Here is a 118,395-nt window from a genome sequence, read left to right as displayed (position 1 = left end):
ACTCAGTACTTTTGGTGCCTTATACGTATTATACTAACACTTAGACACCCCACCAGGGATCTGGACCCTTTTGTGCTGGGTGCTGTATACTCTTGCACTAAGAGACAGCCCTTGCCCCAAAGAGCATACAGGTTGAGCAGACAAGCCAGACAGCGGCGGGGGGGGGGGGGGGGGGATTGGTTTTACTCTTTTACAGCAGAGTTTCTGAAGCACAGAGATTATGATTTGCCTCAGGTTACATAGGAAGTCTGAAGGCAAGGAACTGAACCTAGCACTCCTGAATCTTGGCCTGTGTTTCAACTCCGAGACTCGCACTTTACAGCAGCAGTAAAATATTTATAGTACAGACTTAATCAGTATGTTCTCCAATACATTCATTTTAGATGTGTTAAACTCTTAAAAGCTCCACTCCTTTCATGGAAATAGATGGCAGAGAAATAAAAGTGGAATCTGAACTAGAGGAAGGAATGATCCACTGTTTGTTGAAAGTACCTACCAGTAGCTGTCTCCAGTGTTTCTCAGGATGGCAATGTTCTTAAACTTATTTTGCTTTGGAGACTGTCATGGAGTTGTGGCTGAGTCCCTCTAGGGCAACAGGATGGGTATTGCCACTGGCTCTTCCAATTCTTTCGTTGCAAGAAGAGTGACATGTCTTATGCAGGTACTGTAACATTCTCCTTTGCTAAACCACTACATTATTTTGGCATCAAACCAGGACAGATTTCATTTAAAATAAAATCCTATATTGCAGTACATTAGAGGTGTACCATAACATGTGGCAAAGAGATCTTTGCTCTACCTAGAACCTACATGGCCTAAGAATGGGTTGTCATGTTTACAGTAAGGTTGGGAAAATGTCAAAAGATTTGGCCAAGCATCCAAATATTGAGATGGGTTAGTGCTTACCAGCTGGACCTTGCTCTGCACTGTAATGCTCATGAGCCAAATTTTGCTCTGTCACTCCAAGGTAATTTTGAAATAACCCCATTGAAATGTTCATGTTAATGACCGCAAAATTTGAGCCTATAGTAAAGTCTTAGGACAGTCATCAGTCTTTGTCCAACTGCATTTTCACTGGCTCCTGTGTTTCAAACTGGAGTGCCAACATTTTGGCTAACAAAAGGTTGTGTATTTCAGTATCTGTCCATTCTGGAATTAACTTTGGCATAAGTTACACATGACAGATTGAATCAGGAACATAAATGAATCACACCGAGCTCTTTTAAAAAGGGGGAATATGTCCTATCATTCACATAAATAAATGTTTGGATTAAAAAGTGTATTTGTATTTGTACACCCTTGAATCATTTTTTAAATAGTTCTTCTGGAAGATCAGCAATCCTCTGTGGTGCTGCCATTTTGTAATAGAGGGCATTATGTTGATTTATGAGGCAGTGAGGCTTTTGGCAAAGTCACAATAGCATGCAGTAGCAAAAGCATGAGACTATCATGTATTCAGAGACTTTGAGGAAGTCTAGAGACGGAACCAGTTCTCATATAAAGTTAATGTGGGAATATTTCCATTTACTTTAATGGGAATCCTATCAGGTCCATAATGTCTGTATACACCGTTTTATCTGAAAGTTCGTTGTAAATTCAGGACTAATACAGCATACCGTGAAGGGGTGAAAAAATGTGAACACATTCAATGTTACCAAAGCGTAGTTACCATCTGTTAGGTGTCTTGGGGGCCAAAGTGCAATGAGTTGGTGATCACAGTCCAGTTCCTTGTGAACAGGAGAACCAGAGACCATCAAGGTAAATGGAACTCGTTCACAATCACAGCTAGAGCTGGGCAGGGAACAGTTTTCCCATCCCATGAGAATTTAAGATCCCCCAAATTTTCCCCCTCCCAAATCTGGATTAACAGTTGAACTCTCAAAAATGTTCACTAACTGAAAATCAGAACAAGTGCTGCCCATGCTGTAAACCCTACAGGCATCAGAATGGTGGAGGCTCTTAATATTTAGAATTTTAAACACAATCCACAAAGTGCCTCTCTGAAAAATGGGATGTTTGCCTTTGGTGTTTGCAGTACTTCCCAGGGGAAATCTACAACTGAGATTAAGCTATTTGCTGTACCATAGACCACAGAGAGTCAAAGTAACTAGACTACAAGGTAGGCTCAGAGTCTTACATTCCAACTACATATGATAGGAGAATAGCATGATGCATACTCTCCAATAATTAGCTTTCCCTCTGCTTTTCAATTGTGTTTGGACTATTTCAGTGTCCTAGAGATTGGAACCACTTAGCTCTTGCACAATTCATAAATCAAATGTGGCTAAGTGGATTCACTGGGCTGGAGAGGTCAAAAATTTTTATATTGATGAAAATTTGTGCAAGGTTGAAAGAGCAAGCCTTTTGTTTTACAATAGCCCTGGGTTCTGAAATGGAATGCTATGAACTAAAAGACCCTGCATAGATTTCAAAAGATATCACATGTCTGTGTGCTAAACCCATTGTTGTTTTAAGCTCTGCTGCTCTATCTGATTATCCTAATTCTGTCAGCTGCACTTTATTTTTATTTTTAAATAAAAGGAAGTATTACCAAGCTAGCCATTTGTGTTTCAAAGACAAACTACAGTAGCTCATGATCAGTATGATGCAAAGGAACAATTTAAATCCCATTAAACCTCAAATAACCTTTCACAGTATAAGAATGCCTAAAATTTATTATTGAAATATTTTAGCTGACATTTTAAAATGGTTCATTGTTGACTGAAGCTTCAATGGCACTGATCAATCTCCAAAAAGGCAAATTTTTAAAGATTAGTCATAGTTAAGCATTTGACAATCCATTTAGCTTCCCACTAATTAGATTTTGGGGCAGCTTCTGTAACGGGTGTAGTTTCACACAAGTCAGGGGAGCTACACTGCATATTGCACCAGCTGAGGAGCTCGTCAGTTCTATTCAAGACCTGTCCTCAATTTTAGTTTAATATTTCACACAATTATGCAAAAACATTTTTGTAGTTGTCATTTTGCACAATCACAGGATGCTAGAGAATTAAGCTGTTAGCCTTGGAGATAATTTACTTACTGATAGGTTTGGATCTGAATTGCAGCCATTTACTGAGTACTAATTATATGACTGTATCCTAATAGCAGATTTCTGAGATTATTCAAGGCTTTTCATAATCTGCTTTTTATGAACACTGAAAATTGTATCGTTATGAAATTAATGAGAAAAATTAAGGATACATATACACACTTACACACACAGAGCGAGGAGAGAAAATTCATAATATAAAGGGAAGAGTGATTATATAAGTTGTTTTTATAGGCATGAGTTGTCGGATAGCTGTACTATTTGAGCAGTGAAGCTGTACCTGGTACTCCAGGTTTGAATTTTACCCCATTCCACCTGCTGCGTTTTGTCATAGCTTACTTGTACAATACATCTTGGACCAGATATCCTCAGCTGGTATTTTGATATAATCTTCCATGCACACTGTTTCCCAAAAAACCTTTAATTAAAGTAAATGGTACAGTTATGGTTTTGTAACAAATAACAGGAGAGAAATTACCAGGCTTTGCCAGGAGAGAAAAGAGAAGTGGTTGGGAAGTGGTGTTGCAGACAATTTCCTGGTGCAAGTGCTGGAGCAACCAACTAGGGGCCGTGCTTTTCTTGACCTGCTGCTCACAAACAGGGAAGATTTGGTAGGGGAAGTAGAAGTGGGTGGCAACCTGGGCAGCAGTGACCATGAGATGGTCGAGTTCAGGATCCTGACAAAAGGAAGAAAGGAGAGCAGCAGGATACGGACCATGGACTTCAGAAAAGCGGACTTTGACTCCCTCAGGGAACTGATGGGCAGGATTCCCTGGGAGGCTAATATGAGGGGGAAAGGAACCCAAGAGAGCTGGCTGTATTTTAAAGAGACCTTATTGAGGGCACAAGAGCAAACCATCCCGATGTGCAGAAAGAATAGCAAATATGGTAGGCGTCCAGCTTGGCTTAACAAAGATGTCCTTGGCGAACTTGAACGCAAAAAGGAAGCTTACAAGAAGTGGAAGCTTGGTCAGATGACCAGGGAGGATTATATAAACACTGCTCGAACGTGCAGGAATGAAATCAGGAAGGCCAAAGCACAATTGGAGTTGCAGCTAGCAAGGGACGTGAAGGGGAACAAGAAGGGTTTCTACAGGCATGTTGCCAACAAGAGGAAGATTAGAGAAAGTGTGGGCCCCTTAGAGAATGAGGGAGGCGACCTAGTGACGGAGGATGTGGAGAAAGCTGAGGTACTCAATGTCTTTTTTGCCTCTGTCTTCACAGACAAGATCAGCTCTCAGACTGCTGCACTGGGTGGCACAGAATGGGAAGGAGGCGAACATCCCACAGTGCTGAAGGAACGGGTCCAAGACTATTTAGAAGGATTGGACATTCACAAGTCCATGGGGCCGGATGCAATGCACCCGAGGGTGCTGAGGGAGTTGGCTGAGGTGATTTCAGAGCCGTTGACTATTATCTTTGAAAGCTCGTGGGAACAGGGGGAGGTCCCTGAGGACTGGAAAAAAGCAAATATAGTGCCCATCTTCAAAAAAGGGAGGAAAGAGGATCCAGGGAACTACAGACAGGTCAGCCTCACCTCAATCCCTGGAAAAATCATGGAGCAGGTCCTTAAGGAATCCATTTTAAGGCACTTGGAGGAGAGGAAGGTGATCAGGAACAGTCAACACGGATTCACTAAGGGAAAGTCATGCCTGACCAACCTGATTGCTTTCTATGATGAGGTGACTGGCTCTGTGGATGTAGGGAAGGCCGTGGATGTGATATACCTTGACTTTAGCAAAGCTTTTGATACTGTCTCACACAGTATTCTTATCAGCAAGTTAAAGAAGTATGGGTTGGATGAATGGACTATAAAATGGATAGAGAACTGGCTAGAGCATAGGGCTCAATGAGTAGTGATCAATGGCTCCATGTCTAGCTGGCAACCAGTCACAAGCGGAGTGCCCCAGGGGTCGGTCCTGGGGCCGGTTTTGTTCAACATCTTTATTAATGATCTGGAGGATGGGGTAGATTGCACCCTCAGCAAGTTTGTGGACGACACTAAGCTGGGGGGAGTGGTAGATACCCTGGAGGGTAGGGATAGGATACAGAGTGACCTAAACAAACTGGAGGATTGGGCCAAAAGAAATCTAATGAGGTTCAACAAGGACAAGTGCAGAGTCCTCCACTTAGGAAGGAAGAATCCCATGCACAGCTATAGACTGGGGATCGACAAGCTGGGCAGCAGCTCTGCAGAAAAGGACCTGGGGGTAACGGTGGATAAAAAGCTGGATATGAGTCAGCAGTGTGCCCTGGTTGTCAAGAAGGCTAATGGCATATTGGGCTGCATTAGGAGGGGCATTGCCAGCAGGTCACGGGGAAGTGATTATTCCCCTCTATTCGGCATTGGTGAGGCCGCATTTAGAATATTGTGTCCAGTTTTGGGCCCCCCACTACAAAAAGGATGTGGACAAGTTGGAGAGAGTGCAGCGGAGGGCAACCAAAATGATTAGGGGGCTGGAGCACAGGACTTATGAGGAGAGGCTGAGGGAACTGGGCTTGTTTAGTCTGCAAAAGAGAAGAGTGAGGGGGATTTGATAGCGGCCTTTAACTACCTGAAAGGGGGTTCCAGGGAGGATGGGGCTAGGCTGTTCTCGGTGGTGGCAGATGACCGAACAAGGAGCAACGGTCTCAAGTTGCAGGGCGGGAGGTCTAAGTTGGACATTAGGAAAAAGTTTTTTACTAGGAGGGTGGTGAAGCACTGGAATGGGTTACCTAGGGAGGTGGTGGAATCTCCATCCTTAGAGGTTTTTAAGGTGAGGCTTGACAAAGCCCTGGTTGGGATGATATAGCTGAGGTTAGTCCTGCTTTGAGCAGGGGGTTGGACTAGATGACCTCCTGAGGTCCCTTCCAACTCTAATATTCTATGATTCTATGATTCTATGATTTGATGAAAGTGATCATTGATGAAGCAGAGATGCTCACTAAGGCCGTTCAGAACGTAGAAGAAGCAGGAGAAAATATTCTTTGACCAACAATGGTAAGATTGCCTGGGAGGTAGAGAGAAGAGATTGATACAATAGAACTCAGAGTTACGAATACCTCGGGAATGGAGGTTGTCGTAACTCGGATCAAAATGTTATGGTTGTTCTTTCAAAAGTTTACAACTGAACATTGACTTAATACAGCTTTGAAACATTACTATGCAGAAGAAAAATGCTGCTTTTCTTTTTTTGAATGTTTTTTGTTTATCACAGTACTGTACTATATTTGCTTTCCTTTTTTTTTTTTTTTTTTTTGGTCTCTGCTGCTGCCTGATTGCATACTTCCACTTCCAAATGAGGTGTGTGGTTGACGGGTCGGTTCATAACGCTGGTGTTCATAACTCTGAGGTTCTACTCTACCTGAATGGGTGGAGGAGTTAGGTGAAAAAAGGTCTGTCAGATGTTGTAACAAGTTCATGGAGAGTTTTAAAAAACCATGAGGGCATTCCAGGAAATGAATGAGAAGACAGTGAAGTAATCTGAGATGTCAAGAAACATTCTGCATGTGCTGCCACTTGGAGAGGACCAGGACTTGGAGAAACCTTAGATGATGAAATTACAATAGATAAGAGATGAAAGTCTGAATTCTGACTTCAGCAGAACTGGAATTAAGGCAGTGAGTGTCATACATGGATGACTCCAAATACAGGGAAAGTGAAGGCAACTGAAAGGTTTGACCTGAGGACAGAAAATGTGCTATGCCTGAGAATGTTCCTCTTTCCCTGTGGAAACGTCTCTGAAATGTTTATTGGAGATAGTTGAGATGAAGCCACAAAATTACTTGGTCAAGGCAAGCAGAGGACAGACAGGGAAGAATAATGAAAACCATCAAAGATTGTTGGGTATTAGTGCAAAAGTGATGATTTAGTTTAAAGGTAGACTTAAGATGACTGTATATAGAGAAAGCAGAGGGTGAAAACTGAATCTTGTGGGATGTTACAGAGGAGGACTCCTGGTGCAGAGATGTAGCCAGCTTGAGAAAGAGAAATGACAATTACACAGGAGCAGAACTATGATGTCTGCATAGTCCCAATGAGGGTCTGCAGGGACACGAGGATATACTCACACTCATACTTGTAGTCAAATGGACAGCGTAGTCCAAGGGGTTTAATAAAGTTCAACTTGTTCAATTCAATCTGAATTCAGCTTCATTCTTTGTGAATGAAACATGATAGCAGTGTCTGAGTGGTGAGTTCTCTGCAGTGCAGCACCTGGCAACGTGAATCACGGAATTCAGTCTGAAATGCCTCTGGGGCCTGGATTTTGCTAGGAAGAGGAGTTAGATCTATGAACACACCTGGCCACGCAGGAGGACAATAAAGATAAGTAAATAAAACTCCTCTTTTGATTTATTGGGGAACAAGGCATGGAGGTCTGCACCACTCTGAAGCTCATCACTGCCTCAAACCACATAGCAGTCCTAGTAGCCTTGGAGCTATTGCTCAAAAAAGCAGAACGAAACTGTGGAGAGACACAGGTTTTCACTTGATACCAATCCAAAAGGGATGGGATAGAATCCTTGACTGCTGCCTTATGCACACTGAGTGCTAGTGCAATTCTGAGGACTTAACAGTCTCCCTCATTTGGGACAAAATAGTCTGCCACACTTGGGATCACCACCTGTGGGAGTGGCTGCTCTGGTCAGACAAGCTTATGTTAGACAATGCTTAGGCATGAGGCATGCAGCAGAAGCCTCAAGGGAAAGGATGAAAGCCCTTGGGGGCACCTCAGCCCCAAAAGTAAATGTAGTGAGACAACAGCAAAGGAGGGCAAGTGGCCAGGGTTCCATACATATAGTGAGATGCATTTACTGTGAGACAGAGTAAGAATGGGGAAAAGAGACGTGTCCCCCCATTAGGACAACATTGCAAAGAATAAGGGAAGGTGAACCATTTTAATAGTGTGTGTAAGAGCAAAGGAAGGTCTTGGGAAGATTCATTCAGACTTGTACAAGAGAGGGAGGGCACATCAAATATCTTGACTCTCTTCTTGAGTCCAAGAGCATATCAGGTTCAGACTTTAGGAAAGTAAAGCAACAAGGGCCAATATTAACTCCATGCATGCAACTATGTTAATAAGAAAATACCTTGTGCTATGTAAGTTGGACCCTGGGGCCTTCTGCAGTGTGATTCCTTGGGATGAATTGGACTCGAACACACCCATTACAAAGAGCATCCACAGTCCAATAATGTACAATGAAAGCATAATGCAGCCTGCAGGAAAACATAGCTAACCTGAAAAATAACAGATGGTTCCTTCTTGGGGAATAGAGCCTTAGAAGCCAAGGATCTGATCAGTGTACATCATCGGAATGTTATAGCTGCAGTGCAAGAAGCAAAAGACATAGACAATGGAGAAAATTTTAGAAGCATATGGGAATGTTTTCACAGGTGATAAGTGCCTCAAAGGAAAGTTGTGACTGGAAGCAGAACCCACAGTGGAACCTGTGTGCTTATCATGAAGGAAAATTTCAGTGGCATTACGTAATCCAGAACTTAAGGAGTTCAAAAGTCTGGAGAGCAGGGCTTTCATAGCACCCACAGAGGCCAGCACAGCCTGGATAAGCAGCATGGTGGTGGTAAAGAAGCCATCAGGCAAATTATGTATCTGCTTCTCCTTAAATCCACTGAACTGGGCATTGAAAAGATGCCACTATCCAGAGTCTCTGATGTGAGGAATTGGTTTTGGCATATAAGCCTGGATAGAGTCCAACATCCTGACAACCTTTGCAACATTATTTGGTTGCTACAGATGGCTGTGCATGCCATTGTGCACAAACCCAGCACCAGAGCTATTCCAGACAAGATTCACCCAAGGACTGGAAGGAATGCCTGGGGTGCAAATACTTACACATCATATCCTTACTGTAGGTGAACGAAGCAGTGATAAAATAGTTGATCATGACAGAAAATGAGACGCTTTTCTACAGTGATATAGGGACACGAACATAAAACTCAACCCAGAAAAAATGCAGCTGAAACAGCATGGAGTGACATATCTTGGATGTTGGCTCACAAGAGAGGGACTGAGAGCAGAACCCAACAAGATCAAAGCAGTCAAAGAGCTGGCAGCTCCAGTAGGTGTGCAAGGGTAACAGCAATTCGAAGAATGATAAATTTTCTATTCAAGTTCTGTCCACACCTGGCTGCAGTAGTGGAACACACATGTCATCTTACAAGGCAAGCTGTTGAGTGGGGCTGGGCAAGTCCCCAAAGCTAACATTTGACATGCTCGAACAGATGATAACAGAAACCCCTATTCTTGAAGTACTATCCTTACCCCATATCCTGGAAGTTCTTGAAGTACTTCCAGCTGGGACAGTAACTGATGTTCCAGTATGTTTATCTGACTCGCACGCTACCAGGTAAAAATCAGATATTGTGCAGGATGATTACTGGTGTTAGCTGACACTCTGAGCAGGGCATGTACAACCAACATCTGTGAGTTGGAGGAAGGCAATCAGGACATTTAATCTATTAACATGAGGCACTTTCTTTCAGTTTCAAGAGCAAAAGTGTTGGAAATCAAAAAAGCTTTAAAAAAAAAAAGGCTATTCAACTACAGGCAGTCAAGGAAGTGAGGGTTGCCAGAAGACAAAAGCCAAGTACCAGTAGGAGCAGATCTGTATTTCAAATTAAAGATGAGCTGAGTGTGCAGAATGTAATCATATTTCGAGAACAGAAACCTGTCATTACATAAGGATGTCATGCAAAAAAAACCAATGCATGCCTCACACCCCCTCCCCAGCATACTCACAGAGTATTGGTAAGATGGAGTCAGCTTTGAAAAAAGCTAGGAGCGTAATACACAAGGATGTTTCTTCTGATTTAGATCCCTTATTATCATTTTTGGTGAACAGGGTGCCAAAACAGTCCAGTACAGGCCTTGATAGGATGAAGGACCAAAACCTTATTACCAAGGAAGGGAGACCTGTTGCAATCTGAAGGATGGAGAAATCACCAAGAGGAGGTGGATGTGGGGCTGAGAAGTGACAAAGGGGGTGCAAAGTCACTTTTGTCTATCTTCACTTTCTGTGGTCCTGCAGCAAGTGCAGTTGGGCCAAACAGTCTGTGTGCTTTCCACAGATGTATGGTCACAAGGCACACAGTTTGGTTTGTATAGAACCCCACAGTTCCAGTCTGAGGGGTTGGGAGTGTGTCTATCCTGTCTTCATGGGGAGGCCCAGATTCTAGGAACCAAGGGAAATTTCTCTTTGGAGACTAGGAATCGCTCCTCTTAATTCAAGCAGAGCCACACTGAGATTGTTTTTTAAATAAATGAGCCATATTCTGTTCACTAGTTGATTTTAAAAGCAGTCACTCCAGACCTACGCTGAGGTAAATGAGATCTGAATCTCTCCCCCTGGGTTTTAAACTGTTCCATGAGTATGCTGCTTTGTGAGGAGGGGAAATGCTGCAGACACCTTCCACTGTGTGGAAAGATGCCAGCTGTGTGTGTGTGTGTAACAGAAAAACTTGCATGCAATTTATCTTACATTTCTCTCTACTCTCTTTCTGCATTTCTGAAGGCAGAGGAGGGAGAAGGGTTGGGCTGCCAGTACGTGCCCACTGCTGACATGATATTAATTTGCATTGTGGAGCACCTAGAGGGCCCAATGGAGATTGGGGCCCATTAAACTAGGTACTATACAAATGCATAATGAGAGAGAGTCCCTGCCCTGAGGACCTGACACTGAATTCCTGAAGTGTTGCTGTAGGTCTGGCCTCTCAGTGAGGGCTGCTAAGAGTTACCTTGCATTTGGCGTGACACATATTTGCAGCCCTTCTCAAACATTTTCCTGCATTCAGCTGGTCTGTGGGCAAGGAGCTGCAGTTGTTCCGCCCGGCCAATGCAGTGCCTGGCTTCAGGAAGCTGGGACCTCTGCTATTCCCCTCTCCACTTACCACACCCCTGCTGGCTCTAAGTCAGTGTCGGTGTATGGGGCTCATGAAGTGGCTGCTGCTAAGGAGGCAAAGGAACCAATAGGGAGGACAGGCTGGAGGGTAGTGGGAAAGAGAGGACAAAATGAGGGTTGGAATTGGGGGAGCCTGCCCCAGATTCCTCCATCCCCAAGTTCCTTCCCCCATGCCCCAGACCATGTCTACCCCCAACAGTTCCTTCTTCAGTCTGCCGCAAGATCCCTCCCTGCCTCCCCCGCACCACCACTGTTTCTTCCACATTGACACCTCATTCAGCATTCCAACTCCCTTCAAAACTGGGGTCCTGGCTGATTTCCTCAGTGCCTTAGTTACCTTCCAAGCCCTTGAGGTGCAATGGGAATAGGTTTCTGTCCTCCCCCCATTGGCAGCCACTAACTGGGGGGGACCCAGAGGGGAAATCAGTGTCTTTTTTTCTCACACATGGGGAGCTGCACAAAATTTGGCAGTTATTCACCATCCGTGCACTTGTGTGCAGATACACAGATAGATGCCGTGCACAGTGGACCTCTCCTTTCCCAGTCAACAGCATTTGTCCAGAGGAGCTCGCTATGCTCATAGGGATTCCTGATTTTCTTCCTTATTATCATGTAGTATTTGTATTACCGAAGCCCAGTGGTTCTCAACCTGTGGCCTGGGGGCCAAAAGTGGCCTGTGGGAGCTTTCAAAGTGGCCTGCTGCTCCCCTCCCGTTGGCTGCAGAAGGGAGCTGCTGCCTAAGGACCCAGGCGGAGCACGTTGCCGTGGGGCTAGGAGACCAGTGCAGGCTCCTTGCTGCAGCCAAGGGGCTGAGAGATCTTGTGCTTTGCCTGGGTCCCTAGGCACTGGGATCCCTGCTGGAGCTAGAAGGAGAGGAGCACTGATCTCCCGTCCCCCTGGCTGCAGAAGGGAGCCACTGTCTAGGGACCCAGGTAGAGTGCACGAGGCCACAGGATGTGTGTGGTTTCCCTGCCACAGCCAGGGGGATGGGAGAGCCTCCTCACTGAACTTCTTCCGTCTGGCTGGGGTGGGTGGGGGATGAGAACTGCTGGCGGAGGCTGGTGGCCCTTCAGGGTAGTAAAAGTTATATCTGTGGCCCTTGAGCCAAAAAGGTTGGGAAGCATTGCTGTAGGAGCCTTAGTTATGGACCAGGACTCCATGTCGCCAGGCTCTGTACAAACATCACACTAAGACAGTCCTTGCCCCAAAGAGCTTACAAGCTCAGTATAAGAGATGAGACAACATATGGCTATAGCCCAAAGACGAAGAAACAACGAGACTATCCTGGGCAGCATGATAGACCATAGTCTCAGCACACTAACAGCTTAACAATTGTTAAGTTTGTTGCAGACAATCTGGGAAGAAGGATTTTGATGGAGGATATGGCGTTTATTATGTAGATGTTTATGGGGAGCTCCACCCAAGTGTGAGAGAGAGCCCAGGAGAGAGCACAATGGTGCTTATTTTGAAAATGTAGCAAATGGGTGCTGGAGGCTGGCATCGCATTACTGATTGAGCGATGATAGATAGGGAGGGGACAGGCTATGAAGGGCCTGGAAAGTGAAGACAAGCAGCCCATATTTAATGAAATAGAGATGAGCCAGTGTAGGACTGCAAAGAGAGGAGGGACATGGTCCAAGAGATGGGATGGGAGAATGATTTCAGTAGCAGCATTCTGAGTGGGTATGAGCAGAGCAAGACTGCATTTTGTCAAGGATAGAAAAGGGCTGTTGCACTAATTGAGATGTGAGCCTGGACGAGAGTTTTGGCTGTGTGGATGGTTAGGAAAGGCCATATCTTTGACATGTTCTGTTGAAGGAATAGGCAAGATTTCGACATAGCCTGGAAGTGGGAACCTAGAGAGAGGTCTGAGTTGAAGATGATGCCCAGGTTATGGACCTGAGTGACAGGCAGTTGTCCACAGTGATTGAGAAAGGAAGTTGGAGTGAGGGCTTGAAGAGGGGAAACCTTGTCATCAGAAACACTCTAATTTCACCGGCCTAATCAGGTGACAATAATGCTGCTCTTTCCTCTCAAACTCCCTCCCATATATTCCAGATCTCCCTTGCTTCAGTACTACAAAATCTATTTGCTTGCTTTTCCTTCCTTCCCCAGATCAAACTCCTACCAATGCCCTCCAACTCTTGACGAGATATTTCTGTCTCCTCCTCCTCAGATGCACACAGCTTTTACCCATGCCAGGTAGCACTTTCCTGAATTGCTCTGTGCTTATATCTGGAGGGAAGAACAGGCTGTGATGGGTATTACAAGCTCCTGCAATGTCTGTGGGGACCATATTTAATTTGGTGTTTAAAGCACAAAAACCTCAAAAAGCCATTCAATTGAGATGGGCAGATGGTATGAGCTGTAGAATATTCATAGCCCTTTGGACCAATGCAGGTGATATATATGTGTGTATTCCTGGAATCACTAGGAGGTAATTAAGTCAAAATCCCAGAGCTGACTTTGAAGCTTGTCTTACTGGGGAATAAAAGGAGGGAATAGTTTATCTGTTTTCAAAAGACTAGGAGTCAAAGCAAGAGTTTTGGTATAAAAGGCTGAGTCTAAAGAGACTCAGGTTCATCAAACAGACAGGACCTTTGGTCCTAGGAGGCCCCAATTCTTGTTTAAGGCATGGAAAGATTTTGGCCTACCTGGGCCCCATAGGACTGATAGGTGATTTCTGGTATCTTTAGTAAGTGTGTAGGACCTTTTATTGTTTTCATATGTTTCTCTGTATGCTTTTGTCTTTGGAAGATCTGTCTTTGTCTTTGGAAGATCTGTGTGGTAACTTGTAACTACTGCAGGCAGTGGTCATAGCTCTTGTAGAGAAAGCAAAGCACAGGCACTTGCCAATAGGCACACTGCATGGCAGAGGACTGTGCAGCCTCAAAACCCTGGTCAGAAGGGAATTGGACATGGGTCCCTGCTCAGAGACAAGCGACAGCTGGAGACCTGAGATTTGGCTGGGCACTTCTGGAATGGACCCTGGAGGAAGAATACAGATGCAGGTGCAGCTACCTTGTAACTGTGACACACATGAAGCACTGCACTCTGCTGGAGAGGTTTGCATAGGGATCCTTGCTCAGAGAAGCATCTTGCCCTAAACACATATTCATGCATAAAACATTGGTATTGCTACTTCCTCATTATATTTAAATGGGGGTGTTTTTTGAACACTCTCCCCTCACTCTCATTGTTAGATTCTGGTCATGTTTCATTCTTTCAACCAGAAAAGGCTCTGCAGATCGCTGGTGACCATTAGCTAAATAAATAAAGGCTAGATTATGATCCTGGTACCCTGAGAAGTAATGTACACCTCATGTAGCCCCATTGACTTCAGTGGGAATACTGATGGTATAAGGTACTATCTCATGTAAAGAAGGGGATTACAATCAAGCCTTAAATAAATACCACTGTGTTCTACTACAATTGCTGCAGAGATTTGGTCCATTACTCTGAAATACTGAGTTACTTTTTTAAAATAAAGGAGTCTATGTACCATAGCTGGTGCACCTAGAATAATACTTTTTAAACTTTGCTTTATTTTTTTTCTCAAGTGGATCCTCATTCCATACATCCCCCATTCTGCCTAAATGCCAGAGAACAATGCACAAAACTCTTAATTTTCTCTTGTTTACGTACAGCCAAACCACACATTGATCATTCACAGCATGAGAAACATTATCCCTTGTATTAGCTGTGACATGTCTTTGAAAATGAATTAAAGTTGGCATTTCTAAGCCTGCTGTTGGCAATGACCATCTTGCTAGCAAAAACTAAAACAATGGGCCAGACCACCAGCTGGTATAAATCAGCAAGGGGTTAGGCCGATCAATATCAGCTGAGGCAACAGCCTGATGTTATTTTAGGGAGCTTTATGTTCAGTGCAATTCACAGTTGATAGCTGCTGTAGAGTACTGCTTGCCTTGTGAACTTTCAGAGCGATGTCCTATGCAAAATGGGTGAGATTTTCTTTCAAAAAATACATCTGTGTATCTGACAGAATCGGTGCAGCAAGTTGCAATGATGAACTCTATAAAAATGACCTGGAAAATCTCTGCGTGATGTACAGTGCTGAGTAATCATAGCACAGAACAGCAATTTCTTTGTGGTGGGCTGTGCATGGACACATTAATACTGAGCTAACACACAGCTGGGGGGAAAAAACCCACACAAGTGTAAATTCCAAATCTAAAAAACCCCAAGGGAAACTCTTTTTTAAAAATCTCTGATTTGTTTGTGGGGAGCAGTGAGGTAAGAACCTAAGCTCTAGTTAGACTGAGGCTATGTCTACACTACAGAAATTTGTAGCAGAGCAGTGAAATTAACAAGTGTGACAGCCCCTCCACTGCTCTAAGGGGACACAGTGTCTACACTGATACTGTGTGGCCTCACCTCTGCTGACAAAAGCCCTATGCCTTTTGTCAAGGTGGTTTTATTTTGTCAGCAAAACAGGGCAGTTTTGTTGACAAAAGGGTGGTTGCAGTGTGTATACCAGGATTGTTTTGTTGACAAAACTCTCTAGTATAGACCAGGTATTACTCAGCAACCTGCATCTCTCCCTACATTATGTGGGGGGAAGAGAGGGCTAGAAACTTTTCAGAAGTGATTCATCTGTATGCGCAACAATTAGATGTGTCTGAAACTCAGCATCTGGGGCTTTTGAGGATTCTTGTAAACTCTTTTCACTTTAAAGCTTTGAGGGTTTGCACCCCTGCCATTTGCTTTGATGTCTGGCCTCTAATAAACACAAAACGTCAAAGCAATAGCTGCTAAAAATGCCATATGTTTCCTTGGTTTTGGGTCCAAACCATTTGAAACCACCATATTTTGCATACTTCCCGTCTGAAATTTTAAACAGCCTGAGGCCCATGTGGCTCAAGTTCATTGAAAGGCTGGAAAACTTGCCCCAAGGGCCACCCTACATACAAAGCTTATCCTGATTTAACTAAAATAATTTAAAATTTAATTAAAATAAGCCCTCCAATTTCATAACCAATTTTAGTGTCTTTGGTACAAGTTGTGTGTGTAGGCAAGACCTAAGTTTCTGTTTTGCAAAAATGGAACTGTCCAGGGCTCTTCTATGTGGTTATACAAAACACTGCACATTGATGCTCAGGTGCTACACGTACCTACTAAGTTAACCCACTTGGTATTTGAACAAGTGGGTGTCTTATCCTATCTCCCTATAGATATTTTCTTTATAAATGTGGACAAGTGTGGGGGCGGGGGGTGGGCGGGGATAGGCGGGAGAGCAAGGAGGGTTAACAGTGTTCCTTAAGACATTATATCAAACCTGAGCACGTAAACAGAACAGATACAGCTGCTTTTGTCTTTGATGCTATGAATAAGGATGCTATGAACAATGACAAAGGACTGGAACTGAGGAAATTACCATTTACTGGCTTTTCACTTGAAAGTTGCAATGTTTTTCCTAGGGCTGTCAAACAATTAAAAAATTAATTGCGATTAATTGTGAGATTTAAAAAAATAATGATTAATCACAGTTTTAATTACACTATTAAACAATAATAGAATACTATTTATTTAAATATTATTGGACGTTTTCCACATTTTCAAATATATTGACTTCAATTACAACATAGAAAACAAAGCGTAGAGTGCTCACTTTACAGTATTATTTCTTATTACAAATATTTTCACTGTAAAAAAGATAAACAAAAGAAATAGTAGTTGTCAATTCACCTCATACAGGTACTGTAGTGCAAGTATTGTGAAAGTGCAACTTAGCATGGAAGCATGTCCTCTGGAATGGTGGCCGAAGCATGCAGGAGCATGCAAATGCTCATCATATATGGCACGTAAATACCTTCCAAAGCAGGCTGCAACAGTGCCATGCAAACTCCTGTTCTCACTTTTAGGTGACATTGTAAATAAGAAGCGGGCAGCATTATCACCCATAAATGTAAACAAACTTATTTGTGTTAGTGATTGACTAAACAAGAAGTAGGACTGAGTGGACTTGTAGGCTCTAAATTTTTATATTGTTTTGTTTCTGAGTGGTTATAACAAAACCAAAAAAATCTACATTTGTAAGTTGCACATTCATGATAAAGAGATTGCACTACTGTACTTGTTGGAGGTTAATTGAAAAATACTAATTTATTTTGTTTCTTTTTTTACAGTGCAAATATTTGTAATAAAAATAATATAAAGTGAGCACTGTACTTTTTGTATTTTGTTCTGTAACTGAAATCAATATATTTGAAAATGTAGAAAAACATCCAAAATATTTATAATAAATTTAAATTGGTATTCTACTATTAACAGTGTGATTAAAACTGTGATTATTTGTGATTCATTTTTTAAATCAAGTTAATTTGTTTTGAGTTAATCGCTTAAGTTAACTGCAATTAATGGACAGCCCTACTTTTTACGTTTTTAGTAGGATGAAGAGTAAAATGACTCTGTAGTCCCTCAAGTGCTCATAATTTGCTGAAAAGAAAATCCCAAAACTCCCCCACAAGTGCACTATTTATCAGTAAGAACTATTCCAAACTCCCTTTGATGCTCATTATCCTTCATTTGTGCAGATACAATGTTGTCTTAAAGGAGTGAAGTTGTTTAATATGTGTACGCGGTAACTGGCATTTAGATCCTTGCGTCTGTAGATGGAATGCAGAGGACCTTTAATTCCTAGATTTCATGATGTAAATGGGGATACATATGTTTCCATTGTATATATCTGTCAGGATGGGCCCAGTCTTTATGCACACTGTGCCATGGTGGCAAGTGGGATCCAGTATAACAAGCACAGCCAGCCCTGCTGTAGCTGATAACCTACACAATGACAGATACCATCATTCTATTTAGTTTAATGAGGCATTTAGCCCCCATTAGGAACAAAGGCAGAAATGGACTTTGTATTTCCCAGGTCTGATTCAATTACATCTCAAGCCACTGTACAAGCAGATAATGATAGATTCTTGGAGGGAAGAGGAACATCTTTATCTTCAGTACTCTTCTGATTATTCAACACTAAGCAGTATCTTTATTAAGATTGTTTCTTTCAAAAGGGTACTGTACTTAATGGTCATATTATTAATTATTAGGTCTCACGGGCTTGAGTGTGGCTGTTGATTTCAATGAGAGGAAGACCTGCCCCTTAATGAGTAAGAAGATGACCACCAATATTCAGCAAAGTTCTATTGCTATAAGAAGAAAGCCTGAAGTTAGTGTATAGCAAGTATCTCCATATGATCTTCAAATGTAGAGCCAAATAATTTTTATGTCATGCTGTAATTGACAATTTTGTCTATTTTGTGTGTAGATGAACTGGAAGCAACATGATTTTGAAGAGGCCCACATCAGACAAAATGTCTCTAATCATTTCCATTAGTAAAGTGTTCTTTATTAACCATAACCACTGTTCTAAGGCTGGGCAGTGTGCTGCCACACAATATTTTTTTAAAAATTATTTGCTAGTACTAATAGAAATACATTTCTTTACAGGTGATGTGAGCACTTTACCTAGACCAATACCTCAAAGATAAAGCTCGGAGTTCAGTGGGAGCCAGATTAGTAATATTATTCAGTACTTTTTACAAAAGTTGTGAATCTTGGACCCTGACATATGAAGGATAAGAGGAGAGAGTGGTCTAATTACACTTGACAGATATTGGGATACATTTTATGTATGTTTTTATAAACACTAATAAGTTGCCTCAGATCACTGCTCACTGTAAAGTAATGAAAGTGTGCATAACCCCTCCTCCATGTTAGATCAGTGAAGTAGTCAGGTCAGAGGGCTAGGGAAGGTCAGAATGCTAAGAGCTGGATAGCAGAACAAAATCGTGTTGTTCCTCCCCTTGTCTTGCCCCAGTTAATAGTAGTTTATCCAGTGTTTGTGCAGCATTTCATGAGATATCAGCCATTTTGCACCAAAGGATGTTCTCTTTAGCTGAATATTAAAATGGGGGAAGCAGTAGCTCTTCAGGAACACATCCTACTCCATCTCATCCACAATCCTCCCTCCTTCCCCATCCCACAGTGTACTATTTTGAGTGTACCTGATCTTTAGAGTCCAAGAAGATTCAGGGTTTAAAACTTAGCAGTCTGGCTAAAACAATCAGTTTGAGAGGAAAAAAAATTGAGATGATTTTTTCTGGTCTGGCATGGAAAGCATCATCCTGGGAGAGAAACTTGGATGATGAGATGTTGCACTTGAATAGCTTTAAGATTTATATTTTCTTGTATCTTTAGTAGTATTGACTCCCTTACAGTAAATTCCTATATATGGGGATAATTTATCTGTGTATGTGTTACTGTTTCAAAGTATTTTTATTGTACTTATCTTGTTCCTGCACATATCTGTAAAATACAAGCCAATATTTGGAAAAGAGATTAAATGATTGGGTTGAATTCAGGAATGACGTAAATGGTGGTGAGAGTTACATTGGTGTAAGTGAATGTATTGCTGTATTAATTTGCCTGAGGGGTTGGGAAGACAGGGATGCTACAGAAAAAGCAATGAACAGGAGGGTGTAATAAGGTATAAAATAAACTGGGGAGAAAGAGGAGGAGGATGCTTTTGTATACATCCCCCTATTTTTCTCTCTCTTTACATATAGGCTCTCACTGTTCTTGACATGTCTCCCTCTATAATATTTCTAAAATCCACTGTTTTGTGACCCCCTACTTCACTTTGGTTCCGTAAAGTACCCTCCTCATCCTCTCTGGCCTTCCTGACTGACAATTCTTTTCCACTTCAATTCAATCCACCAAATATACCACAACTAAAATATGTCCTTTCCAACACTGACCATGTGTCCCCACTGGTTTGTTTTATGTTTCTGCGGCAAAGATAGAATGACTTCTGACTCTTGTACCTCAGATATTCAAAGAATGTAGGGAGGAGAGAAACTTTTTGCAGTATAAAGTGGATCTGAACAAGGGAGATATAGGAACAAATGAGGCCAATGAACAACAAATGAATATTGCATCTTTTTGGTATCAGCTAGGTGCCTGGTTACTAGTCATTGAGGGGACAGTTTGGGAAGTGGTTGTAATGGGGACATAGATGCGTTAGGCCCAAAGTCAACAAAAGAGGCACAACATGGTTTAGAAACATGGCTCACATTTACTAAGTTCTCAGAAAAGAAATGAAAATATTTTGACGCACAAGGTTGTAATGGTAAACTGATGGAGAGGGTTGTGTCTATTGATTTCTTGATGTGTTGCCTTTTCCATGAAACCTTGAATTCAGGGACTTGACTGCTTTCTCTGCATGAAAAAGGAGTAGTTGGGTTTTGTGAGGACAATTATAAGATTCCAGTTAAGTCATTTTGCTTCACTCATTCTAGAAAGAGCTTCTGTACTTATTATATGATCCATTATCCCCTGAACTCCGTCAATATTTGTCCTGTTCTGTGCTATGTGGCACTTATTTGTACAATAAATAAAGACTAAGTGGCCTAATCCTACAACCATTAAGATCTATGGGAGTTTTGCCATTGCTCTCAACAGCAGCAGCATCATGTCCTTATAAATTAGGGTCTGATTCTTCTCCATGGTAGTCAATGGAAGTGTTGCTACTGATTTCACTGAGTAGTGGAACAAGCCCTAAGTCTCATAGAACAAGGAATTTTATAAGCACCATTTGTGATTTTCTAGTCAAGTATAGTTGAGCTACAGTTTTGAACAAAGTGGAGGGCACTAAGTGGTGATGGAGGAGGACACAGCGCTTAAAAGAGTTGATTGCCTAATTTCTTTGCCCGTTACTTTATGGAATATCTGATGCTCATTTCATGCTCACAGTGAGAGGCAAGACAAATACTATGCCCATCTGGACAATGATATGTAGAAATCTGAATTAATGTGCAGAATAACCACAGTTGGCATTTGATTATTTGTTAATTTTTTTTTTTGTTTAAATTTTTTTAAAAGGTCTGCCTGCCCTATGCCCAGCTGCCAAAACATCAAGTTTTCTCCTGACAGTTTCTTCAGTGTGGTAATGCATTATCTATACAAGAAAAAAAAAGAGTTGGCTTATTGAAAATGTGGGGACAGTGCAAAATAAATTGAATCTAGTATCATAACATGTAATTTCATATTTACTTAAATGAATCCTCAATTGCTGTAAATCAATATAGCGCCGCTGACTTCAGAGGTATGCCAGTTTACACTGGCTGAGGATCTGGCCCTTAATTTTATAATGTAAATGCAACTGCCACAGAATTACCATTAGGCCCCAGAAACAAGGGCCCTTGCTGCAGAATTTAGCTTGGCTTGCCACATTAAACACAGAGCCCTGGCCATACCCCTTGTTTATCTACCTTGTAAGAGGTATTTGAAGATTAATAAAGTGTTTTGATGATGTACTGTAAAAATGCTATGTATTATTTTATTATTAAACATCCAAATGGCCCTACCACAAATCTCTGAAGTTGTGGATTTATCAATCCCTAGTTATGAGTTTCTATTGAACATGAATATCTAATTCACCATATCTTGTTTGAACAAAGGATATTATTGCTGCCTTTAAAAGGCTTGATTCTTTTGTGAGAAACTGAGAAACATGGCAAGGGAGGGACTGTATTTATACAATGGGCTTATATTGTAAATGAGGGTGTTGAAAACTAGATTTCCATGTTTGCTGATGATAATAACAAGGGGCAGCAGATATGAAGAAGTTGTGCAATTAATACCAACCTCTTAGCAGAGTTTGTTGCAAAAACAGAATTTCCATTCCACAGGAAATTGACGTGTTGAAATTTGTTTTTGCTCTGAATAGGAACAAAAAGTTGAGATTTAAAAACTTTCAGAGGAAAGGAAATTCTGAAAAATTCTGATTTGGAAACATCAGTGTTTCATTTTGATACCATCAAGACATTATATATAAAAAGAAATATTAGAATGAATATTTTGATATAATGTAAAAGTAGGTGAAAAATGAAGTAAAATGATAAAGTGGAACCAAAATGTTTTGACATTATTGAAAAAAATGAGCCCAAATGGTTAGTTTTTATTTTTCCCCATAAAAAGTCTTCCAAAATCAATACATCCCCATGAAACATTTAGATTTTGATTAAACTCTTTTCTGAAAACAGTTCCATTGAAAGTTTTTCAACAAGCTACATCCTTTGATAGTTTTATATTCCTTTGCTAATAGATGGCAAAGCTGATAAACTGAGAACATGTTTTAGGGAAGGCCTAAAAACTAAAGGCCTGACCAACAGAAATGCTGAGTACCCACAGATTCAATTGACTTCACTGTTGCATGTGCTCAGAACAGTGCTTTTCTGAATGCAGATTTGCTGAATCAGAATCTTAATGAGGGTCTGTCTAATGGTTAACTGCTACAGGACAATGGTAAGAAAAATTCTTGGCCTGATAGTGGAAATATCCTTAGTTGCTCAATTGCACAATGAGCTGAAAGGTTAAGTGAAGATACTGGGACATACTGTTTAGAGGAACTATAAAAAAGCAAAACATGTAATATTATTTTTGACATATAGATCATATTTAAATTCACTTGAAGTTCTCTATCCTCTGCATAGTAGCGGCTGACATTTTAGAAAAAGAATTGGTTTTTTGTGATGTGGTAGGAAGTGAGGAGTGAATGTAAAAAAGTGACCACATAAATACGATTTTCAGTATTTTAAATCTGAAGTCAAATTTATGATGCATCAGGAATTAAAAAGTCAGATCCTCAGGCGATGTGAATTAGCATATGTCCATTTACACCAGCTGAAAATCTGACCCACAGTATCTCTGACCAGGAAGAGAACAGAGTTGTGGCTACTTCACAGAAATATTAATAACTGAGAAATGGAGCAAGAAGAAATTATAGATGCCCCCCCCCACACAAGCAAAATAAACAAATATGAATACATGAACTGGGGCAAAATTGTAGAAGTCGAAATGGAATGAGTGCTTAAGCAAAATACTGATCATATTGATGTCAGCAGAAAGGTGTTCCCTAGCTAAAATAAATTAAAATGTTCAAGGGGAAAAATATTTCATTGTTTAAAAAAGGGATATGTTTGAAAAAGAAAGGAAAGATAGAAACAAGGAGTAGAGATGGGAACAAACCAAAATCCCAGATCAGGGTCAGAGTTCACAGTTCAAACCAATCTGGAATAGGCTGAATGTGAATGTGCTGCACTTTGGGAAGATTTGTATTTGTATTTTGTACGCTCCATATTGGGAGTGTTCAGATCTGTTGTTCAGATTTGACAATGCTCTGTCAATAAAAGGGGACTTAAAATGGGTGCAAATTACATTTATCTCCACTTTAGGTCACTTTTAGACTGACAGAACTGTGTAAAGGTCCCATGTCCTGTGACAGAACTGGGTAAAGGGAATGTCTACATGGGGATAAAAACCCACGGCTGGCTTGGGTCAGTTGATTTGGGCTCTCTGGGCCTGGGTTCTGGGCTGATAAATTGCTGTGTAGATGTTCAGACTCAGGCTGGAGCCCAAGATCTGGGACCCTGTGAGGGTGGAGGATCCCAAAGCTCAGGCTTTAGCTTAAGCCCGAATCTCTTCACTGTAATTTTAGCTCCATAGCCTAATTCCCACAAGCCCAAGTCAGCTGACCTGGGCCAGCTGCATCCATGCCACAGGTCTTTAATCCCTGTGCAGAGGTATCTTTAGTATTTAAATGTGAGTCAGGCCATGGAAGTTTGTATCTACAGACAGAATTCATATCTGGAAATAATAAAAAGGGACTGATACGGATGAGTTTTTCCCCTTACTCCTAGGTGTTTTCTTTATTTTCTACCTTCTGCTGCCATTTGTCAAGAGGATCTTGTAAACTCCAATAAGACTTTCCTTATGGCTCATGTTTAACAATTGGTACTTGTCAATAGACTGACCATGTGCAATATATCCCTCTCCTGATAAGTGAATTACATTCTTGATCATTCAAGCTGCTTTGAAAGACTCCTGCTCTCTGTTAGCACAATGTCTGATTACTGCAAGTGCCCCATTACTGCTAATACCTGTTGGGCAAAAAAAGCCAATTCCTGATAGCAGAGGAATTTTTATTCTCATAAGTCATTTAAGTGGTATTGACTCATTGTTCTGGTGCAAGCATGTTTGGTGTGTTACAAAATTAGTCACTTTACAGAGTAAGCATTAACACAAATATACAACAGCTTCTCCTAACACCACGTTCCAAAGCTGTGCAAGCAGTCACCACTTTAGTGCCCTGTTTATTTAGCAACAAAAGCATTTATGCAACGTTATCATAGAACCCAGAATGAGCCGTTGGCAAGCCCCTAGGAGATTGCCATTTTCTAGAATGGCAGTTCAGCCATGTAAAACCTAAGAAACAATAAACCTGAAATAAAAAATCCAGCCTTGGCAGGCTCTCGTTTTGAGGTCAGATGACTCAGTTAAAGGGCAATCCAATTCAGTCATGAGACATTTTTTGTAGCCACATCAGCTTTCCAGCATTTGCTGCAGCTCCAAAGTGTGGCTTGTGTTCATTGTGTTATTCATCAGATTTATGAATGCATTGTTCAGAATTTTTAATTACAGCCCTTGGAGAGCATCATGTTCATACAGGGTAGGCAACACTTAGCAGAACAAACAAGTAAAATGGATGCTCTCTTTCTTTACCATCAGAAATTATTCACTTAATACCTCTATTTTAAAAGAATATCTTAATGTTCCAGTTGTGGGTCTTTATGTACAAGTATCTAACTCATATTTTATATTTACCAGTGCTCAAGCCAATTTCCTAGCTCTGAATACTTTCCTGTCAGGGGAAAAGTTTGTATCTGGGACCAAATTGCGGGCCAAACCTTATAACACAAGGATTCTGAACTAGAAACCTGATTTTGTCTCAAGGTTCAGGAGCAATATATAAAATGGCTCGGGAAGAGTTTGGTTCCCATTTTGGACTCATTGCTATGTTTTCATTAGCATTATTAAGCCTAGGGTATTAATAGCTTCCAGTGGTAAAGATCATTTAGCAAGCCATGGCTATACTTTCCTTCTATCATGCACAGAAATGCAACTATTATTAATGGATGATCTGGCACAGATTGTGGGCAGTGATATGTGGACCTTTCGATGGAGAAAAATTGGCTGCAGATATGCATTATCGGAAAAAGTGCTTAGGGATTACTACTGTTAGGAAGGCCTCTTTATTGTCCTTTACACTTCGGAGAGATTCTTCCTGGCAGTCTCAGCTGAGAAACTAAGGAGTGAATGGACACAGAAACTGAACAATCCTATCATATACACGTAGACCCTCCAGAATATGCATGAGGCACACTGATGGAATAGTGAGAGGTTTTTGCTGCTTCTGCTTAGGCTACACGTATGCTGTGGATAGTAAGGCGATTTCAGTCCATAGGATTGTCAGTTCAGCACACTTTGTGAGCCCTGCATTTGTTAATGCTCTCTATAGTGAATTTAAAATAAAGTCCAAATGGCTGTGAAGGGCAGAAGAGGAGATGGCCACAGTAGCTGGATTGATATGCCATTAATTTAGGACAAAGGGCCAGATTTTTAAAGATATTTAGGTGCTTAATGAGATTTTCAAAAGCATCCATTGAGATAAATTTATTTTAAGCATCTAGATGCTTTAAAAATCTTGCCCAAAATTATTACATAGTACCCTTTCAACCCCAGAAATGTCAACCATGAACTTCACCAAATCTCCTATGTGCACTTTTGGAAATAAAGATAGCAAACATTTGCCCTAATCTTCCAATAAATACAGTAGCACAGGCTTGAAAAAATAAGGAGAAAACATAATCGATCATTTTAATTCTCAAGAAGGCCTTTCATTTATTTTTGCCAGTTTGATTGACTGTATGAACTGTAAGACACAAGCATTTTTTCCTTTTTCAAAGGCAGCCTTTTTACAAGTGAATTTGAATACGGAACCTAAGCTTTCAGAGGTACCAGCCTCAAATATAATTAGGTACTTACAAAGTAGCTCAGCCCTACACCACACGTATTTGAAAGGTCGGGATGGGGCAAGAAGGCATTGGTCAAAACTGGATTATTAGGTCTTTGCTATTCTGGACACAACATAACTAGATTCAAAGTTAGACAACTTGGTTTTTGGATCTGAACCAGAACCAAAGTTGTGTAGTTCCAGAGGGGTAGCCATGTTAGTCTGTATACAGCAAAAACGAGAGTCCTGTTGCACCTTAAAGACTAACAAATTTCTGTGGGCATAAGCTTTCATGGGCTGCAACCCATTTCGTCAGATGCATGAAGTGGAAACCACAGACTGGGTGAGAAACATAACAATGGGGAGGGTAAGTGTTAAAGTTGTGTAGGCTGGTTTGAATCCTGGGTTTCAGATGTGAACCCCCATAAAATTGGGTGGGCTTCTGAGTTGAGATGTTGTTTGAGCTCCTCTGTTACTAGGAGCAGGGAGTCCCAGGGTGTTGGTTGGTGTAAAGCTAAATGGGCATTCATTTCCAAGAGAAATGGAAAGGGACATACTAAATGCAGGTGAGGCACAGAACTGATTTATCCTTTTCTTGGAACTAATAGGCTTACTCTGGGGGAGTGAGGTTGGCACCTCAGAACTGGGGATGACTGCAGTGTTTACACATTGATGGGAGATTCTATTTTGAGTAGAGTGAAGGGGGTTGGTTTTTCAGAGCCTGAAGACAAGGGACTTGGTGTTATAAAGCCTGCACTAGTTTTAAAATAATCTAGCCTGGGAGTTTAGTGTAGACAGAGGCCGGCTGTAATTTGGGAGGATTTAGCCAGTTAGGGAATGAAGGTGGCCTTTAAAATCTAGTTTAGGTAGTGCACTGGCCAACTTGAAAGATTTCTTTCAGCCATGAAAGACTTTGTTTAACCTGGAAGTCTGTTTTAGGGAGGGGCTTGTTCCAGTTATTTGATGCATTTTTGCCTGGATGTCTGATTTCAGAGAGATGCCTGCTACTCCAGATTTTAAAGAACAGAGATTATTTGGGAATCTGGCATAGGCAGAGTCCTACACCAGTTATGAAACATAGTCTACCCAGGAATTTAAGTGCAGAATCGATTTTGCGGGTTTGATTGAGCGGCAGTGAAGACTCGCTCAATTGAACCTGAAAGTCGACTCAGACTATGTCTACACTTGCCGCCAAATTCAGTGGCAGTCGATGGGAGATATGCAATCTACATAGACTAGCTTGCATATCTCCTGTCGACTTCCTAATACCATGCCTACTTACCATGGCATCTTCAGTTTGTTGTGCCGACGGGAAATGCGCTCCCATTGACGCAGCGTTACTCCACCTGGCGGAGGTGGATTAATAGTGTTGATTTCCGGGTTGATTGAGTGGGTCTCCACTTCCGCTCAATCAATCTGGATAAATCGATCTGACAATGGCAAATTTGCTGCCCTCAGTCTAGACATAGCCTCTGTAAATCCATCCTCGCAAGAAGAGTAGCACTCCGTTGATGGGAACACGTTTCCCGCCGATGCAGCACAACGTAGACGCCGCGGTAAGTAGACATTAGGAAGTCGATGGAAGATATGCAAGTTGCTGTATGTAGCATGTGTATCTCCCATTGACTGCCACTGAAATCTGCGGCCAGTGTGCTCCAGGCCTCAGTCTAACCTGGGCATTTAATCAAAGCAGAGGCTTGCTCTAGGCCTGGTCCGCACTGGCTGCAGATTTCAGCGGCAGTCGATGGGAGATACGCAAGCTACATACAGCAACTTGAGTATGTCCTGTCAAATCCCTAGCATCTATTTACTGTGGCGTCTCCACTGTGCTGCGCCAATAGGAAATGCCATCCCATTGATGCAGCACTACACTTCTTGCCATGATGGATTTACAGAGTCGACTTCCAGGTTCGGTTGAGTGAGTCTTCACTGCCGCTCAATCGAACCTGCAAAATTGATCCTGCACTGCTGGCGGTGCCGCTGGCAGTGTAGACATAGCCCTAGTCTACTAGGAGAAGTTTGGTTTAAGGCAGATGCTTGCAATGGCCTGAAAACATTTTGCTTAGCCTGTTCAAAGGCTTGCTCTGGTTCTGTGTGGTGTTTTACTTCAATTTTTTTGCTTTACCTGAGAGCTATATTGTCATTGACATGTATGGGCATTTTTATAACTTGAACTCTTTCAGTTCCCACGGGTATTAAAATTAAGAATATTTTTCCTGTGAGTTGGTTGGTCTGTCTTTCTATCTATCTTTTTTAATGTTCCTGAGTCTTTTTTGTCTTTTTTCCCCTTCCTGGGACCTGCATCTGACCCACATTTCAGATGTGTCAGAATGCTGTATGTGTTTCCCTATCTAACAGAAACATGGGAATTCAATTGCCAAAGTTTTTCTTTTAAAATAAATTAAGAAAATAGTTGGTTAAGAGAATAATACCATAGTAAGGGAGTGGAAAATCTTCATATTAAAATCTACATGGACTGGCTTTATATTGCATGAAAGAGAAGGAGAAAGGTGATTAGAATAAGGATTCTAGGCTCCAGATTAAAGAGAGTTGAAACAGGATTAAAAAAAATTTGTTCTATTTTCAAAACAAAAAAAAATATTAAAAACTTGAAGTTTCCAAAAGTGGAAATTCTTATGAAAAATGTTGAATAAATCTAAAATCATTCCTCTCTGAATCTGCAAAATGAAATTTATTTGGAAACTTTTTCATGAAAACTCATCAGTATTTTCTTCTCAGAACCCAGGCGTCATTGACTCCTAATGACTCTGTCAAATAGTCAGAACATATGGAGCAAACTGTACTCTCACTAGGTTCTACACACTCCTTTTTGTTGACAGAGCTATGGTTCTGCTATCAACTCCCCCCAAAAAACTGATTTAATTAGTCTAGGTTGTACTACTTTAAATCTCAACTGGCTGCTGATGGAGGCAGGCCAAAAAGCCATCAGTATTTAATTATGGGATAATGTTTTGAGTTATATAACACTTTCCATCTGAAGCACTCAATACAATTTATAAATGTTTAGCTTCACATCACACTGCACCTGGGAACATAAATGTAGGAAACTGGGGTTTTCTTAACTCATGAAAAATTCTGACAAATTCTGTCAAAAAAATGAAAGTTTTGGGCCAAAATAAAAAATTCATTTTCAGTTTTCCAATGAAAAAAAATCAAAAGCATACTAGGAAAGCAGACACTGCCAGGGAAAAACAGTTTAGTCAAAACCAGTTTTCTCTTGAAAGGATTTTGATGAAAAAATTTCAACCAGCCCTAACCAAAAGGTTGGAATATTATTATTCCCTTTTTAAAGATGGGAGAACTGAGATTTAGAGATCTGAGGAAACTTGCCTGAATTCCCACAGGAAGTCTGTGGCAGACTAAGAATAGTATCCATATCCCCATACTGACATATTTTCCTGTTCCTTAACCACAAGACCCATCCTGCCTATTTAAAAAAAAAAAAAAAAAAAAAAAAAAAAGCCCTCAGCATGTGGTATCAAGTGGTACTTTTTTAAAACCTGACATCAGCCCGGTAGACTTGGCAACAATTGAATTCTCCTATTAAGTTTTAGGAGAGGCACTTTCTCACTTCCACCTGAGATGACAGTGGCCAGCAAGAAGCAGTGAGTGGGAGAGGGTAGAGGCCATAAAAGAATTGCACTTCAAAAGAAAGAAAAAAAAAAATCGCCAAGCTCTGCAGTAACACTGAAACTTTTATGAAAAATGAGGAAAAATCCTGTCAGGGTTATTCTTTCAGTGCACTCTGAAATGGATAAATATAGGACTGTCAAACTAGATTAAAGAGACTTGATTGTATTTACCGTACAAGGAAAAGCCTGACTTTCATAGGACCTATAGGACCATTGATTTCATGGCGTTCTGCAAATAACACCATGCAAATACCTGAGCTATTTTCCAGAAATTTGTTTGCAATATAGAAATATTTTGAATTAGCCTGAAATTTGATGAGTTGTAGCTAAGGGTTTAGTCAAATGTTTTTGAAAAATTGTTTAACTTGATGTCCTTGGCCCATATTCTGCTCTTGATTGCACTGATGTGAATCCAGAGTACAATCCAGTGAAATCAATGGAGTTACTCTGAATTTATACCAGTGCAACTAAGAGCAGAATTTGGTCCATTAACTACACTTTTTGAATCTGCATATAAATTCAGTGGAGCTCTGCCAGTTTACACAAGCAGAGAATTTAGCTGATATAGCAGCAATTGAACTAAGTAAAAACTAGGGTGACCAGACAGCAAATGTGAAAAATTGGGACAGGGGGTGGCAGTAATAGGCACCCATATAAGAAAAAGCCCTGAATATTGGGACTGTCCCTATAAAATTGGGACATTTGGTCACCCTACTAAATACTCCCAATACATCTGAAAAACCCTCAGTGCAACAAATATATTAAAGTCAGCAGTATTCATAATGCTTATGAACAAATATGAAATAAACAGATGGGGCTGCTATTATTTTACCTACACTGTAATTTCTGGAACAGAGAGAGGAACTACTACAGAAGACTCTTCTATATGGGTGGAATTTCTAATATGTCCATTTAAATGTGGGAAAACATAGAAGCCTGTCAACTGCACATATCCATAATCATCCTGCCAAAGGTAAAACATTTAGGAGCAACAAGAAAATTATTGAGGGCCTGATTCTGCTCTAACTTACAGCTGTGTAAATTGGTAATAGCTCCATTGAAATGAATGGCTTCACACAAGTGCAAAGCAGGTGTCAGTAAGAGCAGAATCAGGCTTAGACTCTTCACTTGCTTCTACACCCCGCAATGAAATGATGTCAGCTCTGTGGAAAATACCTTATCCAACTGAAACCATCTTCAGCCTACTGCTGCTGCCAGATAATGGAGTTACTTCTTTAACTCAAGATGTACAGACCAGTACTTTTTGGAGATCCCAGATTCTATTCTTGGTGATGGCAAATCACAAAGAATGGAATGAATATCAGAAGCCTTAACTGAGCAGATATGGTTACTGGTGGGAGGAGTAAAGTGGGGCTGATTAGACATTTGATATAGTGGTTCCTGGTGGGAGTTAGTTTTATTATGTTTTTCCAAGTGCAACATTATCCATGGTCAGATTGACCTGTATTATCTATCTATCTATATATATATATATATATCAAGAGAACAACAACAACGAAGTAAAGTAAGATCTCCACCTCAGAGTGCCTGGTGTGTATCTTCTCAGGAGCTATATACATGGAGCTCTATCTCCCCAAATGGCCGCCTGCAGCTGCAGGCAGCAGAGTCCTAGAGCCAGAAGGACCAGCCCAGTGGGGGTGGTGGGTGGCTTTATGCCACCTGTGCACCACCAAGAGTCTGGGCTGCCACAGAGTCCAAAATGTTCTCCAGCATAAGCTGGAGGAGCCCCAAAGGATGCCCTAACTTATGGCAGCCTGTCCCATAGTTTCTGCAGTCCAGACTGTCCATAGAACTGAGTGCTGTGGCTACTCCCTCTCTCACCCAGTTTACCAGTGGTTGTGAAGAAGTCAGCATAGGGCCACTTACTTCAGCCCTACACTGCTCCTGTGTCAGGGGAAATCTCCGGGCCTCTTGTAGCTCATTTACAGCCCCATTTTCCATCCGAGCAGTGAATAGGGGCCAGGGTCATTCGTCTCACAGACTCTAAGGTCAGAAGGGACCAATATGATCATCTAGTCTGTCCTCCTGCACAATGCAGGCCACAGAACTTCACCCACCCACTCCTGTAATAAACCTCTAACCTATGACTGAGTTATTAAACTGCTCAAATCATGGTTTAAAGACTTCAAGGTACAGAGAATCCACCAGCAACTGAGCCATGCCCCATGCAACAGAGGAAGGTGAAAAACCCACAGAGCCTTTGCCAATCTGCCCTGGGGGAAAATTCCTTCCCAATCTCAAATATGGTGGTCAGTTAAACCCTGAGCATGTGGGCAAGACTCAGCAGCCAGGACACCCAAGAAAGAATTCTCTGTAATAGCTCAGAACCCACCCCATCTAACATCCCTTCACGGGCCATTGGTACATCTACCACCAGTAGTCAAAGATCAGTCAATTGCCAAACTAGGCTGTCCCATCATACCATCCCCTGCATAAATTAATCAAGCTCAGTTTTGAAGCCAGCTAGGTTTTTTGCCCCCACTGCTCCCCTTGGAAGGCTATTCCAGAGCTTCACTCCTCTGATGCTTAGAAACCTGCATCTAATTTCAAGTCTAAACGTCCTAATGGTCAATTTATATCCATTAGTTCTTGTGTCCACATTGGTGCTGAACTTAAATAATTCCTTTCCCTCCTTGGTATTTATCCTTCTGATGTATCCTCTGCCAGAGACTGAAAGGTGCAGTACACAGAAAACAAGTAATCATAACAGACACAAGCTACATACACCACCATTAGGCAGGAAAAATGGATCCTTTTGTTTAGGACTGATGCAATGACATTCACATGGCTGAGGCATTTTTATATTTCTGTTCTTCAAGGCCTGTTACTGTGTCTAATGAAGTCAATGGCAAAAGCTCCTGTTGACTTCAGAGATGCAGAATCAAGCCTCATGATTATTTTTTTCAAAATCATATGGAGCAGAGCTTTTCATTCCTGAACCTTAAAAGGTAATGACAAGCTGAGAAGGAACTTGGGCTTCCAGCAGTATAGTTATGTTTGATTTTGAATGACATAAAATGGAAAATTGTAATAACATTAGTAAACTGATAACATTGTTTTGGCAAATATTTCTCAAAGATTTACAGCTGATGCATTTCAGACAGTCCCCTCCAAGCAGTGGAATAGCAAAACAACACATTCCAAACACTAAGATAAAGCTAAGGAGCTTCAGCATTATCGCTTATGCACTGCATTTAAATAATACTGCTGTGGATTCTGAAAATACTGTCCCCTTCCAGTTGTGGTTTTACACTTTGAAACAACTGGTGATAAATTAAACAATAATGAGGCTGGTAGAATGGGAAGATACATTTCAGGATCTCTCAGTGGAGGATGCTGGGAACATTGTAGGTCAAATTCAGCGCCCCCCACAACACATTTCCTATGTATTTATGATATAAACTACATTAAAAGAATATTAAGGTTGCAAAGTCAAGCACTCCACAGCTCTGATATGCCAGAATGAAGGATGCCTGTGCAGGCAAGATTCAGCCTCTCTGTGCACATGCATTATGATGCACTCTTTAATTATATGATCACATACTGTTTTTCTAGGGTGACCAGATAGCAAGTGTGAAAAATTGGGATGGGGTGGAGGGTAATAAACATCTATATAAAGCAAAGCCCCGAATATTGGGACTGTACCTATAAAATCGGGATATCTGGTCACCCTATGTTTTTCCCACAGACCTCCTGCCTCATTCTGTGCATGTTTTTACATGAGCAGCCATTCAATATTTTGTTTTATCCTTGTTGTTCAATGTGTGGCCCTAGGCCTTATTTACTGCACTTTATTCAAACCCTGCTCTGAAGACAGAATTATTAATTTCCTTATAGGCTTTTCTATGGTGCTTTTCACTAGAGTATCTGAGTGAGTCAAATATTAATGGCCTTATCTTCACAACAACCCTGTATGATGAGGGGATATTATCCCCATTGTACAGCTGGGGAACTGAGTCCCTGAGACAGATTAATGTTAAAAGTGTTCACCAATTTTTCATGCCTAGGAACATAATTTTTCAGAGAACTTACCATTTTGTAGCACTTTATTTCTTCAGAGCACAGCTCCATTTGACTTCAATTGCAGTAGGGAGTGCTCAGCACTTCTGCCAGTCAACCCCCCCAGAGTGTCAAGTCAGGCACCTAGACAATCAGGAACATGCAATTAATGATTACCTTGGCCAGCTTCATATAGAAATATTCTGGCCTCTGTCCCAGTCCCCCTCCTCCCTTTCTCCTCTTCCTGCATATCCACATCACAGTCACATCTCTCCATCTCAACTTCACAACCCTACCACTGTTCCCCACCCTCTCTCTCAGAGCTACATCTCAGTCCCTCCCACATCCATCCTCTGGTTCCAGGCCCCCTCTAACTGCCTGATGGGTCCTCATCTCTCAGTCTCCTTCCTTGCCACTCTCCCACTCCTAGCTCCTCACCCCTTCAACAAGGCTACTGCTTCCTCCTCCTCCATGCTGCCTGGATGACAGCAGGGAGGTCCCTAAGAGCACAGGAAAGACAGGCTCCTTCCTCTCAGTTCCCATGCCTGGCACCGCAGTAGCCCTGGCAGGTGCAATTGCAGGGAAAGTCATGCTCAGCCCCTGTAGACCAGGGCTGGAGCATGCTCAAGGCAGCTGCAATCTTCTGAGAATTTAGCAGTCAAACTGTAAGAAGTCTCTACTGAGCATGTGTGAACTGAACTAGTCAGAGGCTTATAAATTGGTCAAATTTGGGTGGATTTTCATGGGGATGGCAAAACCCCTGACACCAGGGTGACCCACCTGTCAGATAATTAAGTCACTGCTCCAAAGCATGAAGGTGTTACAGTGCTCAGTGAAATGGCTCTGGGAATTTTTTAACAGAAGCAAAATAATGTATTTTTACTAACCTGGTTCTGAGAAACAATTTTTTTTCCTGAAAATTTCAATAATAATATTTAATCATATTCAGTCTGAGGCAGACACAGAGCATGGAAAATTTCAGCCCAAATGGTTAATGTCTGGCAACGTTAAAAAGAACTGAAAACAGGGCCTTATAATGGAAAGTGTCTGGCAACTTCAGCTATAGGCAGAGCTACCTGTGCCTCCTATACTGTATGTAGTTATGAAGTCAGGTCTTGCAGCATGGAATACTTGCTTGAGATAAAGTGTTCTGAATTAAAAAGGTCTGAGAAAATAAAATTCTCCCACATTGCTGGCTATTACTATGGGCAGTTGGTTTTTGGGTGTTCTTTTTTTTTTTTTTTTTGGTCTCAGCTAATGAAATAACTGTAACTGTCAGAGCAGATTAAAGTCAAATATGAGCTACTAGAGAGTCCTAGTATCATTCTTTCCTTATATCTCAGCATTCCAACATGGGGCAACCACCACCTGAGCTGGAGTTTGGGGTAGGACCTCCTCTTTGAAGTGAGCTGAGGTTTCAGGTTTAATTGTATATTAGAGCTTTGGGCATATTTTGTTTATTTAAATGTTCCTGTCAATACATGTGCAGGTTGACAGGATAATAACACAGATAAAATCAAAGTTTCTTATCAGTCAGAGAAATGCTTCCACCCCTGTTTTGGAAAAAGAGAGAAGAAAAATACCTCAAATCATTACATTTTTGTCAGCTTTCTTCCCTGATTGTTGCAGTCCCTGGTTGTTGCAGTTCACTGGTTGTTGAGTTTAATATTTACAGCACGTTAACAAATAAAAGAGGGTAAATTTCATGGACTGTGCAGTTTACTGCACTCTTCATTATAATGCTGTCTTCTAACTTTGCTGTGATTAAGAGTTTGCCAGGATATCCAAAACAGCATTCCTTTTTACAGGGCATTATCTATGACCTGAGATAATTGTTTCTGGGCTGAAATTCGATTTAATAGATTTTAAAGCCTAAAGGGACCATTCTGATTGTCTAGTCTGACCTCTTCCATAACACAGGCCATGGAATTTCACTCAGTGATATATGCAAGATTTAAGTATGGGAAGTGCATAGTTCTTTACACCAAATGTGGTTTAATTTGGTTCTCTTAACTTAAAAAAACACCTATATATTAATAAAAGCTTAAATATAAAAGTGCCAAATGTGGCTGGTGTTCAGTAACTTCTTGGTTCTCCCTTAGAGAATCCCAGAAAAGGACTGTTTTTTCAGCCATATTTCAATTCTGTTTATTGATCCTTCAGTAATCTCCATGAGGCCATTTAGAGGACACCCACACCTCATCCCAGCCTGTCTGGTCTCCATTCCCTCTTCCCTTGTAGATACCCAGACTCTAACATCAGAAGAAGACCACCGGCTGTTGAGCATTACTTCTGCACAAAAGGGACTCTTACAGGAATCATGGCATGTGATTAGACCCAATGTTATACACCATGATAACCAATGATGTCTTGGTATTATTACCTGAATAAAAAATGCCACCCTCTGGCAGGACCATCATAATGAGGAATGACAGAGCATTCCAGATACCAAAATATGTGACTTTTGGGTTGGATGGAAGAGGAGCAGGTGGTAGAGTAAGGCAGAGAATAATTTTTCTGTCTATTGAATGTAGAGGGTAAATACTTTGTGAGCTACTCAGATGTTATAATAGAAAAAAATAAGAGAAAAAAAAAGGTGTATTTTTTCATCATTTATATACCCACAATTTGCATGAAAGTTAGCATGCATAGATGTTTTCATTATAAAAGTATTCTATTCAGAGCAAGGATTCAGATTTTTAGGATGAAACTGCACTTATGATACTGTTGTTTGGGAGCTATTTTTCTTTTCTTTTTACCCCATCTAATTAAAAATAATGGGTGAAAACCTGGCCACAATGAAGTCAATTGGATTTGTCCCCCTATTTTTTTTTATTTTTTTATTATTTAATTTAAAAATTATCCTACAATGTGGGTAAAAAGAGAGATGTCAAAGAAAAGTAATTGGGTAAGAATAATAGATTTAAAAATACTTTCACTCATTTTAATAGCTCCTCAGATTAATAAATGTAAACTTCTAATTAAACTTTTCATTATTTATTTTGTTTGTTTAACTTTTGCGATTGTTGAACACTGAGAACAGACTAGTTAGTTTTATTTCTATCCCTGGCTTTGGGGGAAAGAAAGATTAAAAGTCTGACCTATTAGCACTTTGTGCTGCAAAGTTTGGATTGCACACACTGAAGGAGATGGTTGGTTTGTTCTTACATTTATTTTTTCCTCCAGTGGTATCCTGTTTTTATATAAAGGATGAAAAGATTTCTATTGCAAATTTGAGGCCAGGTTTGCTCTGTCAATGTCCCTTTAACTATCTAAGGGTTCCTTTTATGTGTTTCCCTAAGTCAAAATGGCTTTGATTTTAAATAAGAAGTTTTAAAATTCCTCTCTCTCTCTCTCTCCTTCTCATCCCCCTCCATGGACCCTGCTAATTCAGTCTCTGTTGTGGAAAAACACTTCGACAATAATTCCAGCCAGATACAATACAGCTATCTTGTCCTCACTTCTAGGAAAACAGAAATTGTATTGATGGGGAGTAATAGTTGTTATGAAAATGTTCTCATCCATCATGGTCCACAGTTATCAATATTGAGAAGAATTTCTCAGAATTAGCAAGTAAGTTTCAACCATATTCTTTGGACCATGTACCCTCCACAGAGTGTGTTGCACATTGTCTGAAAGTTTTATTGTCAACTGTATACTTTACGAGCCTCTACATTTTTTAAATTTTAATAAAGGTGCTTTAAAATATTTTTATTGTATTTTAATTCCATTTTATTATGTTATACAGCACCTCAGTTGTGGAGGGAGGGGGTACTCTGGTTTGGTGCATTAACAAAATGACAATTTTTTCCTGTCATTATTAGAACTGTGATATTCCCTTTGAAATCAAAAGGAGTTTTGCATAAAAACTAAAGGTAAGATAAGACTCTGGGGCACTACCTGGTCCTTGGTGAATAAGGGGTTAACTTCAGCTCAACTTCATTAGCACAGGTGCCCAGCGTATGGCTATCAGAGTGGCTGTGGAAAAGGGATATGGCTTGGGGTGATCCTAGCTGATCTTAGCAATGAGTTGAACCCACCTAGAAGCATCTCTGTTTTCTTTCTATGTTAACTTCCTTGAGGAAAAGCCCTTGCTGATTATGATTGTTTTACCCACCAGTATCCAGGCCTGTAATTTTGAAGCATGGCTGCTGCACATGCACAGTAAGTATCTTCCATATAAATGTTTACTTTAAGCAATTGATGATATGCACAATTGCATAACACAGCTGGTTGGTGGAGGTGTTTAGGACCCCATTGGGGATTGTGGGTGAAAATCCAGCCTAATATATAACAACCTTAAAAGAATTAATAAAGAAAAAACCAAAAAACTACAAAAAACTCCAAGGAAAGTAAAGATCTGTGGTTGTTGCAGAGTTGGCTTTAGGCAAAGACTGGACAGGCATTTGCTTCAGGGGAGTGCATGGGAATTTGGGAGGACATCAAAATACATTGAAAGCTTGAAAGCTGGGAACATGGGCTATGCATAGGAGGAAGCTGATCATTCAAAAGAAATATTCCTTGATCAAGCAGCGGTAGAGAAATGGAGGAGACAGGAGAAAGTGTCAGCTAGGGGGTGGGGATGAGTGGTGTGGCGGGGAGGTGATTTAGAAAATAAGGAAATAACGAGGTGATGGTTTTGTAGCAAATGAAATGAACAATACATATGTGAAGTTCTTTAAACATCTTAGGTCTCAGGTTGAAATCCTGTCCCTTTGCCAGTCCTTGCTTATCCAAGGGATGGAGCATACTTTAAGGTACGTAGCTACTTAAACCTCCTGTATTTTCTGAACTTCAGAGAGTGGCTGTCAGAATCCTATTAGGAGAGTTTGTTTAATGTCTGGTTCAGTTTTAAGAGGATCTTTTCTCAAGGGACAATCTGACTCTTTTATCAGTAAACCAACTGAGGTCAAGCAATTTAGTAGCTGAAGGAAGCAATAAATTTTTAAGATCCATGGATTCCATTCAGGCTTTTGTAATGGGAAAATTGTAAATATTAGAAACTTGAAGAGGTCCTGATCCTCAACCTTAAAAAAACTGTGTCTGTGACATGGAGATTAACAATCATGCATAAGCACAAACATATTTCATTTTAAAACAAGATTTCAGTTTGAAATCTCATAAAATATTAGGATTTGTTTGTTTTGGCACCAAGACTATTTTACCCATATGTTTTATTTGGGCTTCCCTCAATAAGCAAACAAACAAACAACACCCCCGCAAATATTTAATTCTGCTCAACAAGGGGAAAAATTTGAAATGGGGGATATTTTCCAGTAAGTACATGGAGAAAATCCTAGAAGAGACATCAAAGAAGCTTATGTCCTCCCATCCAGTCCCCTCTGGGTTTACTTAAGGCACAGATCCTGCAAAGGTTTATTCATGTGCTTAACTTAATGCATTGTGAGTAGTCCCAGTTGTATTAGTGGCATTAGCATCATGCACATGCTTAAACAATACAGGGCTTTGTTAACCATGTCTGTAGGTTTTTGCAGTATTGCGGTGTTAGCTTCTTTGAGAGCACTGAACCTAACAACTCTTTAGCCCTGCAGACAAGAATTGGATATTGTATTCTTTACTTACTGAGGGGTATTTTTTTAAACAGTTTCAGAGTTTAAGTTTAAGGATTGAAGCTGAAGAGACAACCATCTCTCAACCTTCAAACCAACTTCTAACTGGTCTCCACCCAAAGCCCCAACAAAAATTGATTTTGATATTTGCAATTTGCATGCCATCTTTTCAAAAGGTTTAATTCTAATTCTTATATAGTCTTAAAGTGATTATGTCTAGGAAAAAAGGATGTTCATATTTCTTTATTAGCAACTACCATCCACCATCCTCATAGAAATTAACCATTTGATATTGCTTTTCAGGCATAGTCTTCGGGGTACCATCCTTGCTACTAAAAAGGTTACCAATAGTTACTACTGAGTGATATTTGTGTGATATTGCAATATTACCCCTGTACTTAGAACAGCAAATATCTGAATTGCTGCAGCTATCATTTTATGAGGCTGATGATGTAAGGGTAACCACTAGAGATAGAAATAGATTTATTCTCCGTATGTGTTGTTTCATTTCCTTTTCCCTTTGCTCTGAAGTTACATATTTCTTAGACAGATTAAGGAGATTCAGGAACAGGCTACCCAAACTCATTTGCTAGAGAATCGAGGGCTTAGAAAAAGAAGTAAGGTAGACCGTAGGTAGGGGCAAAGGAAGAATGGATATTCACATTCCTGGAGCAAAAATCCTCAGAGGTCCTTTTGCTAGTTTTTATTAAACTAGAGCCTCACAGTTTTCTTACCAGTCCAAAAGGCAGTTTTTGCCCACATAACTGTTTGTCTCATCCTACTGAGAGAAGTTCATCTTTTTACACAGATTTGAAGACCAATTGAAATTGCTATTCCAAGTATCAGGGAATCTAAAAGAGGTTAGAGAACAAAGGAACCAATGAGAAAACTTGCAAAATCCCGTCAATTTGAATTAGGTGTGTAGGTCCAAATTGCCTGAATGGTGGAGAGCTGGTGTGTAATTAACCAGCCAGCACAGAGAGGCAGGGCAATTTTTCTGAACTTGCTTAGCCCATCTCTAATTGGATAATTTTTAAAATATATATTGAAAGTAAAGGCTTGAGCCTTTTAGAATTGATTTTCACAGAAGTTCTTTGTGTTCTTGACCCCTTAAACAATCCAGAGGAATCAATTTTTCTCTTTCTCTGTGGCATGATGGTGACTATATTAGCATCATTTATGTATGTATGTATATATGTATTTGTATTATCATAATGCCTAGAAGCCCCAGTCAAGAACCAGGACCTCAGTGCGCTGGAAGCTGTAAAAGCACAGAACAAAAAAAAGACATTCCCTACCCCAAATTGTTGCTTCAATCTCTTCCATTTTAAATTTTCCCTTACACTGTCCTAAAGCTTGAGGGCTGGGTTCATTCCTGATATCAGGTCAAAGTGAATCTGGGGCTGAATTTGGCCCCATGAGTTCACACTGACACATTAGAGATGGAAACAGTGGGTTCTAAATGGCTGCACTTTTTGCAAAGTTTTGAAGTACTACAGTATTTTCCAGTCAGTTGAGCAAAAGCTGAAATGAGCAGAAATAAAGGGCACATCAGCATTTCCTGTGATTAGATTATTGGTTACTATATAAAAGGCTCTCTATTTATTGACTGAGTGAAGGTACTAAATTTACTCCCATTGGGGCTAATATGGGAATTAATTCTAGCAAAGAAAAACTTCATTACGGCTTTAAATGCTTAACTCCCATTTACTGGCCTAATGGATGGAAGGAAGCATTGTATGTGATTTTTATCTTGATTTTTCTAAAGCATTTGGCACAGTCCCACATGACATTCTCATAAGCAAACTAGGGAAATGTAGTCCTGATGAAATTACAATAGTGGGTGTACAACTGGTTGAAAACCCGTACTCAAAGAGTAGTTATCTACGGTTTGCTGTCAAACTGGGAGGATGTAACTAGAGGAGTCCTACATGGGTCTGTCCTAAGTCCAATACTGATCAATATTTTCATTAATGACTTGGATAGTGGGTTGGAGAGTATACTTATGAAGTTAGCAGATGACACCAAGCTGGGAGGATTTGCAAGTATTTTGGAGGATGGAATTAGAATTCAAGGTAATCTTGATAAATTTGAGAATTGTTCCTAAATCAACAATATGAAATTCAATAAAGACAAATGCAATGTACTACTCTGAGGCTACGTCTACACTTGGAGCTGCGGATATGATTCCAAGATTGCATAGGCATACTTGCGTTAACTCTCATTGAGTTAGCACACTAAAAATAATAGTGTAGCCATGGTAGCATGAGCAGCAATGAGTGGTAGCATGGGCTAGCCAAACCGAGAATGTACGCATGGGGTATCCCAGGCCACCATTCACCTCTGCCCATGCTAGCACAGGTACACGTCTAGTGTAAGTCTAACGAGCTGGGAATCACACCCCCAGTTCAAAGTGTAAACATAGCCTTAAGAAGGCAAAATTGAATGCACAAATAGAAAATGGACAGTAACTGGCTAGTGGTTATTGTAGATCAGAAATTGATGTGAGCCAACAATGTGATGCAGTTATGAAAAAGACTAATATCATTCTGGACTGTATGTAAGACTCAGGAGGGAATTGTTCTGCTCTATTTGGCACTGGTGAGGCATCAGTTGGAGTATTTTGCCCAGTTTTGGGGCCTCACTTTAAGAAAGATGTGAACATATTGGAGAGAGGCCAGGGGAAAGCAACAAAAATGATATCTTTAGAAAACTTGACCTATGAGGAAAGGTGGAAAAAACCCTGGGCATGTTTAGTCTTGAGAAAAGAAGACTGGATGTGCGGGGCCTAATAAATCTTCAAATATCTTAAGGGCTTTCATATAGTGGGTGGTGATTGTTCTCTATGTCCCCTGAAGATTGGACAAAAAATAATATGCTTATTCTGCATGATGGGAGATTTAGGTTGTATATTAAAAAAACCTTTTTAACTTTAAGATTGTGGAATTACCATCCTTTGAAGTTTTTAAGAATGGGTTAGACAAACACTTGTCTGTGTTGGTCTAGGTATTCTCAGTCTACCTCGGTGCAGTGAGATGGACTAGATGACCTCTCAAGATCCCTTTCAGCCCTGCTTTTCTATGATTTTATTATTTTTGCCTCCTGTAACGACTGTTCTCATTTATATTGGTGTAAAACCTGAATGACTCCATTGACTTCTGTAGCTGCTCCAATTTACACCAGGATAACTGAAATCAAAATTTGCCATGCATGCATAAATGGCATATTACAAACATTTATTTTTATCCTGTCAAGCGGAGACAACTGAAGAACTGACTGCAGGAAGTTTTGGACTGAAATAACTAGTCCCTGGTTTTCAGAGGGGTAGCCGTGTTAGTCTGTATACAGCAAAAACAACGAGAGTTCTGTGACACTTTAAAGACTAACAAATTTAATTTAAGCAGGCATAAGCTTTCTTGGGCTTCAGCCCACTTCCTCAGATGCAGTTGGTGGAAATAATACAGCAAATATTGGCAACATATATAGGAGGCAACATATACATATCCAAAGGCATAGACAACAATGGGAGAAGTGAAGAAACAAATTGACAGAGCCAGACGGGTACCCAGAAGTCACCTACTACAGGACAGACCCAACAAAGAAAACAACAGAACACCACTGGCCATCACCTACAGTCCCCAGTTAAAATCTCTCCAACACATCACTAAAGATCTACAACCTATCCTAACAGATGATCCGTCTCTCGCTCAGGCAGTGGGCGACAGACCCGACCCATACAGACAGCCCCCCAACCTGATGCAAATACCCACCAGCAACCATACATCCTACAAGAAGTCCAATCCAGGAACCTATCCCTGCAACAAACCCTGTTGCCAGCTCTGCCCACACATCGACTCTAGTGACAGCATCACTGGTCCTAACCACATCAATCACACCATAAGGGGCTCATTCACCTGCACATCCACTAATGTTATATATGCCATCATGTGCCAGCAATGCCCCTCTGCCATGTGCATTGGCCAAACTGGACTATCACTTCACAAAAGGATAAATGGACACAAATCAGACAAAAAATAACATCCATAAACCAGTCAGAGAACACTTCAATCTCCCAAGACACTCTCTGACCTGAAAGTTGCTATACTTCTACCAAAAAATTTCAAAAACAGACTTGAAAAAGAAACTGCTGAGTTAGAAATTATCTGCAAACTTGACACATTCAAACTCGGATTAAACAGGGATTTGGAATGGCTATTGCATTAAAAGAAGTAATTTGCTCTGATCATCCATTCTCACCTTTAGGCCTCAAGTACCTGGCTTTCATCCACCTACCCCATTGTTGTCTATGCCTTTGGATATGTATATGTTGCCTCCTATATATGTTGCCAATATTTGCTGTATCATTGCTACCAACTGCATCTGAGGAAGTGGGCTGAAGCCCACGAAAGCTTATGTCTGCTGAAATTAAATTTGTTAGTCTTTAAAGTGCTACAGAACTCTCATTGTTTTTTGTTTTTTGTTTGTAGTCCCTGGTTGAAAGAAAATGTTCCTGCTCACTGGACTAGGGATCAAAGTTAGCCTCAGGGTAGGTTTACACTTAAATAGCTGCACTGATGCAGCTGTGCTGCTGTAGCACTTTGATGAAGACACTCTAAGTCGATAACAGAGAGCTTCTCCCATTGGCTTAATTAATCCACCTCCATGAGAGGCGGTAGCTATGTCGGTGGGAGAAGCTCTCCCACCAACATAGTGCTGTCTACACAAGCACTTAGGTTGGTATAACTACGTCACTCAGGGTGTGGACTTTTTACACCTCTGAGCAACATAGTTATACCAAAGTAATTCTGTAGTGTAGACCAGGAGTCAGGGTAGGTAGGACCAACTCTTCTGAACCCTATAGCTTTGTGCTTGCTCACACCAGCAGCCTTCCACTTGAAGTCAATGGGAACTTCACCATTGACTTCAATGGGCACAGGATCACACCTTAGGACTGAATTTGGACTACATTTTTAGGGGCAACTGAGCTCTTTGGCTTCACTCCCAGTTAGAACAGAAAAGGTCTTGCAAGCTTAACTGTGGAAGTGCCACTGGTGATTAAGTAGTACTGAGGTCCTAGAGGAAGGTCAAAATGCCATTTCTCATTGCAAAACTAAAGATTATTGCAGAATTTCAAAATCATGAGATCAAAGTTCACACTAGTGGTGAAAAATTCTGTCAAGCTTTTACATAGTGATAAGGAAATTATTGATTGAAAAGTTTCTTCAGTGTACACTTCAAACAACCACAGGAAAAGATAGATTGGTTGGATGAGGTTATTGAGAAAGTGATACAAAAAGTAAATTAGTTAGAAACACCTAAATGTGTGTTACTTCTTCAACCAGTGAAGCAGGGATTCTACAGCCAATAACCTCTTTACTACACAACTACAGTTCATCCCCAGAGTTGCTCTGTCCTGTGTACTGACTGAGGAAAAATAGTTTGTGATCACGTAATTAAAGATTATATCACAAAGCATACGCACAATAGGGCTCAAGTAAGGTTGCACAGGCAACTTTAATTCCAATATTTTCTAACTTTGCATCCTTAAGAATGATTTTTAACAAGGATTTTTCTGTGCAATTCCCTAGGTTTTTAAAAAAGCAAACTGATGGAATTTCTACTTTTTTTTTTCTTTCAATGTGGCATCATATTGACACCTACATGTGTCATGACCAGGCTTGGAAATTTTAGGTCCATGGTACAGATCTCCGCCCCTTGAGCTAACAAAGTAACTGACAGCAATAGTAGCAATTGTCGTCTTCTATGTGGCCCAGCATTAACAGTGAGTTTCACAGACATTTGCTGACAGCAGAGAAATGGTGAGATTTAAGATTATAAGGAGGAATGGTGAGACATCTTCATGAATGTCATACTGTTTCCAGTCTCTGACAACCAAGGAAACAAGGTGTTTGGTTCTAGATATTTTGTTAACAACAAAGCCCAACCCTAGGAAAGGGGTAAGCTTGGACCAGATCCAGTATGTAAGGAGCAGGGTGGGAACATCACTTGCATGTTTTATGTCTGATTTCTGGCTTTGAATTTGAAGCCTCAAATCTAATTCTTATATTCAAAGAGATGCACACTTAAAACAACTCCTTTTTAAATCTATTGAAAGATTCCATTATTGAAACTAGAGTAATCTCCTACACTAACAGCCTGGTTTCATAGTGCGTTTCCATATTCTGTTGTAATGCCTGCTTTAGAAATGCCTGCGGTAATAATACATTAACTTTATTTTATTTACTGTCTCTGAGATAAGGTTAGTCAAATGGAGTAAGGTTTGATAATATAAAAATTATATTAATTACAGTTTCTTTGCGAGTCAAAACCTTGGCCATTTAAAAATCTCTTTAGTGCAATATATTCTTTTTAATACAAATGGTCAAAACCTGCTATCTTTTTTGTTTTGTTTTTGTTGTTTGTTCTAAAGAAAACTTGTGGATATTCAGTGACAAGTATGAACTCTGTTCCAAAGTTTGAAACCTAGCTGTCTAAAGTTGGACTTCTAAAGAAATCACCTGATTTTTTTGGCCCCAGTCAACACCCATTGAAATTACTTAACAAAGGCAAGGCAAATAAGCCCTCAGAAGGAAGAGGTTTACAGTATCTGACTGAATGCATTTTTCCCATGAAAAGAAGTATGTGAAAGATTGCCAAAACTAGTTTGTGTGTTTGGCCCCTTGTTTATTTTAATTTATGAAACCTGATGTGTGTATGGTAGAATGATGATAAGCAACCTTGTCAAATGAGCAAATAACTGAATTAGCTTCCTTATGTTCCATAACTCTTCTCCTCTCAATTCTTTTATCAAGCAGAATCAACTTCTTCTAATCCTGTTTTTCCACATTTAGGTCACAGGTCAAGAAAACATGTGAGCATGTGCCAAGATCTCATTTAAGTCAGTGCTTTGCTGAATTTTGACCTTAATAGAGCTTTACATATTTTTCCCAGCTCTGTTAAGATATGAGTGGGATAAAAAAGTGCCACTGACTGCAAAGTATCACCATATTGCAGGGTACTATGATAATAACTGCCAGAGTCATGAGAGGTCATATTCCTGATGTCATTCTATTGACTTCCCTAGAGTTACACCTGAGTTAAATTTGGCCCATAATTTCACCTTTATTTTTGCCTTTTAGTGGGCACTTATTTTTCTGTTGCCAAATTACAATCATTATAGATTACCCAGAAGTAACAATGGAATGTGACCTGCAGCCATGTAAACAATACATGTGCATTTACATGGCCCTCTTTGGTTTTCATTTACTTTCTTGTTCATTGAAACATCCAGGACTTGGATACATTTTTAGGTTTTGTATATTTAAAGTCTTTCAGGCTTCACAGTACAGTTTCTGAGAAATTGCACCCATGGGGGCCTCATTTCATGATAGAAATGGCAAATCTATAGTTAAGAAAAATAATGTGACTAGGATAGTTACAACAGAGTTACAACCGAAAACGAATTCTTTACATATTTTTCTCCAGCTCTGTTAAGATATGAGTGGGGTAAAAGAGCACTACTGACTGCAAAGTATCACCATATTGCAGAGTATTATAAACACTTTTAGATATTTGGTATTGTGCTCTGTATCCTGTGAGCTCACAGGCAAGCATTTGAGGCAATCTAAGCATTAGGCTATAGCCCTTGGCAGGTTCCCAATGGTCATTCTCACACTGTTAGTAAGTATAGGATAATTCTTTACCAGGACTGTGCTACAGAGTGCTATCTGTAGCATCCTGGTCACTGAGGTTGCTGCAGCACTGAGAAGATTGTAGCTTAATTGAAGTCAATTAACCAGTTTCTGTTTGGGATTACTGACACTTGGGTGGCAATTGCTGGGCTTATGAGGCAATTGGCTCAATAATTGGGAGGATATATTGGGAGAAACTGGGAAGAAAATGGAGGTGCTCCGGGAGTGAGCTGGAAAGAGGAGAGAAAGCTGTGTGGAAAAATACTGCAGTGGTTCCTCTTGTTGTGCTTTGAAACTGAAGATTAAAAGCATGTATGGTGAAAGGAAACAGCTTGCATATGTTTGTGGCTAGGACACCACAAGAGCAGGCTAGGCAAAGAAACTCGTAGGGAGGGTGAAGGGATGCCTGTGAGAGGCTGTCAGCAAAGAAGGGGTGCACATATTTTGGGTATACGTTTTAGTAGTCAATAGAAGAACACAGTACTTCCTAACTTTCTAGGAGGCAGCCTGATGGGGACTACTAAAAGGGTAACCACGCATTGAGGCTCGTGAGACCTAGTAACCGGGATGACGCTTCCAGTCTATCTCTGTATTAAACAATGACTTAGTCTTGGCCCATAAGTCCTGCCAGCTTAAGTCCTGTCTCACCATCTATGGGTTCATTGAATTATGCCCTTACTGTCCTGTGAACTTGCCTCACACATCCTAAATACAGGTTGCTCCTCCTTTGCTGGTAGGCCCCTGATGAACACAACCAGCTTGACTCTCAGCTTCTCACCCAGCCTTCTCATTCTTGCTCTGAGGGTGCCTATACCTGGCCTTCCCTCCGCAGACAGCTACCAGGCTGTTGCTGCAGCTCACACATAGTCCTCTGGTTCGCTCCTGAGCTTGATATCAATGTTCTCTTCTTTTCCTATTCACTAGGCACAGAATGACCAGACTTTCCAAAATGTAAAAAGGGACAGAATTTGTGATGGGTACAAGGGATAGTACATGAAGTCCATGTACAGACCACACAGTTAGAAAAAGGGGTGGGAGAGAAAATGATCCCTTCTCCCCTTTTCAGCCAAGTCACACTTCTTCCATTCTTTCTCACCTTTAGACCTGACCATAAAAAGTATATTTCACAAAAATATTCAAAAGAAATGAAAATTATTTTTACTTTGTTGGAAATTTTTCATTTTTATGAAAATTTGCTTAGTTTCAGCGGACCCCCCCTTTTGCTTCCCCCCCCCCCCCCTGTGAAAGAAAGGAGGAAGAAAAAAAAGGGAGGGGGATTTTCTCCCCACCAAAATGAAATTTTGTAACATTACGTTTATAAATTTGTTGAAAAAAAAAAAGTATTCTCATGAAACTGTCAGCCCCCGTGCATGCTGTGGCTGTCAGCCTCATGCATGGCTGACAACCAGAGCCCTTCAGATATGGGTGGCCGGAGAGCAGCAACTGCTGGCCAGGTGCTCTGAAGGCAGTGCCGCCCCCAGCAGCGGTGCAGAAGTAAGGGTACTATGGCAGAGGGGTGTGGGTGGCAAGGCATGGGGGTGGGTCATCACAGCCTGAAATATTTTCAAAGGGGGTCCTAGAAAAAAAGTTTGAGAACCCCTGCTTTAGTGTCTACAGGACATAATGAAAATTTTGTCAAAACACCTTGCTTTTTTGGTGCAGCTGACTAGCACAATGGGACAGTTGCTGATGAGGGGGCCAGTCTTTGCTTTCAAGATCCATGGGGCCAGATTTTCAAAACTGCTCAGCACCCACAATTGGGGCCAGGTTTTCACAACAGCTCAGTACATTGTGTAAATCTGGCCAGAAGTCTCCCTGTGTAAGTGCTGTAGAGCTCTCTAGTAGGCAACATCCTGCCAACCTTGTGCATATAACTTTATCTGTCCAATGAGATTTACTCAGTGAGTACAGTTCAATGAGACTACTTGTGCAAGTAAAGTCACTGATGTGCAGTAGTGTTGGCAAGATTAGGCCTGTCTAAATACTGATTTGGGACCTTGTCCCTCCCACAATGACATGTGGCCCATTCATTTCTGGAGTGGCATTGAAGTCTCCCAGTATGAGCCAGCAGGCTCATTGCAATAGATTATATGCAGGCATGTGTCATGGTGAGCCATCTATGTGACAATTTACTATACTGTGTAAGTCAAATATGCATTGTCCAAAAGGTATTGTAACAACAAAAAGGAGTCTTGCTTACTTACAGAAGTTCACAGAAGCACAGGAGGCTGTTTATTATTTTACAAAGTGGCCATACGCTGCACAGCAAAAGAAAGAGACCAAGGACATTAAAACAAACATATGCAAAAATCCACACAAAATAAATAGGCCAGATAAGCGAAAATAAATCCCTTCATTGGGATTGTAGCCAACTAGTTTTCATGTATTGTCTCTCGTCTCCTCCCCACTTGGAATCTTACCAGAGATTCATGACCTGAAGGAGAGTTGGGTTTTGAGGATCTGGTTCAAGGCCACACTAAGAGAATAAAAACCTGTTCCCACGCTTGTTAGACATGAATACTAACTAATCTATATCTTCTTGTATAACCCCCATCACTGTAGCGTCAGAGCACCTAACAACACAGCAATGGAATCAGGCAAGTTCAGCACAAAAGCACATCCTCCTGGGGGTGGGAGGAGGGGAGGTGGTGGTGAGTAGTGAGTTATAAACACACAGAGCAGGCAGTATGAAATACCCTTGTAGGCTCTGAATCTGGTTGTGAAATTTGTCTGTACAGAAGTCAAAGGCTCTTCATGTGGTTGCGAGGGACCTGCCATGCAGATCAGCTAGTAGGCTTGGGGCTATAGGTCTGATCCAAAGGCCACTGAAATCAATAGAACTCTTTTCATTGGCTTTTGGATCAGGCCCTAAAGTCTAACAGGATGGTTTCTTCAAAGTACAGGATTAGGGCTGGGTAGAGGAATGAATTTCCCCTTGCACCCTGGCTTGATTCTCTGTCTACCCCAAACACAGCTAAATCCTCTCTTACCCATATTTTTTTTTTTTTTTTTTTTTTAACAATGTAGTAACACAGGATTAACTCTTTGGCTTTTTCTCCATAAGGTAATTAGAGATTCCCTGTTGGCATGGGTCTAGATGAGTAATAATATCCTTTCCTGACATTTCAATAAGTTCAGGTACCAGTCTAAAATGGAGCAGATCACGCTATAACAGAACACTTTCCTAAAGTTATTTTGCTCATGGGACAAACTGCTGACGCTGTGTACCAGTAAATAGACAAAGGACACAGAAGTCATGTAAAACTTGTGGGGGAGAGGTAGTCCATGAGGCGATACAATGTGTTAATCAGTGTTTGGTGTACAAACAAAAGTGGCAACACTCTGGGAATGTTGTTATACTCACTTCCTTTCAGAGAGTGAGAATGTCACAGAAGGAGGGTGAGACATTTTTAGGAGGAAACCTGTCCTGACCAAGGAACTTTTCTGTAGATCTTTTCAGGCATGACAGAATGGTTAGGGATAGGGAGGGTCTGAGCGGTGGAACAGGAGATTCCCTTTTGGGGCTGGCTTTGGGGGTGAGATGTTATTTGTGGGTGGGGTGGGTTTCAGCACTGGGTGGTGTATTCTTTTCATTAGAGTGATGAAAGATTGTATTGAACCACTGAATTATTATTATGATTTATTATAGAATCATGATCTGACTCTAACAGAATGGAGAAAACAGCCTGTGGTTCATGGCGGCCAGGGCCCTTGCAAGACGGAGGATGATCCTTTGACGTCTTCACATTTGTGAACTGCTGTGAATTTGTTAATTTGTTCTCTAGCAGGCCTGTTTGGGCCTACATGTTGTTTATGAATCTTCTCATAGCAAGTGCTGCAAATATGCAAATACTAGTTGTTTGGGATTTGTTGTCTGAGCTGTGTGATCGGTCATCCATGTCACATATTATGGTGTCTACTTACAGATTGGAAGGTCATTTGTACAAATTAGAGTGCTGGAAGAAATCTGCTGGAAAAAACTTTAGGGAGGAAATAGCAGGCCTAGGAAATGTTAGGGCATTGAAATTTCTTCCTGTCTTCTGTTACATAAAGATTATGGTTGAGGTTATTCTGGGGTGACACACTGTGTCTGTCTCTCTTTGCTTCTCGTCCCCCTTTTATTTGATGATGCTGGAAGGACTAATGTCTCCCGCATCAAGTTGTGTGGATACCCATGTGGTCATTGGACCATAAACATGAGTCCAAATTATTTGCTGGGGGAAATTGGCTTCACTCTGAAGTCAGTGGAGTTAGTAGAGCATTTGACCCATTTGGAGAGAGAAAAGCTCTTGCAAAACAACCCCTGTTGTGATACGCATAATGTGCATATCCTATTGAAAAGTCCTATAGAATTTAACACACTGTTTTATCCATGCTATGGAATTTTATAGGTAGGTTTATAAATCCTATAGAAAGGATGCCATTCTACATTACATTATTTTAGATAAATTTCTAATGACTCTTATCCTAAATTCCATAGGAGTTTACACAAAAATAGCCATGAATATTTAATATGCATAATGCCTGATTCTCCACGACCTAGCATTGTATGTAGTCATTTACACCTGTGCAAAATACTATGGACCTGATTCTTCTCTTACCAAGTTTCATACCAGTGAATCTCCATTGACTTCAGTGGAGATACTTCTGATTTATGCTAGTGTGAGATGAGAATTAGACCCCATTACTGTGAAAGATGCTTCACACAGATGCAAATGACTACATAAGGTATTCTAGAAAAACCATGCAATGACAGAAATACTATTTTTGCTCCAAGCCACTTGCCAAAAGGTTTAGCATTTTGACTTGCTATTGCTGTAGAACCTCATTTTAAAGATCATAAATATTTTGAAAGGAATTGTTGGCTTACAATTGCGACACCAGCTGATACTTAAAACATCAAAGGGCCATGTTGGTGGAGATCAGTAAGAATTTATAAAGCCATATGACTTGGAGCATGTCAGCCAGAGATAAAAAGAGGTTGAAGACCCATGACTGCTCATTATTTTCCCATAATAAGCTGAGTTTTCCCATGGATATTTAATCACTATTAAAACCAAAGAAATACCCCAAGTGCTACCTTACAGTTCTGTATAATACTGCATAATGATCAGGGTGAAACAGGTAAATGTTAATGCTTTTCTCAGTTAAGCATGTAGGTCTTAGGGCATTAATCCTTTTTCAACCATCAACTATTTTATATTTCAAGGGTGCTATAATTATTGGGCATTTGGTGAACAAACTCAGATAAAATGAATCAACTTGAGTCTTTGCTGTAAATTTGAACCAAATCCAAATGAACACTTTTCATTTTGGGTTAAAAAGTTTGATAAATGCAAATGAAAAATGTCTGTGAGTCTCTGCACATCCTGCCTCCAGATAACATCAGAAATGGAAGTACTGCCAGAGGTTTGTGGTGTATGCGATATCTATAGAAAGGTTACTTTGGAAAAGGCTGAAATCTTCTAATATCCAGCTCATTATTGGGCATGATCAGACAATGAGAATTTGTTCTGATGAACAATGCTTTTAACTTGGTGGTCTGCTGACTGAGTGTGTTGTCACTTGGTATTCTATTAGAGGATTTAGGGAGTCTCCTGTGGGAAAACTCAGAGGAGATTATTCTTTCCATTACCCTGGATCTTGCAAAGTCATGTAGACCAATGTAAAGTGGTAATAAAATGTTACCAAATCAGAATGGTAGCACTCTGCACTGGTATAAATAACTGCATCAGGTGCAAGGCAGTGGAGAATCAGGCTCTCTCTCCTCATCATGTGTAGTTCAATCAAGTTGTAGTTACACTTGATGGTTTGTTCTAATAACTCACATTTGGTCTTCTTGGGCCTGCTACTGTTCCCACAAAGGTCAAAAGCAATGCCCCTACTGACTTTTATGGGATGTGATCAGAACCTTTATGACTCTTGCTTCACACAGAGGGCCAGATCCAAAGCCATTGAACTCATTGGAAAGACTCCTGTTGACTTCAATGGGCTTTGGATTTAGTCCATAATGATGTAATTCTAGTGTTTATCATTTCAACTTTTTCAGAACATGGATGTACTAAAAATCTTGTTAGACAACTGGTCGTGAGATTCAGTTTGACTTCTTGACTAAAGAGGTCCATATAAGCAACCAACAATGAACCTTTTGATATGCCCAATGTCACTTTTCCTGTGCAATTTTTTATTATACTGTGCATAGCAGAAAACACCCAGATTCTTTCATTGAAACCCAGAGGGAGATATTGGGACAAAGTATAAAAGAGTTTGAGTTTAATAATGCTTTGTTGATTGAAAATGAATACAAGCTGGGTGTCTTTTTTTAAAATCAGTTAGTTTTTCTTTGTTCCATGTATAGTAATTTCAGAAAATAAACTCAATTATTCACTTTGTGATCTCCATCTTGTATACCACAAAACTTGATTTCATTGTTTGTCAGGTTCCTGGTTCTCATAAAACTTTTATCCCAAAAATTGTAAAGCACTGATAAAATTGTATATCCTTGTGGCTTCCTGTTAAAGTCAGTGAGAATCTTTTCAGTGAAACTCAATGTGGTGCTTTGAAAAGATCTGACTACAACTTCATAGATTTTAAGAACTGCTAAAGTTAGACCAGCAGTTGAGATGCTCTGATGTGTATATCAGTCCAACAACCTGCTTTGCTCATTTCTAAAAAGTAGAGTGGAAACAGATAATTGCCATCTTGTGTATCTTTTCTTATCACCTTTCTTATGGAACCAAGGAACAGGTGATGAAATGAAAAGGCAATAAAACTAGGAGAATTAAAAAAGCTGCACAGAGGATGAAATCTTGGCCCCACTGAAGTCAATAGAAAAATTTCCATTGTCATCCCATAGAGTACATTGACAGAAATCATCAGGATCATTATTCTACTTGGATTTTAAAAGGGGCTGAATAACTCTTGATACCATCTATAATAATTATGCTAGCTATGGTAATGTGTAATCAGTCTAATTTCCAGATGAAGATACTCCGTTGTTGGTAGGTAATGGAGCGAAGGAATCTGGGAGGGAAACCAAATAGCAGATTGAATGGCCCAATGGTTCGATTTAGTATGGGAAATCCTCTGTTCCTATCTTTCTAATTTGTTTTATTCCCATCACTTCTACCTCAACTTGTCTTCTCTATTTTCAGCTTTTTCTATGCCCATATCAACACCTACCGCTTGACCATGTGTTCTGTTGACATACTGAGGCGGAGCACCCCACAAGTCAGCTAGATGGAAAGATCACTCTGTATGAAATTTCTGTGCAACTTACGTGACAACTCAACTCATACGAGATAAATTGTTATCTAGAAATGTAGTATGGAGCAAGATACCAGAGCTATAATGACAAGATAACCGCATTAATCGTGTGATCATTATATTACCCTTTGAGGTCTCACAATAGGTATAATCATGGAAACAAATACTGACTTGCCTAAATGGAATTTTCTTGTTTCCTGATCATTTGATTGTGACCTTGTTCTCCATGTACCTCTCTCTTTGAAGTGTCTGGCAAGTTGTACATGCCAAAGGACTGCAGGATGAGGGAGTAGCCAAATAAGCATTACAGTAACACTGTATATAGAGAGATGCATTTTTTAATCTGCTTCCTTTTCCTGTAAAATATGTATTTTCCACCTATCTGTCCCCTTTCTCCATCTATGAACACTAAGTCACTGAATTTTCAGCAATATGTAGAATGAATTCCTAGTCAAAGTACAGTGCATCTGCAAAATTTGACCATCCACCCATTTCAATGGTGGGGGCAATGGCTTCCCTGACTGCAGGTGTATTACTGATTTTGTTTTCAGGGGGAAAAAAATCTTGTTTTCAATGTAGTTCCAGTTCTTACAATGTGGTATTTTGGGAGGAGTGGGGAAGGGAGAGAATGACAAACAGGCCTGGATTCAGTATGTGCCTAACTGGAAGCCCATGACCATGAAGGTTTCAATGGGCATCCTGTATTGACTTCAGAAGGATACTCATGAGCTTTAAAGTTAGGCATGTGCTTAAGTACCTTTGCCTAGCTGCAGCCTAAATACCTGACTGCTCTGACGGAAAGGGCTAAAGGTTCTACCATCAAAATCCATGTTTCCTGAAGTGGCATTCTTGTTTTAAATTGGCAAGTGGACATGGCATAAGTTGCCCCATTCCCACTGCTGCCATGAATGCAGGGCTAAATGCCATCTATATTGCATGACTGAAGAGCATCACTTTTAAAGTGACAGCACTGTCATAGAAAATTCAATGCCATCTCTGAAAATCTTTACTAGTGCATCCTTCTTAAATACTGGGGATGGGTCTGAGCTACAAAGTTTGGTTCTGGATCTGAATTTCCTCTCATTTGGGAGAAGGGAGTGTAATTTGGATCTGGAGCTTTAGTTTGGCTCTTCATAGTAATGGCTTTTCATACTTTCTAATCCAGGCTTATCTAACGCTCAGTGATAGTCATACCCATCTGTTACATACATACATACATCTTTTACTACCTATTGCCCCATTTGTGAAGTCATCTCTTCATTTCTCTGATTTTTTTACTTGTTACCCTTTAAATTTCCTTCTGCCCTCCTCTCCCCATTCTTGATATATATAATATCACCTTTCTCTATCTTCCTTTTAGTTAGTTTTTGAAATTTTGTATTCATCCCCATTCGCCTTTATTAATACTCTGGGTTATATTTTGTTAGATGGTAAGCAAACCCTTTGGGAATACAATTCCTCAGAGCACTTGATTGTGCAATTCAGGGATTGATATTTGAACATTATATTTACACCCTTTTTCCTCCTTACCATTCGGTCTTGACACACACAGGCATCTGTAACTCTATTTTGTGTATTACTCAAAACTATTCCTTATGAGTTGTTTCCTGTCACTTGTTCTTCTTCTGTGTGTTGTGCAAGGAAGCCTTCCTGTGGCCTGTATTCTAAACGTTTCTCTCAACTTATTCCTTCCAAGTGGGTGTCCCAATTTCTGGTTAGTTAGTTGAAATCTCCTGTTAGTACTGGCTTATTGTAGAATCTCTCCCAGAACCCTTATTATTTTCTTATATCATGGTCCTTCTGATTAGGTGCTTGATTAAAAAGGTCCTTCAACCTATGTTGCTCTGGGATAGATTCTGCATCCTCTACCTTGAATAGCATCTTCCTCGGCAAGTAGCCCCAGTGATTTCAGTGAGACTATTCATGGAGTTGCTACTCACCATGGGCAAGGATGATAGAATCTGGCCCTCTGTTATTTGTAGTTTGAAAACATAGAATACTCTTATATTTGGAATTATCTTCTTCCCCCTCTGTTCTTTCCAATGTGTTTTTAAACAATCTTGCCTTTAGTGTTTGCCACACATTTCAGTTCCTCTCTGTGTTCATACCATACACTTGTACTTTTTTTATTTTATAGGGGTTTTCTTTGTGTGTGTTTGGCACCATGGAAATGTCAAATGACTGACTTTATTTCTTGGGGTGAAGGATAGGGAAGATGGGAGAAGAAATCAGTTGTTAATAGAATTTGTTTTACTTCAAGAAATACATTTCCTCCCACTCCCCCATTCTAGGCCTTATGTTATCTGTTTCATTCTTCTGTTATTTCCTTTGTGTAATCTCATCAATCTTCTAATTTCATCTGTAACTTTTCCCTCCTTTTGGTTTTGTTTCTCCATATATTTTCCTTTATCACTTCAGTGTCTCTATCTTTAACTTCCCCATGTATTTCAAAATAACTTAAATATTTTGTTTCTAAATTGTGGACCTAGTCCTGATTCATATGAAGTCTGCTTTGTGTCATTCAAGGGCTGCCAAGCAGACTCACATCTAGCCTAAGAAGCCCGTTGAGGTGTCCGTTAGGGTAAGAGGAATTCTCAAATGTGCAGAACCAATGTAGCCAGGTCTATGCCACCTCCCCCCCCCCCCCCCCCAGCATAATCCACTCAGCATAGTCCCCAGCATATGCTACCTCCTTTCTCAGCATAATCCCCCACAATTACTATAGCTAGTGTTTTACCTCATTTGACAGATTTCATATACTATATTTTAGCTTTTTCATGTTATAATCTGCTTTATTTTCCTGTTTGCAATGTAAGCTAAAGTCTAAAATAGTTACTATGTGGCATACACAAATCCAAATGACAACAACAGGAACAACCCTATGCACTCCCACTTAAATTTTCAGTGTTCTGGGGATGCTCATTAAGTTGGAGGCATGGTTGGGCATGCTTTCAAAGAGAAGTGTGGGGTTTTAGACATGGGGATCCCATGGATATCAATGACAACTGACTGGCTAAACCTCAGTGCAGTTCTTTGAAAATATAGGATTTAGGGTGGAAGTAATGACATTCATTAGAATATGTCCATTATCTAGACTGTGCAATGATTTCCATTTTTACACTCTCAACAAAGGTTCTTATTCATTGAACTGATATTCAGCTAGCTTTTAACAATTGCCTTACCCCTGAGTGGTTATTTTAAAATATCTTTAATAAAAGTTGTCAAGTTTTTTTCTTTGTTTCTTTGTGTAGGAGGGATTCATAAACGATAACTGTTGACTGTTCTCATAGGCCTGAGCCACATGTCTATTGAGTCTTCCCAAGACTAATAGTTTGTTTAACAATTAGAACTTGGTAAAGTTACCATGCAAAGTATTAGGTCAGATACACAATACATATGACTGCATCAGGTGTGTGTGGGAAATCCAAACAACCCTTTTGTAAAAATTACAAGACTTTTTTGCTTCCACCCCAAGGTAGTTCAAATATACAGGTGTATATTGTATAATTGCAAAAATGGACTGCGTACACAATGTCTAATAAAATGATCACCTGGTGAGCCAGTTGGTTAAGGAATTCGATAGTTGGCATGGTTAACTTGAACCATGCCCAGAAGTGACTCTGCAAGGCATGTTTATAAATTAGGCTCTAAATACTAATGCAGTATTCAAGGAGCTAGCTTCTGATTTATAACATAATACTGCAAAACTAGACTATAAATACAGTCATGGAATGTAGATAAAAAATTCTAATACAACTAAAGCAAATAAAAGGGAAAATTGGAATGGTCACTTACGATGCCACCCTAGATTACTTTGGTTTCTATTGATTTTTCTGAGCACAACACAACAGACCTCAAAAAACTGAAACCTTGAGCTCACAATACTGAATGGTGTCGTTTTGAAAGGAACACGGTAGTGCCATAAGCATGTCTGCCACTAGATCCATCTTGTGAGTACAGAATGGGAAATTTCAGGGCAGTTCATCCAATAGCCCTGAAAACCAGTTCTTTCTTTATCCACAAAACAGATATAGTGCAGGTAATGGCATGTGAAGGCTTGTGCTATGCCATCAGTGTAATTCACTTGTCTTTTGGATGACCATTTGGAGTGGAGGGGTCAGAAAGGTCCTATGCCCATTCAGTCCTGAATGCTGTTGAAATTGCCAACAGCTGAGATTTCAGTGATTTGGATACCTATTAGGGTTGACACTTTCCCTTAGAAAGTTTTGATTTTTGTGGAAACTACATTTTCTGTTGGGCAAAAAAACCCTGTTGGATGCAAAATTTCTTACCAGCATTAGTATTTATGAGCTGTCTTTAATGCAGGTTAGCAGCTAGGCATTAGGAAGAAGAGCCAGCAATGTGTGATCATCCATCTCTGTTGATCACCAGCAAATGTTCTGCGCACCCTTGGTTCCCAAACTGTAGTCAGTATACCACCACTGCCTTGGTTGAAGGCACTTAGAGGAGAATCTTATGAGGAAAGACCGAGAGAAAAGGCAACACTTTGATTTTTCTGTTTTATTATCAGTTTACTCATCACAACTTGCACATACTGCTGGCTGAAATTTATTTTTTTTTTGATGAAGGGCTTTTTCATCATAAATTCCTTTTTATAAAAATGTATTTTGTGGAAAAAATTGTTAATTTTTCATTTTGTGTGTGTGTGTGTGTAAGAGAGAGAGAAAATACTTTTTGGAAATGGTTATCTGAATTTTTGTTTATAGCAAACCTGATTTTTTTAGTCAACACAACCTACACTTTCTCAAGCAAAAAATTAAATCCACAGAAAATGATAAACTGTTCCATAGTGAACACAGTGAAATGAAAATAAATGCAAAAACTTTTGTGAAAATAGATTTTCATTTTTTTAACCACCACTTCCTTGTCCTGCCATTACCCAGGTTTCTGAATCACTAGAAAACAGCTCTACTCATGTAAGAATATAACTGTGCAGCTAATGGCTATTTGAACATTATTTTTCTCTAGGCCCAGTGCTTGTAGATGGAGGTGGCTGAAAGGTGTTGAGAGTACATAGGGAACAATCAGTACATTGATCCATTATTATAGTTGGGAATCCCAGAGGCCTTGAGTATACATGAACTTGCAGATCTTTAACGGTGTGTTTATAAACTGATTTGGTTAAACAAGAGCAAGTTAAACAAACAAGTTTGTGTAGACACTCTTATTTCAGTTCGCTTAATCTGTTTGTGTGTACAAACATGACCTTAATAAGAAGTTCAGCTTTGGGGTTAGCACTGCCATATGGTTGAACAATGAGAAGTGTAAATACCCAGTAGAATGAAGATACCCATCTTGTATGTTCTGAATGCCTTTTTTTAAAAAATATAATCACAAGGTCAGTCTGAAGTAGCAATTCTATTTTGGAGTTTTAAGAGAGATTCACTCTGTGGCACAGCAAAGTTAAATTAGGGGTCTAATTTCTTTCTTTTCTCATTCCAAAAGCTTTCATGTGACCATGCTTTTGTTTAGTACTGCACTGTATGGACAAACACAATGTTCTAATTTAATCTAAGGTCTAAAATTATGAAGAACTGTGAGAAACTTTGTTTTTGTACACTTTTCCTTGAACCTCTTTCACCAATCCCTCCTAATGGGTCTCTCAATCCCCAAGTAAATCTGAACTTGAAGGCAATTAAATTCAGAGCCTTTTTAGATCCTTTAGAAGCTTGGAAGTTGGGAAGCATATAATTTTTCTCTTTTACGAATCAGTTACTATGGTACTTATACTGCATGTGAGGATATCAGCTCTCATTGTAAATTCATAGTTTCATAGATTCCAAGGCCAGAATGGACAACTGTGATCACTTGGTCTGACCTCCTGTATCACACAGGCCATAGAATTTCCCCAAAATAATTCCTAGAGCATGTCTTTTAGAAAAATAACCTCCCTGACAATGTTTAAATCAAGGTTGGAAGAATCCACCATGACGTCTCATAAATTATTCTAATGGTCAGTTACTTTCACTGTGAAAAGTGTGCATCTTTATTTCCAGTCTGAATTTGTTGAGCTTCAACTTTCAGCCATCGGCTCATGTTACACCTTTCTCTGCTAAACAGAAGAGCCCATTATTAAATATTTGTTCCTTATGAAGATACTTACAGATTGTAATCAAGTCACCCCTTAACCTTCTCTTTGTTAGATTCAAGGAGCTGAATCACTATAAGGCAGGTTTTCCAATCTTTTAATCATTCTTGTGGCTTTTCTCTGAACCCTCTCCAATTTATTAATATCCTTGGTTTGTTGACACCAGAACAGGACACAGTATTCCAGCAGTGGTTACACCAGTGACAAATTTAGAGGTAAAAAAACTCTACTCCTACTCAAGACTAGGCATAACATTGTACTGGGAACTCAAGTTCAGCTGATTATCCACCATGATCCCCAAATCTTTTTTCAGACTTATTGCTTCTCAGCATAGAGTCTCTTATCTGTATGTATGGCCTACACTCTTTGTTCCTGGATATATGCATTTAAATTTAGCAGTATTAAAAAAGCACATTTTTCTTTTACCCACTTCACCAAGCAATCCAGAATGCTGTGTAATAGTGACATGTCCTCTTCACTATTTACTACTTCCCCAGTTTTTGTCATCTGCAAACTTAATCAGTGATTGTATATTTCTTTCCAGGTTATTAATAAAAATGTTCAACAACTTAGGGCCAAGAGCAGATCCCTATCAGACCCCACTAGAAATACCTCCATTTGATGATGATTTCCCATCTACAATTTCATTTTGAGACCTATCAGTTAGCCAGCTTTTAATCCATTTAATGTGTGCCATGCTAATTTTATGTATGCAGTGTGTTACAGCTGTGTTGGTCCCAGGATATTAGAGTGACAAAGTAGGTGAAGTAATACCTTTTATTGGACCACTTTTGTTGGTGAGAAAGAGAAGCTTTTGAGCTACACAAAGCTCTTCTTCTGGTCTGGGAAAGGTACTCCCAGCGTCACAGAAAAATGCAAGGTGGAACATAATTAGTTTAGCATAAGTAGTTAGTATTACAAGGGACCATTCCAGGTACAATGGCCTGTGCAAACCTCTGCAGTCATAGGACATAGCCCTGGTCTACACTACAAACTTATGTCGGTATAACTGTGTTTCTCAGGGATTTGGAAAATCCACCCCCCTGAGCGATGTAATTATACCAACCTAACCACCAGTATAGATAGCACTCGTATTGACAAAAGGGCTTCTCCCATCAACATAGCTACTGCCTCTCAAGGAGGTGGAGAACCTACATGGATGGAAGAGGCTCTCCTGTTGGCGTAGATAGCATCTTCACTAAGCACTACAGTGATGCAGCTGCACTGGTGCATGGTTAAGCCACCTTCCCGAGAGGTGGTAGTCGTGTTGATGGGAGAAGCTCTCCCAGCCAAAGCACTGTCTACACCGGGGGTTAGCTCGGTTTTTTTACACTCCTGAATGATGTAGTTATATTGTTGTAGGTCTGTAGTGTAGATCTGGCCTGGATTCATGGCTTATTACAACAGTCTGTAACCCACTAACCCCCTCTTTTTGTCTTATGACTGCAGAAGTGGTAATGGCCCATTCTTGAATGGTTCCTTACAATACATGCTAAATGCTTATGCTAACTAATCTGTTCTACTTTATATTATGCTGGGAGTACCTTTCCCAGACCTGAAGAAGGGCTCTGGATAGCTTGAAAGCATATGTCTCTCATGAAGAGATGCTAATTTTATATTATTCTAATTTTTTAATCAAAATGTCAGGCGGTACCAAGTGATAAGTCAGCCAGTGTGCTCTGGGGAATCTCTGGAAAGAATTCTTCAGTCTTTTTAATTTATAGGTTCAGGAGGCGGCTATGGGGGGAGGGGAAAATTACTACTCCTAGCATTTTAAATGGTTGGTTGGATACCTGACTTCCTTCGTTCTGCTGCTTTTTGGCATGAAGAGCTATGAAGGTAGGCCTGCTCACTGCGTACCTTCCAGAGACTTGCAGCTGAAAAGAGTGGGTCTGATTTGCCCAGTAAGATGAAGCAGGATGAAGGAGGAAGCCAAAAGTCACTAGTTAGGATGGAATAGAAAGCTTTCTTCACCAAGAAGAAAGCAAAGATAAGGGTGGGGAAGCTCCAACACCACTCAACATCTGCTAATTTAACCCAACTACCAAAATTAGACCAAAGTACTATAGCCTACAGGAGACAACTATTACGTGCCTGTTAAAAATGTGGCCTGAGAATGGGTAGTGGGTATAAGAAGCTAGGGGAAGCTAAGCCTCATGAAACAGGATGTGACACAAAGGGAGGTGTGCCAGCCCGCCACCTTTTGGAGCACCGCTATGGCCCCATCCCCACCCGTGCTCTGCCCTGAGGCCCCGCTCCTGCTTGTCCTCTTCCCCTCAAAGTCCTGCCCTTGCTCTGCCTCTTCCTGTGAGGACCACCTGCCCATCACTCGGTCCTCTCCACCCCCTCCCCAAGACCTCCCCTGCCCACCACTTGCACACCTCCCATTTTTTTTCCTGCCTTAAGGGTAAGCAACAGGGAGATGGGAGGGGGGCTTTGGGGAGTGGTGGAGAGGCCCGAGTGGTGGGCGTCAGGGCTTTGGGGGAGGGGGATGAGCGTGGGTGGGCCTTGGCACAGAGCAGGGGGCGGGGCCATGGTCTGGGTGCCAGTGTCCTGCCCACTTCTAGGAAGCTTCTGGTGTTTGCGCCCAACCTCCCCAAATGCAGGAGTCATGTACCGCCCGCGGGCCTGAGAGAACAAAGCTCCAGGCCTGAATCTTCCCTCCGCTGGTCTTTCTGAGGGCCTGGGTGATTCTTCCCCTCTTCACTAAAGGAGAATGACACTGGCTGATGCAAAACTCAGTGGTTTTCCGTGGTTTCTACCATAATTAGGAAAAATGTGTCTATTTATCCGGGTTTTATTCAAAGTCTTTGGTTTATCTGAAACTCTTGGTGCAAATTCCTGGGAACTGAAACTGAAAATACTCTGCTGAATCCCATGCAAATCAGAGCTTTTGATCTACAGGCTGCTCAGCTACTAGCAGGCTGCTCTGTCTCTCTTGTAAGGGGCCTTCTTTGAGCTGAGTGGAAAGCTTTTTCTTTTTCTTTTTTTATTCTAAGCATTTTTCTTGTTGAATATGTACTGTTGAACTTTCATTTTGAATTATAACATCAGATTGGTTGACTATGGAAAAAACTGTTTGAACTCTTTTTACCTTTTGACTCACTGGTCTTAGTGTGGACAGTTGTATTTTTAATATAAGAGACAAGGGACCCAATCCTGCTCCCGCTGAAGTCAATAGCAAAACCTACACTAACTTCAATGGAAGCAGGATTGGGCCAAGTGCCCAAGTTTTAAAAAAATTAATTGTATTTCACCCATTCTGTGCATAATCACAGTAAGCATTATTTAGTGCCAGGGGCCCATACAACTAGCTACATGAGGGAGGTGGCAGGGAAGTAAGGGAGTAGCCAGTCTCCCCACCCCTCCTGGGCTGAGTATATTTTCGTGAAAGAGAGAATCCATCTTTATTTTACTCTATATTGGCTAAACATTGTCTGGTTTGCCTTATTTGAATTTTGTTTCAGTTACATATACACTATTGCTCAGTAATTTACAATGAGAAAACAGAGAGAAAATGTGGGATAGATCATCTTCAATCACACTGGAAAGTCCTGCAAATGGCCTGAGAAGTGTCAGCTGGATCATAGAGTAATATTTTGAATCAAATCATTAAAAAACTTCTTATGTTTACTTGCTTCATTTAATGATAGGGAATAGATTGCCGCTTGTTCAGAGCAGAACACAAGGTTATGTGTGGGCTTTAATTTCTGTAGCACGGTGTCTGGTCCGGCCCCGTGGTTGTGGCCCTTCTTCGGTCCCCGGCTCGGAGGAAGGCCACCGCACCTTCCTACCAGGGGAATGTTAGCTGTGCGAGGAGTCTGGTGCCCCAGCCCTCAGGCAGGGCGAGCCGGCGGGGGGGGGACTCTCCCAGGGTGGCTAGGGAAGGGGGACGCAGGCCCACCCGTCTCCACTGCATCCCAGCCCAGGGCCCTAGTAGTGGCAAAGGCGTTGCCACTCAGTCGGCGGGGTTCCCACCGCGATACACCGATGGGGCTTGCCCCTGTCCCAGCCACTAACTATGGCTGTCCCTGGGCCACTTCCTCCCCATATCCCCAGGTACCTGCTCCTCAGGGTCGCTGGGGCACTCTGTCTGGGGTAGGCCTTCCAGTCCCTCCCTGTCCTCGGGCGGCAGTGCGGGGAGCTCCTCCTTGAGGGGCAGCTCCTCTAGGTCATTGTGCGCAGGGAATGGCTCGGCTTCCGGCAGCTCATCCAGGTCCTGTCCCAAGTCAGGGGGTCGGTGGCCAGCAACTCCTTCAGGTCCCGTCCAGCCTCAGGGGGTATGCTCCACCCGGGTTGCTGCGGGGGCTCTGCCCAGTCCCGGGGTTCGGGTACCTTGGCCCAGTCCCTCTGGCCGGGTTGCCTGATCCAGCTCCTTGAAGGCCCCACCCAGTCTCCAGGGCCGGGGGTGGTTGGAGGCTCTGCTCAGGCCTAGGCCTCTGCCACCAGGGCAGTACATTTGCCTCCGGTAGCAGATTTCTCCCTTCTGACCTGTGGGATCTGTATTTTATACTCTCAGCCCTGGCTGAGGCTCCGCCCCTCTGGGGCTGGATTGGGTGGCAGGTTGGACCTATCGCTTGCTGGCCTTCCGGTTGCCGGGCAGACTGGTCGGCCGACCCTTTTACTGTCCCACCGCGCAGTTGTGGCCCTTTTTTGGGCCCCTTCTCGGAGGAATGCCACCGCACCTTCCTACAGTTTCCTTTAGATATTTTAAAAATTTGGCACTCAAGAACTCCAATGAACAACCCATTGTGATCTTGCTTGAAATTATCTAGGAAATACAAACTACTAGAAAAAAGGCAAAACAGGATTTATTTCTGGATTCAAGATCTTTTGCATTTGCACTTGTAGGCAAAACTTTGCAGTATCACCTTTGTCACTTATGTACCAAGTGCAGTCAGCATGAGTTCCTTTTTAGGGCTTGCCTAAACTGTGGGAGTAATGCACTCCACAGGAATATGATTTCTAAAGCACTCCGTGTTGCACTTTAATTGGTGTATCTAGACCATGCTGGTGTGAACTAAAGATTCCCTAGTGTGCTTTAACATATTTCTGTTTAAAACAGCATTATGTTAAAGCACACCCGCAAGGTCTACATGGACCAATTAATGAGCAACACCTTAGTACGCCTTAGAAATGACATATCCACAAAGTATATTTCCCCACCATATAGACAAACCCTAAGTATGAGATAAGAATGGTCAATCAGATCATTCTGCAAAGAAAAAGTGGAAAGACCAGAATGGCCAATGTCTGTCTGTCCTTTCCCCTTCTTCCCCCTATTCAGTTTTGGATTAAAGTCTCCTATGATTAAGAGGTTTATATCTTATACATTCCAATTCGTGTTTCCATTGTTGTCCTCTGCAAGTCCTCTCTGCTACAGATGGAAATGATTGGATTACACTACGGTTTTCATAGCAGAAACATCTATATAACGGAAACTATTCTGAATTACTATGGCTTACTAGGACTTTTTTTTTTTTCCTTTTAAAACATGAATTTTTTGGGCTTCCTTGACTCTTCAAGTTTGTGCTTTATTGATGTGCTCTTCAGATGTAGGATACAGGGTTAGATGTTGACAGAAGATTCTTTGCACTTTTGGCCTCACTAGTCTGTTTGACGCAAAGTGTCATAAAACATAGATTGGCTCACATAGTAGGATAGCAACCCTGAGCTACCATACGATAAGGCTAACATTTTACATAGACAAACCAGGTTGGATAAAATATTAACTGATTTGCAACTTCCCTCCATTACTTGACCTGAATCCCTCCTGAGGTTTAAAAAGTTTGGTTAATTATGAGGTTTATTTTTAAAAAGGCATTAATTTTCATGTAGTCTCTAGGTTTGGCTGAAAGAGGAAATACTAAATACCAAGGGAGGTGGTATTGTTGAAACCAGGAAGTACTGGAAATGTCATGCAAAAGCCTGACGTCTCCAGCTTTTTGCCAGTGTCTACACTAAAGGGGCTCAAAGAAGCATTCACATGTTTGGAAGCTTCTCCAAACTGAAGGTCTAAAGTTCTTGCTGTTTCTCCAGCGCTAGTTATAAAGGTAAAGAATAAAGTGACTAGATTCATGCCTCTACTTTAATGGTGTGGAAAAGATCCTCTGTATAGATCTCTCCTGTTCCATTTGGAAGGTGGGTGGCTGAGCTGCTTCTCTAACACTGCACCCTCTCACCTTTCAAAAGAGAATTTTCCTCCTCATCAGAGTCTCCTCCCAACAAGAGGTGATATTACCCTACATTACTGCCTCTGAACCTTAGCCAGTGTGTGAGGTTAAGACAAGTCTTTCCAAACCTGTGTTCTGTCTCTTCTGCATGGGTGGAAACTAAGAATTCCATGTCACCGTTTTTTTGTAAGTGTTGAGATTAACTGAAATTTCCCTTCCTTCCACTGCTGCACAGTGTACTTATACCAGTCGGGTTTGGTCTTTCACAAAGTGGCTGTATTTCAGTGGTGGTGTATTTACTATACAAAGTTTAGAGAGATGGGCTCAAGACACAGAGTATAACTGATGTCCCTTTTTGTAAAGCTGTTTGTGTTTCTGAGCAAGCTGGACTGGCAAAACATGCAAAGAGAAGAGTCTTAAAGTTTCCCGTATGGGCATCATTATTGCTTGGCAATTCATTCAAAGGAATGCCTAATATCCTTAAAATTCCAGTGGAAATAATGAAAATTCCACTTGTTTTGTCACCGAGATCATTCTGTCATCTTCTTTTGTTCTATAACATCAGTCTTGGTTACTGACATGAGATACAAAACACACATTGTAAGATTCTTATATGGAGAGGCAGTGTCAGTGGCTCTCAACCTTTTTCTACCTGGAACCAAAATTCATATGTTTTCTTGCTAGGCCCACTCCAATCCCACAATCATTTCCTTAGTGGTTAGAGCACAGAACTAGAAGCCAGATGAGTTAGGTCTTCTTTCCGGCTGTGCCACTGAATTGTTATCTCAGGAAAAGTCACTTACTCCCTCTGGGCTTCCGTTTTCCCCACTTGATGTCACCTTTGTAAAACGCTTTGACATCTTCAATGGAAAATGCATAGGTTTTAAAATATGATTAGTATGTATTGTATTGAGAGACTCTGCTGAATTAGTTGTTCTTTACTCTCTTTGATTGCCTGATTTTTCACTTGCCCAGCCAGGATTTCAGAAAAGAAAATAATCTGTCAGGGAACCTGCAAGACAACAGGATGGGTGGTTAAAATAAATAAAGGAAATATTAACAACTGAGATGCCAGGCTTACTGGGTTTGGGTTTGATTCTTTCTATCATTATAACAATATATATTTGCCTTTTAATGAATTGAATGCTTTTGCAAAAGTTGCTGCATAGACAGCCCTGAAGGGAGACTGAAATCATTGGTTAAACCACAGAACAGATGTAATATGTTCAGCAGCAATACAAACTTCCCCACACAACCCTGCCATTGTATCTCTCTCCTGTCCTGGATAGATGAGAGGGTAGTTCAGTTGCCTCCCCCATTAGATGGGTTGGAATCTGGGTGGGAGGAAGGGAAAATGAGTAAACACTGTCAAATGCTTTCATTTAGTGTTTTTTCTTTTGTTTTGTCCAAACTTAAGTTTCTTCTTCGAGTACTTGCTCATGTCCATTCCATTGGAGGCGCGCACACACCTACGTGCACAGTTAACGGAACATTTTTCCTTTTAGCAGTACCTGTAAGGCTTGCTGTGGTGCCCCTTGGAGCCCTGCGCACATGCCGTGGTGTATGAGCCTTTTGCTTTGCTGTCCACGGGCACTTCTTATATTCAGTTTGTTTGATTACAGCATTCTTTTGGAGTTTCATTTGGAACAGAATATTCATGTTGTCCTTGAGTCTTTGTCAAGGGGTTCTCTGGATTTTCAGTCCTAAATGTCTACCCATCATTCAAAACTCACTCCATTTCAAGCAGCCCAGAAGCCCTTTCATTATATTCAAGGGACAAACACAATAATTGTACCTAGTCTATTTGAAGTTCTGTAGTAAAGGGTGAGGGGAATTCTGACTGGATTTACACCCTGTACGATCCAATAGGCCCCCAAACTTACCTTCTCTCTTACGCTATGGCTATACTACACTCCTTTCCTGATGGTGTGTAGTGTATGTGTAGCTACACGCCATAGTGAAAGCACACTTCATCCACTCTGTGGTGTGTAGCTACCAGTGTCAGTGGAAGGCTCTGGCAGAGGGGAGGCTTCAGCAGCTTCCCACTGAGAATCAGGCTTTCCTCACTGCCTGCCCCCTGCCAGAGCCTTTCACTGCTGCTGGAGTCTTTCCTTTTGGCATAGAAGGGCTCTAGCAGAGGGGAGCCTTTCCTCACTGCCGGAGCCTTTCACTGTGGTGGGGAAGGGCTCCAACAGGGGAGAGCTGTCAGAGCCTTTCCAAGCTACCTCCTTCCTGCCAGAAACTTTCCCCACTGTTGGAGTCTTTCCTGATGTGGGGAAAGGCTCCAGCAGTAAGGAGTCAGCAGGACACTACATGGCTAAAACTAGTAGTGTAGTTGGAGAGGCAGAGCTTGGGTGAGTAGAGAGCAGTGTAGCGTATGTATGCAAGTACATACTCACAGCCTTCTGGCAAGTCTTTACTCACCTAAGTCGTGCTTCACCGGCTACACTGCTATTTATATCCATGCTAGGGGGACTATAAGTACACTACACACCACTGAAAAAAGGATTCAGTGTAGATGTACCCTTAGGAACAGTTATTCTCTGGCACAATATACCTACACCAGTCATATAATAGCTATGTTTCAAAAGGATCTCTGTTCTTTCCTTGAAGAGAAAGATAAGTACATGCACTTTGATTGAAAAACTCAAACCCTTTCATGAAAATATGTTGTTTACCCTTGTTTGTTTCTAGAGATAGGCCTGAAACAATCCCCTGGATCTGAATTCTCTTGAGCTATGGGAAAGTTCAAAACTGGATCTGAACTCTGTGGCTTAGGTCCATCTGTGCTGTTGTTATTTATTATACATGTATATAGTGCTGTAATTTTCAGATTGTAAAATCTTCATAGCTGTCTTTTCTAATCTAAATTAGGCAACACAAAACATAAATTTAACTGATGAAAGAAGGAGAAGAAATTAACTGTTAGTTTCTGTGATAGCATTTATTTCTGTGCATTATTGACCCATCTTTCTTCAACATGTTGATTTACATAGGTATCCTTATTTTGAAAACCAGGTCTCTTATTATCAGGTAGCTGGCATCTGCTAAATTGTGGTATACACTGTATAAAAGTTTATATAAATAAATAAAAATCACTTCCCAGACTGTGTCATTCAATCACTTTCCCAATCACCATCTGATATCTGGTTCAATTACAAATGTCTTTCACATGACTTCTCTTCATTTCATTAAAAGTGAGTGGTTTCACTTTAAAGTTCCAAGATGAAGAAAATGGAGAATGTAATCTATGATTTTTAGTAGGTGAAGAGAACATTCATAGAATGTAGCCCAAGAGCTGTCTGACTTCTTGACTGCAGCTTTCTATGATTTGATCCATTCAGAAATCAAAGCAGAATGTGATTTATAACTTTGGATGTGAAGATAGAACTCTGTAACTTGATGATGAAAGGGTTAAGTTTCTTATTACAATTTATACTATTAAGGAGCTGGAGAAAAACAAGCCCATCCCAAGTTCTGAGTACTTTTCGCACTCTTTTAAAACATAGTACTTACATAGTAAATGCACAGGCTTCCCTAACATTTCTGGGAGTGCAATACTCCAATTATAGCAAAAATATTAGAGACCTATACCTTGTGAGTCCCCTCCCCTTAGCTATCCTCCTGTACCTCATGAGCCAAGGATAAAAGATGGGTCTTGCAGTGCATTGAAGCCTAAGAAACTTCGGATGTTATGGACCAAGGGAGGGGTGTATTACAATGAATCAGGCCTTGTTGGCACCCTGGTCCCCTTTTATACTAATAGGGCTTCAGCTCAGGTACCTCCAGAGACCATAGTGGCAGCATCTTGCATAGAAAGAGAAAGGGCTTGTCTTCACTTACCTCGGAGTTTCAGCTGCGGTCGACCGGAGTTACACAAAAAACGTTCATAACTTCCGTCAACTTCTGTGTTTCTGTTCTGCGTGCCATCTTCGCTGCACTGTGCCGACGGGAACCGCGTTCCCATCGACGCAGCGCTACACTTCTTGAGAAGGTGGTCTTAATATGTCAATTTCTGGATCGACTGAGCAGGTCTTCATTATGCTGCCATCAGAGAAGACATAGCCAAAGCTTCTTAGATTAGGGTCATAGTTTCCACTTTTAAGATATTATCCATTGCAATTTATGAATATTGTGTCTCAGTTGTAGTGTACTAGATTTTTGTGACACCAAATCCAATAAACAGAAACCTCCGTTACTTGGATAAAATGAGGAAACACAAACTTCAATTCATTTTAACTGATGTTTTTCCTCCCTCAACCAACATCAACAATATTCTGTAGTGATTGTTCTTCATTACTTTGACATTTGCAATTTTTTGTGATTTAAAAAAAAAAAAAAGAGGAAGAAAAGTCTAGCACAGGGGATTATTCAAACAGTTTATATGAGCTGATAACAGTCTGATTCATACTCATGCAGTTCCCTGTTGCTATAATCACTGGGCACTGTCACGGTAGTTCTGACCATTGAAGGCAACATCCTAAAATAACTGCAACCCATAATTGCCTCACTTGTTTTTCACAATTCTCTGAACCCTCAGAATGTGGGTAAGCATACAGAGCTAAATTCACTTTTGGTGTAACTCCACTGAAGTCAAAGTCCTTATAGCTGGGATGAATTTGGCCCATGCAGTACATAGAAAATGATTAACAATAAATAATTACTTCTAATCTATGATCGCCTCAATTTCTGCAACCTGGAGACTGCATAATTTGATGATTTTTCTTCCCTCGGAGGCAGCAGCATCTTCCTCCATGACGGTTATGATTTGAGATTAAAACTGTACAGTATATTGATCTGTTTTCTAGGCAGCAAATTGTGTAGTCTTCAACCTATTACAACTTCAGAGATAAATATGGATTTTAAAAGGGTGCCCACCTTCTCATAACATTTTGCTAATGCTGTCAGAAATGATGGATATAATGAGGCATCTCCGGACCATTCTAGCCTGTTCTCGGCTAGCCGTCTCAGCACAGGCCTGATCCTCAGCTGATGTAAATCAGCATAGCTTTCTTGACCTGAATGCAGCTATACCAACTTCTAGCAGAGGAGGATCTGGTCTGTATGTTGTTCTTTTGGTCACATGAAAGAGAGCCTGCAAGACTAAACAAAATGTGTCTGCAGAATTTGTCATAACTCAAGTGCATTTCAGGAGTTACTGTATGTCCTTAGCTGCAATGTTAACGGCACCTTAGAGACTCCATGTTACCGTCTTGCAGAAAAACCCAGAGGAAGGGCAGAACTAAGTTAAAATATCCACAGCTTTGAAACCCCAGATAGCTGGAGCTATTCTCCCCTTGGAGCAGTGGGGTGACTGGCCTCACTGAATGAGTCAGGGAAATGAGGCGCCATCCTTGCCAAGCTTGGAACCGCTGTGCAGAAAGCATGCACCTCCACACTACCCTGCTCCCCAACCCATGCCTATGGTAACTTGGCTCCTGCAGGATCTATTTGACCATTGGATGCTTCCCCTCCCCTTCCGCCCAGTGGAAGTGTCTCTGGAAGAGAGAATACTACTTTTAGAAGCATTAGATTTCACATGAAATTTTATTTGGAAATTTGTAGCGTCCCAAGGCTACTGATGGTATGTAGAGTGGTTTCTTCTTAGTTTCCACCCCCCAAAATCTACAGAGGCCTGAATTCATAGCATAAAGATAGTGATGTGGCCATGAGCAAGGGGGCCAAGAGGCGTGTGGGGTAGGTACCGTGGTGTACTGGAAATGGTGTTAAAATGACAAGCTTTCACTTTAAGAGGGAGGGATTTCCTGATCTTGCTTGCAGGTTTTGGAGCACTGAGAGAAGCCATGTGATCTGGATTGTCTGAGTCAGTCAGTCAGCAGCCAGCCAATCTGCAAAGAGCCAACTTAAACCAAGGGAGGATGGGTTGTGCATCACTGCCTTAAGGAGCAGTCTGTTTTCCCTCTCTCTGTTTTGGAGTTCTTGGATGTTACCATTCTGGATTCCAAAAAAGAAAGTGGTGCTATGTTGCCACCTCCCTGCAAGAGGACTTATATTTTTATTTAATTCATTGTGTGTATGCTATGAACATAACAGATACTTAGGTCGAGATGATTTTTGGAAATCTCTCTCTGGTTCTTAAGGTCTTGTTCCAGTGAAGGAAATCCTTCCAAGAAGGACAAAACAGTCAATGTGGCATGCACTCTACCTTGGCCTATGGTCAAGCCTCTTCCATGGCTCACCATGTGGTGGGGCATTTGAGGTGGGACCCAGGAGAGCACAAGTCTGATGGCACTGAAGTGGCCTTATCTCATAATGGGTCCCTAAGCTCCAGTGTAGCTGATACAATATCAGAGAGATGGGTGGATAATTATTCTGTATCAAACATAATCAAGGCCCTGGCAACGATAACCTTCTTAATACCACTGAAGAGGGCTGTCAGGTGGATATTACTGATTAGGATGACCTTTGAAAGGAAAACTTCTTCCAGTAGGGAGGAGTTCAAATGTGAGATGAAAAAATTAGCAGTCATCCTTCGCTTGCAGGACTCACTCTGTGCCTGTCCTGCACACACAGCAGGTGCCTTTATGTTACAGTGATGGAGGCTGCATAAGTACCTACTTAGAATCAAGACTCAGAATGGGATATTTGTGGTCCAAAGACAGGAGATGTACAGTGAGTCAATGAATCAAAGGCAGACAAGGTTCATCACACTGTTATGATTTGTTAAGCAGACTCAATCAAGGATTGGAGCCCCAATGTTCTGTGGCCTGTAAAATCTACAATGAAAAGATAATCCCTCTCCAAAGAGCAAATTCAGATATGATTTTGAGAGTGATGAAGATGTTTCTGGCACCCTAATATAATGTGGATTCAATATACTTGTGCATTTGTTGTATGTACCTATAGGGTAATTTATAATAATAATTCTAGATATATTGAAATAATGATCTCTAGAGAATGATCACAAAAAGAAACAAGTTTCACAAGGGCTGGCTGGTAGAGCCTATTAACCAGGAGTTAAAAATTGTTGGCTGAAAAGCAGAATTTCAACTTATTGCTAGAAAAAACAGTGCTTAGCAACATAACACAATTTTATTGGCTGATTCCTCAAAATGCTGCCAGCATGGTACCGTTTTTATTTGCTGAGTGGCTGTTTGGAACTTGCCTCTGCTGACTGCGTTGGGCTCAGTTTCAAATCTCTCTTAATCCCCTAATGAACCTTTAATAAAGATGGATTGACATTAAATCAGTACTTGGAAAGTATATTAAAATAAAACAGGAGGAACCAAAAGATCAAAACAACTCTTTTTCTTGTTGTTTGTTTAAATATATGCTTTTCCTTTCCCTTCTCCTCCAGAAAATAGCAGCTCTTTGTAGGTGACAGTTGTATGACTTCCAAAAAATGTTTTAAGCTGGATTTAGGTTTAATTATATTTGCTGTTTTGGTTGTTGCTTTTTATATTCTGAAACAATTGTTTGAGCCACATTGTTTCTTTCTTTTCTCTTTTTTTAATGTAAAAGTATAGAATAAAATAAGCAAAGTGACGATGACTAATATGACAGGGCATGATGAAGTCCCAGCCATTCCAAATTAAGCAGCAGAAAAGACTGTCTCCTGCACAGACTGGAAATAGTCCTGGAAAATTCTCTGCTTGCAGAGCCAAGCTGTAATAATAAGCATTGCTTTTCATGCACTATTTTTTTCCCCAGCCCACTTTCCTCCAATCTCCTTGTTGCCCCCTTGTCTATCAGAAAGCACAGTCTGCTTCTGCATACAATGCGCTCTGTACAATAACAGCACTGTACACTCTCTTGGCCTCTGTCGCTCAGCGTTGAGATTACAGAACAATTGACTGACAGCAGTAAGAAAGGCAACTCAACCATAAACACCAACTTCTATGACTGTTGATATTAATTACATGGTACGGTTACACTTAAGAAGACACTTGATCTCCACCGTCAATCCTGCCATTTCATAAGTGAATTACATCATAGTTTCAGTGATGTTTTAGTAGAAATGGATCCTTATTTTTGTTGGATTTTGTTTCCCCCATTCTGTGCTCCCTAAGACGTGTCTGAGTTTTTTCCAATAATTTTCCTGCACTTTCCCCTTTTTAAAATGTTGCTTTAAGTTTGTGTCATAAGAATTAGTAATTAACACTTTGCTCTGTCTTTCATCTGCTGATTTCAAAGACCTCCAAAAATTAATTTAGTTTTAGAATACACTTGTGCGTTATGTACATCCAGTATAAGTAGGTAAATTTATATATGTGTTTGTGTCTATTATAATACACCCCTTTACACATTTTACAGGAAAGGAAACTGAGGCACAGAGCAGATGTGTAATTTACCCCCACGATCATATGGAATGAGAATGGCAGTCAGGAATAGTATCTGAATCCTGACTCCCAGACCCCTACTTCAGCCATTAGACTATGCTTCCTTCCTGAAGTATAAAGCTAATTTAGAATAGAAAAATTTAGAAGGCATAATACCCAGGGGAGCGGAAGAAAGGTGGCTAACTTTTGGATGTCATATTTGGGCCACCTTTCAGTCACTCTGTAGCCCATCATCCCAGTGAGTGCTGCCACCCGTCCCCTTTCCTCACCCCAGCCCCACTCCCTGTGCCTGGGGCTGAAAGAGGGGACAGTGTAGGGCTGCTTTCACTGTTCCCATACAGTTGTTGTGCTGGGGCAACACACTCCTGATGCACAGTGACCTCTAGGTAAGTCTACACAGCAAGCTGCAGCCCGTGGCAGAGCATCTCAGAGCCCAAGTCCACAGACTAGGGCTTGGGCTATGTCACTAAAAATAACTGTGTCCATGTTGGCCAGGCTTGGCTGGAGCTTGGGCTCTGGAGCCTGGAGAGTAGTCACCAAAGTGCTGGACAGGGGTGAGGGCTGGAATCAATTGCTTAGAGATAGTACTTATGAAAATGAGGGATGGGCAGCACCTGCTATGGCTAGACATAATGCTAGCAGCTATTCTTCAAACTATTTTTCACCTGCACTGCAGCAAAGCATTACAGTCCACTTAGAGTGCCAGCAGTGCTGCTTTTACAGCCCTAAGACACTGTTCAGTAGCAACTGCCAAATGGACCAAACTGGACTGGCGGCTTTGTACTGGGGACAAACTGGGGGACGAGGTGGAGGATGAAAAACAACTAATTCATCCTGGGGTCTGATAGTGCTCCCACTGGAATCAGAGCACATTTTGCCATTCACTTCAACAGGAGCAGGCATTCTATTTTTGTTCTCAGTCATGGTCTGAACCTAGTTTTCTGGTGGAGGTGAAAAGCTAATTATTTACTACAAATGTACTTGATTTTAAACTAATTTTTTTCTACATTGCGTTGAGGAAAGGAAAAAAAATCAATGGCAAAAGGTAATGTTAGAAAAGGAAATTGAAAACTAAAACCTAAAATTGCCAAATGCAGCTGCAATTGCAAAGTGAACACCCGATATTATACCATAAACATACAGTACCTTGAGGAGTGGGAAAACCACATTTCCTGGTATGGTCACACTCGCACTCTTTTGCTGTACATAAGTCTCTGCAGGTTTAGTTTCATATGCAACTCTCTGAACTGATAGCTAAATGATAAGTTTCTTTCTTCTCTTTGCTTTGCAGTTTCATGACCTTTGTTCTGGCTTTAGCAAAACCACAAATTGCATGTCAAAAGGAGGCGGGGATGGGGTGAGTGGGGTGAGGGAGAAACTAAAAGTCATAGGGCCATTTCTTCAGCTGGTGTAAATTGATGTAGATCCATTGACTTAAACGGAACTATGCAGATTTCCACCAGCTGAAGATCTGGCTTATTGAATCAGTTCAGCTTGCTGTATGGCACGGTTTTGTTTGATTGTAAGCTGTGCTTTTTGAAAGTGCTGATGCGGGCCTGGAATTTGGAGAGGAAAAAGTGCTGGCATATGCATTAAATAAGAATACCCAAAATAAATGTAAGACCATATAGCTAAAATTTAGTCAAAAATTGTCTCTCACCTTTTCATTTGTTTGTACTCTGTGCTAAATGTCACTGCACACAGTGACTTCAGCAAATTACACATAAAGTCCCTTTTTGTTGTGTTTATAAAAGATAGGGAGTATGTGGGAAGGGAAAGTTATTTCAAGAAGTAAAATCAAAGGAGAAAATGGAGGAGATCTATCTATGGGAGACCCTGCTATTTCGATTTGCAAGAATTTTGCTTGATCTGCCCAGCTTTGCATCCCTTGAGATCTTCTTCGTTTCAGGTTCTAGTGACTCTCAAAATGAAACACAATCATAACTACACAACTTGGTTTCTCATTGGATGTATGTGAAACCAGGAATTTGGCAGGGTTTTTATGTCCAAGCATAAATTGTAATTACTCATTGCATTGTGGTAATGCTTAAAACCCCAATCAGGGAGTAGGGCCCCATTATACTAGGCTTTGTACACATTCCTAATGAAAAGATGGTCCCAGTCTGTCAGTGTTCTGGTCCTTCCACAGTGTCCCCCTGGGATATTGATGGTGTAGTGTGAGGACATAAACACAGAGAATTATGCCTTAAGCAACAAAGGGAGAACTAAATAGGAAGTCACAACTTTTATTAAGCTCTTCACTGTAACTGAGGTTAGCCCTGCTTTAAGCAGGGGGTTGGACTAGATGACCTCCTGAGGTCCTTTCCAATTCTATGATTCTATAACACATCCTGGTCCTTTCTGGTAACTTTGGAAGACTAGGAGCTCTATAACCACACCACAGCCCCCTTTCTTTACAATAGAGATTAAAATTTAAATTATAAACCAATGAGAGAATATATATATATATATATATATATACACACACACACACACACACACAATCCAGAATAAACTTACAATTCCTTAAAACTATTTACACTACTATTTCCCCTTATCAATTGCATTTAAATAGTCATAAGCAGTACTTTAAAGATCAAGTCTTTGAGGGGGTTGGATCAGTCTTCCAGACCATGTTCACACTTCTGTTGAGTTTGTGTGTGGAGGTTCTTGATGCAGGGGGTTCACTTTCTGACAGAGGACTTGCAGATCCCAAATCCTCTAATTGTTACGTTAGGAAATACTGAAAATGAACCTGACGTTTTTGGTGAAATCCTTTTGGAGTCTCCAGTAGATAGGATCTGGGAGTTTATGCCAAGTTTTAAACAGTTCCAAATGTCTGGGAGCTTTTAAGCCAAACTTTGTTCCCTAATCTCAGGTCAGACAGTGCTTTGTTCTGTGCTGAACAGGGAAGTTTTCATGCTCCTGAATTTTTGTTTCAGCATTCCATTTTCAAAATTCAATCAGTTTGGACCACTTTTATTTAGCTCCCACTGCAACACATTCTACTTAGGAGCAGGAAAATAAATGAAGGAAAAAGAAATATACAGTCAATCTCAGCTGGACCACTGGCCTCTCTTCTTTCAGCGGGACCTTGAACAAGCCACAGTCTGGCTCAGGATCTCCTTGTTCACCGGCCATCTTCACCTCAGAGGACTTTGGCCTTCTTTTAAGCCAGGCCTCTTCCTGGAGCTGGAAGTCTCAGAGCTCTGCTCCCTCTTGAAACTGTCCACTACTGAACTGAGCTTCCCCCACTTTTTGAACAACTCCTCTACTCTTGACATGGCTTGCAGGAAGGGTGGAGCGGGGTCACTCCAGCCCAGAGCAACTCCTTAATCTCTTCCTGCCTGGTATCTAGTTTCTACACATTGTCACACTGCCTCAAAAAGTTTACAATCAAAAGTAAGAACTTACATCCTTGGTTGGTCAAAACGTCCCCCAGGTTTAGTTGAAGTTTTTGAACTATTGGAAATGTGGGCTGAGTTCCTTCTGGCTCTCTTTTGAATGTTGGGCAAGTTAAAAGGTCTGTGACAGCCCTCAGTGAATTGGGCCTAGGCTATCTGGAGGGCCAGTTCATCCTGTAGGACTTGGACGGTCCTCAGCGGATTTGTTTCTCAGAAACAGTGTGTTTGCACAGTTCCTAGCACAATGGGGTGCCGGTCCATGACTGGGGATCCTAAGTGCTACAGTAACACAATTAATAAAAAATAAGAACAATTGTATCATCTATTGAAAGGGTGAAGCTTGTACATGCTGGAGCCAGGCCTTTCTCAGCAGCCAGCCTGAGATAGTGCAATTCATTCAAGGCTGGAAACCATGATGATGGGTATGGCTCAAGAATCAATACAGAACAGCAGAATAGAAAGGATGGACTGATGGCCAAGAGAAACGGATAATTTAATGAAATGTGAGTACAGATTTCTAGCTCTTGAATTTTAATCCTGGCTTTCACACTGAATTCTGTATCCTTGGACAGGTTTCTTTTCTCAGTCATGCATATAGTGCTTATAAAATGAATATAATAGTATGTAACTATTCCTAATAGGTGTTGGGATGATTAATTATTTGGGAAATGAAGAGTCCTTGGCACCTTTCAGGATCTGGCCACTGATGTTTATGAAGCATTTTGAAGAAAAAGCTATATAAAGCTACTGGCAGGAAAAAACTCTGAGCATCTCTTGCTTTTTTTGGTTTAAGTCATACTCAGAATTTTGTCAACAGTTTTATATCCATTCCTAACTGTTGTAATTCTGATCATTGCATAAATGCAGTAAATTATTTTGAATGAGGATTGAAACTCTCTTAATCATTCATTTGAACTTCACTGTGTGTGTGTTTCAACATCAAATACATTCATTATAGATTATTTATAAAATGCTAGCTTTCTCATGCAATAAGCAAGAAAATCAATATGAATATTCAACAACAATATTTATACAAATCTATAAAAACTAAGCAGACAAACAAAGTATGATTTATGCTCTAAGTATAATATAGTAAATATATTGTAATAATATATTTGGTATTAAAATGAAAAAGCTGGAAAGGATGCTCCATTTTTTCTTTTGTTTGAAAGTGCCACATCATGAACAAGTATTTTTATAGGAGCTAACTTAATTAATATATATTGTGAGGCTTAGATGGAAACATTTCTGACAGTATGCTGGCCTATTATTACTGTAGTGACCTTCAGAACTGTCCAAAACCTGCCTTTTAGCAGCTAAAGTGGTGAGTAACCTGCAGCAACACAGAATTTTCCTCACCTAAGTTTTGTAGTTTGAACTTATGCTTATTGGAGGGGAGGAGAGAGAGAGTGTGTCTTTGGACTCTTTGGAATTGGTTCTCACTGCAGCTGCCAAAATGAGAAGGATCTTTTGAGTTGGCCTTGTGATATGAATAACAAACTCTTACATACTATTTTTTTCTTGTTTGTTTAAAAAACTAAGGGCTTGTCTGCCTGGTGTCAGCAAAGCACAGTATAGGTGTGTGATTTGTGAAGTTTTCTAATGTGTGTTGCATTCTAACTGACCAGTGTAGACTCTGTTGACGTGCTAAAATGTTGTCCAGCTTCATTAACTTGAACTAAGTACTTTTGAGAGTGTGCCATCAGGGTCTACATGGAGCAGTTAGGCCTCAGAACATTCGTGTGCTTTACAAATTAGTCCTCTGGTGCATTTTGCCATGCCATGTAGACAAGTCTTAAGAGTCTTGTTACCAAGCCACACTATAAGGCCTGGATTTTCTATATGATTCACCTGCAGAACTCTGGTTGAATGGAAATGTGTGTGTGAAATAAAAATGGATAGGCAATAGAGAGAGACATTGTGGAGTAAAGAATTTTGCACTGAGAGATAAACACAAATATTTTGTTTAGATGCATGGTGCCTTCTTTGTAAGACACGTAAACAAGTCAAATGCGTGCAATGTACAAAGTGCAGCAGTTTAAATTGATAAGGGAAAGATGTGAGAGAACCTTTCCCCCTGGATCTGGTTCTTAAAGGTTTATACTGTCTAGGCCCAATTCTTCCCTTCTCTGGCCAGGTATGAGCACCCTCACCCCACTGAAGCAGCCCCCATTACTGAATTTGGGTGCTGAATGTCACTCAGTTTTGCTGTGACTTTAATGTAGCCAGAGTCTCAAAGTGAGACTCAGCTGCCACTTCCAAATGTTCCCAGGTTGAAACCAAACTGAACAGCTGAGGTAGATTGGGTTCTGCATGGCTGCCATCTAAAACCATTACTTGTCTCTGTGCTCATTTGGAACCTTCCGGCAAACTGGATCTGCACATAATCTGCCTGGTGTCATTTCTTATTATGAAAGTCTCTAAAAGCTCTAATGTTCCTACCATGGAAAACATAGTTTTGTATGAGACTCTCTGATGAAATGCTGCTGCTTCTCTTTCTGTACCCCTCAAAATACTTGGCTTTCATTTTCAAGGATGGCATAATAAAAATGGAGTGGTATTATTCTAGCAAACATACAAATATGTGTCACCTAGATATCACAAAAACTGGTATATTATAAATATGTAGCTCGATTAGGTAGACTGACTAAAAATGAAACACTTGGCAGTGAATACTCAATTCACTCTTAAATAGGCACACATTTCTGTGTATCTTGTATAATTATCTACTGCACATGGATGCAGATGATGTTAGAAAGAGGTGTGATACAGTGGTCTGAGCCAGGAATTCTTGAGTTCTAATTCTGGTTCTGATACTTACTCCTGTTTGATTTGGGTGAACTATTTAATTTCTCAACCTCAGTTTTACCCATTAGTAAAATGGGGATTATAACACTTACTTACCTACTGATTGGGTGTTGTGAGCATCAGTTACAGCCAAAGTTACTTAAAGTGATTTAAAACTGTTATTAATTAGCATTTATATAACACTATTAATTCCCAGAGCAAGCATCTTACAGCTGGTGGAAGTACATAGCGATGCTGAATGTATCTCTGTGTACCTTCATCAGCTGCTGTGTGCTAACTTTGGGAATTACAGTGTGCCTGGACCACCTTTCTAAGAGCTTCTGTACCATGAAATATATGCATGGGTTTGGGAAACCCACCAACCTACTCCAGAGTTGCTAGCTGGCCAGATATAGTGAAGGGTGCCAACCCGGGTTAGGCCAAAGACACCGCATATTGTACTGCTGGGTGTGTAGGTATGGGCCACCTCTGATATAGGTATGAGCCCCCTTCCTGTGCCCAAATTCCATGAACTATATAAGGCTGCCCTTATAGGCCTCAGAGTCTGCAAGGCCATTGAGTCCTTGACTAACCCCACAGATGTCATGAGGCAAGGTTCCAGAGTTGTTGAGGCCCACAGATCATAGCTGGCAAGCAGGGCAAGTTCCCAGGATCTGTTGTCCTAAAATCAAGATAGCCCTTTAGCAACACCCTTATCCACTCCTGGGTCAGGCACTGCATGAAAAAGGATGTTAAACAGCAGGCAGTGTAAAACAAAGGTCCTCACCAGTTTCATTACTCGAGCACTCTTAACCAACTGTCTGTTTACAATATGGAGCATGGATTGGTTGTTGCACCAGAAATGGACTTTTTTGTTCTGAAAGTTTTCTCCCCAAATAGTGACTGCAACCAGCACAGATAAAAACCTGAGGAAGGTGGTGTCCTTCGTAAGGCCTCGAACCACCCAGCTTTCTAGCCACCTTTGTGCACATCATTCTCCTTGAAAGTAACTACTGAGGCATCACATTGTACCCTTCTGCTCAGTCTTGAGCAACCAGTCTCAGCGCCATATCGAAACCCCATTAAGTTTCTCTAAGAATATTTCCCATATTTTAAAATCTCCCTTCATTTCCCTTGTCATTCTGACAGGGGGAGGTTTATACACCCCAGAGAAAGCTGAAGCTAGTAAGACACAGAATGCTTGACTGGGAGCTACCACACAGCATACACAGTTTAGATGCTCCATGACCACCTGTAGTTCCCTCACCATAATTTTCTTTACCGCTTTGAGAGCCCACATCAGGGCCCTGACTAATTCCAACTTCTCTGCAGGTAAACTAGAAACACTCTGAATCATGTCCAGTTCAATGCCCAATAATTTTTAACTTTGGGCCTTCTGTCTTCTCTAAGGGCAAGAGGGACCTTGATATGCTTGGCTAGGTTCTGGAACACCTGACGCAAGTACTCAAAGCTGCTTGTCCCTAATGTTCCTGAAAAGAAGGAATCATCGAGATAGTGCACTGCATGATACAGGCCAGGTGCAGTCACAGTCGCTCATTCCAACATGGAGCTGAATCTTTCAAAAGTGGCACATGACACTGAGCACCCCAGAGGCATGGATTTAGCAAAATAGTAGTGGCCTTCAGACTGAAGCCCAAGTAAGTTAAAGTCCCTGGGATGCACTGGAAGCAACTAGAATGCAGATTTGAGGTCTCATTTAGCTAACATTGGCTCAGGGACACAGTTTTTAACCATGGCTACCACTGTATCAAATGAGGAATATCTCACCGAACACAGCTGGGGACTCAGTACAGGATGAGCCCTAGGCATGGGATGGGTGATGGATAAACCTGTATTCCCCCTTCTCCGGTACTACACCCAGGGGAAATATGCACATTCTGGCCTTGAAAGGCACTGGAAGGGGCCTGCCATTCTTCCTGCTGCTACTTCTGTGGTGATCTTTGCCCTTACTCTATACTTAAAGCCTTTAATGAACTTCAAATTTTCTGCCCAGGAGTAGCAGCTCACTCCCTCATATGGGATTTGAAAAGTGGCCAAAAATCCATTCCATAAATAAGCTGCATCTTTATTGTTGGAGGAGTCCACTAACAAATTCCATAAAACCTGTATCTTAATGGAGAAGGAACCTTTCCCATGGTTACCGCCCCCGCCACAGTATCTCCTAAAGCACTGAATCTTTGTGGCCTGCCCCACCAACAACCCTGTTGGAACTGTCCTTTACCCCCATAACAGGAGATGGTGTTATGCTGACATCTGCATTGCCTACAACAGTGTTTGCACTTGCTCTGGGAGTTAAAACATTTCCCATCATTAATGCAAAGACCACATTAGCTTTGATATCTGTATTTGTCTAGGAATGCTAGCTGGCATGGGCAATAAGGAGTCATACACTCCTGCCATAGTTCTAGATCTATTTTACTGCAGGGTAATTCAAGCTCCTCTGCTGCCCTCTGTCTAAATTCTCTGTCACATTTTAACCACACTACTCCACCATATGTAGCATAAGCCCTCACTGTTCATACTTGAACTAAGAAGTACGGCTCTTGGGACTCCTCAAACAAATTGCACTCTCATAAACGTGAAAAGCCATGGACCAGTTCTCAAGAATTTGAGGCACCTTAGGTCTGCGGAGTTTATCCTCCTCATTTTTGTCCTTTTCCCCGCCCTTACTCTGTCTGCTCTTCCCTAAAGAACAAAGTAAATAAATCCACAAAACTCTCCATTCCAAACTTTTCCTTAACCCCCTTAGACATGATTCCCAAGGGGCCAACTGGGTACCACAAAAAGCCAGGGGCTTTAGCTGCTGTATCTCCTGCCTGTGTCCTGTTAGTAATACTGCCACCTGGCGAAGGGGAGCTGTCCCTCCCTGATCCCTCTGTATCCCTTTGTGAAATATCAGTCCCACCCCAAACTTCTGACAGGGTTACCCCCACTTTTCTCGGGCAGACTGCCCAGCACAAAGGCCACCAATGCCAACATTTGTCCAGTTCACCCTACATCCTTTGCAGGGGAGAGTCTGAGGGAGGAGCTGCTAAGGCAGTGACCCTGGTTCTTGAGCACCAAAGCTCACGACCCCATCCTTCCTTATCTGCAGGCCACTGGCAAACATTTCCACTGAAGCCTGAGGAGGCCTGCTGGACTCTTGGTGAGTTATGGGAGTGAGGCGCAGGCCCTGGGACACTCACTTGCTTCTTGTCAGCTGTGGCCATCTTGATGAGTCTCAAACCCTTGCTAGCCCCAGGTTTGGGCCCTCAATCCTACATAAAGAGTTCAGGATCCCATCCAGAAGGAATGCACCCCTCTGACTGCCCACCATCCACAAACTGAACTGACCCAACCAAGGTCCTGGCTCCCACTCAGCTGTTTTCCTCGTCCTGCAACTCTTCTTCTGTGTCAGTTGCAGGCCAGTGACCCCTCTCCCAATCTCCACTCCTGTGATGACTCGGCACATCCTTCACCATGGCCCACAATTCCCCAGAAAAGCTGTCCAAATGAACCCCACCCAACTCTGAGGCCATCACTCTCCATGCCTCCAATAGGGCAAGGCTGGGTCCCTCCATTGCCCATGAGAGGGCACCCTTCCTGCCTGTGCCGTGCCTCCTGCCACCTTGCCCCGAGGGAGGGCTGGAAGGCACAGAGTGTTCTGGCTGGTTCCCCCAAAGTGACTCCTGGAGTGGGCATCTACAGGGCTGCTGGCCATACCCCTGGCTCAAGCCCCATCAGCCCCTCCCCTCTCCTGCAGCAGGTGTAGTAGCAGGAAACAAGGAGCAGTGCACTCCTGCAGTACACACGGCACTCCTGCGGCCTCTTCTCCCACATGCAGGGAGGCGAGGGGGCCACAGCAACAGGCCTGGGACAGCATGCCTGTCCTAGCCTCCATAGCATCACCACATGCCCCAAGGCCTATCCCTTTATGAGTGTGGGGAGTGGGGAAGAGTTGCCCCAACCCAGGCTGCACAGCAACAGGACCTGGGGGCCCCATTGGCTTCCTCCATGGAGCCCCTGGCCTTCCCACATCTCGAGCAGGAAGGGCAGGGGCAAGCCTGCATGAAATCCCTCTTGAAGGGGGGCAAGGGTAAGACCCTCCCCCCAGCAGGCAGACCCTCTGTCCCCAAGGAGAAGGGCCCTGGAGCACTTATTTGTGTTCCTCTGCATCCAGAGGACAATTGCTGCCATGCAGCTGCGGCTGGAGCCCTTTGCTGCTGGAATGAGCTGAAACAGGCTCCATGTGGCCCCTGTACCAAATTACATCCTGGGAGTTGGGGAACGCTGGCCATTCAGCACCTTCCCTTCCAGCTGGACAATGGGTGCCAGAGACCCCAGGTGGGGAGGGAGAGGAACTAACTGGCATCTTTCAGTGAATGTCTCCCTCCCTCCCTCACTGCTGGGACTCACTCACTGCTGTGCTCTTTCACTGCCAGCCCCATCCACCTCCCCCACCCATTGAGGCAAGTGGGTGGCATTTGTGTTTATATTTGGTCCTATCTACTTAAGAGCAAGATGGAGCCAGTACGTAGAAATTACAAGCAGGCCTCCTCGTGCTACTTTTTGTTCAGCTGATGGAAACCAGAAACTAAGTTGGCCTCTCTTCTGCCCATTTATTTATCGATTCTCAAATGTAAGAAGCTCAACAACATTAACAATGTGTACTCAACATCTGGAAATAGCTCTCCTTCATAACCATAATCATATGCATCTTAATAAGGCCAAGGAAGCCAGGGATTTGATTAAAATCTGAATAAAGCTCAGGGCTTTTCACCTCCTGCATTTTTATGTACAACATGGTTAGTCTGGTGTGGAACTCTATGAGAGCACATGTTGGTTAACTTCTGACTGGTCCCTAGTCAGCATTAGTATTAGAACTTCAGCTGAAAGCACACTACTGATTTCAAGTTATGCTGCTAACAGCTGGACTTTTTCAGTAAGGCTTCAGAATGCGGGTACAGCAGAGGTCAGCATGAGCACTAGTAATTATTTACTTCATCACTCTTCTGGCTGCAGAATGTTGTTTATTATTATTTTTGTTACGTTATGTCAGAATTTCATATTATACTCAAGCATAAATAAATCATGGGCCTCCATTCAGCACACCCTATTTGCTACTTTCTCAGGGATATTCATTTACAGAGCTTTCCATGGGATCATCACATACTAGATTGTATGAGTGACTCACAGCATTCCATGTAAGGCAGGGAAATGTACCGTCCCCATTGTGCAGCTAGCGTGCTAAAAATAGCAGTGTGGTTGTTGCAACATGGGTAGTAGCATGGGCTAGCAACCTGAAGCCAAGCCCACCTGACCCCCTGGAGTCTGAGCTTGGATGGCTAACCTTAGCGGCCACCCATGCCACAACATCCACGCTGCTAATTTTAGCACACTTGCTTGAATGACACTAGCGTGAGTCTGTCTAACTGGGCTGGGAGGCTCTCTCCAAGTTGCAATGTATACATACCCTGAGTGTAGATGCAGTTATACTGGCAAAAGAAAGTGCTTTTGCTAATATAGCTTATTTCACTCACTTAACCACTATAAGCTATACCAGCAAAAGCACTTTTTTGCTAGTATAACTGCATTTGCGCTAGTGGTTTGCTGACACTTATGTCATGAGAAAGAAACCCACTCCCTTAATTGATATAGCTATGATAGCTATGCTGGTCAAAGTTTCTAATGTAGACCTAGTCCAAGAAAGGAGACCGAAAGGATCTGCAAAACTGACTCTGAGTGACATTTCATTGTGCTACCACAAATGTGTGGCATTTGGGAAATACCACAACTTATTTTTCCGTCCCTGTGAAGGAGCAGACAAGTCCAAGGAGCCTAGGAAAGCTTATGTTCAAGCCCCACCAAAGAGAGGGAAACTCAAGGAGTCTGCTAGAACTCAGAGAGTGCACACAACCCATCATTTGAACATTTGTGCAGTTTACTTGGTATGTAAACTATCTGAACATGTGGCAGCTCACTTGGACTCAGTATATTTTGTGCATGGAACTTGGGAGAACTCCCCTCCCCCCTACCCTTTCACCCCCTGTCCAAGGCTTCTGGTCATAGAGGGTTTTCTATTAGATCTATCCAAAATGTTGATTGTCAACTAATGGCAACTCAATGGATGTTTGTGAAACCTTGGAACAGAGTTGGGCTGGCTTTTTAGTGAATCCCCTCCATCTCCATGGGTGTTTGATTTATGGCTTTGGGGGGTGGCAGTGTGAAACTTAGAATTCTGGCTGATTTTTCATTTCAAATATTGGGATTTATTCATATATGCAACTGAGAGCAATACACCTGAGTTGTTGTTGTTGTTGTCCTAGCTTTGTGTATATGATCCTTCTGAGTATATGAACTACCGACAGGCTAAGAAAGCTGCTCTTACAGCTAAAGGAATTCAGTGGGACACAGCAGTGTTTTTGGTGCTGAATGGCAGGCGTTTTAGCCCTAGTTCCCAAAGTCTGTGATTTATATACTAATTGAGCCTGTTGTTTACTCAACATGAATTCATAATAAACTGAATGAGACTCTAAATACTTTGCCGTGTGTGCCTGAACAGCTGAGTTCTTATTCTATAAACCAGAGCACAACGTACAAATGTGTTGTGCTGTGAACAAAACCTATAGGTTCTGATTCACCACTGCCTCTCTCCACTTGTACCCCAGCACAACTTGAGTGTCAGACCACTTAAAAATAAGGTCAGCCCTTCAGCTAGTATATAGTGGTGTAGCTCCATGGAAGTCAATAGAACTATACTGATTTACTGTAGCAGAGGAGTGGACCACCTCTCTGCACAGAGTTGTAAAGATTGATTCTGATCCTGTGAGCACTCCGTGTGTGGAACTCCCATTGATACAGGGAACATTTACAGGTTCAGGCCCATTGTTTGCTTTTCAGAAAGGCATTTTGTAACTCATAACTTTCTTTTTCTATTAGATTAACAAACCTATTCAGACAGAAAAACTATGAGGATAGGTTTTCCACAATTCTTTGTTACCATCTCCATTAAATCACTGGAATGAGACAGCTATAAAGGGAGGCAGTGTGGCCTAGTGTATGATGCATGGGACTGGGACTCAGAAGATCTACATTCTAGTCCTGGCTTTGCCATTGGTCTCTTATGTGATGCTCGGCAAGTCACTTCACTGTTCTATGCCTCAGTTTTCCCTTCTGTAAAATGGGGATAATGATACTAACTTCCTTTGTAAAGCACTTTGAGACCCTACTGATGAAAAGTGCTATATAAGACCTGTCATTTATTAACCTGACACAGAACGGTGGTGAACTGGGCCTTTCATGTTTATAATAAGCTGGGAAGTTGCACTGCAGGAGAAAACTATTACAACAAATACAACAGGTGTTACATTCTCCATAAGTATTTCCTTGATTATTTCTGTTATAACATTACACTTCTAGGCTTTCCAGAAAGGAGGTGGACAAATTGAGCGGAGGGCAAATCCAGCGGAGGGCAACAAAAATTATTAGGGGACTGGAACACATGATTTATGAGAAGAGGCTCAGGGAACTAGGTTTGTTTAGTATGCAGAAGAGAAGAATATGGGTAGATTTGATAGCAGCCTTTAACTATCTGAAAGGGGTTGCCAGGGAGGATGGAGCTAGGCTGTTCTCAGTGGTGGCAGATGATAGAACTAGGAGCAATAGTCTCAAGTTGCAGTGGGGGAGGTTTAGGTTGGATATTAGGAAAAACTTTTTCACTAGGAGGGTGGTGAAGCACTGGAATGGGTTACCTAGGGAAGTGGTGGAATCTCCATCCTTAGAGGTTTTTAAGGTGCAGCTTGACAAAGCCCCGGTTGAGATGATTGAGTTGGAGTTGGTTCTGCTTTGCACAGGGGGTTGGACTAGATGACCTCCTGAAGTCCCTTCTAACCCTAATCTTTTCTGATTCTATGATTTGCCACAAGCTGATAGTGGAAAACAAACTTCTGTCCTTATAGGTATTCAATTTGAATATGTTTTTGTGATTGAAAAAGAATGTGTGTTTAATACCAACCACAGTGCTTTGTACAGATCTCTGCACACTAGGATTTTGTTGATATTGCATTATAGTGCATCAACCATACACAGATTACAAAATGCCTGTCTGAAATTGCAAATAAAATAAAATAAATAATGGGCATAATCCAATAAATGCTCTGATTTTTGGACTCTCATTGAAGTCAGTAAGAGTTTTGCATGAGGGTAAAATCCTTATTCTATTGATGTCCATGAGATTTTTCCCATTAATTTCAGCAGGGCCAGGATTTCATCTGAGGAGTGCTTGCAGGATTGAGCCCAACTGTCTCAACTTTGTGGGGAAACATTTTTGTGTGGCCTTAAACTATACCCTTATGTCACTATAGACTGTAATGGTTTTTTATCTAAGGGTCTTACTCTGCTTTACCAATACCCCTCACAATTCAGTTTTGTGCAAGTAATGATTATTTCATTTTACAGATGGGGAAATGGAGGCACATATGTGTTAAACCACATGTTTAAGGTTACACAATCAGTGGCAAAGCCACGAAAAAAAGCCCAAACTTTTGCCTCCCAGTCTTGAGCACCACACAATTCTCCCTTCTTCAGATACTATTACGAGAGGGATTACCTCCTACAACCCAAGGGAAAACTGAAGTCTGAACCTAGCACCTTAGATTGTTTGTGTTAGGCTATGCTGACATGGATAAGACATAGTTTTAATTTCTTTTGGGTGCTTACTTGAGTTCTTCTATTGCTTCCTCCTGATCTTGGATCTACATTCTGCTGGTTTGATCTCCAGTGCAGCATTTTCTTACAAGCTACTGCACATTATGGATCCCCATAGTGGTGAAAAATCTTCAGTAAGTCATTGGAAGTGGGTTAGGGTGTTGGATTTGAAAGGCACTGAGGTTAACCAACTACTGAGCAGCAAATACTTATATAAACCTACAGGCAAGGAAAGTATGGGGGTTATTTTCCCCTTGGAAGCTGGATGGAGTTAGCTGTAAATCTTAAAGCCAAATTAAGGGTTAAGTGGTATGGAACACACATTGTTTCCAATCCACTTTTAACAGGGACACTAAAGAGCTTTTCCCCCTTAATTAGAGCTTTTTCTGTGAAGCCTTTCTGAAGTATCCATTTACCCTCTTGCCTTCTAACGCATTATGCACGGGTCTCTCAGAAGGTCACAACTGCCTGGGGAGAATATACTATCCTTTGTTGCATTAACAGAGTTTACAGCCTGCTCATATTTGCCCAACTCTTGTAGGAAGAACCGATACTGACAAGAACTCCAGATCCAAGGCTTTGAAGCTATGAAGTGCTGAGAGCTCTTCACCTGCTCATCAGGAGTTGATGGGGCTCAGTGACTCATAGGATCAGTCTCTAGTAGGCTCCTTGTTGGTAGATATATGAGACTGAATAAAATAATTTTAAAAAGCAAAATTCAAAACAGATCTTCACTTATGGTATTTCTATGGTCTGCAAAGCTGATAATGAATAAAATGCATTTTTTGTTTCTCTATCTGAGGTGAAATCTCCTGTTTATGGCACTGGCTTCTGCTTTAGGAAGCGGTACCGGAAATACAGCTCCCTAAAAAAGATCTTGAGAGCTGTCTGGAGAGGTTTATAAGAGAAATGAGTTCCTTACAGTATGTTTACATTTTTTCCTCCTTAGCAAATCACAAGTTTCCTAGCCAAAAAGGGAGGGGGGAGAATTGCAAACCTATAACTGAATGTAAAATAAAGCAGAGCCATATGATTACTCTGTCAGCTATCTCTTTCCTCTCCCATCTGGTAACAATCAATAGTGAGTGTATGTAGAACCCATACTGTGTGTTGCATTTGGGTGTGTGGGGCAGAGTCCAGTGCTCCCATTTCATTTTGAAAGCATCTGCACTTTATTAGGGAGCTGCTTAAACATGATCATTACCACCACCCCAAACAAACAGCACAACTCTGCTCCCTATTGAATGTGTGAGTGAGTGTGTGCATGCAGAATAAAAGGCACTACTAAAAAGGACAGTGAGTCACCTAAGTCTGTGGAGGCCATTGCACATACACACTGGATTTAGTGTTTATTATCTATTATCCCATTTAATCCTGTCTAGATGGCTCTGGAATTTCAAATGAACACCCTGATTGATAAAATGTAATTGGATAGTACTTTGCTTTAGGGAGCTTTTGAAGGGGATATTGTGTAACAATATGTTTTCTCTATTAAATTTTTCCTGCTTGTCATATTTTGAAAGGGAACTCTGTTTGTTTTCCTTTTTCTTCTTCACTTGCTATCTTTATTGCCTAATGTGTCCTTGCAGCAGTGACAACAAAAATCACTAAGGCCAGGGTAAATCTTCAGGGTCTCTACTGAAGCTAACAATTTGATTGAGTAATATTTGATCATCATTCTTGTGTTGCAACATCGACTATGGAGCATGTGATTTTAATCACTGCAGCATCTTAAAAAAAGGGCTTTTAAATAACACAGCAAAACCAGAATGTTCCCTTTGCATCTTTTTCTGCTATGATTGCACACAGGTTTCACCACCACCACAAATAATAATGTCTTGGAGGAAGGACACTAGGAAGAGCCCAATTGTGTAGTGATGAATTTATGGGATGCTAAGTAACTTGTTTGAGAGAGACTCAAGAATTGCATTAAGGAAAAAAACACTATTTAGTTTCCCCATCCAATAGAAATTTGCTAGCACTCTGGGACAATCTTCTGTCTGAAGAGAAGGCAAGGAGTATTGCAGGTACTCATCTGAAATGGAATAATGGTGGAGAGTGTTGTTAAATGACATTTGGGTACAGATTGCAAAGTGTGAAGGATGAAAATGGTCAGAAGGACCAGCAGCATGATGTAGTCTGACCTATCTATCCAATACAGTTGGTCAAATGGTTTGAGAGAACAAGTCAATTTCAATGAATTTTTGGACAGGAAAGAGTTAAAACATTTCATTCTTTTTAGTCGTCGAACATTTCTATTTATTTACTTTTTACTTCTCTTTTTCTCTCTCTCCGCCTGTATATTTGAATAAAATGTAAAAGTCAAAATGAAATGTTTTGATAGTGCCACATCAATTTTTCCCTCCAAATTTCAGTTTTTGTTACCATTTGAAATGGTTATTTTTTTCCAAAATGCTGGAATTTCCTGTGGAACAGAATTTTTGTTCTCAAACCAGCTCTACTATCCACATAACAGAGGACATGGAATTTCACCCAATTATTCCTGCACATGAAGAAATTTTCCTCACTAGATAGGTGAAGCAAATAACTTTGGGAAGTCCTGGATTAGGTATAGGACCCTGCTGATGGAAAATCTATCCTAGGGTAGTGCTCAAGACAGAATTGACATTCAAATGTCTCTCCCAAAATAAAGTACATTTAAATACAAAAATTGTAATTGGATCTTTTCCTCTATTGATCTCAAAATACTTTACAAAGGAGGTCAGTATAATTATCCCCATTTTATAGATGGGGATAGTGAGGCACAGAAAAATGAAGTGACTTGTCGAAGGTCACCAAGTAGGCCAGGATTAGAACCTGAGTCTTCTGATTTGCAGCTAAGTGCACTGTATCCCGCTGCCTCATGTACTGAATCCTGATATATACAATAATATATACTGGGTTTTTTTAATGTCTTGCAACATGTGTATTTGTTTTTACCTGTGCAAAGTGTGCATAAAATACAGGCACCAGAGAATCATGATCACAGTATGTTACAGTTGGGATAGAAAATAAACTGGATAATTTTAATGAGAAATAATATCAGAAGAAAATGATAGATACAGCGGACACACCAACCATTGTTTGGCAGTTCTCAACTTGTATTTTAATGTACAAAGAATAAATATAAATGGCTTGTTACAAATATTTCTCTGTATATTTGGAGTTGGGATGGGAAGCATTTTATGTTTATTCCTACTCTAATCTTGCTGTGTGTTTAGTATGATAATTGACCTCAATTCTTGTATTAGGGCCTCTTTCATTTAAAAAAAAAACAAACAAAGAAACACAGCAAGTTGTGTTTTCTTCTTTCAGAAAATGTTTATGCTGGCATTGGCAGGAAAACTTTATTATAATTCATGGGAAACACACAATTAGGGCCTATTCCTGCTTCACTGACTCCAGTAGGGCCGGGAGGGGCGGGTAGGGGGAGGCTTGCCTCTGGTGTACAGGCAGCATTTCAAGAAGGGGTCTGACATTGCAATCAACAGGATCCTCAATGGGAGTTTTGCCTATTGGGACTGCAGGACTAAGTCCTATAATCAGGGTTGAATATATCAGCATGGACTTTCTGCTAAATACATGGGCAATAAAGTGTCACAACTGGCATGTGAGCCATCTGACCTAATGGTTTGAACGGGAGGCAGGGGTCAGGCCAGGCAGGGAATCAGATACCAGGAAAGCAGAGTCCAAAACAGGGCAGAGGACAAACCGAGAGTCAGGTGTTAGGAGGCATGCAGAGTCAGGTTACCAGGAGATTAGGACTGCAGGGGAAGCAGTCCTAAGCAGCCAAAACCTATTTACATGGACAACTTCCTGTTCTTGTGCTTGGTTTAAATAGAACTCAGGAACCAATCAGGACCCCAGGAGTTCCTCCAGTCTGATTCCAGGACTGGAGTTCTCTCAGAGTTGAGTTTCTTGTTCTAGAGACTGTTAGCAGCTCACTGATTAGCAGGTTGGAACTTACTGACTCCTAACAGCGCTGTAGCGCAATGGTTGTTACCTGTGATCCCTGACACCAAGCAATGATACTGGTGTCCCTTCTGACCCAAGTGATTAGCCTTGCCAGGTTGTTCCTGTTAGGAGAAGTTATTGATGATAGTCAAGTAATTCCTTGGTGCAGTCCTGTTTATTTACAAAGAATATACAGACCTATTTCCCTCAGCACAGTAGGAACACACAGCAGGGGCAGTTTCCTTGCTCATAATTTCAAGCCTGTCTTTCGAGTCAGCACTCTGCCCAAAAGAAGTTCTTTCTCTTGGCTTCTTCTCTGGGTCATTCTACCCATGCTTCTCTGGTTTTCTGCTTCTCCCATACAGACATACACACTTCCAAACAGTGCTGCATTTGCAATCCCTATGCCATATTTGCAATAATTTCCTAAGGAAACTGCTCAGCCCTTATGGCTCAGTCTCTGCTCAGGCCTTGCATCTGGCCAGTGCTTTGAGCACTGGCTTTTAGTGTTTTACCAACTTACTCCATAAATAGATACATTTTTTCTTCAGTTTACCCAGAATGAAAGATAGGTGGCATGTCCATCGGTTTCAGTGAAGTCTGTGATTGCTCAATAATCAAAGACACACTTTCTGGTAACTACCAACATCATCAATCATCATAATATTTTGTCTTTCATCTGGTTATCTCAAAGTGCTTTGTCAGCATAAATTAATGAAATTGTGTGAAGTAGGTAAGAGTTTTTGTGCCATTATTTTGCAGATGGTAAACTGAAACACAGAAAGATTAATTTCTGGGGGGATATTTAGGCAATGAGGCTATGAATTTATGGCCTGATCTTGAGAGGTGCTGTGCACCTGCAAATCTACATGACAGTTAAACTCAACACTTCTGAAGCTCTTAGCAATTTTCTATTGTGATGCAGAGCAGAGTGAAAAGAATTTCACTTTGCAAAGTTTAGTGGACAAAATATATAACATCCAAGAGAATTCCTGAATTTGGAGAAGGGTGAAATTTTGTTATTGCTAAAAACAATGTTACATTTATATAATGCCTTTCATCCTGAATCATCTTGAACTTCTTCAAAAATTATTTATACATAAATGACAATACTAAAATACAGCCACCTACCGACCTGGGGTCAAGGGTGATAGCTCCAGGTGCTCAGGAGGGAAGAGAAGGGAAATTTTGGTTTGGAATATAAGGAAAGCCCCTAATTTTTTGAAAAGTGGAATCTTCACTGTCCATGCAGAGCAGACAGGATCATGGGACAAAATTTTCATATGGGGGAGCCTAGTCAGGGCACCTAAATCCAAACTTGAGCACCAAAATCCAATTTAGGCACCTATTAATTAGAGATGGCTTGATTTTCTGAAAGGTTGAGCACCTATAGTTCTCTCTTAGTTCAACCCCAAAGTAATTTTGTTCGAGGCTTGGGCCTGACTGCCCTGTTGGCTAATATGGGCTAGTGCCCACTTATATATAACTTTGGGTTAAAGGTACCTGGAAGAATGACATTTAAATTGATCCCAGTTTTTCACACTTATTTATTCATGCTAGAAATTGGCACATCCCATTTAATGGTCCCAGAACTATAGAATTATGCCTGTCCTGCAGAATGCTAGTAACATGTCTCAACAGGAACTCAGTGTTATTGAGTGGAACTCAGCCAACAGGGCAGGAAATCCCATTCAGGACAGGTGGAAATGTAATGCTCCAGGATTGTGCTTTTGCTATTGTCTGCTCTGGGGCATAGAGCTCCTTCTTCAGAGAAACACACATCATTTGAACTTCTGTGGGTAAGAGGATTTTATTATTTTAAGTGATGCATGTAGTTCTTTTAGAGGAAGCTAAGACAGTGCTTCAGTTTTAAATAAATAATCATCATTCTTTGGCAACACTTCCAATGTAGATGTGTTGCCTATGAGCAAAATAGGGGTATGTCCTGTGTATATATTTGATTTCTCAGCAGGAAAACTTACTTAAACATTGTCTGTAAAACAGGAAGTACCTACGTAAATGTATTCTTTTCATGTAGATTTCTTGTAAACTTTGTGCTTTAACCAATGCATAAAATATACCGAAGACCTGAAATGACCTACTGTGCAAGCAATTTCTTTTTCATGAAGCCATTATAAAATAAAATAGCCGTTTTTGTCATATTTCTAAAATAGATACAAAATGTTCAATGATTTTGTTTATTAAAGAAACAAGAAAATAAAAAATAAAAATTATGAAACCAAACACATCACTTTACTTATATTTTTGTAAAAAAAAAAACATTAGCTCCTGATAATAGCTGGGTTGCATCCTCATGCGATGTAAATTGACATGACTCAGTGTCAGAGTGAGCCCTAGACCAAATGGTGCCCCAGGAGAGGAACGCCTTTGGTGCCCCCTCTCCATTTGTTAAACTTTTAATTACTTTTTTTTATTGCATTTGTAGCCCATTTAATGACTTTGATGCACGATTTGCATGCATGCATTATTTATCCCTGTCACATAAGACAATACATTTGCATGCAAGGATCTGTAAAACTGTATTTTTTCATGCCATATATAAACAAAAAATAATAATTTCCTCTAAGCTTATAGAAACTCTTTAATTTTAAGTATAACTAAAATGTACCACCATCAAGAAATTGAACCGTGCACCAACATCGGGTGGAGCAGTATTAAATAGTGTTACAGTGGGTGACAGCCTTAGAATGTTAACGCTAGTCCTTTAGTTCAAAGGGTTACTTTTCTCGCCTTTGCCCTCACGAACTGAAGCACAGAGTCAGAGAGCTCCAAAGACTGGCCAATGGCAATTTCAAACAATAAAATAACAAGTGATGTCAGTCTCTTGTTGGCCATCATCAGTCGAAGATATGTTTTAATGCGTCTGAGCTTCAAAATGCTGCGCTCACCACTTGCGACTGTGACTGGCAGCGTGAGCAGAATCCTCAAAGCTATCCAAGCATTAGGAAAAGTGTCCTTCAGCTCTGTATCATGAATGAATTGGAGAACTTGGAGTAGAGAGTGCTTCCCACGTGACAAAATGTGAATTCAACATAGAGGTCTTTATCATTGATGTCTGAACGTTCCTCATTTGTCTGCACCTGCTGAAGGTCCGTACAATTGTTCAAGAATGTTTTCCTGTCTGCTGGCAGCTTACTAAGGTCATACAAAACCTCCCAGGTTGACTGTAATATCTATGCTTTCTGTGAAAAGATTATACAATGTACAGAATTCAGAGTTATGGTGAAAATATTGATAAAGACACAGAATATTTGTGCTATATACCTATAAGTTTATAATTATTATAATTTAACAGAGTATATTATAAGTATGGCAATGATTGTAGATTAATGTTTTAAGTCTATAGTAATATGCCCACATTCTTTTAAGAAAATATGGTTTCTTTTTAAATTAAATGATAGGGTAGGTGCTGACATTAGTCCCATTGTGAAATCACTGTGTTATTTGATGGAGGTGGATCTAGCCCTTAAAAATAGCATAGAGAATTAGCCGTTCAAAGCTAGCTTCATTTTAATGTGGGTGTTGCAAATTTTCCTACATACTGTTAAGTGACCTGAATATTTATGTATATAATAATATTTGCTGCTGTTAAAAATGATGTAATTCTTTTTTCCAGATACATTTATATAAGTCTGTTACCTGCATAGCACTAGATATCAGAATGGGCCCTTCAGACCTGGAACAGTTTTTGAACAACTATGCCATCTCTGTCTGTCTGTCTGTCTGATTTTTATAAAAATATGCTTAGGGTCAAAATTGGGTTTAGGATGGGGAGCTCCATGGAAGTTGTGGGGACAAAGCCCTTTCCCTTCAACTTAGAGGTTATGAAGCTCCAATGAAGCCCCTTCCATAGATGTCCTTCCAGCCTACTGGTTGTAATAAAAAAAACACCGCGCCATCTATATCAGTGTCAATCATCTATATCAATGTCAATCATGTGGCACCTATCCATGCTCACCCCCAATGGCGATCATTGTGTTGATCTACTCAGGGCTTGTATGCACATGGACATTGAATAAAAAAAACTATTCAGGAATAGCTCCCTGTGTGGATGTTCTATGTCAGAATAAAAATCATTTTTATTCTTAAATAGCATATCCACACAGGGAACTATTCTTGAATAGCTGTTCTGATCAAATTCCCTCTGTAGTGAAGCCCATAGGATAAGTGTAACCAGACTGCCTGCATTTCCCTGTTCAGCCCACTCATGGAGCTTTAGTGGTGGTGGTGTGGATCTTATGTGGACTTTCATGCTGTCTGGGGCAGGGAGAGTCTCTTTGCCCATGTTTTGACAGTATCTATCACAGTGGAGCCCTACGCTTTACTAGGATTCTGAGTGCTACCATATTTAAATATTTTAAATAATATTATGAAAATAATTCTTTGATTGTAAGCCCCTTGGGGCAGTGTGATGGGGTATGCAAATTGCACACTGAGCAACAGAGGATTCATGAGCTAATGTGGATTCAGGTGGCTTTGCCCCCCCCCCCCCCCCCCCCCCCCCCCCCCCCCCCCAAGAGATATGTCAGCCTGGAGCGAGGATCATAAAAGGGGAAAGTGCAGCCCATTTGGTAGCAGACCAGGGAGGAGACCAGGTTTCCAGTCCTCAACTCCTAAAAGGCAGGCTGACTGAAGGCGGGAGCTCCTCAGATAACTGCTAGTCCATGCACCAGAAAACTTTTTGGTATCATCAGAGTGGGCAAATTACCATCTTCTTTACCATGCATACACTCTAGAGAAATATATCTTGGAACTTGCTGCATAGTAGCTTGAAGGTGGAGTTAGGCCTATTTCCATGGAAACCATACATGCAATGGCAGGCACTGAAAAACATGTATGTGCCATAGTTTTACTAAGAATAAATACATCTTCGCCCAGTTTGGGGTAATTATTCTTTTCATTAAAATAATGAGGACTGTGCAAATTTTAGTAATTTGCATAACCATTGCCATGGCAACTGCCAACAACCGGGTTCATGTTTCACGTGAATAGATATTTTGATTCTAAAACTAATACAATTATTTTTTACTTAAAATCAACTTTTAGGTAGTTGTTGTACACAATAAGATATAGAATAAATAAGGACCGAAGATTTATGTACTTTTATCTCTGGTTGCGAACATTCTACAGGGAAATTCCAGAAGAAGAAGACAGAGGTCTGCAGAGAAGAACCAGTCTTGCTCTAGCTCTGCCAGTGCTCTCTGAAGATTCTCCTCTCTGAGCTAGAATACCAGCTGTTCTTAGAAAAAGGAAGAATCTAGCCAGCTGCCTCCATGCAAAGACTGCCTCCACCTGCATGCTCTGTGTGCCATTTAGTACGCTGATGTCTGGTGTAGGAGCCTGGAGAAGTATCCTGTCTTACCCAGTTATGAAACAGGGCATGGCTGGATCATGGAGAAGACAACAAAATGGATGAAAGGTCTGCCTGCCCGTGAGGTAGTCTTGCAATTGAAGGCTTGTAAATCCATCAAAGAATGTAAACTACCTGATTACCAATATCTTGCAAACAGACTCAAACGTTCTCCATCATGAAGGCTGGAAACGTGAGAGAAATGAGTGAGAATGAGGAAGATGACATGGTTAGTATGGAGGACAGTTTAGATGATGATACAAATGGAGATGACATTCCAGTTAGACACTGAATACTGGCTTGTTAGTAGTTTATCTATTTTATATGGTTGTGTGCTTGGTATGTCAGTCGTCAGTGTAGTTATGGTAGAAGATACAATAACATTAGCACTTAAAAACATTAGAACTTAAAAAGCTTCAAAATGTATAGAGAGACATTTCTATTACATTATGTATATTTAGACAGTGGGAGTGGCTTAATCATATATTTTTGTAGATTTAGATTTGAAATTAAGGTCCTTAGCATGATACCAAAATGCTCCTTTGTGCTTAATAATGAACAATGTGTTGAATTCAATATAATCAAAGTGTTATTCCTTTCATTTAAATCGTTATATAACACAAATCTGCATATTAGGAATTTTTTTGAAAAATTGATGGCAAAATAAAAAAACCAGGCTCAATTCTACCACTAGATTATTCTGAAGGAAGGTCCTCTGTAACTTTTTATCTTGTATTGACAAGGAGCTATTCAAAATACAGGAAGAGATTTTGCCCACCCAAATGGCACTGATGTGCTATTTTTTAGGGTTTAGCTGGTGGACTATGCTGTCCAGTAGCGCCTCCAGGAAGGAAAGAAGAGCCTGATGGTGACTCATCTTTTGAGGATACTATTCCTCTGTGTACATCTGTGAACTTAGTTGGGGCTACAGCCCAACAAGGGCTATCTGAAGGAAGAGAGCTTTACCACAGTTGTGGGATAGTTCATTTGTGTTAATTTTTTTCCTGATCTTTGACAGGACATTGGAAAGGGAGGACTGTCTGGGACTCAGCCAGAGAGCTTAGCCTCTTATGGCTGGAACTGGCATAGAAAGATACTTGGACATGACAAAGCAGGGGCCCAGCCCAGGGCCTAGGTGCACCCTGGGATAGGAACCCAGGTGACAAAGAGGGGCCATCTTTTTCTCTGTACAATGCCTAGTCCAGTGGGGTTCTGGTCCATGACTAGGGCTCCTAAGCGCTACGGTAAAACTAACTAATAATAATATTAATGAGAGGTAACGACTAAATATACTACTAGTATGCAGGTTACAGTACATTGTAAAATAGCAACTCTCTAATATGATTAATTAATAAGAAATTCAATTAATGATTTTCAAATGTGAGTAAAGATTTCCAATCTGTTAGGTCATATGGCATAAACTTTGCCAAATTTAGAATTAATAGAAATGTAGTGAATCCACTAGTAAATATGTCCCTAAGAAGCATCTTTGCCAATATACTTTTGATAGTTCTTATGATCAGAATGTGAATACAAAAATATTTAGTTTAAAAAGCCTGAGTACACTTTACTGTGATTAAAACACACGAAGTGCCCCTGGAGTGCCAAGTAGCAGCAATGACCATCTCCGAACAGCCCAAAAAACAGTGCCCTATTCTCATTGGTCATCGTCATTATTGCTTCTAGACTTGACTCCTGAAATGCACTTGACCTGGGACCAACTGCAAAGTCCACTTGGTAACTTTAACTAATACAGCTGCCCTTCATTTGAGTGGGTCAGGCTAAATAGAGTGTATCACATCAGTGCTTCACGCTCTGCACAGGCTCCCAGTAAGCTCCCAGCTGGAATTCAAGGTTCTGATTACCATCCACTGAGCCTCAAATGGGTTATGGCCCAGCTGCCTCAGGGCGCACCTCTCCCTCACTGTTTCATGCTGACAGAAGTCTGGAGTGGTAATTTGAGCTGAGTGGAGAATTGGAGCGTGTTTTTCCCCTTTTTTCATGGCTCTTCTGTCCTATTTAACAGGAAATCTCCACCTACTATTTCCCTAACTCCCCCCAACAAATACATTTGGCAGCACTGCACACATTTCCTATTCTCATTTCCATCCCATAGGATTAAATCCTCCCATGCTCCAGCTGACATGCCAGAGCTGTTTGGGGGTGATGGTGTGGGAAGAGCAAAGTGCACATTCAATCTTGAGCCTTGGCGCCAGGAGACTTAACTGAGTGGCTTCATAGTGGGCCCCAGATTCGCTTCAACCAGCCATGACTGAAAAGTTTCATAATTGGCTGGAACTGGTCAAGAAATGAAAAAATGTAAATATCTAATAAGCTGCCTGAATTCACAACCAGTGCTATTTGCAAGGAGTTATTTGATTAGGTCTAGTGTTGGCTAAGTACAAAATTTCATTTGTGGACAACAAAGGAGACGGTGATGTATTTTGGAGCTAATTTACTATGAGATGAATGAACACCACCATAGTTCAGGAAATCTATTTTATTTTTTTTATTGCTGGAGATGAAGCTAGTTAGAAATCTGGATATTTTTTTTCAAGAAAAAAATGGATGAAGCATGATTCAACCCTTACATTTTTGTAACAAGTATGGTAACAAAAACATGTATATTGCTGTCTTCTGCTACTCAGAAGATCTTCAAAGACACAAAGTGTAATTCTTTGTGCCTTTGAAAATCTTCCCTGTTGAGTCCACTGGCATCAAAGACATTCTGCACACTCTAGTCTCCCACTGTTATGAGCCAAATACTACCCTCAGTTAGCCAGGTGACTTTGATTGAATTGGGAAAATAATGGTAGTGGTATTCCTTCAAATTGTGACCACTTTACAGCCAAAATAAGATGCTGTTCTCAGTAGACTATGCTGATGTTAATATGATAATAATTGTTCTCTGGCCCGTGCGGGGCTCTTTGGACATTGTTTCATCTTGGTGGGACTCAGATCCATTCTGGGTTCATTGGGTTTGGATCCTTTTAGACTGGAAGAAAATATACTTGATATGATCATCTAGGCCAACCCTGTCATAGTGTCAAAACAAGCTGTTATGCAGAGTAGACTGTAGATCTTCATAATATACTTCCATCCCTTTCTTCCATGCTTTGGTGAGCAGTGAAACAGTTAACAACATTGACATCTCAAATATCAACATAGACATCTGAGTTTTTACACTCATTGAAATTCATAAGGCAATTTCCGTCTGTCTTTCCACTTTTGCTCTAGTCCCATGGACCTCAGGGGGCAGACAGACTGTGGCAGTTCAGCACCTGACTGTCCAGGGGCTGTCTGGCTTTGTGGCGGGTGGTGGCTGACAAGTGGAATGCAATGATTCCTCCCACCATCGAAGGTGACCCATGGTGCCCTCCTTTACTTCAAGTGCAAGCTTATAACCCTTAACTGCCACCTTCTGTGTTGTGTCCAGGCTCCCAGCAGGGATGGAGTGTCTTCTTCATGTAATATGGCTGCAATAGCCTGGGCAATTAATATGGAGGCTTTGTCCTTGTGTCAGCATCTCTCTCTTGGCTTCACTTGTTTGGACCAAAGGAAGGACAGCAATCCATTTGGAACCAGCTAAGCTGAAGGAGTTGCTAGTGCAGAAGAGACCTTCCATTTGCTCGCCTTCAGGGCTCCACCCTTAGATTGGTTATCAGCCATGGCTGAAAGGCCTAGTCTGTCCATTGGCAAATACACCAAGTGAATTTGCTCATCTGCTTTTTGATGGCATTTCCTCCATTAGGGGGTCCACTACCCTCCTTAGGTGTTCATCCGCCCAAAGCCATTGGTGCTTCCTGAGGGTCAGGTTAGACATGAGAACCTGCTATCACTCTGACCATACGCGGTACAACCTGTATTGGTCAACACTGAGTGCTGGGTGGTGGTCAATTATATATATGGGGTCATATTGAATTGAAAATTCAGCTCGAACATTATTGGGTTCAGAGTCCACGGAGGAGATGCTGTGCAAAATGGAGCAGGGTGGGGAGGGGAAAAATCTATTTAAAAAAATTGTGTGTGTATGGCAAAGAGAGGAGACAACAGACAGAATGAAAAACTACAAAAAAGGTTTTAGGAATTAGCTGAGAAATCAAGAGAGAAATTTCAGTGAAAGAGAAGGACCTTACAGGGCATTGAGTCAAGTCCCTCATGTACCTGTGCAAGACATTTGTTTGTCAGTGTTCCCTTTGATATATCGTCCAATGCTTTAATCAGGCCAATTTTAAAATGCCTTTATGCCTTTAGATACCTTTATCTGCCTGAGACTGGTTTCCTCACTTCATATTTTCAGGGCATTTCAATATACATTTGGTTCTGCAGTGCATTTTTAATTGTTTCCATCAAGAATTTCAAGAGCTGCTATTGAAGACTGGGAACTAGGATCAGCAACTAAACTGAAAGGTTAGAGACTAAACATCTATATTGATTTTCTGCAAATTCAGAGAGGTGGTATTTTTAAAGTGTTTGAGATCTTCAGAAGAAAATGCAGAGTATGACTATTGTTATATTGGCACCAAGTAAATCAGAGCAGCACATTTGGCTGCAGGCAACATGTCCACCATTTTTACAAACGGATGTACAATCCTTCCATCTGCTACAGAGGTAATAAGTTGACATTGTCAAGTGTATTGCAATATTGGCATATTCTGTCCTGGCATTCTTGTGTCTTTGCTCAGTGATCTCTTTCAAACAATACCAGACATGGCTGCTGAATAGGGAACTACTTATTATATCTTAGTTTTCCTTTCATTGGGTATATAATGTTCTAAACATGATTCAGAATGAAAGCGTGCTCAACTACTTAAAGAATTTTTCTTACACAGGAACAGTCCATGAAAGTCCTGATACAAAGCCCACTGAATTCAATGGGATTCAGTCCATTAAGTTCTTTGGGATTTGGGTCAGACCCGTAGTGTAAATAAAAAAAAAACCCTTTCATATTCTTAATAGAAGAGCCATGTGTCCTACATAGCGTGCAAGAAACATGATCAGAAAAATATTTTTGCCCAGTGGTATAGCTCTTAAATGTAAATGAGACCACCAACAAAAGTGCAAAGGATGATGATAATTTTAATAGGTATCAAACTGATTGTCGACCAAAGGCATCCTATGATAAACTGCATGACAAAATAAGAATTGGCAGGGATACACCATTTTATTAGCCACAGTAATGTTTTGATAATTATGCAATGAGAATTTGGAAGTAAGCCTGCATCATGATCTCAGCTACTGGAAATTATACCAAAAGACTTGGTAAAAATTGCAGGGAATTTGGCTATTATTTGAATAGTGCTGATCAAATGATGAAAAATATGCAAATGTGCAAATATATTCACAAATAAATGAGGCTTACTTGCTCTGCTGCTGTTTGTTGTGTGTAAGTATTTGGATGAGTGTCAGGTGTAATTAAGATCTGGGATTTTCAAAAGCTCCCAAGGGGATTAGAAGAACTATTCTCATCAAAAGGCAATGATCCTAAATCACTTAGGTCCTCTTGAAAATTTCCCTGCAAAATGTTCATGAATCCCTGAACATTCACATACTTTGCACAAATGATTATTTGTTTGAAAATTCAGGCTGGGTATGTTTTATTTACCCTTTTCTTTTGTCTGCTTGTAACCTCCTCTTAAAAACTTTATTATCCAGTCAGGAAGCAAAAATGATGCCATGTAACTCCTGTAAATCATGTATCACAAATAACAAAGAGCAAATACTGGAGGTGAACCATTCATGTACACACCAGAGACTGAAAATTGTTTATCCAAATTATTCAGAGGGTTGCTTGTGAATAATAAACACATTTGTAGAAATCAGGATTGGTCCTAGAATGATTCATGAACAGAGACGGGGGCTAAATTCACAATGAATAGCTTATCCATCTCAGATCCTCACCCATGTGAATGAGTTTTATCCCAATAAGATGATTATATGTTAAATTGGGCAGTGTACGTTGTTCTGTTGTTACATGCTGTATTTCAGGATAGCAGATCTGTTACTCTGGCTCAGGCTTTCGGTACAGCTCCAAACATGCCCACGGGTTCATCCATGGCTAGACTCATTGTCATTGCTGCCTAACAGTTTCTTGTCTCTTGATCTATACCACCTATACCTGACCTGCAGTACAGTGAACTCTCTCAGCCCCAGCTTATCACAAATGTCTCCGATCAGTATTTATTCACCGAAGACTACCCTGCATGGAGCAACAGTGATGCTCTTGCAGCATCCCCATAACCTAATAAAGTATTGGCTAATAGTGTGGATGAGCCAAGGAGACTTCATATCTTTGTTAGTACTCTTAAGACTACATCTATTTCTGTCCTCTGACACTGCCCATTTTCACACTTCCTTGTCCTGCTTTCCGTGGACACAACAGTGCTAAAGTCTCTCTCTGTACTCCTGGTAAATTCCTGTGAACAACATATTCAGAAATTTCCAGTCAGCTCATCTCTAGTTCAACTACTGAGCAATGGCAGAGCTCTGATTTGAATCACCAGACAACTTTAGCTCCCAGGCAAACATAAAGCATTTACTGCCTACATTCACATATACAGCTACCTCACTCAGGTATAATATTTTCAGGATCAATACATTTAAAGCTCTCAAGATCTGGGTGGCATAAGTTTCCTCTGACTTGCTGTGACTTAGTCTATGCTGAGCTCTGATGCCCTTGAGAACTCATTATTTTTGAACCAATTCAAGCTTCTTCTTTTCAAATGTTATGGTGACAACAAAAAGTCCAGAGGAATTCAGGTTTGTGTTGACCTCTGAGTAGTTAATAAGGCCCTTATCCCAGCTAAAATTTACTTCCTGCCTACTGTGTAGCACAGAAACTGACGTCTCAGCTGGCTAACTCTCTGCACTTTTCTAAATTGGATCTGACACAAAGATATCTATAGATTCCTCCTACTGAACACAGCTGTAACCTGACTGGTTTTAACTCCTACGAAGGCTTTAGATCGAGTTTGGCCCAGAGTCGTTTTCAGAAAATTGTTAGTGCTTTACTCACTGACATTTTGGGATTGGCATCACTTGGTTAGAGAGGAGCAAATGACTCACATAAATAAGTTACTCAGTTCATTTAGTTGCTTCTTCTGCTCATCGTATATTCACCAACATGTCTTTGAAAGTTAATCATTCAAATGCATTTAATAATTTTTTGTTTTTGAATTTTTAATCGTCTGGATTGATTGTAAATATTTCCAAATCAATCTGCGTTGCTTAGTTTGGGTTGATCAGATAATGCACATGGCATTGCTTTTATTTCCTGACCAGATGAGTTTTCACGAGCCAGTATTTGTATGCACAAATTTGAAATTCAATTCCAGAAGAAAAAAAAAGTAATATGAGTCAAAGCTCAATCACACAAATGTTTATAGTAAGTGAATACAAAAGGTTGAGGAACTTGTCCAAAGCCAAAGCATTAAAAAATCATATGAACATTCAGGAAATGTTGGTGCATTACTTGCTTAGCTTTGTTAATGACGTTTGTGATGTTTTTAGGATCTCCCAGATCAAATTCAGGGTTCTGTCACCACCTGCCTTGTAACTCTCGGTGCTTTAATACTATGCTGTTGTGGCTCAGACTCGGACAGCAGTAGCCAACCTATCAGCATAAACATCTCAATGCTGGCTTCCACCACCCTAGTTATTCCTGGTAGGGTGACCTCTGAATCAATCACTCTGAAAGGTGTGAATTGCCCTAATCATCGCCATGGGTTAACTTTCTAACCTAATGATGACTGTTTATACATATGCATTATTAACTATTCTTCTGTTGATAATTTTTTAAGAAACTTCCAGCTAATGTACTTATCCCACAGTTCTTTACTGCTTCTAATGCCTTCCTGGGTGACCAAAGTCTCAAGTGTTCCCTGCCGCTGCTTATTTGTTCAGCTTTTCCCCAACAACTACAATGATGTTCTTATTATGCTTTGTTGATACAAAATTCTCCAGAACATAAAAATGTAGGGATAGAATAATATCTGAAATGAAGACCCTTTTATATTATTTATTTCTAAAGAATTGGGGGTAGAGAATAAAAGCCCAACTTTTTAAACCAAAATAACATCAGATTCTGACCAAGAAAGCCTCATTCAAGTGATACAATTTTAAAACGCATGCTGTAACTATTATTTTGGTTTAGGATACTTTTGGTTAGAGGAAGACAGAAAATAGTGGGTTCTTATTATCCACTGCAAGGACACAATGATGACCTGAATGGGGCCTTTTGGCAATAACCTATCATATGATTCAGTAGGTAGGAACAGACCTATCTTAGAAATAGCTGAGTAAATGTCCTCTTTGAGCTAAGCTGGGAATTTTTACCATATAGTTAGTTAGTTAGTCCCCCATTATGCCTCCGCTGCTTAGGGCAGCGATGAAGCTCCTCCACTCTTGTCTGTTTCTGGTAAGTGTTTCAATGGTTCCCCAGATGTGCCCCAGGTTTTTCAGCTCAGCTTCCACAGCTCTTCGCCCAATTGTTTTTGGGCAGTCTCATTTTCACTTGCCTTCCAATGTCTATCTTATTGCTATTCTGGTGATGGAATCAACTTCCATCCGAAACACATGGCTAATCCATTTCCAATACTTTCTGATAATGATGGTACTCATATCTTCTTGGCTACACTGTATGACTGGATCTTGATTTGAGATTGTTCTGGGTCAAAAGATATGGAGTATTTTTCTGAGGCAGGTTGTATAAAATGAAGACAGCTTGGACATGTCATACTTTTGCCATTCCCCAGTCTTCTGCACTATACAGTAGTGTTGAAAGTACACAACTATGATAAATCTTGAGTTTAGTTTTGATGTTATATTTTGATGGTTTCCAGATTGTATTTAAGATCTGAAAGATGTTCTTAACTTGTTCCACCATCCTGGCAGATGGTACTGCCCAGGTATGTGAATGTTTCTATATTAGGGAAAAAGTAGTTCTCTATCTGTACTAGTGATGGTAAGGCAATATTACAAGTCATGATCTCTGTCTTATTGCAATTGATTTTCAGTCCAGTTTATTGGCTGAATATGTTGAGTCGTCTTGTTTTCTCTTGTATATTGTGATAGGTATGTGATAAGAGAGCAACTCATCTGCGAAGTCCAGGTCTTCAAGGGATGAGAAGGGTGTCCATCTAATACCGCTTGGCACGTCTTCTGTTGTACGTCACATTACCCAATCAATGACAATGTTAAAGAGGATTGCAGACATAACACACCCCTCCCGTACTCCTGTTTTGACTTCAAAACCGATCTCACTGTGATCAACACTACATGTAAAGTTGGAATAGAAGCTTTTAATTATGTTAACTATACAAAGAGGGATTCCAAAAGCCTGCAGAATATGCCATAGGCTGATCCTGTGACTGCTGTCAAAAGCCTTCTCAAAGTCTATGACATGTATGTAAAGTTATTGTAGCCATTCTAAGCATTGTTCTATTATATTTCGTAAAGATCTGATCTGTGCATCCATGCCCTTTCTGAAAACTGGCTTGCTCTTTTCTAAGAACGCTATCAACTGCCTCTGATATACGCTGGACTATGATTTTATACAATACCTTACTTGGCACAGATAAGTGTAATGCCACGCCAGTTATTACAGCCACTGAGAGCTCTTTTCTTTGGTATCTTCACCAGAATCCCGTTGGTCCAATCATGCGGCACTTTTTTCTTTCCAAAATTGATGTAAATAGAGGGGCCAGGATAGATGCTGCTAACTCAGGATTAACCTTGAACAATTCTGCATTCAAGTTACCCTTGCCAGGAGCTTTCCCATTTTTTAAAGATTTGATGGCTTGAATGATCTCTTCCTTTATTGGGGTACCTGTGTTGATATCAAGATCTTCTTCTGTCTTCTGAATGTTTGCTTCTTCTTTAGGTGGCTCCCTGTTCAGCAATTCTTTAAAATACTCTATCCAACGCGTTTTCTGTTCTTTTTCTGTTTTCAATAGGCGGCCTTGTTTGTCCCTGATGAGATTGTTTGTTGGTGTCTGCCATTTACCACTAGTAAGCTGCATCGTTTTGTAGACGGTTCTTTGTTCACCAAAGACAGCTGCATCTTGTGCTTGTATTGCCAGATGATCAGTATAATGTCATTTATCTGCTCTCACAAGGTGTTTGATTTCCTGTTATCCCTTACTATACTGCTTGTGGCATTTGTCCTTTAGCCTCTGAAATTTGGTGTCTAAAACTTTTTTCTTCAGGGCTTGTCTGGTTTCTATGGCATTCCATGTGCTGGGCATAATCCACTCCTGTCTTTTCTTCTGCCTGTAGCCTAGACTGACTTCACTACTCTGGTTATAAATTGTTGTTACTTTGTCCCAGTTCTTGTTGATCTCCTTCTCTGGGTTTCCCTCCTCTTCATCAAGGTTTGCAAGTGCCTGAAACCTGTTCTTTAATTGCAGAAAAAAGATGTTCTGTATTGCATCTATATCTCTTGTTTGGTGGACCCAAATTTCTCAGTTTTAGTGGGCAATCCTGCAAGGTTAAACCTACCACGAGCAAAAAAGACCCCGCCGACACAGACTCTGGGGATTGTTAGAGCACGCAAGCTGTCCTGCCATGACAAGACACAGACACCAAGGGACAGACTTTCACCATATGCTGGAAATAAACTCTAAGGATGTATTCTGACTTTATACTGTGGGTTATTTCTTCAGTTTCTAAATGACTCAAGAACATACAGAAAATATAATATATTAACACATAGTAAAAATAGAACCCTGCTTACTCTTTTCTTGGAGCACTTTATTCATGTCTATCTGTCATGGCTCTGTGAATTGGCTCATAAGAGAGTTAAGGGATGTATTCTGTATAGATAACTAAATGGAAAAATAAGGGTTTCCAAAAGAAGAATGAGCCTTCCATTTTCTCTGAAAAATTATTATTATTCCTAGTACAGTTTTTTTCTTGCTGGAAAGTGGGAAAGAGAGACTCTTCTGATATTTCCAACACAGGTGTGCTGTTGTAAATGAGAGAGACATTATTTCAGTTTCCAAAAAGACTTAGGCACCTAAATCCTAATGGGAGTTGGGTGCTTTAAAAATTCCACTAGGCATCAAAACACCTTTAAAAACCTGGCCCAAAGTGAACTAGATGGCTAAGTCCCATTATCAAAAATGACTTGGGTACTTAAGACTCTAAATTTCATTGACATTCAATGAGACTGAGGGCTTCTCTATACTTGAAATGCTACAGTGGTGCAGCTGCTGCACATCAGAGTAGACACTACCTATGCCACCTGGAGGGGCTCCCATCGACATAGGTAATCCACCTCCCTGAGAGGAGATATCTAGACAAATTCTTCTGTTGACCTAGCACTGTCTGCATGGGACTTACGTTGGCTTAACTATGTCACTCAGGAGTATGGATTTTTCCCTCCCCTGAGTGATGTAGTTAAGCTGACCTAATTTTCTAGTGTAGACCAGGCCCCAGGCTCCTACGTGCCTAAGGCCTGGTGTACATCTAAGACTAAGGTCGACCTAGCTATATTGCTTAAGGATGTGAAAAAAATTCACGCCCTGTGCAATGTAGTTAGGTCAACCTAACCCCTACTGTAAACTTGGCTAGATCAATGGAAGAATTTTTCCACCGACCTAGCTACTGCGTCTTGAGGGGGTGGGTTAATTACAGTGACATAAAACCCCCTTTTATTGCAAGTGCCTATACTACAGCAGTGCTGCAGGTGTGCTGCTATATTGCTTGTAGTGTAGAGAATATCCTAAGTCACTTTTGAAAATGGGACTTAGCCATCTAAAAGCAGGTCTACACCTGAAATTTAGGGCTTGTTTACACTGCGGGCTCCACAGTGATCAATGTAATGGGATCGATTGAAGACCCGTTCAATCGATGGGAGATGGGCTCTCTGGTCGATGCCATCAGTCCACTTCCCTGAAAGGAGTAAAGCTGCATCTACAGGAGGGTGTCTCCTGTCGACACAGTGCCATGAAGATGCTGCGGTACGTCAATGTCAGTATGTCAATGGGAGATATGCAAGGTACATAATGTAGCTTGCGTATTTCCTGTCGACCACCGCCACCAGTGTAGACCAGCCCTGAGGTTGACCTATCCTCACCACTCAGGACTGTGAAAAGTCGCATGCCCTGAGCACCATGGTTAGGTCACTCTAGCTCCCAGAGTCAACGAGGCTAGGTCAAAGGAAGGATTCTATCAATCTAGCTACTGCATCTCAAAGAGGTCGATTACCTACACTGATGGAAAAATTCCTCCCATCAATGTAGGAAGTATCTACACTACAGCAGCAGAGCTGAAGCATTGGAGCTGTGTTGCTGTAGCAGCTGTAGTGTAGACACACCCTTAGTCACTTAGGCCTTGCAATGCTGAGCCTTAGTGCCCAGGGCAGGGACACATTCCTGCTGCAGTGGACCAGGACAGGGTTAAGTCTCACCGCACAAAGGTAAAAACCAGTCTGGTGAATGAGAAACACCCTATTTTTCACCAACCCGAAACTGTGTACAGACTCTTAGGGACAGGTGCCACACTACCTTACTCATTGATCTTATCGGCTACTTGAATTAAAACCCAAAAGGAACAAAGGAAAGAAAAAAGAGCCTGAGATATGTAAAGCAATGAAACACCCATCTGATAACGCAAGTAAACAACACACTCAGTCTTCCTCTTATCAGGAACCAGCCTTGGAAATTATTTTGCATTTTGTTTTAGAAAGCAAATGTTTGTATATGATTTTTGTGAAATGCGTCAGAGAGTGTGAATTGCAGATGGGATTAATATTAGACTGGCTAAACCTCAGACAGTAGGAAGTGATTAGTTTAGTCAAATAATGAAAAGCTGAGTATCAGGTCAAGGTTAACTCTCTTAGAGAGGCTTGTTTCTATGTACAATGGGTGTAATCTGGGTATAGTTCATGGCAATTTCCAAACAGAAACCACACTGTACTGAGTAAACAGTGAGTGTGGTATACTGTGATAACAGACAAGTGGGTAAACTGGATCTGCCTCATACATTCTTTAGCTATTATTTTAGGAAAATGTGTTAATTTCTGGAATGCCAATAAATGCAAGCCCTGTGTAGGTAGCATGCTTGAGCCCAGAGAACTGCTCATATATCTGTGCAGTAACTCACCTGGCTGATCTAGGAGCAGCATGGGTGGCATCCAGAGGGAGTCAGTCCCATCGGGGTGTATGTAGTACCAAAAAAAGCATTTGTTTGGAAAAATCTCCAGAGTCACTAGGTCTATTGCCCTCCAGGTACAGTATATTCAGCCAATAAGAATACGTACTGATGACATAATGCTTGTAACACTTCATATTCTCTTTCAGAGCTTTGTTGTGTGGAATACTGGGAGACCAGCTGTGACCTGCCCTCTTTTGAGCTCAGAGAATATTTCTTCTTTCCCGTTCACGTAGCTGAATTATGTTTCTGTACGAAGAGTATGTCTGAATTACGGAGACTATGTCAGCATAACCTCATAGTGTCGACATAGTCTACACTGACAGAGAGGGTTTTCCTGTCGATGTGGGAACACCATGACCTAGAACGATGCTAATTATGTTGACTGAAGACCACTTCTGTCAGTATAGATGATTGTTGTGGCAACACTGGTCAGGGGTGTGGATTTTCACATCCCTGGATGATGTAACTATGCCAATGTAACTTTTCAGTGTAGACCAGGCCTCAGAGAGTTGTTAATTCTCTAATTTATTTCTACTGTTTTAATTTTCATTCCAAATGCAACCACATCCATCCTGTGTCTGAAGGAAAGCTGATGCAAAATTGAGCTTTCAGTAAGATGGGACATATAATCCAAAGTGCGTAGAAGAACTATTGTGAGGGAATTGTCCTCACGTGATGCTTCATAGTAGAAAAGGGACTGGATTAAAATGCTCTAAAGTCTAAAGAAGTATCACAGACTGCAGAGTCAAAATTTTAGTCCTTGGTAAGGGGTTCAATGCATTCAGGAGATGCTTTCATACTTCTTGCAAAGCAATTTCTTGTACCTCATCTGTAGCTGTGAATAAAAAGGTCAACAGCCTGGCTAACCAAAGCCTGATTCTATTGTCAGAATTCATGAGGTACTAAAATGCTCAAATGGACATTAGGAGAATAAAAAAAATTCTCCTAGGCCTGGTCTATGTCAAAAAGTTAGGTTGACCCAGCTACGTTGCTCTGGGGTGTGAAAAATCCACACCTCTGACCGACATAGTTAAGTCAACCCAGCCCCTGATGTAGCTAGTGCTAGATCAACAGAAGCCTTCTTCCATCTACCTAGCTACCATCTCTTGGGGAGGTGGATTACCTTCACCTCTCCCGTCGGCAAAGAAAATATTTATGCTGAAGCGCTATAGTGAAGCAGCTGCAGTGCTGTGCTGTGCTGCTGTACTGTGTTTCAAGTGTAGACAAGTCCTTATACACTTGACTTATTTAACAGCAACTAGCACCTCACTTTAAGAGGTGCTGGGAACCTATTGCTCCAGTTCATGTCAATAGCCTCACCAACTATGATCTAAATGGTTCCAGATCTAGGTGAGAGCCATTGTGCTATTGCTAGGAATGGGTGATCTCCATGACAGCTTTGGAGTCAGTATCCTTTCTGACCGAATATTGTCTGAATTTTTGATGTTCAGATATGCTGAAACTCCACCTTATTTGCTCAGGCTTTTGAGGCTGCTGAGCTTTCAGGCTGATTGGAATTTAGGCCATGTCTGCTCTACAAACTTTGGTCGACGAAGTTACGTCAGTACAAAGCTGCTGCAGTGAGTATGTCAGTTGAAAACCTCCAGTTGGAGAGGTCGAGCCAGTAGGGTCCAAAGAGGGCAAACCATTGCCTCCTTTAAACAGTCCTAATACCAAGGCTGGGACTGCTTAAAAACTGCAGACACACCTGACCGAAAGAGGCACTTGTGAGAAGTGGGTCTTATGTTGTTACAGGGCCATTTTGTAAATTAATAAAGAAGCAGCTGTTGAGAATAGAACTAGTGTGTTGTGCTCCCTATATACTCTGAGCAGCTGTAACAGCTAGCAAAGTTACATAGAATTCCAAGTTTGAGAAGATTTATTAGGCCATTTTGTTGCTCTACATCCTACCATGCAGGATTAATACCTACAGTATATTTCTCTTGTATCAGTTCAAAATCCAGCAACAGTGCAATATTTCAGACTCATTACCTTTTTAAGACCAGGGAAATAGTAGAGGAGGTTCTGAGTAGTTCTGCAAACAAGTTTGGAGACAATTGTTTGCTAGGGTTTGCTAAATTGTTTGCTAAATTTCTGCAGTGATTTTGAGTAATAAATAATAATAAAATGTTCATAATTTAATTTTGTTGTCTTTTTTATCCTCAGGAAATAATTAAACATACTTTTTGTAGAGACACTAGAAACCTAGAGTTTAGTGCTCCAGAAAGTGACATTGCATTAGTTTTACTTCCAGATTTATCATGCACATAAGCAGCTGTGGTCCATTGTTCCAAAATAATCACATCTTAAAGTAGAATTAATTGAACCCCTACAATATTTCTCTAAACTTCTGTGGTTGAATGTATTTCACTAGATATCAACATCATAATTTCTGTGACAACCATCAAAAACTATTTTTTGTCAACAAACAGTATACACAGTTCCTCTGATCTTCTATATCTTTCTTGATAATGTCCATCTGCCTTATTTTTACTTGATCCATCATATGTTTCATTTTCTTCATCCATTTTATTGACGGATATTTGATTGGCCTTTGTCATGTTTTTCTTTGACTGAAAAAAAGGTTAGTATTCCGTTGTATGAAGATTCCTTAATGACATTACTATATGGTAATCAAATATTATGATTAAATACTGAAGTTAGCAATGTCTGGGTATACATTCAAAGATGAGCTTGTTCCTGTTAGGCAGAGATCTGCATTAAGGGATGCTGCAGAGTAGCATAAACATGGATTTACCCTCACTCCCAGGGGGAATACAAGAGTCAGTCTGCCTCAGAGAAGGGTTCACCACTGCATACGGAAAGTGTATGACTGTGATACACTTTAAGAAGTGTAGGATACTCCCCACTGTTTAGCTGGCCAGTTCTATTGGGGAGGGGGAGAGACATAGCACCACCTACTTGCTGAAAATCTCCACCCCTCACCCCCCTTTGCTGTGTGCCCCCAGGGAGTAATTACAGAGCAGTCTCTGAGTATAGGGATGACAATGTTGCAAAGCTCTTATGTGGGTTGTGAAAGGAGCTGTGGGGGAAGGAGGCTCTTTATGTGTTCTCCCCTTAATAGCCACCTGTGTAAGGACCAATCAGAATCTAACCCAAAGTGGCTGACTGTTTGTGGGGGTGGGTATGCGTAATAGCTATGTATTTATGTGAACATATTCTTCTGTTGGTAGTCTTTCCTACTCCAATCCTGCCCTGGTGTCACTTTGGTATGCAAGTTTCAACTTATGTGATGTGAGTGTGAGTATGATTCAATTGCTAAAATGAGTTGAGTAAAAAGTTTACTCTCCATGACTATCTAGTTGGACCCAGTGATTGTCATAATTTAGGGCAGCGGTTCCCAACCAATGGCCCACAGAGGCTTTCAAAGTGACTTGCCTCTCCCCTCCCACTGGCTGCAGAAGGGGGCTGCTGCTTAAGGACCCAGGCAGAGCGTGTTGCCATGTGGCTAAAAGATCAGTGCTCCCCTCCCCCTGGCTGTAGCAGGGAGCAAGGCAAAACGCTCTGCCTGGGTCCCTAAGTTCTGGGATCCCTGCTGGAGCCAAAAGGAGGGAAGCACTGATCTCCCATCCCCCTGGCTGCAGAAGGGAGCCATTGCTTAGGGACCCAGGTGGAGTGCACGGGGCTTACATGATGTGTGTGATTTCCCTGCTGCAGCCATGGGGATGGGAGATCAGCGAGGAGGGAGGCAGCCTTCTCACTGAACTCCTTACATCTGGCTGTAGTGTGTGTGTGGGGGGGGGGGGAGAGGGGGATGCTGGCAGAGACTGTTGGCCCTTCAGAGTTGTTAAAATGATATCTGTGGCCCTCAAGACAAAAAGGTTGGGAACCACTGGTTTAGGGCAATGGCACCTGTATGCTCCCTCTATGGTACAACAAGGGCACCCACTTTAGGGTCCTGGCTCCTCAGTCATCACCTCTCTTGGGTGGAGACATGTGCATCTCTCCTTCCCAACCTAGAGGTTTTACAATGTGAGTGAATTTGCCTACCTGTCCCACATCCCCCACCATGGCTCTTAGTTTCTGGGGGGCTGTGGTCCCTGTCCCCTATGAAAAAACATACAATATCTTGTTCATTTAGAAACACTTGTATTCTTAACATAATGAATTCTTAAAATACTTAATGCAATAAAGTTTGCGCAGGATATTGTCCTATCTGTTACAGTGATTTTCCAAGATTAGACGAAAAACATGAAATTATGCCTAGTGTCTTGCCTTTCCTTCAGAGCAGAGATGGTCAAACATGTCCCTCCCCCCCCCAAAATCAGGAAATAGTTTAAGTGACAGGTTGAAATTTTGGAACATTTTGACCAGGTCTACTTCAGAGTTTTCATGCATTGGAGTTTCTCTTCATGAACAGGAGGAAACCAAAGTACTGGCCCTTGTCGGGCAAGAAAGGGAGATTTTGCAATAATGTTGGGCATTACATGCCCTTTATGAAAAACCTCATATTTTATAATTGATACTTCCAGACTTTATCCAGTGAATTAAAAGCTCTGCTAGTCTGTTCTTTCTGATCATAAACCTTAGTGCTAAAAGAAATTATCTCGTGAAACAGCTCCAAGCTCTTAGTTCCTATTTTTACCACCAAATTTGCCTGCAGCTGCCAGTTTGAATTACTTCCATCTTCTCTATATGTAGAACAACAATGGGAACAGAGGAAAGAAGGAAAGGGAATATTCAAAGGTTTTGATTTTCCAAACAGTGAATATGAATCTGATCTTAAACTCGGAAGTTTCAGAACCAGAACTTTATGTACCACAGTTATTTTCCTCCCTACATTCTCTCTTTTTCTTTTTTCCTGATCTAACCAATTGGCATCTAACCATTACAATGTAAATCAGTAGAATATCTTGTGACAAGTCAGCTCCAGCAGTTGTTTTATATGACTCTTGTGCATCATTGCTTTGCATGGTTGAAAAGTTTATTATTAGAAGGTCTTCCTAGTCTTTAAATTCTTAAACCCATGTTTTGATTTGTGGGCATATTTCTGGATGAATTGCTTAAAGTTAAGAGTTATGTTTTTAATGTTATGCATGATGTAGAGGAAACACAGCACCCACCTGGGTCAATCTTCAGTAAAGCTTTGATATATAGAATTCAGATTTTGTTGACTTACTCTTACAAAGGAGTATGGGGCTTTGTACTCCTATAAAATCTATTACGGTGATCAATATACTGTGCTATTTATTCATGTCCTGTGATAGCTATGGCCTTGTGTCTGTAGATTCACCAGTGCACTGTGACCCTGGGACCCTATAGAGTGTACTAAAATAATCTAATGGCTAATCAATCATTCTTTTGTCATATTTAAAGTCAAAATAATCTTACCTTCTCCCATTTTAGATTGTATACATTCCTGACATGTTTGCCTTTAATTCTGTTAAAAAATGCTGTAGAACATACTCAGTATAACAGTGAGTCCCTCTCGTGGTTATGCATGAAGTGTATTGAACCCAGTTCCTGCATTCTCACTGTACCACAGAAAGAGTGAGGCAGAGACTGAAAAGGTACTCCCCCGGGATGCATTAACAAGGATGTTCAAAACCTTCCTATTTTTTCCCCTCCAAACTCCAGTCACATGAGCTCACTCAAAATAAAGATGCCTCAATTTTCTTGCCATGTAGGCTTGCCATCTTTTTCTTTTTGGGGGGGGGGGGGCGGGTTAGTGGGAAGTAGAGGTGAACCCCTGATCTCTCCCCTCCCTATCCCCAGGGGTTCCTCTAAGAAGAGGGTTTTTTATTTTTTAACGATAACATTTTCAAAGGAAACCATATGTTTGAGGTACCTCCATTTTTCTTGGTGACACTTGAGGTAATTAAGATCTGATTTTTCAGAGGGGCTTAGCAGCCACAACTATAATGAAAATCAGTCAGAGAGGTAGGTGCTCAAGATGAACATCCAAGAACTGAGACCTCCAAATTCAGTGGCCATTTAAAAAAAATGTTTGCCCACCATTTGCTTCTTCTGACAAATATTTCCTCTTGCCCTTATGCTTTACTGTGTTGATGCTGTGTGAGTGCTTAGTGCGTCTTATTCTTTATCATCCCTATTCAGTATCACCCAAAAACATAAAGACTTGATCGTATTGTGCACTTTACAAAAAAAGTGTACATGTGTAACTGACATTCATAGTTCTATTGACTTCAGTGGAAGGACTGAAGTTACGCATGTACATAAGACACAGGACCAGATGAAGTGTGCAGGGGGATGGAGATGTACCATACATCTTCCTATCCTTCTGTAAAGCAGAGAGGAAGTACTGCTTAAGGGAGAAAGCAGACTCTGCATAGCATAGACAAACTGGTTGACTAACGCCAGCAGCACAAGTGCAATGAAGTGCTAGGAATCAAAACCATTTAGGGGAAAATCCTGATGCACTA

At 40.9% G+C, this 118,395-nt stretch overlaps 3 long non-coding RNA genes across 3 annotated transcripts; 2 read left to right on the top strand and 1 right to left on the bottom strand.

The window, feature by feature from the left end:
* The first annotated feature begins 14,863 nt into the window (after window positions 1-14,863).
* LOC137167210 (uncharacterized) lies at window positions 14,864-21,336 on the top strand. The gene is made up of 3 exons (XR_010924058.1): window positions 14,864-14,916; window positions 18,028-18,146; window positions 20,861-21,336. It is a non-coding gene; the product is annotated as an uncharacterized lncRNA (long non-coding RNA).
* On the bottom strand, window positions 20,050-34,102 carry LOC137167215 (uncharacterized). Its single transcript, XR_010924059.1, has 3 exons — window positions 33,944-34,102; window positions 33,539-33,649; window positions 20,050-20,197 (listed from the first exon to the last, which is right to left on the bottom strand). It is a non-coding gene; the product is annotated as an uncharacterized lncRNA (long non-coding RNA).
* A 3,432-nt stretch (window positions 34,103-37,534) lies between these two features.
* LOC137167554 (uncharacterized) lies at window positions 37,535-99,510 on the top strand. Its single transcript, XR_010924134.1, has 3 exons — window positions 37,535-37,669; window positions 38,197-38,262; window positions 98,617-99,510. It is a non-coding gene; the product is annotated as an uncharacterized lncRNA (long non-coding RNA).
* Window positions 99,511-118,395: the final 18,885 nt, after the last annotated feature.

Source organism: Emydura macquarii, unplaced genomic scaffold (assembly GCF_026122565.2).
Source record: "Emydura macquarii macquarii isolate MOO-44397 ecotype Brisbane River unplaced genomic scaffold, CSIRO-AGI_Emac_v2 contig_320, whole genome shotgun sequence".
Classification (NCBI taxonomy): domain Eukaryota; kingdom Metazoa; phylum Chordata; order Testudines; family Chelidae; genus Emydura; species Emydura macquarii.
Note: the sequence above shows the minus strand (reverse complement) of the source record. Positions and strands in the feature narration are given on the sequence as shown.